Genomic DNA, 132,736 nt, shown 5'->3' on the forward strand with positions numbered 1-132,736 from the left:
CTCACGCTGTCTCTCTCTCAGAAATAAGTAAAACATTAAAAAAATTTAAAAAAATAATAAAGGTACCATACTACTAAGAGACACAGCATTTTGTTTTCTTTTGTTTTTTATTGACGTATAATTGACATACAATATTATATTAGTTTTAGGTGTTTGACATAGTGATTCACCATTTATATACACTACAAAAATGATCACCATAATAAATCTAGTTACCATCTGTCACCATACAGAGTAATACAATATTATTGTCTATATTTCCTATGCTGGACATTACATTGCCATGATGCCGGGAGCCGCACCGGCCTCTATTGATGGCAGTCACAGCAAGGAAATGGCAGTGTTTGCACAGCTACTGCCATGAGAAATGAAAACTGGTATCTCCTGCTACTACTGGCTCTTGTTGTGCTGGTATTGACCAGGCCTCACAATATTCCATATCAGACCAATATTCTGAACACAGATACCTCATAAGGAAAAGCATATTCCTGCCTTTGCAAGAGAGATTTTAGATGAAAGCTCTATGGATGATTGTCAAAAGGCTCTTCCTAAGGGCCTTGCAGATCCAAGACTTAGGGGGTTAAGAACACAAGAATTACAACTGAGCCTGGCCCCGAGACAAAGAGCCTAATTTAGAGTTAAGGTACAGATAAGGGCAGAACTTAAGTTGGTACTTACACCTTCTCCTAACTGGTGATGTATGGCAGTCCCTTCCCCAAGGCCTACTTTCTGCAAACACCCTCCCTTACAGGTGGCTGGGATGAGGATAGATAAGAGTAGCTAAAGCATTACCCACAAACAAAAGGCTGACACATTTAGGGCCTCCATGGTGTTCACACATTCAGCATCAAATAGGTTTCCACAAACAACTTATTAACCAACTCAGAAACATTCATTTGAGAGCCAGACAGAATGACTCTTAACCCATCTATACACTTAACCTATGACCTAACCTTAGCGTTATTAACTTAGAACAAATATGTATCCTGTCTTTTACTAAGAATACCCTAATTCTCTAGTTATAAGATTTACTTAACCTCACTATAATTGGAATAGTTCTGCAAGAATATTTCTGTAAAACCTGCTTCTGTACACTTTCCAAAGCATCTTATCACAAAGAGTTATCCATTGTAGGGGCGCCTGGGTGGCTTAGTCGGTTAAGCGTCCGACTTTCGCTTGGGTCATGATCTCGCGGTTCGTGGGTTCGAGCCCCGCGTCGGGCTCTGTGCTGACTGCCAGCTCAGAGCCTGGAGCCTGTTTCAGTCTGTGACTCCCTCTCTCTCTGACCCTCCCCTGCTCACGCTGTCTCTCTCTCTCTCTCTCCTAGAAATAAATAAAAAAAACATAAAAAAAAATTAAAAAAAAAAAAAAAAAAAAACAAAGAGTTATCCATTGTAAAAATTCCTTTCTCTGATGTCATGTTATCATTTAACCTATAAATAAAGACACCAAAACCGACAGGACAGAGATGCCTTCCTGGTGATCAGAAAGAATCAAGGGGCTCTCTCATTTTCTCGCCGACACCGTCCATCCTTCAGGGACCCCTGGACCTGCTGGAGCGGGCTCGGCCTCCAGCACCATGATTTTATTTTATAAATGAAAATTTGTACGTCTTGATCCCCTTCATGCATTTTGCTCACCCCCAAATGCCCTTTCCTCTGGTAACCATCAGTCTGTTCTCTGTAAAACTCTGAGTCTGGTTTTGTTTTATTTTGTTTGTTCATTGTTTTGTTTTATAGATTCCACATTTAATTGAAATCGTACAAAATCGTTTGTCTTTCTCTATCTGACTTATTTCACTTAGCTTAATACCCCCCAGATCCATCCATGTTGTCAAAAGGGGTAATGTTTCATTATGGCCGAATAATACTTCATTGTATATATATATATATATATATATATATATATATATACACATCTTTTTTTTATCCACTTACTGATTGATGGACACATATAGCTTCTATATCTTGACTATTTTAAATAATGCTGCCATGAACATAGGGGTATATACCTCTTTTCAAGTTAGTGTTTTTGTTCAGATAAACCAAAAATGGAATTTCTGGATTGTATGGTAATTTTATTTTTATATTTTTAAGGAAACTCCATACTGTTTTCCATAGTGGCTACCCAATTTGCATTCTCACCAATAGTGCATGAGAATTCCTTTTCTTTACATCTTTACCAATCTTTATCATTTCTTTTTGTTCGTTTGTTTATTGCTTTTTTGATCATAGCCATTCTGACAGGTATGAGGTGATACCTCGTTGTGGTTTTGATTTGCATTTTTCTGATGATTAGTAATGTTAAACATCTTCTCATGTGCCTGTTGGTCATTTGTACATCTTCTTTGGGAAAATGTCTATTCAGATCTTCTGCCCCTTTTTAAATCAGATTTGTTGGTTTTTTTTCCTATTAAATTATATGATTTCTTTGTATTTTTTGGATATTACCAATATGTGATATGCAAATATTTTCTCTTCTTCAGTAGGTTGCCGTTTCATTTTGTTGATAGTTTCCTTTGCTGTGTAAAGCTTTTTAGTTTGGTGTAGTCCTGTTTGCTTATTTTTGCTTTTGTTGCCCTTTCCTGAGGATTCAGGTCCAAAAAAATACCGCTTACAGCAAGATCAAGAAGCTTACAGCCTATATTGTCTTCCAGGAATTTTGTGTTTTCAGGTCTTTATTTAATCCATATTTGGAAATGGTGTAAAAAATGACCCAGTCTCATTCTTTCGCATGTAGCTGTCCAGTTTTCCCAACATCAGTTCTTGAAGAGACTGTCTTTTCCCCATTGTGTAATCTAATCCTCATGTCGTAGATTATGCTCAAATGTGCATAGGTTTATTTCTAGGCTCTCCATTCTGAGAAATAGCACTTTGAAATAATTCTCCTGCAAACAGAAATGTCTTACCATGGAAAATAATTAACCTCATAAAGAAATAATCACTTGGCTTGCATAGCATCCTAGGTTTCCAAATTTTCCACTGATATTAGGACCAGTCTGTGCACAAGTTTTAAACTTGGAAATCATTAAAAAAATTAGAAATCGTGACTTTATTCCATAACAGGAGGCAAACTAGAAGGGAAGAAAGAAAATATGCTTATCAAATTGAATTATTCCAGTTGGTTGGTTTTTTTTTTCTTTAAATCAAATCACCAGAATGACTGCCAAATCCATTCTTTGGGTGGCATGCCACACACTCCTAATAGGACCAAACTACCATGACTGTTTAGAAATCCCCTCTAGGGAGGAGAACTAAGAAATTCCTTTGTTTCTCTACCCCCAACCCCAACCCCCATTCCCAAGTCCCAAACCCCAGGGTGAACAGGACCCCTGGTGAACTACTCACACTTCAGACCAAAGATCTTCTGTGGGGTATATTAGACTTTCAGTGAGGCATGTGTATTTGAGGGGAAGTAATATTATGATACAATTTTATCTTCAAAAAACCAAATAAAAACTTTTATTCTGAAATTTCATTTATCATTAATTCGGTTTTCCAAGAGGGGAGATTTGAAACTTTGAATTTTGTCCATATCTTTTCCTCCCTTCTGCTTCTTGTGGGAATTTGCCTGACTTTTCGTGCCAGAACCGAGATCTGTCCTGAGAGTCAGTGTCGATGAGACCGCCAGTTTCCCAGGGTGCAAGAGAGAATTCCAGCTTCCATCAGTTCCTTGATCACTGATGTTCCACATTTGCCCTCACTCTTCTCCATCTGAATAAGCCTTCCTGTAGAAACTATAAACATAATGCCCAAAGGTCCTATATGAAGGTTGAATTAGATGCGTGGAGAGTGAGCTGATGGAGATCTAGATGAGAGTCCAGCTACAAGGAGGGTCGCCATTTTGGACAGAGCAATTTTATTCCACACCAATCTCCTTGGAGAGAAGTAGAATGGAAGAGGGGGAGGAGAAACCTGGCCTGCATTTATCAGTACGGACTGACTTAAGCCTTTTGCTAAGTAACCAAAGAAAAATATGTTGAAACAACCAGACTCATTACGACAACCAGAAAGTATTTTTCATAATTTATTGGTTCTTAGTTTCTGACTCCTGGAATAGAGCTCTGCTAATGCGAATGCACTAATAGTTCTCCAACCCATGAGCAAAGTTAAAATAACATATGCTGGAATTACCAGAACACATACATGTTGCTGTGTTGATGATTTCTTATGGAGAAATACAGATGGAAGTCAGTTTACCATACAGAGAAACCAACGGTAATTGGCAAGCCTTCAGTGGTGACTCCAGAGGATTAAAGTCTAAAGATTTTGTGGTCTCCACAATCTGTAATCAGAAATGAAGCACTGGGGCACCTGGGTGGCTCAGTCAGTTAAGCGTCCAACTTCAGCTCAGGTCATGATCTCATGATTTGTGAGTTCAAGAGCTTCTTCAGGCTCTTTGCTGACAGCTCGGAGCCTGGAGACTGGTTTGGATTCTGTGTCTTCCTCTCTCTCTGCTCCTCCCCTGCTCGTGCTCTGTCTCTCTCTCTCTCTCAGAAATAAATAAACATTAAAAAAATTTTTTTTTAATGAATCTGAAGCAGGCTCCAGGCTCTGAGCTGGCTGTCAGCACAGAGCCCGATGCAGGGCTCGAACCCACGAACTGTGAGATCATGACCTGAGCCGAAGTCGGACGCCTAACCGACTGAGCCACCCAGGCACCCCTAAAACTTTTTAATAAATTTTTAAAAATGAAGCACTTATTGTGCATAGATCAGTCTCTCTAGAATCCCAAGGATAATCAGGTAGAGGAAGCACCAATCTGAAGATGGTGGCCATGGCTGACTGTATCTCATTCATGTGCTCACTTACATAGACTTTCATTTCAGAAACCAAAATCTCCAGGTTTGAGTATCCCAGCAGTTGCAGAAATAACACAATTACTACATTGGGAATGCTTTCGTGGGCTTAATGCTTTATTTACTTAATGCTTTATTTACTTTATTTACCAAAACGCAAATATTGTTGAGAGGGATAACAGAATATGTTTTATCTAGCATTTATATCTCAGTGGAGAAAGGTTAATGACAACCAGGAGCTGGTTCTGATAGGGAAGGAAGAGAGAGGATGAGGGCACAGAGCATCTGAAAGGACTGTGAAAATAAAAATGCACACAAAGGGCACTGTGCCCTCTGAAATCAGCTTATTCATTTTCTAACCTTGTTTATTGAACCTTACCCTTGAAAGTATTCACCCTTTGAGATGGCGTAGGTTATCTCGATAAAAGAAAGAAGCAGAGGGGTGCCTGGGTGGCTTAGTCGGTTAAGGGTCCGACTTTCACTTGGGTCATGATCTCGCGGTTCGTGGGTTCGAGCCCCGCGTCGGGCTCTGTGCTGACTGCCAGCTCAGAGCCTGGAGTCTATTTCAGAGTCTGTGTCTCCCTCTCTCTCTGACCCTCCCCTGCTCACGCTCTCTCTCTCTCTCTCTCTCTCCTAGAAATAAATAAAAAATTTAAAAAAAAAAGAAAGAAGCAGAAACTAGCGAATAAGATAAACAAGATTTCATATCTAATGAGGCAAGTGACACAAGATGGAACATTCCTAATAGGGAATTTAAAAATCCACAGTAAGTGGTTAGGAATAGCTGGAGAAGGGTTTCTAGAAAACAGGTATGGAAAAGCTCTAAGAACACATATAGCCTTGGTATGAATTAATGTTCTATATTCCCCCAAATACTCCAGTTGTCTGGGTTTCTGCTGCTTCCTAGTGTCCTCTCTGCTCCCCATTCTCCTCGTTCTGTGACATCTACTCCCTAACTGCCTGTGATGTCTTCTACCCTGCTGACCATCGGGTTCCTAGGTTGTTCTCTTGGGTCCTGTTTCTAGAAAACTGTTCTCTTAATCAGTATCAGTGACATGTTGCCCGGAAGTCCTCACCAGCCATCTAATCCATTTCCAGTGTGGAGCTAATAGGTCGGAAATAGGTGTGGGGCACCTGGATGACTCAATTGGTTACATGTCTGATTCTTGATTTCGACTCCGATAACTTCTCATGGTTGTGAGATCGAGATCAAGGCCCACAGTGGGCTGGGCATGGAGCCTGCTTAAGATTCTCTTTCTCCCTCTCCCTCTGCCCCTCCCCTGCTCATGCATGCATGGGTGCTCACTCTCTCTCTCTTTCAAAACAGAAAGAAAGAAAAAAGGAGTTTAACCTCAGCGGACCTGTCAAATCCTCTCCAACCCTCAGTCTGTCCACCCTGCTACCTTGAGCTGCTTTAACCTCCACTACCGCGACTGCTACCACCATCAAGGCCCTTCCAACTATTTTTTTTTTAATTTTTTTTTTATTTATTTCTAGGAGAGAGAGAGATAGACAGCATGAACAGGGGAGGGTCAGAGAGAGAGGGAGACACAGACTCTGAAACAGGCTCCAGGCTCTGAGCTGGCAGTCAGCACAGAGCCCGACGCGGGGCTCGAACCCACCAACCGCGAGATCATGACCAAGCGAAAGTCAGACGCTTACCCGACTAAGCCACCCAGGCGCCTCGATTCCTTCCAACTATTTTTTATGGACATCTATCTGTGTGTGTGACAGAAAGGTACTGAGGTCCTCCTACATGTCTGGCACTGGGAATGTAGCAATGACTGAAGAGACACAAATCCCTGCCTCTGTGACACTTACGTTTTACCAGGGGGACGCAAATAACAAGGAAAATAAAACATATAGTGTATCAGCAAGTGGTAAGTTCTATGGAGAAAAACAAGTGAGGAGGATGAGAGAAGAACTGGGGAGGGACGGTTACAATTTTAATCATGGTGGCCCGGAAAGGCCTCACTGAGAAGGTGTCATCTAAGACCAGAGGAAGGTGAGGAAGGGAATCTGGGGAAGGAGTATTGAAGGAATAGGGCCCCAGCAGGTGCACAGCTCTGAAGCTGGTGCCTGCCTGGCCTTTCTGAGGAACGCCCAGGAGGCCAGTGTTGCTGCAGCAGAGTCGGAGAAGGAAGATGAGAGCACATGAAGCGACATAGGGAAGAAGGCTGGGCCTTGGAGGCGAGAAACGCCCCTGACCATCCCCAAGTCCCACAAGCACTGAACTGACTATCACCATGATGCTCCCTAGAGTTTCTTCTGGGACTTCATACCCTTTATACCCACGTGCAGCCAGAGGATTTACTATCTCAATGTTCTGCCCTCTGTTTGGAGCCTCTGCCCATTTAAGGCAAGATCCTCAAGTATTTCTTGGTTCCCTAGGTGGCAGTTATGTTGATAGGTTTTCATTGGGAATTGTGTTTGCTTTCAGTTACTACAGAGGTCTAAATCTGCGAAGATTTCTTCTTTTGCTGTTGACTTTTCTGCCAATTAAGTCAAGAGCAGAGAAGGTATACGTGAAGATTCACAATCAGGAATGTGGGCATTCCTGAGCCATGACAGTAAGAATGTGGCCTTAAGATAGTGACCTACAGAAGGTGGGAGAAGCAGTTATGAATTCTCAAGGGGACACATTGGCCTGCACCTGTTGCAAGGTGTCTCCATCTCCACTGCCCAGGTCAGCTCACTGTTCCTTGTTCTGCTGAATTGCTGGGAGCTGCACTGGCCTCGCTGGATGACAGTCACAGTGAGGAAATGGCACTGTTTGCACAGCTACTGCCATGAGAAACGAAAACTGGTATCTCCTTCTGCTACTATTGGCTCATGGTGGAAATGAGCCTGCTGGTATTGACCAGGCCTCACAATATTCCAGATCAGACTGATATTCCCCACACAGATTGCTCATAAGGAAAAGCATGTCCCTGCCTTTTCCAAAGAGATTTCAGATGAAAACATTGTGGATGATTGTTAAAAGGCTCTTTCTAAGGGCCTTTCCAATCCAAGACTTACATAATAAAGAGGGCTTGAGTCTAGCCCTGAGACAAAGAGCCTAATTTAGAGTTAAGGGCAGATATCCACCCCCACCCAATGGCCTTAAATATGCTGATTGCTCCCTATAGAGGAATCTATTGAGGAACTTCTTTTGTGATTATGGGAGCAGAGGTGTCTCCTGAAAGACCTGTTTGATCCCTGCTCACAGAGAAGTAACTTAACCCTTTTATGCTAAAAACATTGTCTGATATGCTAAAGATACCTTCTTCCCCATAAGCATCTAAGTCACCTATCTCACTATTGATAAAGGTTATGCAGGAGTCTTCTACAAATCTATGTTCTGGGAAATTCTTACATATCAAAGAAGTTTGTTATCAGAAATCATTGTCTAAGGCAAAGCCACTTCTGTGCCATCCCCCAAACACTTATAAAATAAAGTTGAGCCCCAGTCGGAGAGGAGATGCCTGCCTGGTGACCAGAAAGACTCTGGGGCCTCTCTTACCCCTCCCTCACCGACACCGTCCATCCTTCAGGGACCCCTGGACCCCGGCCTGAGCTGGTCTCTGACACTGAATAAATGCCTACTTTTCTTCTTTTTTTAATGTTTATTTATTCATTTTGAGAGAATGAGTTCGAGTGGAGGAGGGGCAGAGAGAGAATCGTGATCTGAGCTGAAACCGAGAGTCGGGTGCTTGACTGACTGAGCCACCCAAGTGCCCCAAAATGGCTGCTTTTCAATAAACTAGTAATAATTTGTGAGTTAAGACTTGCTATTTTTTGAACTATTTTAAACTATTTAGTGTTATATTTCACAGTACCTGGATGCCATTGTAATTTTTTAATGAGAAGAAGCCTTTAAAGAAAAGCACAAGATTGAATCCAAGGGTAGGAAGCATACAGCAGCAAATGAAGATGGACTGACTCTGAATTCTAATCCCACCCTACTTTATTTAAAACCACAATGATGTTTCATACAAATTCTCTATATTCGAAGCAATTATTGAGAACACTTCTTCCGAACCAGATGCTATCATAAACATGTACTAACTCTTTCCATGTATTAGCCCATAAAAAGTTTCTGATATACTCAATTGCTAAACCAGTTTATATATTTAAAAAGTTGATGCTTAGAGTTTAAAAACTTTTCTCATTGTTGCTCTGTGTAGCTGCCAAAGGCACATATTTTTATTTACTCTGCAAAGGGAGGTATGAAGAACAGTAAAATATATTCAAACCTTAAGAAGCAATTAGCAGACTGATATCATTGGATCTGTCTGTGATATTTAATCTAGTTTATTCCTTGATGGATTTCTCTGATGAATGAGTGAAACACTCTGATGAACGAGCTGGTTTAGGTCAAGAAAGCCATAGGAAATCTTGGCTTGTTCAGATCATACAGGCTTGCCAACTGGCCTGAAAACATTGTAAAAATAGATATAGACACATTATCTCACTTTTTCCATATCTGTGTCCAGTTTCAACTAAGGAAGTCAGAATTATGTGTTTGGGGAAAATCATGGAAATCAACTAACTGAACACCATCAGTTCTGCTGCAGCTCATGCAGCACTGTTACTTGGTGTGTATCCCTTCTTTATCTTGGGATGAGAAATCCAGAAAGATCTCCAAGAAATGAATGAAGTAGGATATACATCAAGGATCTTGGCCATTTCTTTTTTTTTTTTTTTTTTTTTTAACCACATCCAACAGAGGAGTAGTGGCTCAAAGACTCAAGAAAAGCTCTTCACTGAGGACACTGATGAATCCAAGGACACATGATCCTTTACTTTCCTTGAGGTCGGGTCACTCCGGAGCAGAGTTCCAAGTGTCTCAAAATTCAAACTTCTGGTGGTTTTCGTATCAACATCTTCCACCTACTGTTTCCCATCATTTCCTTGCTCTCATTTCACTGCCATTGATAGCATTTATTTAAAGTGAGTCTCAGGGCACCTGGGTGGCTTAGTCAGTTGAGCTGACTTTGGCTCATGTCATGATCTCATGGTTCATGGGTTCAAGCCCCACACTGGGCTCTGTGCTGACTGCTGAGAGCCTGGAGACTGATTTAGATTCTGTGTCTCCCTCTCTCTCTCTGCCCTTCCCCCATTCATTCTCGTTCTCTCTCTCTCTCTTTTTCTCTCAAAAATAAGTAAACATTTAAAAAATTTAAAAAAAATGAAGTGAGTTTCTCTTTACAAGCTTGAGGCATTCTAGAAAAGTTCCGATTTACTTTTTGCAATTTTTAGCAACCTCATTAATACTTTTGCTTGAGGCATTTTGTCATTTCAGACATGCAATCTCACTTGAGGAGCACAATTTATACATATATACATATAGTTTAAGTTTACACATATATATTTTTTAATGCTTTTGATTTATTTCTGAGAGAGAGAGAGAGAGAGAGAGCGTGAGCAGGGGAGGGTCAGAGAGAGAGGGAGACACAGAATTTGAAACAGGCTCCAGACTCTGAGCTAGCTGTCAGCACAGAGCCTGATGTGGGGCTCGAACCCACAAACCGTGAAATCATGACCTGAGCCGAAGTCAGACACTTAACCGACTCAGCCACCCAGGCGCCCCATATTTATATATTTTTAATAAATATTTTATTTTTTCACAGGCTACATTAGTAGTCACATGCCATGATGTCTCAAACTTTTTGAAATGTCATATGTAATAAGAATACAATTTCTGATAAAATCATTTTTAAATTCTGAATTGAAGTTAGTGAAGATTTGTGGTAAAACAGTAGTAAAAAGGTAGTAACATTTGAAAAAGCTAAAAAAAACACATTTTTTATCTCTAAATATTTTCAAATCAATATCCTTGTTCTAAACTCGAAAAAAATACCCACTCTTTCAACAAGTATCAATTTATTTAATAAATATATCTTGAGTAGTTGGCATGTGCCTTGAGCACCTGCCACCTCACAGGCACATTTGCTAGACAATGGGAACACAAAGAAGAAATGAGCACCAACAAAGGTGATCCCTGCCCTCATGCAGTTTAGAGTCTAATGATGGTGCTCAATGAACCACACCAACAAATATGATTATAGGCAAGTCAAGATGAAGGCAAGGTTTCTAGGATTTACCAATTATTCGAACCATGTATATTATAAATCATTTTATCAATAAACTACGTGAGGATGGATATAAATTGAGAAGTTTCCACCTGGTTATTCAACAATGCATTTAGGTATCTAATCAGAATCTAAATTTCAATATGGCCGAAGTAAGCCTCCTATCTGCTCCCTAGGCTTTCTGTTTTAGTGGATACCATGCTTAGGACAAAACCTTGGTGTCCTCTTGACTTTTCTTTTTCCTTCAATTCTTTTACCTACTCCTTCAGCAAATCCGTGGCTCTTCCTACAAAATGCATGTAGAATCTGACCACTTCTCACTCCTGTGACTGCTCCTGCTGAGGTCTGGATTATCAGAACACAAGTGATATCAAATCTTGCCCCAATTTTTACAAATACCTCCTAACTGGCCTGTCTTCTACATTTTTCCTGTAGACATTCAATTCTCAATGTGGGTGATGTAGTGACCCCACTTTGCTGCTCAAAACATCCCAGTCCATACTACCCACCTATTAAGTTCACAGCCCTCCAGGGGCCCCTTTCCACTCCGACCTCATCTCCTGCTCCTTTGCTTTTCATTCCCTCTGCTCTACTCTCTCTCTCTCTTGTTCGTCCCTGGACTAGCCAGGCACGTTCTTTCTAGAGCCTTTGCTCCTCCCCCAGTTCCCCCTGCCTGGAATCCCTCTCCTCAGAGATCTGCATGGTTCACTCACTCTCTCCCTTCCTTCAAGTCTTTGTTCAAATGACATCTTTCTTTCTTTCTTTCTTTCTTTCTTTCTTTCTTTCTTTCTTTCTTTCTTTCTTTCTTTTTTTAAATGTTTTATTTATTTCTTGGAGAGAGAGAGAGAGACAGAGTGAGCAGGGAAGGGTCAGAGAGAGAGGGAGACACAGACTCCCAAATAGGCTCCAGGCTCTGAGCTGGCAGTCAGCACATAGCCCGACGCGGGGCTCGAACCCACGAACCGCGAGATCATGACCTAAGCGAAAGTCGGACGCTTAACCGACTAAGCCACCCAGGCGCCCCTCAAATGACATCTTTCTAACGAAGCTCATCGTCTATTTATTATGGCAACCTGTCCTGGGCCCCACTGCCCAGCATTCCTAACTCCTCTGATTCTGCTCTCCTTTTCTCTGTCCCTTGTTTTTGTTTTTGTTTTTTTTTTTAATGTTTTTTATTTATTTCTGAGAGAGAGACAGCATGAGCAGAGGAGGGTCAGAGAAAGAGGGAGACACACAATCCGAAACAGGCTCCAGGCTCTGAGCTAGCTGTCAGCACAGAGCCCGACGTGGGGCTCGAACCACCAACCGTGAGATCATGACCTGAGCTGAATTTGGACGCTTAACCAACTGAGCCACCCAGGCGCCCCTCTGTCCCTTGTTAACAAGAATATACATTTTATATAAAATTATGTTATTTCTTTGTCTTTCCCACTGGAGTCTAAAATTTTAGGGCCCTTGGGTCACTCAGTTGGTTAAGCATCTGACTCTTGGATTTTGGCTCACGTCATGATCTCTTAGGTCATGAGATTGAACCCCATGTGTGAGGCTCTGCACTGGGCATGGAACCTGCCTAAGATTATCTCTCTCCCTCTTTCTCCTTCTGCCCCTCCCTCTTTCTCTCTTCCTCTTTCTCAAAAAGAAAAAAATTCATAGGACAGGAAGCTTTATCTTTTTTCATTCACATATCCTAAGCATTTAGAACAGTGCCTGACACTAAACATGTATTTTTCAAATAGATGAATAGAAGTTAGTAAGCAGGGTAAGGTAGTGGAAGAGTGCAGGGTTAAGCAGGCAAACCTGAATTCTACTACAACTGCACGTGTTCTAGCCCGGTGAGCTTGGGTGAGTTACTACATACTTGGAAGCCTCAGGTTCAGGTTCCTCCAACTGTGAAGATGTAAACAATAACATTATTCTTTTTTTTTTTTAATTATTTTTTTTTAATTTTTTTTTTTTTATTTATTTCTAGAGAGAGAGAGAGCGTGAGCAGGGGAGGGTCAGAGAGAGAGGGAGTCACAGACTGAAACAGGCTCCAGGCTCTGAGCTGGCAGTCAGCACAGAGCCCGACGCGGGGCCCGAACCCACGAACCGCGAGATCATGACCTAAGCGAAAGTCGGACGCTTAACCGACTAAGCCACCCAGGCGCCCCAACAATAACATTATTCTTGTCAGCACACAGGACATGGACATGCTGCCTCATTTCCACCTCCATTTCCTGCCTTCCATCCTCCCCTTCCCCACCCTCCATCCAAGCTGTCAGAGAAGCTGCTGGTTCACTCCTGCGTGCTGGGTGTCTGGGGACATTTGTACATCTCTGGACACTCTTTGGTGTTCATCCCTTCCTACGTGATCTTGGCCAAGTCACTTAATGGCAACAACCTGATTTGCACGGAGTCACAAAGAATCCTCCTCTCATGATGTCACAGGATCCTCTAACCAGGCTCACTGTACACACATTATCTCACTTGATCCTCATGACAACTCTGCAGGATGCTGTCAGTGCACCCACTTCATAGATGAGGAAACTGAGGTTGTAGAGAGAGGTGGTTATAGCTTCCTAAGGTCATATGGCTAATAAATAGAAGAACTGAAATTCAAACTGGGGTCTGTGGAAGTCCAGAGCTCAGCTCTTCTATAACCCCTGGATGCAGAACAGAACAGAGATTATCACTATTCTTGCCAAAAAAAAAAAAAAAGACTAGACAAAACAAGACAATGAAGAGTGAAGAGTGGCAGTGTGAGAATTATACATGGAGCACCCAGTGTGAGATGTAGTTATCACTGATATCATCACAGTATTTTTATATGGAAAATAGTTAACAAGACATATAATGCTATATTTTTTCAAACAGTGTTCTCTCAGTCATAAATATAGCTTGGGTGCCCAAAACTACTCGCTCACTTTGTCACCCTAGGCACTACTCAAAAGCTCCTCAATAACACAAGCTCTCTGGGGTTTTCCTGTGAGTACTTCAGCAGGTTATTTAGTTACTGGAAGGTATCAGTAGCTGAAAGACACAATTGTCCAATCCTAGGTTTCTTAAGTCATAAACACTCAAGGACAACAAAATGGCCCCATTAATACTATACAAAGTTAGAAGGCTAGAAAAAACAAGCTCATTTCTTGTAGCAAAGAGTACAATATTGACAAACAACTGAAAGAAAGCAAGAATAAAAATATGTTCAGTTTTGCTTTTTGGTTTTCTTCCATGAAGAAGAGACTTCAGACCAAGAACAATAGAACAAACATTAATTAGAGGATATAGAAGCATAAATGTATGAGATACGTGAGATTGTAAGAGAAAGGGACACTACTCTGAACCAGTTCATCCCCACAAATTAAAGTGACAGGGTCCTAAGACTTCTCAGCCATCTCCAGTTACTTTTGAAAAGGGAACTGAAATAGACTTGCTGAGGGACAGAAGATGACAGTAGGGCTGCTATAGTTACAATTTCCTAAAGTAAACTGCACAAACCATAGCTTGGCTTTATTTTTATTTAATGTTTTTATTTATTTTTGAGAGATAGAGAGACAGCATGAGCAGGGGAGGGTCAGAGAGAGAGGGAGTCACAGACTCTGAAATAGGCTCCAGACTCTTGAGCCGGCTGTCAGCACAGAGCCCGACGTGGGGCTCGAACCCACAAACCGTGAGATCGTGACCGGAGCCGAAGTCGGATGCTTAACCAACTGAGCCACTCAGGTGCCCCCGTAGCTCGGCTTTAAAACATATATGTTAAAACCAGTCCAAGAGAGAAACAGGGACCAATTAATTCATGAAGTACAAATTCATTCATTCATTTATTCAAAAGTCAACCAGTGGCATCAGTAAACGTCTTCTGCATGAAAAAATTCCCACCCTCATGGAAAAATAACACCGTGGATTTTTTGTTTGTTCCTTTGTTTTTGGTAACCAATCAATGAAGCCTATGCCATAGTCAGAGCACAGCTAAATCTCCATCTTGTTATAGATCAATAGCACACTGAGTGAACCAAGAAGTGACTTTGGCCTGATAAGAGAGAGAAGTCATGTTCAGAGAGGATATAAAGGCCACTTCCTTCTGTGAGGGTGTGAGTACTGAGTACTGAGTTCAGTACTGTGCGTCACAATTGAAATGAAAGGAAATATTGTTAAGCCAAGGACAATACAAATATGCTGAGGAGGTGCACAGATGCTATTGTATGAGGAACACTGAAAAGAAAAGGAAAAAAAAAAAAACCACAGGTGTTTGCCCTGAGAGAAAAGAAGATTCAAGGAATACATAATAGTGGCTTCCATCCTACAAAGGATGATGCAAGGTGGGTGGAATTGAGGAATATGGACCTCCTTGGAGTCGGACACACCTTTAAGGCATTATCACATTTAACCTTCATGTTTAGCTTTAAAGTGCCTGATCCCTGATGGACACAGGCACCTAATGTCTCTCCTGAGGCACAGGAGGGACACTGAAAAGCATCCCTTCTGGATGGCCAGTCCCATCGTCTCAGGCTCTGAATTATTGCTTTTGTCTTATTGTTTGTAAAAGTTCCAAGCAGCTGGGGATGCCTGGGTGGCTCAATTGGTTAAGTGTCCGACTCTTGATTTTGGCTCAGGTCATGATCCCAGAGTTGTGGGATCGAGCCCCACATTGGGCTTCATGCTGGGCATGGGGGCTGCTTAGGACTCTCTCTCTCTCTCTCTCTCTCTCTCTCTCGCCACTCCCCCCTAAAAGAAAACCAAAAACTTCCAAGCAGTTAAGTTCAGTGAAGATTCAGAAAAGAAAAAAGGTATTTGAATTTAGGGGAAGATGGAAGTGGAGAAACCACTCCTGGGATCATAAGTGACTATAAAATCTGGAAGGACACAAAAAACACGACATGAAACGCCACAGCAGCCCAAGCTTACAGAAAAGTATGCTGACACACGGCAGGAGCCTGTGCAGACACAGCCACAGCTGTTCACTGATTTCCTAAATGGGATGTTGGGCCTTTAGGCTGTGGTGTCCAGGGCCATCTGGGTGGCTGAGTTGGTTAATCCAACTCTTGATTTCCACTCAGGTCACGTCACAGTTTGTGAGTTAGAGCCCAGCATCAGGCTCTGTGCTGACAGTGGGGAACCTACTTGGAATTCTCCTCCTCATACTCTCTCTCTCAGAATAAAAAAGCTTAAAAATTATTTTTAAAAAATGAGATGTCCACTTTGAAAATGAGCAGAACCGGTATGCCTGGATAGCAAAGTCAGTTGGATTTCTGAATCAGGCTTCCAATGCTTCAAGAACCATCGTTACCTTCAAATTCATTTTGGTTTATAGAGGCCGTCGTTACCAGCTATGTTCACAAAGAAAGGAATCCTTTCAGGGAGATGACAGAAAATATATGAAAAGGGTCTTTGAAAGCTATCACATTTGAAACTGACTTTCAATGAGCTACTGCCAGCTGCAGTGATCGGTTCAAGTAGATTCAATGGTGTTTCTTTATTTTTAGTATTTAATAGTTCACTTTTTCCTCTTATTCTCCAATAATCTAAGTATTTTGAACTTTCTGGAAGGAGCATTCTTTTTCCCTGGTAAATGTTCCCAGCAGATTTCTGTACTGCTGAAGTACTGTGGTTGATGGGCACATATCTATAAGCATAAATTTAAGAATTATTCAGGAAAACAGACATCCAAAACATCACCTCAACAAAATGGTTGTGTTGTTTTAAATATTACGTTTGGAGGTTTAGGAGCAGAAAGAAGTAGCAGCCTAGTTGACTGCTAGGCTGGGTGAGGGTGGGTGAGGGTCATATCCCCAACATGGCGGACTCTAGTTATAAATTCCATCCAGTATGTCTTTCCACTGCCTCTCAAACCAAAATCAGGTCAATCTTTAGCTCCCCCCAAACTGTTCTGTGCTCAGGTTTACTTTTATTAAATACTTATTATATGCCAAGCATGAAGGTGTGAAAGGGGAAATAAAAGAGAGCCATCTATGTTAATGGATGTTAAAATGGGGTCAGGAGACCATTAAGAAACTGGGCCTCATGCAAGTCTTTACCAGTGGGAATCTTGAACTTTTGAACTGAGCCAAACAGCAATTACTCTGGTTGGAAATCTGTTCCAGACATATGCCATTTGCTATAGTAATGGACTTCTGCTTAGTGACAGCGGTAGCAACCAATTATGTCTAGCTAAGATTAGTTTTTTGTCGCCAACTCCAATAAAAATTACTTGTAAACAGTGGATGCAAGTATTTCCTTTTTGTCTTTAAAAACTACCCTGACTTTTGCTCCCCAATGGAACACTTTTACCCTGAATTGTGATTCTTTGATCCCGAATGAATGTTTTTTGCTTATCACCTTCTGACAATTTTAGGCTGACAAAGAACATAACAGAATTTAATTTTCACAGTATCCTCTTGAAGTGGGCTCCATTTTTATTCCCATTTTACAAAGGCAGAGACTGAAGCTTAAAAATTCTGTTTAAACAGTTGGCTGGTAGGGTAGGTGGGGACTCAGGCTCAGATTATGTCTAAATTTAAATCAGAATGCCTAAATTTAAATATCTACATTTAATCCGAAGTGTTCTAATGGACAAGAAAAACCCCAGGGAGGAAATGACTTGGTGGAATATGGACTCTCTGGCCACGAGAACCAAAAAGACGCCCCTGGCAGAAATAACAGTGAACATTGGGTGTGAGATCAGTTACTTGGGCTGGTTCAGCCATAGCTGTGACCACAGCCTCAGCCTGGAAGAAGAGGTCAAGGCTGGCCATATAAGCACAGAGGAGAGAATCTAATGCTTTATTGTTCTTTTTTATTTTAACTTTTCGAGATTTGTGGGCTTTGGAAATCTGGCAGATAAGCCTGAGGAGAACTGTTGGCAGTGTCCCTGGGAGTTGTTGGCCAGAAGCTTCCAAATCTTCTCATCACCAAGACCTGTCTGTTGGGAGCAGCCCAAAGATAATCTTTCACGCAAGATAATTAGTTTAGCAAAAGGGAGTCATTGTGGTTGAGAGAGCTCACCATTGATTATAAGGTCAAGATAAGGATTGTTCTCTCCTTTTTCCCTCCTGAGATCTTAGATAGCAAAGTATTTTGACCTTGTGCAATAAAGATTCTCTTTTCCATTGAGAATTATGTAGGGGGGAAGGGGAAGGAGGTGGGAAGAAGTCAACATTCTCAGCACTCATGTTTACGCTATCAGCCTTAACCCACAGGCATGTGGCCCGTACCAGTAGAATCAGAAGAAAAACATAACATGTCTAAGACCAGCCATGGCTCTGAAGCATTCAGAACGTGCCACCCCAAGGTATGTTGCTTTGGCATATTTATTATTTTAAGTGGAAGGCCCTTGAGAAACAGCAGATGCAGGAAGGAACCCCCTCTTTGTACCTAAAAACATGTCATGAAATATGCCATGAGAAAGACACCATCCCTACACCAGGAAGAGAAGATTCTTATGACCAGAGATGAGTGTACAAGCAAATTAAATAACTTACTTTCTATTAATTTTTCCCATATATTTTCTAGTCACTGTCACACAATTAATTGTCCTAAGCCCAAACCCTTTTGTCTTATCACATCTCCAAAATTTATCATTATTTTTTAAGCACTATTGTCATTTTTTAAAAGTTTATTTATTTTTGAGAGAGAGAGAGACAGAGACAGAGAAAGACAGAGAAAGAACGAGCAGGGGAGGTGCAGAGAGACAGAGAGACACAGAATCCAAAGCTGGCTCGAGGCTCTGAGCTGTCAGCACAGAGACTGATGCAGGGTTCAAACTCACAAATCGTGAAATCATGACCTGAGACAAAGTCAGATGCTTAACTGACTGAGCCACCCAAGTGCCCCGGTCATTCAATATTTTAAAAAATACATAGACTTGGGGCGCCTGGGTGGCTTAGTCGGTTAAGCGTCCGACTTTCGCTTAGGTCATGATCTCGCGGTTTGTGGGTTCGGGCCCCGCGTCGGGCTCTGTGCTGCCTGCCAGCTCAGAGCCTGGAGCCTGTTTCAGAGTCTGTCACTCCCTCTCTCTCTGACCCTCCCCTGCTCATGCTGTCTCTCTCTCTCTCCTAGAAATAAATAAAATAAAATAAAATAAAAAATAAATAAAAAATACATAGACTTTGGGGCCTAATGGCTTCTTCTGCTCACCAGTTTCCTTTTGAAGACTCACATGTACACAATAAAAATATTAAACAAAACTTGTATGCTTTTCCCTTGTTAATCTACCTTCTGGCAGTTTACTTCTTAGGCTCAGCCACAGAACCTTCTAGGGTGGCCAGAAGTTTCCCTTCCCTGAGAGCCCTCTTGGGACTTAGGAAAATATTTTTCCAAATAACTTAATGACAAAAACTAGCCAAACTGATGAAATGCTTCTTTAAAATATTGTTTTCCTTTTTTGTTCTTACACATTCTATTCACAATCATTGATGAAAATTTAGAAACTATAAAGAAAATAATAAGTAAATTAAAACCACCCAAAATACCAGTATGCAGAGATAATAACCATGAATATTTATATGCAGATTCTCCCACGCTTTTTCTATCTAGGTATAAACATAAATTACGTCTTAAAAAAAGGGATCAAAGTCTACACAGGTTTTTGTAACTTTTTTTTTTCTTATTTTGTTGCTGGATAGATTGCAATACATGAGAGCACCATCATTTAATAATCAGTTCAACATTTAGGTAGTTCCTGACTTACCACCCTTACTTTAAACAACAACGCCATCACTCATACATTTTTGAGCATTTGCCAATTATATGAATATAAACTGGCAAAGCTGAAACCAGCACAATTGTTAAGTTTCCGAGACACTGCCCTCCAGAAATATGGTATCCAACAACAATTTCACTAACAATGTTGGAAAGTGCCATAAAGTCCTTAGCGTAGCAAGCCGAGTCCCTAAATGATGCCAGAAGAGGGAAGAAGAGACACATTTACTGCTTTGCCGGGAGGTCTCTCCACTGGGGCTGTTGCGCTTCACTAAGAGAATGCAAATGATTGTCATTCTGTTGCCCCCATCCCAAATTTGTCATGAGACAGCGGCAAAGTTAGACTTTCATCCCAGATCAATGAAGAGTCCTGGGGATCTTCTGAGAAGGCATTGCTGTGGTGCGCAGTGTTGTTCAGAAAACAGGCCAAGAGCCAACATTTGGTGTAGAGGCCTGTCTACAGCAGTTGATAAAAATTGATGCTTCAGAGACGCAGAATTGTTTATTTATTTTTAATTAATTAATTAATTTACTAAGCATTTCAAGCTTTTATTTAAATTCTAGTTAGTTAGCATCATATAGTGTAATATTGGTTTCAGGAGTAGAACTGAGTGATTCATTACTTCTATAAAACACCCAGTGCTCACCCAGTGCCTACCTTAGTACCCATCACCCATTTAACCCTTCCCCCCCCCCCACGTCCCCTCCACCAACCCTCAATGTGTTCTTTATAGTTAAAAGTCTCTTATGGTTTGTATCCCTCTCTTTTTTTTTTCCCTTGTGTTCATCTGTTTCTTAAATTCCACATGTGAGTGAAATCATATGATATTTGCCTTTCTCTGACTTATTTCACTTAGCATAATACACTCTAGCTTTATCTACATGGTTGCAATTGGTAAGAATTCACTCTTTTTATGGCTGAGTAATATTCCATTGTGTGTGTGTGTGTGTGTGTGAGTGTGTGTACATATATATATGTATATATATGTATATATATATGTATATATGTATGTATATACAATACATCTTCTTTATGCATTCCCCACTTTATAGCAGCATTATCAACAGTGGCCAAATTATGGAAAGAACTTGTTTATTACTCTAATACTTGTATAGCACTTATTATGTGCTAAGCACTCTACATGCTTTATAAATCTCAAATTACTTAATTCTTATTACAATCCTGCAATAAGGCAATTAGCACCTTTATCCTCATTTTTACATGGAGGTGAAGTAAGTTGTTGGGATTAGTTCTAGAGTCTGTGTGTCTAACCACACAGCGATGTTGCCCCTCAGGGAGTATCTTTGATCAAACTGAGGCATCCCCAACCACTCCCACATACACAGGATAGTAAATACTCAATTTTCCAGTCAAGCAGAAAACACCATTTAACTGTTATTGGAAAAGTAAAAACAATGAAAATGAAAATTTGCACGCAAAAATACATAATACCTAAAATAACTAAATAAGTTTAGGTACTAACATGTTTTCTGTACCTGATTTAGCCCTGGTTTCAACTGTCATTTGTTCATTTATTTTTTTCCAAGGAAGTTTCAATTTTTTTCTTCAATAAATCATAATTGGACTACTTAAGGCCATATTTTTCCTAAGGTCCATGACATATTTCATCTTATTAAATCTCCCCAAACAACTATTTGGGAAGGTACTGAAGCTTAGAAAGGCTAAGTGATTTATTTGTGGTAACAGAGGCAGGACATGAAAATGTCTTCCAACTATTTCCACACTTCCATCATATCTCCTGGCTTCCGTAACCTTACAATGGGCATTGAAATCAAGCAAAAATGTGTGGAAGTATGCTGATATGTTAACAGATAGGTAATTAGATAGACAAATAAATATCTAGATTCATACATATGCTGTATTTCATGCATATTGAATTCAATCATCTGGTGAATTTATCTCCCAGAACTCAAGATCACCTAATCATTTTATGTACGCATGCATGCACTGATGTATATAATATATATGTATTTGCTCACCTTTGGTCAGCTTCCTCTTGTTTACCCCACAGAACTGATCGTGTTTTTTTTTTCAGTATGGTAAGTGTACTTTGTAATCCCCATCATCCATTTCACCCATTCTTCTACCCACCTTTTCCTCTGGTAACTATCAGTTTGCTCTCTATAGTTAAGAGTCTATATCTTGGTTTGTCTCTCTCTTTTATTTTTCCCTTTGCTTGTTTGCTTTATTTCTTAAATTCCACATATGAGTGAGATCATATGGTATTTGTCTTTCTCTGAGTTATTTCACTTAGCATTATACTCTCTAGCTCCAACCACATTGTTGCAAATGGCAAGATTTCATTCTTTTTATGGCTTAATAATATTCTATTATATATATATATATATACACAATATGTGTATACATACAATATATATACATACACATACATACACACACACACACACACACACACACACACACACACACCATATCTTCTTTATCCATTCACCTATCAATGGGCATTTAGGCTGCTTCTATAGTTTGGTTATTGGCTATTTGTAAATGCACTAAACATTGGGATGCATATATCCCCTTGAATTAATGTCTTTATATATTTTTGGTAAATACCCAATAGTGAGATTGCTGGATCATAGGGTGGTCCCATGTTTAAATTTTTGAGGAACCTCCATACTGTCTTCCACAGTGGCTGCACCAGTTCGCATTCCCACCAACAGTGTAAAAGGTTCCTTTTCACCTACATCCTCACCAGCACTTGTTGCTTCTTGTGTTGTTGATTTTAGACATTCTAACATGTGTGCGATGACCACAGAATTAATTCTTAAGTTTCACACCCCAAGCCCTCTGGCTTCTTTTCTCTCTGCCGTTGACAGAGAAAGTTAAGAACCATTTTTCATTCATTTATTCATATGTCACTCATATGCATGAAACTAGTCTGGAACTGTCCACACAACTTATGAAAGCATCCTCAGTGTTCTTCAGCATCAACACACACACACACACACACACACACACACACACACATCCATGCGCACACTTACCTTCTGCAATCATGAATTCTCTCTGGTTTTAAAGCTTACAGATCTGATCTCGAATTCTCCTTTTAGTCATTAAACATTATATTATTTCAAACATACCCAAAGGACCATACTAATCACCTAGGTTTGACAAATGTTAACATTTTAACATTTTACCTATTTTTCTCTTTTATTACAGGAATACAACATTATAAATACCATTGGAGCTCTCATATGCCTCTCCCTGACCTCTTTTCTTTCTCTTCCTCACTGAAGATAACCACTAACATGACTGTATCATATGGAGGTTATGTCTTTTATGATTTATATATGTATTAATTAACACTATTTAATCTTTCATATTTTTAAAATTTCCTTTAAATGGAACACTGAAGTATCATTCTGAAACTTTCTCCATTCATCCACCATTGCTTTTGAAACTTATCTGCAACAATACATGTAGTCAGTTCACTGTAACTACGTTGTAACTGCTTTAGTAGTGGGCTTCTATATGTACATGTTACCATTTGTTTATACTGCTGCCTCTTTATGAATATGTAGGTTTTTCCTAATTTTTTTTTAAATTACAAGATCCCATCTCCTGCTTCTTTGTGGAAAATGAGCTCGCAGCACTAACACCGGTACACTCCCCAGGGTTAAGTTATCACTTTGTGTATGGGCCATGGGGATATCTCATACTTTTTGCAAATTCAGCTACACATTAAAAGTATGTTTGTCATATTTTATTAAGTGTTACTTAGCAAGGATGTTTTCTGGTTAGTGGGTCCTTATTACTACCTGATATGGGAAAGTTATGCTTTCTTTTCTAAACTTTTCTTTTCACTAGTGTCACCCCATTCTATTGCTTTTCTCCCTTTTTGCTCCTCTTTGTATCTCTTGTCTTTTAAATATCAACATTATCATAGGATTTGTCCTGATCCTTCTCACTCTAATGAATACTTCCTGGGTGATCATTTTCTTAGACATAACTGACCATAGCATGCTGATGACTCACAAATCAGGAGCCCAGAATTCTCTGACCAGAATCTTCTTTAGTTTCAGCTCTGTATATCCAAATACCTCTTGTTTATTTTCACCTGAATGGGCCACTGGCTCTTTAAATTCAGCACTTCCAAAACTTAACTCATTCCTTTCCCCCTGCAATTTTCTCTGTCTTATATTTCTAAGAGACAATGTCATCCACCCAAGTCAGAAAACCTGAAGTCACTCTGTACTCCTCCATTTCCCTTAGATCTTGGCTTCTTGTATCCCACAGAATCAACAACTACCACATTCACTCAGGCCCGCCTTCCTTTTCCTCTACTCAGTCCTCCCCTCCACCCACCTTTTTTTTTTTTTTAACCTTTCGAGGTCTTTGCCATCTCTCTTTGATCAATCACAACAGTCCCTTATCTCTGCTCTTATGCTTTCCAATGAGGGTTGCCAGATTTAGTAAATAAAAATATTGAAAGACCAGTTAAATTTGAATTTCAGGTAAACAATACTACTTTAGTGTAAATACTTCCCAAATATTGATGGGAACCTATAATTTATCTGGCAACCCTACAAACACACCTTTAATATTGCCGTCAAAGGGAGCAAAAGAATTTTACCATAATATTGCCAGCTTAAAGTCATCAAATTTCCCCATTGTCCACAAGACTGTCTTTGGACAAATCTTCACCTGGCACGCAAAGCCTTCCATGACCTGGCCACTCTATACTTCTCCAATTTTCCTCACATATCTATCCCCTCATTCACTGTGTTCCCCCCTACACACTAGCCTTTGGTCCTGGAGTGCATGGAGCTCTTCTCTGTCTTAGAATTTGCAGATCCACCTACCCAGACCACTGTTCCCCAGATCTTTGTATAGCTAACTGATTCTCATTCCTCTGAACTTAGCAAACTGTTACTTCTTCAGAGAAGACTTCTCTGGGCATACTATCTATGATAGTTCTGTAAGGCCACAAGTCTAAATGTCTAAACCAAGCTGACTCCATGACAGGCTTTAAGTTTCCCCTCTAAACTAGAAGGCCTGAGTTTCGGCTTCCCGGAAACTACCAGGTAGTTACACATTACCCAAGGCAGGAGTAATCACCCTTGCAACACCCAATCAGGAAAGGCCAGCGACCACCCTCCACATTGTTAAGGGAGAGGCCTGGAGATAGAAACTATAGATGGGACCCTGTTACCTAATGTTAAAGTTAACCCGTTAGTCACCAAATAAGACTCTAGGCTCGCTATGTGATTGGTTAAATTTAAAGGTACTTTAATGTTGTAATTGGATCCCGCCAAAAGTAACAAATACTCTAGACAATGTGTATGGTCAAATCCGCTGTCAATGATGTTGTATAATTATGATTGGATCACTGTTCCCATGTCACAACTTCTGTAACTCCCCCGTCACAAACCCCATAAAAACCCTACTCTGCCCTTGTTCGGGGCTCTCAGCATGGATCCATTGCATTGGTGAGGTCTGGGAGCCCGAGTTTAAGCCCATAATAAAGCCCTTTGCCTTTGCATACATGACTCGGACTCCTTGGTGGTCTTGGGATTTTGGGGAGATCGCGATCTGGGCATAACAGTTCTTGGTGACTCTTCATCTAATTCTTGTTTCTGTTTCTTTTCTTGATAACATTCACATAATCTGAGAGTATCTTGCTTATTTGCTCATCACTTTGTTATCAATCTTTTCATCAGAACATAAGTCCTATGAGATCAAAGACTTAACTTGTTCACCACTGTGGTCCCCAAGATTAATATAGTAACTAAAACATAGTTGGTGTCCAATAAATACTTATAGAACAAATGAACAGGTGAATGAGTGAATAAGCAAACAAATAAACAAATGAATGAATAGTTAAGCTTATGAGTTCCCCTTGAGTCCTTGTTTCATGGACCTTATGCTTCATAGCCTATCTTATGACAGTTTTGGCTGTCATAACACAATACGGTGGTTTAAACAATAGAAATTTATATTCTCATGGTTCTGAAGGCTAGAAGTCCAAGATCAAGGTGCTAGCGTGTTAACTTCTGATAAGGACTCTGGCTTACACATGGTTGCCTTCTTACTGAATCCTCACATAGTAGGGATAGACAGAGTGAGCAAGCTCCCTAATATCTCTTATAAATACCCAATCCATCATAAGGGCCCTACTTCATGACCTCATCTGAATCTAATTATCTCCCAAAAGTTCCATGTCCAAATAACATCACATTGGGGGTGAGGGCTACAATATCTCAGTTTGAGGGAGACATAATTCAGTCCATAACATGCCCCAAATGTATTGCCCTCTTTTCCTTCTAAATGCTCAAGTATCACCATCTATACAGAGATTCCAAGTAAAATAGTCACTTCTTCCATTGAAGCTCACCAGCATTCTATGTACTTGTTGTACTTGCTGTAATTAGTTTTTTACATGACTGTCTCCCTCTCTGAGACTGTAAGTTCCTTGAGGGCTGTACCAACACCTCACTGAACCATGTCTGGTATGATGTCTGGTAATATATTCCCAAGGTTTAATATAGTCCAACAAATGTTCATTAACTGCATAGATAATTGGATGAATGAATACTAACATCTAAGAAGACAATATAAAATGACTGGGCTTTGGGTAGCCAATATTTATATTATATAGCTCAGAAAGGCTACTCCTAGAAGATATATTTCTGGACTATTTCAAAGTCTGTTTATAGTTAGCTCTCATGGTATTCATTAACTTGGTTACATGATTTTCAAATCAGCCTATATTAGTTTGCTGGGGCTGCCATACCAAAGTACCACAGACTGGATGGCTTAGACAACAGAAATTTATTCTCTCACAGCTTTGGAGATTAGAAATCCTCGGTAAGGAGTTTGGCTGAGTTGGCTACTTCTGAGGGCTGTGACAGAAGGATCTGTTTCTGACCTTCTCCTTGGCTTATAAATGGCCATCTTCTCTCTGTATCTTCACGTCATCTTCCCTCTGTAAGTGTCTGTGTTCAAATTTTCTCATCTTATAAGGACCCGAATCATATAGGATTAAGGTTTACCCTAATGACCTCATCTTAACTTGATTCCACTTGCAAAGACCCTACTTACAAGCAGAATTACATTCTGAAGTATTGGGGGTTAGAACGTTAACACATAAATTTGGAGAAGAGCACAGTTCAGTCCAGAATGCAATCTCTGTTATGCAAATGAGAAAAGTGGCAGGCAAGGCTGATCGAAGCAGCCACATAACTGCAGGGGAATAAATGAGAATCAGTCACCTGAAACCAACGGACAGAACGTGGTGGGCATGGGGTGAGGAAGGAGTTGCAGAGGGGAATACAGTGAGCAAGCGCGCGAGCGCGCGCGCACACACACACACACACACACACACACACAATGGCTGACCAAAGGGCAGAGTGAACTGCTGTTCATGATAATAAACAGAGTCTGTAGGATAATATTTGGTTATGTTCAGCATAGTCTGTTTAAAGGGACAGGAAAGGCTGGGTACATTTTATAAAGTGATCCTTCAAGTAAGGTTAAGTGGTTCTAAATATAGCTTCTTAAGGTAAACATCCAGACACATGAAAAAATTCCTTATTCAGCCCTCCTGTGGCCCCAATGGTTTCGAATAACTCCCATTTGAAAGTGAATTACCATAGATCATATGGTAGAAATGAAAAAACAAAATGTCAAGTTGTTCCCCCAAATGGGTTAAAATACCAGGAATATGCATTCAGGCGAGAAACACTACGTGTAAAATAAGACACATTCTATTGTTTAATTTTTATGTTTGCCCTTACTTTCTCCTTTGCCACCCACCTTCTAGAGCATCCTGGAAGAGTGAATCACCATGTGTTAAGGAAACTCAGGAGTATTGGTTTCTTGGAAGTCTGGCAAGTGACTCATATTTCATAGATTTTGTATTAAACAATTTCATTTGGAAAAAAATCTTCATATTTCCCAAATATACAGTGTGTCTGTTAAAAATTTAAACATAATAAAATAATTCATAGCTTGTTAAAGCTGGAAAGTGTTATATACTTTTTGTAGCATAAGATATTTTCACTTAATCATCTTCTACACTCATGATTTTAACCATAACTACAATCAATAATTGTATTGGTCGTGGTAATGCTCATTGTTTTGGTGAATACATGACCAAAATCGTGTTTCTGTTCAAACACAACCACTTTGAATATTTTGTTTTGCACAACTCAGCCATATCTTGGCAATCCCACCACCTCTATATTTAAAAATGAGCTGAGTATGAGGACACTTTCTGTTAAATTTCAATCAACAAAAAAAGAGAACTCTGTACATTGGATATTCCCAAATTCTCTCTTCTGCCGATTAGATGGTTTGGTCTTGGTCTGATTTCTTTACATTCCTGAAACATCCTTGTGGAATTTTTTATTTTAATCAAGTGTCTGGACCGAAATAACAATGGAGCTTACCCATTTAAGGCATCATAAGCCATAAATAAATAAAAAGAGTGCCATTGGAGAACTCTCAAAGGAGTTAATTTCTACTTCTTTAAACAGCCAAGTATATCCACACAAATGAGATAGCATTTATTTTTTGGTATAAAAAGAGGTTTAATGAAATGCTTTGTATAGAGCATTTAGCACAGTACTATTGTATGTAGGAGACTGAGAATAATCAATACACAGAATATGAACTTATACAAGCAGCACTTAGAAGAATATGCATCTGGATATTAGCAGTGATTTACTCTGCTTGGTCATATTTCAAGTGTTGTTTCTTTTTCCTATCTGTATTTCTCTGTTTATAGAAAGCATTTACAGCTTTGTAACAAGACTCATAAGTGATTAGTTTTTAAGATAATATTTTAAATTCAGTGCGTTTATTTATTCATCTCTTTTTACAGCCAAAATTCCCTTGTTAATTGGATAGTCCAAACTACACGTTTCCACAATGGGTCCCATTTCCCCATTAAGAATTTCACGTGTTTAGGGGCACCTGTTTGGCTCAGTTGGTTGAGCATCCAACTTAGGCTCAGGTCATGATCTCACAGTTTGTGAGTTAGAGCCCTACATCGGGCTCTGTGTTAACAGCTTGGAGCCTGGAACCTGCCTCAGATTCTGTGTCTCTCTTTCTCTGCCTCTCCCTCACTCACACCCTGTCTCACTCTCAAAAATAAATAAACATTAAAAATATTTTTAAAAAGTTTCATGTGCTTAAATTGTTGTTAGTAACAAACAGATATAATTATAAGGCATAAACAAAAGGAAATACTTCTTGCCTAAAAAAGCAGTCATCCTCTTTGGCTTCCACATGCTAAATTTGGAGGAAAAGATTAACAGCAAATAACCTGATAATCGTAACAGCATTTTCCATTAGGATCACTGCCTGGAAGTCTGAGGAACCAGATGTGCCCCCATTCCCCTTCTGTGCAGACTCTGAAGCCAAACTCAGCTTTTTGCCACATCCCCCAAATAAATCCAACACTACAATGTGCTCGTAAGTAATAACCAACTTTACTGTTGATTTCTCGGGGAAATGAGGAAAAGAAATTATGTCACATATCACCCAGAAAAACTTAATGAAAGTTAATCTTCACTGTTTGTCCCCACATTCTCATCCCTCATCAAAAAAATCTTTAAATTATCTTCACATTTAAAGCCAACCTTTGGCCCAAGTTCTTCAGTTATTAAGAAGAAACCCAGGCAGGTGACCAGCAATGCCGTCCACAGACATCAGCCACCATCACCACCACAGTGAAAAAACAGATCAGTTAATATTTAATGTTAGTCATGTTTGGCCCATGGGTGTTTCATGCTCCATCACAAGCAGTTTACCAAAATATTCACCCACAAAAGAAGTGTATGTGTTGGTGGCAGTAATGAAATTCTGCAGCTAAGAGAGTATTATTTTCACCAGGTAGATAAATATGTAATATTGTCATATATCCATAAGCACTTATAGATAAATATACAACATGAAATTGACAAGGACTCTTTGACTTTAAGTCCCCTGTATGTCAGAGCCATCTATGTGCCCTCTCAGCACATAGCAGTGGCTTCTGAGGACACATGGAACCTCCCAGTGCAAGTAGTTTTTAAAATAACTTAAAAAAAAATTTCCCCTATACTTTTATATAGTACACTTGAGTGACCTAGATGAATTTTAATTGGAAATACCAAGCAAACCTCTACCTTGCTTCAATAGTCATGGGTCTTGTTGGTATATAAAGTTATCTATAACATAAGAATAAGAGATCTTACCTTGATAGCTGTCACAAATCCAAATTCAAGCTTTTTTCCAACTATTGACGCCATCACTCAGCAACCAGTTAGTAATTGCCTAGTTACTGTTTCCAAGTATGTGGGCTCTGGCTTGTAAAGTCGGAGTGGGAAAAGAGGAAAGCCCAGCCTACAAAGTTTCCATCAAATAAGTCCGAACTCCAGACATGTCTTGAGTCACTCTGACTCTACTTGGTTATTGAAATTATATGGAAACTTTTTCTACTCGTTGGCACCACTAAAACCTCCAGACAACTGGTTTCCAGCCGTATGGTGTGGTGTGCTGTTTTTCCCTAATTGCATCTTGAAATGTAAGACAGTCGAATTCTTCCATTCTCTTCCTTTCCATTTTGAGGTTTCAAAATTCATGCTTGCCTGTTATCTAGGTTATTCTTATTTTAAAATAAAGATGATTGCAATTTTAGATTTTAATATTGTGCTTCTTCATTGGTATTGCTTCTCAAATCCAAAGTTACCTGGCTTGTCTACGGTGCCTACATTCCATGGTTGTCCCAGAGGTTCCTGATGAATTCAAATACATCTTTCCGGCAGAAGTCTGTGAAGGAGGAGTGTTTGTCCTGGATTTCCCCAGGTTCTCCTTCTGTGGGTCTTTCCTCATTATCAGCAGCCATCTTCCAGGTTTTACCCAGAGCTCTCAGACAACTGTCATCTCTAGAGATCCTAGAGAGAAAGAAAGAAAGAAAGAAAGAAAGAAAGAAAGAAAGAAAGAAAAAGAGAGAAAGAGGAAGAGAGAAAAGAAAGAAGGAGAGAAAGAGAAAAGAAAGAGAAAAGAAATAAAGAAAGAGAGAAAGAAAGAAAGAGCTGAATGAGTTAATCTCATAGGGATATATACAACTCAAAATAAGGCACAGAGATTTAGGATGAATTTAGCAAATCTCTGGTGGGAATAATTAAAACGACAAAGGAGAGCATGTCAGGACATACTTTTCAGAGGGGGAGGGCATCACACTGGGATACGAACAGTACTCTAAATTTTCTGATGCTCACTTGCTGCACCTCTACCTACTCTCAGGATTGCGTAGAAAATGAGATTGTGTAAATAGAAATAAATAATATTGTGTTAATGCATGTAAAAAAGTGATGAGGTCTGAATAAGGCCAATAGGTTAGTTAACAGTATTATACAATGGCATTTCCTGGTTTTGATATTTCACTATAGTCATGTAAGATGTACCACTGGGAAGCTGGGAGTAGGTTGTACTGTACTCTGTACTGTTTTTTTCAACTTCCTATGAGTCCGTAATTATTTCAAAAATATTTTTTAAAAAGATGAGAAAGGATTTTAGAGTCTTCCTAGAAAGGTACAGTGCACTAAAGAAATAATATTAAAATCTTATATCTCATTTCCAATTATCTTCTACGTCTCAAAGAGCAGTGCTATGCCCTCAATACAACTCATAAGCAAGAAACATCTCCAATTCTCAAAAAATAAACTCTGTTTTTGAAAAAGTTAATGTAATTTTTCTCTTGTGCCTATTTTGAGCACTGTTATTCATCCTGACTTGCCCAAAGGTGGATGAGGGTGAAGCAGGGAAAATTAATATGTTTTTCATTCTTCAGCAAATATCAAATGAAACGCTTGTGTTCTGATATTCAAAACTAGGACTTTGCCCAGAGACATTAACCTTTCACCACAGATTATTATTTGGGGAAATGATTATGTAAATTCCTTGGTCTCCTCTTCAACATATTCAAAAACTGACTTGACTGCCAAAACACGGAGCTTTCAGTGCAGAAGATCCAGAAGCAGAAGAGGGCAATCCAGGGCAAAGTCTGGAGGCTCAATTTTAGCCTCATTGAACTGTGGAAAGAAGGAGAAAAAAAGAAAATGGCAGCAATTAGATGTGCATGTCAGTTTTTACATCCCTAGGCTACAGACCAAATGTGGTAGGTTTATGAGGAAATAACTTATGAGGATACAGGGAAGGTGGCCTTGCATTGTGGGCTTGGGGAGGAAGCTGCCTGGTAACAACATAGGGAAATGGGGCATGGTCATGGAGACATGGAGCAGATGGAGACCCATGATTCAGGCATGGATCCTGGTAGTTCGTGTGTGGGAAGAGATCCCACATTAGGAGGTAGGATTGGATTTCAAGGCCAGCTGAGTAGAAAAGGTGTGGTGGGAGACTCAGAGGCTGAGATGCCTAATCCAAATAGATGGACCTTGAGTTTGGACTGGTAGGTTTCAACAGTAGAGACCAATAGGGCATTTCCATGGCAAGGCAGAGAGGAATTTACCTCTCAGCATAGAAGATGCCAGCCAGAGTGCTCTCATGGTCAATAGCAGGCCAGGGTTCTCCCCCCATAACACTACTAGGTCACTGATTTTTCTTTTAAACCTGGACTTCATCCAAGAGAGGAAAAAAAGGAAAGAAGTTATATGAGAATGAAATATTTTCATCCTGGAGTGTCTGAACACTACCCAAAATGATTGCTTACATTATAAGCTCATAGTAGGCTGTAACTAGGATGAGACTTGGGTTCAAGTTTCTCCCTATCAACCAGCAGATGGTGACTTCTCTGCACTTATGAATTCTAGTATAGTTATTTATGAGAGATTTTTTTTTTTTAGTCTGCTATGTGTCTTATAAACTACAAGCACTCTACAGTGTACCTGGGAAGCTAAAGAAAATAAAACATTAAAATTGAGCAGAATGTATACTCACATAGATTTAAATATACATCAGGACAAATCATGTTATTGCATCATCATGAGTAAAGTCTCTCTGAGCATAGTTTAGTATAGCTGAAGCTCTTAGCACTTTTCTAATGCAAGTTTAAATTTTCTTTAATGTTTTTTATTTATTTCTGAGAGAGAGAGAGAGACAGCGTGAACAGGGGAGGGTCAGAGAGAGAGAGACACACAGAATCTGAAGCAGGCTTCAGGCTCTGAGCTAGCTGTCAGCACAGAGCCTGACACGGGGCTTGAACCCATGAACTGTGTTATCATGACCTGAGCTGAAGTCAGATGCTTAACTGACTGAGCCACCAGGTACCCCTCTAATGCAAGCTTAAATGAGTCCAGATAGGTTTACTTAATATTTTCTAAGTTGCTTCCCAATCAGACACCCTGGTGGTTGCTGGGATGAAGATGAATGAGATAAGATTTCTACTCACAAATTGCTCACAAGCATATAAAAAAATATTGTGATATAATGAATATATGCACTAAACTTACTTTCAAGAGCAATGGTATCAACAGAAGTTCTTGGAGAAAACAAAGATCCATCAGCCAGCTTTTCACTATGAGTCTATCCAGCAGTGTCACTGAATTAATAATGTGTCTAGTAATGGTACCATCCATAGTGGTTCAAAGAATTATATCTTAAAATTTGTGGATGGTTTTGTATTTTCAAAAAAAATGCATTATTTTTCAGCAATCCAATTTTTAAGGCTAGACTAAGTTTTTCCACATTGGGATCTATAATCCCAAGGTTAATTCTCAGAGCAAGTAACAGATTATAATAACAGCAATTTTCCCTTTTCGGAGCATGTTCATGTGTTAGCTCACTTAATCTTTACAACAGGTATTAATCTATCCAGCTTCACCATCAAAAGTGAACCACACAGAGTTCCTGCAGTATGATACAAGAGCCCCACCTTTTAACCATTGTGTTATACTTCCGGTTCCCTGTGCTTTCCCTAAAGCACTTGGCGGACCCTTCCATGTAGTACTAGGCTTACAAATCAACTCCACTGCCCCATATTTACAAGTATATTCTTCACAACACTAATATTATATGCATAGCTTATTGGTGCCTTTTGTTTTTAGCTACAAAGCTTTTTTTTTTCTTTTTTAACTTAAAAAAGTCCTGGGAGTCTTTGATATATTAATGTGCACTGTATAGACTTTCAAAGGACATAATAGTGCTTAATGCTTCCCAAACGTATAGACTAATAGGTAATAGAGGATTCCAGGTTTGTTAAATTTCTCCAGAGAAACAAAACTGCTAAAATATTCACGCATGTGTGTGCATGCACACACGCACACATCTATATTTATAATAAGATTTATTTTAATAAACTGAGTATGCAGTTATGGAATCTAGAGAATCTAAAATCTACAGGGTGTTCCAGCATAGTGGAAACCCAGCGAGGAGCCAATATGCAATTCAAATCCAAAGAGATAATGTTGCAGATGAAGTCTGAAGATAATCTTCTGGAGAATCCTCTTTTGTTTGGAGAGGTCAAGCTTTCAGCTTGATTGAATGAGGTCCACCCACATTATAGAGGGCAGCGCACTTTTCTCAAAGTCCACTTTTGTAATGCAAATTTAATCCAAAAACATTTTCTCAGAAACATCCAGAATAGATCCATCCAAGTTAACACACACAATGAGACATCATACCTGAAGATCAGGATTCCATAGATATCACCTTAGAAAACACTGCCTTAGTTGGATTGTCAGCTCCTTAAAGGCAAGACCTGAGTTTTGAGATTCTTGTATTCTTCAATATCATCATTAGTTGATAGTAATAGACTGTAATTATGGTAAAATGGAATGAGCACTGAACTTGGAGTTCAGAAAACTGAGGCCAATCCTGGCTTAGCATTCCAGTAACTTTGAGGTCTTGAATAAATAACTCAAATTTCATTCTTACCAGGTTTGTTATGTGAAATGGGAACAATAATAATTGTGTCAAAAGATTGTGGAATTGAATGAGGAGATAATGTGAAAGTGCGTGGTACCTTTTATGGATGGAAAAGTTTCATAAAGCAAACAATGATAACTCCATGACCAAAGATTATGTCAAAATATGGCAATGTCAAAGTATATTTCTGAAAATCAAAATGTTTCATTTTATTTTATTTCAGTGTCACCAAAACAGGGTATAGGTTAAACCATAGGAAATTGTCAATGTTTAGCAGATTTGTAGTTACATAAATGGCAATTCATACGGCTTATCCTGATACTATAACATGAATAGAGCAAAAAATGCAGAGTTATAATTCTTGGGGTTATTGCTAACAGACTTGTTATTGCAAACCAGAACTTGATATACCTATTTGTCCACAAGGAGATTTTATTCTGGAACAGGTTGACTCAGAGTACCTGTTAAAAACAACAAAAAGAAAAAAAAAAAACCTGATCACTTTTTTGAGTTGGTTGCCAACTTTGAAAAGTGTATCTATTTTTTTAATTTGTAAGGTGGATCTCAGGAAATGGTTAGAAGTCTGAGAAGACAAGAAATTTTTTCTAACAGTCATTCTGGCTTCTTACAGCTCCCTGAACATACCAGTCATGTGCCTTTATAGCTTCCCCCATGAATCTGCCTGGTTAATACCTCATCTTCAAGTCTGCTCATATCTCTTTAGCAAACTACCCTCACACCCCTTTTTCCTGATGCTTTTTACCCTGCTTTTCTTTTCCTTCCTTCCTTCCTCCCTTCCTTCCTTCCTTTCTTTTATGTTTTTTAATAGCACCTATCACTTTCTAACACATATAATTTAATTTTCTTATCTGTTGTATTTATTATTTATTGTTTGTCTGACTTGCTAGAATATAAGCTTCTCAAGGGCAAGGGTCTTTGTCAAGTTTGTTCATTAATTATCCAGGGCGCCTGGAACAGTGCCTGGAACATAGGAACTCAATAAACATTGGTTGAATAAATACATTTAATGAGAAGATTTTGAATAGGCAAGATATGTTGCTGAATGACTAAGAAAAGGTAGTTGGTTCCAGATTCAAAGGGAAAGCAAGAGAAGGTGTTTAGTATCAAAATAATCCATTAAAGACATGATTCTAAATTTCTTATCTTCATTTGTAAAAAAATTTGCTTAAGTGCTTTAAGAGGCTGAAGTTGGAATCTGAAGTGATACTTCATGAAATCTCTGCAGAATAAGCTTATTTTCTGAGATGAGATTCACACAAATCTGGAAAAATCTCATGAATCTACTGCCAGTGCCAGTTGACCCGAGCCACTGTGGTCAATCTGTTTCCGGTTTCTTTTCTTTTTCTTTCCAATATCCCAGAGTAACAGGATTAAGCATGCCATGATTTCTTTTTTTTCTTCCCTAAATTGCTTATGCAGCCATAATTTATAAAAATATTCTTGGACCTAACTAATGGATAGGGATTGTAATAGAGGCAGGCCAAATATAAAGATCAGGGACACCACAAACCATGATGGAGGATGCTACTAATGTGACTAACTCATCTTGGCAGGAAATATAGGAGTCAAACCTACAAATCACAGGGCAAAAACCAACCTGACACAATCCACAAATCTGAGTCACTAAGATTGTGCTAAACTCAAGTGAAGCAGTAGCAATTGCCTGGTTAGTTCAAAATGAGTGCTTTCTATATTCCTTAGGAGACTATTATAAACAAATCTCATAAGTATCACATTAAATAGACAAGACACTGTTGTAATCATTAGACAAATTTCTGAATCTCAGGAAATAGGAGAACATTTTTAGGCCTTTATCTTTTAGAGACATAGAACATTATTCCTTGATTAATAAGCCTTAAGAGAGAGACTAGCTGGCCTCTCCAGATTTCTTCTAGACCTATGAGTCTTTAACTTACACATTAATAAATATATTATCATAGGAGAATGGAAATAGTATAGTTCTAAGTACTGGTCCTGCTTTACTAGTCATCAATTAACTGTCTTGATACTGTGGATTTGGGTCAAAACTGCATGAATTCTCTGTCACTGGAAGACTGAGGTTTGTTCCTGTCTGGAAGTTTGTTCAAGCGCGAGTCCACTGATTGAGGGAGTGATTGTGGTCTGCCGAAGGTGCTGTGTAAAAAGGAAGTTGTTTCTTCCAACAGCCTTGTTTGTGTTTTCAAAAACTGTTTCAGTTTATGTTCTGTTTCCATTCCCATGCCCAGTCCTCCCAAAGTAAACAGATGACAAGTAGTGGTGGTGGGATAGTGGTGATGCAGGGGTGGGGATGGAGGTGGAGGAAGGAAAGAGATGTCCCCAGGGCAAGAGGATTTTCAAAGAACCCAAATGTAATTTGGAAATGAACTCAAATGCCAAACCAGATGGGATTTATACCAACAAGATCAGCCCAATCTATAAGCATAAAAACAGGCTCCTAGAATTCCATTTACTTATGTGAAAACGACCAAACATTGATGGACATTCTTATACTAAACTTCAGCTAAATCAGTGGCTAAAGATGAATCTTTGGCACATCAAAAGGTATACCTCTTTCTTCCATTCATCCCACCCATTCACTTCTACCTGTCCAGAAAACTCATTTATTTCTCAGAATTTCTAGAAGAATAGACTCTGAACTCTCTTAACTCCAATAATGGCACTAAAAACTCTGAAAGGTTAAAAAAAAAATAGAAAAGAGAAGGAAAAAGAAACAAATGTGCTGAAAAAATAAACTTCCAGAATTTTAACTAAATCTGGAAAATAAGCCAAAATTCAGAATTTTCCTTCCTTCCAAGTTTACTCCCAAGAACTTAGCTGACCTCACTTGGATTAGAAAGTTCTTTTTCTACAAACAAAATTAATTATAATCCTTGATTCAGTAGTATTGGAATTCATAAAAATCTTCCTTTTATATGCCTGTCTACCAAAATACATAAAAACCATAAAAAGCAGTGATATGTTGTTCTTCTACTTAAAGGCAAGTAATTCTATTGTATTAAATTATAATTTATATAAAAACACTTGCCAAAATTTAGTTGATCACATATTCCTGTCAGCAGAATAAAAGAAAAGAAAATCACATCACCTGAGATGATAGTTCTATTGCCCAAAATAACTATATATATATATAGTGTATATATATAACTACATATATAGTATAACAACTGTAACTATAACTATAAAACTATAGCTATATATACATAGTTTTTGTAGTGTTATAGTGAGTATGTGTTACTTTTATGATTCAGAAAGTATAAAGTATTTCCACACTTGGTGAGGGAGAACTATATCTCATTAAATTCAGGTTTTGAATATACCATTTTAGAAATTAAAGTTGTATCAACATTGTACTTATAGTTTTAGAAAATAAAACTACCATATAGATTTTTGCCCACTTCTAGGAATATTCACAAGAGATATTCTTCCAACAAAATTGCATATGCATAAGGTTATACATTGATGTATATTTGTCATTGTAAAATATTGGGAAATCTAACTGCTTTTAAACATAGAAGATTGATTTAATAAACTATGGTAGTCCACAGGTGTGATAACCTAGATGAGATAGACCAAGTCTTTGAATGACACAACCTACCACAAGAAGGAATAGATTATCTAAATAGATCTATATCTTTTTAAAAATTGACTTAATCATTAATGATCTTCTAAAACATAAAACACCAGGCCTAGATGGTTCACTGGTAAATTCTACTTAAAGAAGAAATTATACCAATTCTCTACAGTCTTTTTCAGAAGATAGAAGCAGATAGCAAACTTCCTAACTCATTTCATGAGGCTTCCATTACCTTAATACCAAAACCAGAGAAAGACATTATAGGGAAAAAATCTAAAGACCAATATTTCACATGGACATAGATTTAAAACTCCTCAACAATATATTATCAAATTGAATTCAATAATATATGAAAATAGTTGTACTACATGACTAAGTGGGATTTATCTCAGATATGTAAGGCTAGCTAAACATTTGAAAAGCAATTAATGTAATCCATTACACCAAAAGTCTAAAAAAGGAAATATTAATAGTTATATCAATAGAGGGGCGCCTGGGTGGCTTAGTCGGTTGAGCGTCCGACTTTCGCTTAGGTCATGATCTCGCGGTTCGTGGGTTCGGGCCCCGCGTCGGGCTCTGTGCTGACTGCCAGCTCAGAGCCTGGAGCCTGTTTCAGTCTGTGACTCCCTCTCTCTCTGACCCTCCCCTGCTCACACTGTCTCTCTCTCTCTCCTAGAAATAAATAAAAACATTAAAAAAAAAATAAAAAAAATAGTTATATCAATAGATAAATATAAATAGAAAAAAAATTAGAATAGAATAGACCAAAAAATTTAACAAAATCCAGGACCAGTTCATGATAAATAAGTCTCAGTAAACTAGGAATAGAGAACTTCCTAAACTTGATAAAAAATATCTACCCAAAAACTACCACTAACATCATACTTAATGGTGAGAGACTCAAAACTTTCCCACTAAGGTCAAGCACAAGGCAAGGCTGTTCCCTTTTACTTCTCCTTTTCAACATCATACTGGAAGTTCTAGCTAATGTCATTAGACAGGAAAAAGATATACAAGAGGTACGGATTGGGAAGGAAGAAATAAAGCTGTCTTGTTTCTCAGATGATATGACTTTCTATGTAGAACATCCAAAAGAATCAACAAAAAAACTCTTGGAACTCATGAGTCATTTCAGTAAAGGTTTAAGAAACAAGATAAATTTGGGGCGCCTGGGTGGCTTAGTCGGTTAAGCGTCCGACTTCCGCTTAGGTCCTGATCTCGCGGTTCCTGGGTTCGAGCCCCCCGTCGGGCTCTGTGCTGACTGCCGGCTCAGAGTCTGGAGCCTGTTTCGGCCTGTGACTCCCTCTCTCTCTGACCCTCCCCAGCTCACGCTGTCTCTCTCTCCCCTAGAAATAAATAAAACATTAAAAAAAAAAAAAAGAAACAAGATAAATTTGTAAAAGTCAATCATTTTGCTTTATGCCTGCAATGAACAAGTGGAATTTGAAATTAAAAACTCAATACCATTTACATTAGCAGCTCCCAAAATGACATACTTAGGTATAAATCTAACAAAATATGTACGAGATCTAAATGAGGAAAACTATAAAAGTAGTAAACAAAACAATTAACTAAATAAATGGAGGTATATCCCATGTTCATGGATAGGAGGATTCACTATTGTCAGTATGTTAGTCCTTCTACTTGATCTATACATTCAATGCAATCTCAGCCAACATTCCAGCAAATTATTTTATGGATATGAACAAACTGATTCTAAATTTATAGAGAGGCAAAAGACCTAGAATAGCCAACATGACATTGAGAGAGAAGAAGAGTTGGAGGATTGACACTAGTTGACATCGTGACTTACTATGAAGCTAGAATAATCAAGAGAGTAGTATTGGTGAAAGAGCAAATAGATCAATGGAATAAAATAGAGAGCACAGAAATAGACCCAAATAAATATAGTCAACTGATCTTTGACAAAGGAGCAAAGGCAATACAATGGAGCAAAGATACTCTTTTCAATAAACAGTCCTGGAGCAAGTGCATTTTTCCACATGCAGAAAAATGAATGTAGACACAGATCTTACACCCTTAAAAAGGTAACTCAAAATGGATCAGACATATATGTAAAGTGCAAAACTATGAAACTCTTAGAAGATAACATAAGAGAAAATATAGATGATCTTAAATTTGGTGATGACTTTCTAGATACAACACTGAACGCACAATCCATAAAGAAGTAATAAGTTATATTTCATTAAAATTAAGAACTTCTGCTCTGCAAAAAGACAGGAAAACAAACCACAGACTAGGAGAAAATATTTGTAAAAGATACAGCTGATAAAGGACTGTTACTCAAAGTATACAAGAATTCTTAAAACTCAATAATAAGAAAACAATCTGATCAAAAAATGGGCTGTAGATCTTAATAGACACCTCCCCAAGAACATAGCAAATAAGTATATGAAGTTTCCCCACATCATATATCATTATTTGAATTAGAAAATTTGAATTAGACCTATAAATTCAATAATAGTATTGTACAAACATTAAACCTCCCACTGCAGTTGTATGAGTTAATGTCTTTGATCTTAGGAAATATACATTGAAGTTTTGGGCATAAATGGGTGTGATGACTACTATGCAGTCTCAGAAAGTTCAGGGAAAAAATAAAGATGTATATAAATTATATCGTGAGAATATGAACAATTGGTAAAGTTGGGTGAATATACTTTTGTTTAACCTTATTTATTTATTTGTTTAATGTTTATTTATTTTTGAGAGACAGAGTGCAAGTCAAAGAGGGGCAGAGAGACAGGGATACACAGAATCTGAAGCAGGTTCCAAGCTCTGTGCTGTCAGCACAGAGCCCTACCCTGGGCTTCAACTCACAAACAGTGAGATCATGACCTGAGCCAAAGTCAGTCGCTTAACTGACCAAGCCATCCAGGTGCTCTAACCTTATTTTTGAGAGAGAGAGAGAGAGAGCACAGTGGGGAAGGGACAGAGAGAGGGGAACAGGATGATCAGAGGTGGGCTCTGAGCTGACAGCAGCAAGCCAAACACGGAGCTCAAACCTATGACTCTTGAGATCATGTCTTGAGCTGAAGTTGGACACTTAATTAACTGAGCCACCGAGGAGCCCCTAAAATCCAGGTGATCTTATCTAATTTTCATGCGATGGTGGGGCAGAGGAACATGACATGGAGAAATTCTGTTTAAATTCAGGGTATTGGTTTTTTTTTTATTTTTTATTTTTATTTATTTCTAGGAGAGAGAGAGAGAGACAGTGTGAGCAGGGGAGGGTCAGAGAGAGAGGGAGTCACAGACTGAAACAGGCTCCAGACTCTGAGCTGGCAGTCAGCACAGAGCCCGACGCGGGGCTCAAACCCACGAACCCCGAGATCATGACCTAAGCGAAAGTCGGAGCTTAACTGACTAAGCCACCCAGGCGCCCCAGGGTATTAATGTTTTTGCCATGTAGTTGGGAATAGTTTTTAATTCGTGTCTTACATTTTTCACTGCACAATTTTTTAAACAAAATCCTACAAGTGGAGGAAAATATGTTTACAAAACTCCAATGGCACTTAAACTATCATTTCAATTAGTTGTAGTTAGTGATCATACTTCAATTGACCTCCTAATAGTTTATTAATTTACTTATTTTTTTGAAGCTCATGTCATAGGATATTTCATCATTAGCAAAGCCTCTGTCCCCTAAATGAGCTGGTCTTTATATCAGAAAATAATATAGAACATTGCTAGTCTAGTAATCCAAAGCTCTGACCAATGGCCTTGCTTTTCAAATAAGTATGGGATCTCTTTGATTAATAACTATATTTTGAAAAATTAAAGATAAGGGCGCCTGGGTGGCTCAGTCGGTTAAGCATCCGACTTCAGCTCAGGTCATAATCTCACAGTTCCTGGGTTCGAGCCCTGCGTCAGGCTCTGTGCTGACAGCTAGCTCAGAGCCTGGAGCCTGTTTCAGATTCTGTATCTCCCTCTCTCTCTGACCTTCCCCTGCTCATGCTGTCTTTCTCTCTCTCAGGAATAAATAAAAGATTTTTTAAAAAAGAAAAATTAAAGATAAACATATACAGAGTGATTTTTAAAAATTTTTTTATATAATCCCAAAGGTTATAAAATAAAAATTTTATCTCCCTTTTTCTCTTTACTATTAATTCCTATCTCTCCCCACCACAGCTTTATTATGGACATCAGGGGCTGATAGTCTATATCCTATGCGTGGGTTTGTGTTTCTTTATTTTGTTTTGTTCTTGCTGTTTTTTGTTGTTGTTGTTGTTTTTGCAAATAAAGTTTTATTGGAGCCAAATCTTGCTCTCCATGGTGTTTTTTGTTTGTTTTTTGTAAATAAACTTTTCTTGGAAAATATATATATATTATCTATGGAGGGGCCTGGGTGGCTCAGTCAGTTGAGCATCTGACTTCAGCTCAGGTCATGATCTCGTAATTTGTGAGTTCAAACCCCGTGTCAGGCTCTGTGCTGCCAGTGTGGAGCCTGGAGCCTGCTTCTGATTCTGTCTCCCTCTCTGCCCCTCCCCCACTCGTGCTCTCTCTCTCTCTCTCTCTCTCTCTCTCTCTCAAAAATAGATATTTAAAAAAATATATTATCTATGACTACTTCCTTGATGTAATGGCAGAGTTGAGTAGTTGTAACAGAGACTACATGGCCTAAAAATTTTATCATCTGGCCCTTTAAATAAAAAGTTTGCTGATCCTTAAAACATGACAGAATGCTAACACATGCTATTCTACCTTGTTCTTTATTTAATAAAGACATACATTCATTATATAGATCTATTTCTTTCTTCATCATATTGGAATGCATTCCACTCATACTGTTTGTTTAAACAAATTCCATAACTGTTCAACCAGTCTTTTAGGTTGTTTCCTAGTCTTTCCTACAGTAAAACACATGTTGGTACAGTTTTTACAAGTGAAATTACTGAATGAGATGATGTGGTTCTTTTAATAAATATTGTCTAATTGTCAAATGTCACATTTCTTGTATAACCTTCACCAAAGTGACGCTTAACTTGCTCTCCTTTCTCTTTAGATAATGCTGGACAGAAAATATTATATAATATTATAATCAAAGATTATAAACAAGATAACAAATATAATACGGTAGGTATACCACAGCACAATATTTGTGCAACAACAACAACAAAAAGGAACTTTAAAATAATACATTTGTAGACATGAAAAAGAGAGAAGGGAATGATGAAAATTATGTGACATTGCTTTTTAGAGGAGTTAAGGAAAAACGATACACTTTATTTTGTGATTATTTAATAGAAGAAAAATCATTTACATTCTGTCTAAATTCATTTATATATTAGGTTAAATAACAGTTTCAAATGTGGGTAAATATGTCTTTAGTTGCAAAATTTCAGAGACAGGCTGTGCTTTTTCCTGGTAAAAGTCCAGCCCAGTAAGAAGTTCCACATCACGGACCCGGGCAACATGGGCTTTCCATCTCTCTTCAATCCAAACAGCTTCTGGTTTATCGTTCTGTAAACGAGAAACAAAAGACTTTTTCATAGGGCATTATTTTTCAACAGAGGGATCTTTCATTATTTAGAAGTTTTCCTTTTCCTTCTGTTTTTTATTGCCTTAAATCTTAACTTGATATAGCTAATTTTTGTTGTTTACTAAAATAAAAGGAAAACAGAAGTACAAAGTATGTTGTAACAAATATAGACCACCACAAAGTCATAAAGCTTAGCTATTTTAATATAGACTTTGGATAAAAAAGAAATAAGATATTACAGATGAAGTTAAAATCCCCAATGTCCTTCTACTCAGACCTACTAATTAGTAAGAGTCCATGTTTCTAAACTTTTACTGCACATCAATCTACAGTATATACCATTGAGTTATGAGTGTTCAAATTTACATAAGTGGTATTATAAGTGGTAATCTATAATTACTTTCTCAATCAGAATTATGTGTGCAGGGGCACCTGGGTGGCTCAATTGACTGAGCCTCTGACTTCAGCTCAGGTAATGATCTCACAGTTCATGAGTTTGAGCCTCATGTCAGACTCTGTGTTGACAGATCAGAGCTTGGAGTCTGCTTCAGATCCTCTGTCTCCCTCTCTCTTCCCCTTCCCTGCTCATGTTCTGTCTCTCTCTCAAAAGAAATAAACATTGAAAAATTTTAAAAAAAGAACGTGTGCAGTCTATCCATAGTGATATATCCAGAGCTAGTTAAATGAGTTGTTTTTAGCTGTGGTTTGTGGTAGCACAGTTTATTTTCTCTTTATTGTCATATTGATAATATTATGTATAATACTGTAATGAATAACTTGGCTCATGCCTCCTGTATCCAAGAATATGAGTTTCTAGGATATAAATGGAATTGCTGGATCATAGAGCACACGTAGCTTTAATTTTGTCAGGTATTAAATCTCATGCTCCTCAGATAGTTTATACTTTACACTTGCATTGACAGTGGAAGAGAATACCTACTTCCCCACATCCTTGCCAAATCACAGTGTGAAATGGTGTTTTGTTGCTTTGATTTTATTACCCTGAGTGTCATTAGAGTCGAGTTCTTTTCAGATATTTCTTGACCATCTGACTTTTTCTTTCACTTTTTTAAATGTTTATTTATTTTTGAGAGAGAGACAGACAGACTGCGAATGGAGGAGGGGCAGAGAGAGAGAGGGGGGAGGCACAGAATCAGAAGCAGGCTCCAGGCTCTGAGCTGTTAGCACAGAGCGTGACGTGGAGCTCGAACTCAAAACCCACAAGATCATGAGCTGAGCTAAAGTCGGATACTTAACTGACTGAGCCCCCCATAGGCTCCTTGACCATCTAACTTTTAATAGTTTTTTTTACTATATAAAATTAGTTCAATCTTTTAAAGCCATGGATTTCTATAAAATTTCTTATTCCATATATATTAATTTTCTGCTATTCATATGGTTTTGCTAATTTCCATTTAGGTTTTTTTAAAAGTAAGAAAGTTCAAAGGTTTGTTTAGATGAATGTGTTTTAAAAACTCTCATTTGACTTCAGCATTGTAGTTTGTTATCTTTTTAACATGTTTTTGTTTATTAATTTTTTGAGACAGACAGAGACAGTGCGAGTGAGGGAGAGACAAGAGAGGGAGACAAAGAGAATCCTAAGCAGGCTCTGCACTGTCAGCGCAGAGCCCACATGGGGCTTGAACTCACAAAACCATGAAATCATGACCTGAGCCAAAACCGAGAGTGGGACACTTAACCTACTGAGCCACCCAGGTGCACCTAATTTACTTTTTATTTTTCTTTTTAAATGTTTTATTTATTTCTAGGAGAGAGAGAGAGAGAGACAGCGTGAGCAGAGGAGAGTCAGAGAGAGAGGGAGTCACAGACTGAAACAGACTCCGGGCTCTGAGCTGGCAGTCAGCACAGAGCCCGACGCAGGGCTCGAACCCCCAAACCGCGAGATCATGACCTAAGCGAAAGTCGGACACTTAACCGACTAAGCCACCCAGGCGCCCCTACTTTTTTTTTTTTAATATGCAAGCTGGAAATAGTCAGCTATCACTTGAGCCATGGGAAGTGTAAGAAGAAACTACTTCTTGTTTCTAACCACTAAAGCATTTCTGTGTGTGAGATTCACCATGTGCATTAATTTTTAAAATAAACACACAGTGTACTAATTTGAGCTCATAGTTCCAATGAGAATCTAATTGATTCTCTTTTTTTCTGCCTTGAACTATTTCCCATTTCAGCAGCATTCACTATTTTTTTGTCACTTTTTTTCATAAAGTTTTCTCCCACTTGATTTATATCATTCTACTCCCTCATGGCCTCTTTGGTATGCATCCAACTAAAGGCTTACTCAACACCTGACTAGGTCTACCCTCTTTTAAAACTGCAATTAAATAAACCTAAAGCAGATCACATTACTCTATGTAGGTAGGGATAATACTCAAGTTCTTTAATACCAGGTAGTTCACCTGCACCAAGCAATCTGAACAGAAGCCAGCAATAGACAACTCTTACTGCGCTAGTGCATTTCAACAGGAGAGAAGCCTTGCACACATACAGTTATTATGAGCTATATTTAAAAACAACTGACCCTTGAACACCACCAGCTTGATCTGTGGGGATTCACATATATGCAGATTTGTTTCAATAAATACAATACAGAGCTGTCATTGTATGTTCTCTTCCTTGTGGTTTTCTTAATAGTCTTTTCTTTTCTCTAGCTTAGTTTATTGTAAGAATACAGTATATAATACATATAATAAAATCTGTGTTAAATCGGTTACTGACGCTAATGTAAGGCTTCCAGTCAATAGTAGGCTAGGAGTAGTTAGATTTGGGAGTGAAAAGTTATATGTGGCTTTTCAACTGTGTGGCGGTTGGCACTCTCAACCCCCATATTGTTCAAGAGTCAACTATGTATGTGTTCGAATTGTTATATAAACAGAAGTATTATATATCCCTAAAATACAATGCTCTTTGTTAGCTTTTTCAGGCAATATCAGTTTCAGTATTTTTCTACCCTAACTACTTCCTATTTTCTCCCCTAAACCACATACAATGTGGCTAGTGCTACCACACTAATGAAACTGCTTTGGCAAAAATAACCCAACTGAGTGGATTTTTTTTTTTTTTTTTTACAAACAGTTTACTGTCAAGTTGGTTTCCATACCACACCCAGTGCTCATCCCCACAAGTGCCCTCCTCCATGCCCATCTCCCCTCTCCCCACCCCCCACACCCATCAGTCCTCAGTTTGTTCTCAGCATTCAAGAGTCTCTCATGGTTTGCCTCCCTCCCCCTCCCCCACTATTTCCCCCTTTCTTCTCCCCCACGGTCCTCCTGTTAATTTCCCCCTAATCCCCCTATACATGCAAACATATGGTAGCTGTCCTTCTCTGACTGACTTATTTCGCTCAGCATAACACCCTCAAGGTCCATGAGTGGATTTTTTTTTGACCTTTCACTTAGTTGATCACTATAAGCTTCTAAAATTTCCTTTTTTCTTGCATAGCTCTAAATGATCACCTGTTCAGTGAACACCCTCTGTCTCTTCAACTGATTCTAGCGATTTCCATCCTAGCAGATTGAGATTTCCCTCAATTTGACCTTTGGATCTCTTCTTTCTACTTTCTTTCCTTTGGCAACTTTATTTCACTCCCATGACTTAATAGCAGGTCTCTTTCTACAGTTCTGATTTCTCTTCCAAGTTCCATACCTGTATTTTCCAATATCTGCTAAGCAAGCTCCAATAATGATGGTCACTTGGACTTATGACAACATTCCCTTTTACCTGACAGGAATTTAACAATACAAAGTTGAGGGGAAAAAAGAAAAAGTAAAAAAAGGCAGAAAATATGGAAAGAACAAGAGAAGGAAGAAAATACATAAGGCGGTATGAATCTAGTTCCCTAGACCAAGAGTGATGTGGAATCATGAACCTATCATTTCTACAAATGGTGTCAGTGGCTTCAAATCTTTTCCAGTGGTGGAGTGATTAGAGTATTTAAAAGTGCAGTATCCTTACAACTTACCCCTGAAAGCAAGACAACTATTTCATTGGGAGCTTAAAGCATTATTACCTTTTCCAATGCTAGTGTAAATATTGTTGATTTAGACATATCAGGATATAGTTTGTATATGTACTGGTACTCATTGGTTGATTTGATATGTAGAGGATTTTACTTATATATAATTTCACTTTACGTTGACTATAGAATGTAGCTCCAACATAAGATGTGATCTCTTTAAAATGGCCACTATTTGCTTTGCTTACTATTTATTTATTCTTGGAATTTTATATGAAATAACTTATCTAATGCTCACAGCAACTTTATGAGGAAAGGTGAATTTTTTTTATACAATTGAGGAGATTGACATTCAGTTATTTACCCAAAGAAGCCATATCAATAACTGAACACAAGATGTCCAACTCCAAAATCCATGCATTTAAGGTCTATTCTATATTGCTTCTCATACATCCTCTTAGATAATCAACTAGCCTCTCAATTTGAAGACTACACAGAGTGAATTCATCCTTCTCAAAACAACTGATTGTTTTATATATGTCCTAGTCAGTTATGCCTAAAGTTTCAGTTACCTTTCACCCTTTCTCATCCTGCCTCTCACCTCCTTCCTGTCTGACAGCTACATCTTGTTCACAATCTCTCTCAGAGCTTAGTTTAAGTTTGCTTTACACTCATCATATTATGTCTCATAATTACCTTTATAAATGTCATACCCTTATTACTATATTGCAAATTCCTTAAAATCTTAGATAATGTTCAAATCATTAGTGTTGATGTCTTATTCCACAGAGATGATGCCCTATTAATTTTGAGATCATCTTTACTTTGGATCTCAGAGGTTTTATACCATTTGTTCTTTATCTTGAAGCATAGGTAGAATTTTTAGCGGATGGAAAAGAAGGGCGTTCTAGGAGAGAAAAGCATGAGCAGTGATGTTGAGGTAGGGAAACCCAGCATGTGTCAAGTAGTTTCAAGGACTTCAGTTGGCCCAGAACTTGGGTTTGCAGGTCTAACTGAAGATAAATTGTGAAGAGTCTTAAGTGCGGGCTGGGAGTTTTCTGTTTGCTTGTTTTCATCTTTTATTCTGGGTAGATAAAGTTTTGAGATGAGACAGTATGTCATAATGAAAACCTAAGGTTTAAGGTAAACTGGTAGTGGTATCCAGAGGTGGAGGGAGGACAAGAGACAATGAAGCTACTTAAGATTCATTTTCAGAAGTCCCGATAGGAGGTAATAAGAGCCTAGAACAGGGATATCCAATAGGTTCTTCTATCTAGAACCCCTTATAAAGAATTATTTAATTCTGACTCAGCAGTAGCCTGCACCATCCTGCACTAGTCACCACTGTCAGCCACTGGAAGAATGATGGCTTCCCTTTTTTTGGAAACCTTTCCCCACTCTAAGACTATGGGAGACCCACTGTTTAGCCTCTAACCTGTGCCCTCCATCTTCAGTCACTGAAAGACCATTCAAACATTCAAGTTCAAATCCTATCTTCAAGATCTGGCTAGAATGTTACCTTCCGTATTAGGAAATATTTCTCCTTTGAAATCCTAGAACGATTTTATCTGTCCTTCTTCGTGCCACTTTCCTCTTCCTTCTTCCTTCTTCTATTTTACTAGGTATCTAAGGGCTAGACTATGAGTGCTTTTGATAGAATTCATGTCTACTTCATCTGTGTATCTCCCACAATATATTGTATGATGAAGGCAGTTATGTGTTGAACATCTAAAAGAATAGAGATGAGTCCCAATCTGGTCTAGAACCTAAGCTTTTTCCAGTCTCTACTAGCCTATGGGATTTTCCATGTGAAGGACACTTTCCATGTCCTTTAGGCATTCCACAAAGGACATGCCTAAACTTAGCTATCTTATCTACCTGTCAAAATAGTTCTCATTCCTAATTCCCTCTCTGGTTTTTTCCTAATTACCTACATTTAACATCTCTGATTCATCTTTGAGTCTCCCTTTTTCTTTGGCTCTTGAATTCAACCAGCTACCAAATCTTTCCTCCATTGAAGTTTCTTCTTAATCCTCTCAATTTGTTCAAATCTGCCCATTTTCAGGGCCCAGTCCTACTCCCTCTTCATTTTAGTAACCCTTTATTGATTATTCCAGCCAAATGTGTTTCAAATTTGAAACACTAAATTCTTACAACAGTATTTAGCAATCAATCCTGACTTTGTGACATCTCTTACTTTTATATTTTTAAAATAATTTTTATATTATCTACTGACCCATCTACATGTCTGTATTTCATTTATCCTTATTTATATTTCATTTTTATGTCCTATTTATTTATTTATTTATTTTTAATGTTTTATTTATTTCTGAGAGAGAGAGAGAGAGAAAGCATGAGCAGGGGAGGGTCAGAGAGAGAGGGAGACACAGAATCTGAAGCAGGCTCCAGGCTCTGAGCTAGCTGTCAGCACAGAGCCCGACGTGGGGCTCGAACCCATGAACCGTGAGATCATGACCTGAGCTGAAGTTGGACGCCTAACCAACTGAGTCACCCAGACACCCGTGTGTCCTATTTATATATCAAAGTTATAGATGAACTCTTTGAGGGAAGAGATAATGTATTTCTCCTTGGTGCATTCTAAAAAGTTTCTTTCACAGTGCTGTACACTTAATAAGTACTCAATATATTCGTTGAATGCCGAGTAAGACCAAATTACAAGAATACATATTTTTCTATAAAAATATAGGCAAATTTAAGTAACTAGTTACATACAATTTTCCTTGATCCTTAAAGATTTTAAAGTAGACTAACACACAATGTATAAAAAAAAAGAGTTACTTTAACTCATTGTGTGTATGTAGATGTAATTAATTTCAGACCTCATGTTTCAAGTTGATGGAGTTTTTTTTACATATTCCTTCAGGAAACATTAACTTAGTGCCAACTTGACACAGCACCTTAAAGTTTCTATGTTAAGAATCAAAATATTACTGAGCACTGAGTGTTATGTGGAAACTAATTTGACAATAAACTATTTGTAAAAAAAAAAAAAAAGAATCAAAATATTAATGAGATACCACCCCTTCCCTGCCGAGTGTGAGTAAAATGTATATGAATAAAACACATAAGATATGCATATCTAAACACAACGTAGGCATGTACATATTTAAATTGATATCTATTACAGAAAGATTGATAATCTAAAGAAAAGTTTAAAAAGAGGTAATTTTTAGTACAGCTCTACCCAGGTTGTCGTCAAAGCCACTTTTATAAAAGTCTGGAGGAGATCCGACTAATGATTTTCTCAGGTGCTGAGGACCCTCCAGGAGCATACTCACAGGGCAGCTCTCCACGTTGGTAGGTCGGTGAGGAATAATAAAGGGAAGGACATCCAACCACCCAGGACAGGCATTGGGGGTGTGGCTCTTATTTTTGCAACTGCTCAGCACCACAAAGTAGTGCGTTGGGATGGGAACACTAGTGTTCTTGATGTACCTAAAAACACAATGGAAAAGATTTGATGTTGTTATACATTTGCTTCTAAAACTTATAAATGACATTACACAAATAGTTTAAATGCCAAGGTAAAAATATAGTCCATGAGAGTACATGAATAGAAAGGACAAAAATCTTATCACATATTTTTAGACTTCCATGAACCAGAACAGAAATTTACAGAAGTCCAAACTTGGTCAGTTTAGCATAAATGGAGAATATTAGAATCTAAAGAAAAGCAGACCGTGACGTTATGCCTCCTGTGTTTCCCAGCTGTGTTGACTTTATACGTCACAGAGGCATTTTCCAGGAGAGCAAGAATTGGGACAAAGAAGCCCCAATTCCAACTGCACTTCCGCTAGATGTTTGGGTGGGTGCTGATCCTCTAACATTCTATGACTTAGTAAGTTTCTTCAACTTGAACCTGGAGGTGACCCTGTGCTGCCCACTTCACCGTGTGGATTTGGGGATAAATCCATACAACTGATAGGACAGTCCTTTAGATAATGAACATGAAAGTGCTTTTAAAAGTTTTGAGAGAGGATTACAGGAAAGCTATTATTATGAGCCCATTAAAAGAAATATGAGCTTCTATAAGTAGAGATATTATTGTGATTTTAGGATTTCTACATGAACTCAGAGTTAAACTTCGAGGTTTATATTTGGCTTTGCCCTTTACTAGCTATGGAACATAGACAAGATACCTAACCTCTCTATACCCCAGTCCTCCTCTCTAAAGAGGGGCTAACAGAATCTAACCTAAGAATGTTTTGTGGACTCAATGAAGTATATGTGTATAGAAAAATACTTGGCATGTAGTAAAGCGCTATCAAAGGGTTTGCTAGAATCATTAAATGGTGAAATATAGGGTTAATAAACACTAAGATAAGAACAAGGCACATGAAATAGAAAAAGGCCACCCACTGAGTCATCATAAATGTTAATCAGAACCTATAGGTAGAAATTGTTGTGTTACCTAACCCAGGCTTAGACAACACAATTATTTAGTTTGTCTTTCGTACATTTTGATAATAAAAATAAAACTAAAATTCTCTATGCCTGTGTGATGCATGCAAAGGTAGTTCTTAGCAATGTATTATGACCAGGTTTAGTATGAAAATGTACAGGTTAGTAGGACTGCTTTTCTAGGGGAAGCCTATACCCTCTCCTGGAAGGTATTTTTTGAATCACTCATTATTGGGCAATATTGTGAATCATCACTATTTGGCATTTTATTTCTTTATTGCTGGACTGCTTCTATATTTATTGATAGTGCAGTGAGTCTTCCTTATCTCTTTAACTTTTACAAAATCACATTTTCCCTGTGTTTGTTTAGAAATTTCCAAATAAAAATTCTGCTAAACTTTTCCTGGACATTTTTTCTTTTCCCATTAGTTTAAATGTTTGCCATATAAAAGTTTTGCTATATATTTAGACTGATTGAAGATAGTCAATGATAACAACACTATGTAAATACATTGTGTACTATTTCAAATACGAAGCTTTTATTTAGAGTATTGAGGTTTCCCCTCATGATATCCTACTGCTAAATCAAAAAGTCCATTTGTTTTCAAATTACTTACTCTGTAATTTCATTTGGAGCATCAAAATGACCATCATAATTATAATCGAATATTGGCCCACTAACCACATTTACTCCATTTCTTTCCATGGCATGTTTTACAAGAAGAACACTGTGAAAGTAATCCCACATCTCTAAAAATAACAGAATAAGACGTTAAAAATATCAACCCCTTTTGAACATGGAAATATTTTCTATTATAGATAGATACATTTAAATAACATCAGAGTCTGCTTCAGTAATTGTCTGTGGTAATTAGGTAATTCTGCAAAATAGTCCATGCACCAACATTAAATAAATAGCCACATTGATGCTATTTCTTGTTGCTGATGTAGTTGCTGTTGTGAAATTACAGTAAAATTTGTTTCCAGATTCCTCCCTTGTGCTGAGTTGCTTTGGCGACAGTGATATTAAATAATGATCAGAACATGCAGACTGCTTTATTGATTATGATTCTAGGGACAAAGCACCAAACACTTACTTACAGTAAGTGCCAGTAAAATTTTGTTTTGGGAATACCCATTTATAGCTAAATTAGGATTAAAAACAAATTATTGAAATTCTAGTCATAAGGCACCCAAAGTTGAAGTAAGTTGAAAAAAAATTATGCCAGAGGTCTTTCCTGTTCCTAAATTTAAAATAGTAGAACATAATGACCCAATATCATGGAGAAATTGCAATAAAAGGTGTGTTTAGTTGGAAGTTCACAAAGTCATTTAGGTACTTAAACTAATATAAATGTATACTTACATTTTGTTTTTATAAATAGTTTATTGTCAAATTGGTTTCCAACCACACCCAGTGCTCATCCCAGAAAGAGCCCTCCTCCATGCCCATCTCTCCCCTCTCCCCCCACATCCATCAGCTCTCAGTTTGTTCTCAGCATTCAAGAGTCTCTCATGGTTTGCCTCCCTCTCTCTCCCCCACTATTTCCTTCCTTCTTCTCCCACACAGTCCTCCGTTAAGTTCCTCCTAATCCTCCTATACGTGCAAACATATGGTATTTGTCCTTCTCTGCCTGACTTATTTCACTCAGCATAACACCCTCAAGGTCCATCCATGTTGCTACACATGGCCAGATTTCATTCTTTCTCATTGCCATGTAGTATTCCATCAATGTATACTTACTTTTAAATGCTTCATACATAGGGACCAAATTACTTGTGATTAAAGCATCATATTGACTATCAGAAGTTCTATTGTTTGCTGCAAAACAAATGAATTTGATTAAATCAAACTAGAATAGAAAATATACCATACTCCATACTAAGCAAACTACAATTACATACTAATGAAAATTCGTTAGCAGTCAAAACATGGGGATACTAAGTACTCTCCAGCAGAGGTTACCAATAATGCAGGCAATTTTATGCATTTGATGCCTGTGGGTTGAATGGTGACCATCAGAAAGATATGTCCAAGTCCTAACCCCACTGTACCTGTGAACGTGATATACGGGAAAATTGGGTCTTTACAGATATAATTGAGTTATGGGTCTCAATGAGATTATTCTGGACTTAGAGAGGACCAATATTTTTGTAAAAAGAGAGGGCACTGAGAAGAGGAGAGAGTCAGGGGAGAAGGCAGCGGGAGGATGGAGGCAAATATTAGGAGGAATGAGGCATGTATCAAATGATGCCCGGAGCCCCCCAAAGCTGGAAGAGGTAAAAAAAGAATTCCCCCCAGATTCTCTATTTCAAAGGGAGCCTGGCCCTGCTGACACCTTGATTTAGATTTCTGGTGTCTAGCTCTGTGAAAGAAAACATTTCTCTTGTATAGGTCTGTGGTAATCTGTTACAACAGCCCTAGAAAACAAACACTACACCAGCAAGAATGTATAGTTACTCAATGTGCACAAAATAATAACACTGTTATAAATAACAATTCTAAAGTAAAATTTTCTTAGGTAAGTGAGTTTTAACTCCATGAAGACCGCTAATGACACCACACATGACTGATTCTGAGGACTCATGGATGTGCTGTGTAGCACAGTGAGTGCTGGGCATAGTATGTTCTAGAACCAAACTGCCTGGGTTGGAACCCCAGCTCCATCACCTACCAGCTGAGCCACTAGAGCAAAGTGCTATGACCCTCTGCGTTTCACTTGTCTCATGGCATCTATATCATAGAACTATCCCGAGCATTAAAAAAGCTGCAGGCCTGTAAATGTTTATTATAATTATAATGCTTTGTGTGTTTAAACATACACTTGGGTGTGTTAACTACTATTTAAATGAAAGGCTAATGAGGGAGCACCAAAGGGCAAGGAAAAACAAGTTGTTGGGTTTTTTCCTTAAAATTTCACTTGCTATTTACCGTCCTCAGAACCCCTAGAAGCCTTTTCTACTTTTTAAACTAAGCCCTGAAAATTGGGATAGCCATCAATATAGCATTATCTCCTTTTTAGAGAAAAGTAAGATTAATTTATAATGGACTTTTTTTTTTTGTCATTTCACTATGATGATCATTTTTAATAGTTTTTCTTTTCTTTTTTATTTTTTTTACAAATAGTTTATTGTCAAATTAGTTTCCACATAACACCCAGTGCTCATCCCCACAAGTGCCCTCCTCCATGCCCACCCCCCCCCCCCCCTATAATGGACTTTTTAACAAACAGAATAGTGGAGACATAGCAGAGCTTCATTTCATCGTTAATATTTTTTGAGGCAAGTTATTTAGTTATTAATTTTATTTCCTTGTCAAGGCAAACATTTATATATCAACCAATGCCTTATGGCTCAACAGATACAATATTATATGCCAATTTAAAAAATGTATTAATAAAATGTTGCAACTACTTAAGGTTTATCCTATGGTTTGCATGAGTCTGGGAGCTCTGTCTGCAGACATTTTAATAAGATACATCATTTATTTATTTTAATTCTATGTTAGGAATTTAAACTGACATGCTACTTGGTTTCATTAAGCCTTTCTTTCCAACTCTAAGAATCCCTAAATTATAAATCTCTAAATTGGCCTCTTAGGTCATGGTTTCCAGAAAAATGAAGCCGAAGAGCAGAAGTAAACCCATTCCCAGAAGCTGAAATTGTTGAAAATCTCATGAGTGAATTAATAAAAATGACATTTCCTGCTGAATAGGGAAGAGATTTGAGTTTAGAAAAAAATGACACGGGTGGGGCATCTCAGTGGCTCAGTCAGTTGAGCATCTGACTTCTGCTCAGGTCATGATCTCACAGTTCATGAGTTTGAACCCCGCATCAGGCTCTCTGCTATCAGCATGGAGCCCTCTTGGGCTCCTCTGTCCCCCGCTCTCTCTGCCCCTCCCCCACTTGTACTCTCTCTTTCTCTTAGAAATAAAAAATAAACATAAAAAAAAAAAAGAAAAAATGACACTGGCTTTTCTATGTTCCCAAGAGAGGAAATGTTTTCTAAAACAAACAAAAAACACAAAGTTCATTCAGCTTTTTAATCCACGGCGTGAAACTGTTGGACATGAGCACGCCCCATATGTGACAGGCCAGAATTCCAGCCTGATTTCTTGCCACAGACACAGCTGCATGCTCGGTGCAGGCCTTAGCTGGGGTGGCAGCCAGAAAAAATATTGTTTTAGACGCTTTGCATCCATCTCCAAAGAGTCTTCCGTTTTAAAATTAAACTTAAACCTGACAAACTCTCGGAACATCTGGGCCAGATTCGAGCAGATGGGTGGGTCCCACTGCACAATTTATTAGTCTTTATTATAGCTGTTACACTGTATCAGGTCAGCCCGCAACCACTGGAAGCCTCCTGGGCAGCTAGCTTAGCCCAAGCAGGTCGTTTCCGTGGGGAGCATATGTTTAAGGCACATGCCCACATCCAGCTGATGAGGGCTTTCTAAGTTGTTGCCCTAAAAAAGAGTTATACTAACCAGGCGGATAGAGGAAGCCGTGGGTGATATTCTCGTCTGCTAAATAAAAGGAACATTTTTGGCTTTCAGAAGGAGCAACCCTAACATCAGCCCGCAGACAGTCTGGGACAGTGGGAGGAAGAGGCGATGTGTCTCCCTGTTGAAAGAGAGAAAAAGAAAAAAAAAAGTTACACCCACAGTTGTGGCTAACCCGTCACCTTATATGGTTTGTAACTTCCCTAGAATGTTTTTCATTTAACCTTTTCCTATTTTCTTAGTGAATCAGGTCTACGCAAGCAATGGAAATGGATGTCTTCAGCAATGTTTTCTTCTGTGGTTCCCTTCTGGTTAGGGACACTGGGAGGGTAAATCAAATACATCTTGGAAAGGAATAGTTACAGAATAAAACTCTGAGCTGGGAGTAAAAAAAGGAATAATGGGAGCTACTGCTAAAAACCAAAATTCTTTTTAGGATCTCACTTTTAGGTGGTGATATATATTGTGCTTGCAAGTAAATATTGAAAATAAATAAAAAAAACAATTCATTTTAAAAAATACACATATGAACTAAGGATATTATTCTTCAATCGGGCAACCTGAGATTAATTCAAAGAAGCTATGGCTGTCTGATCTTACTTATTTGGGGATTTATAAGAAATTGTAGCCATGCTTCATTTATCATGAAATACAGGAACAAATTTCTTATCATTGTCTTTGTAGCTCTATGTAAAGACTAATATAATAATTTATGCACTAGCAGGCATCCTATAAATATTCTGCCTAACCCAAGTATTTAAGGTAATACAGTAGTAAATCATCATCATATTTCAATTACGTTGTCATCATGAGTGAGTAAATATTTTGTTATTTAATTCTTTTCAGATTTTGATTCATATGCCCACCACTGCCCACAATGTATGTATTTCTTAACAAAAATGTTTTAAATAATTTATTTTTAAAAAGGTTAAGTTAATTTAGGATATCCTTCTATTCACTGCATATGCTAAAAGCAAAAATCAGCGATGGTGTCTAAAATGTATATGGTAATCATTTTACAATATACAAATCATGTTGTACACTTTAAGCTTATACAATGTTATGCATCAATTATATCTCAATAAAGTAGGAGAAAAAGAAATAAAACGCCTAAGTTTGATTCACAAAGAAAAAGGCAAAAAACACTGCACTACAATCATAGGCAAGAGAGTGTGATTAAGAATAGGCATAGAAGGGGCGTCTGGGTGGCTTAGTCAGTTAAGCGTCTGACTTTCGCTTAGGTCATGATCTCGCGGTTGGTGGGTTCGAGCCCCGCGTCGGGCTCTGTGCTGACTGCCCGCTCAGAGCCTGGAGCCTGTTTCAGATTCTGTGTCTCCCTCTCTCTCTGACCCTCCCCTGCTCATGCTGTCTCTCTCTTTCTCTCTCTCCTAGAAATAAATAAAAAACATTTAAAAAAAAATAGGCATAGAATAGGTATTGAATAGGTAGAAGATAAAGATGAGGGAAGTCTGGGGAAAGACAACCAGAGAATGTACCCCCTAACATACTACAATGCTTTGGGTGGCAAACACTAATCCAGAAATTGAGTAGAACTTCTCAACTTGATTGAACACATTTACCTCTGTGTCTCCTCTCTCTGCCCCTCCTCTGTTCATGCTCTCTGTCTCTCTCTCTCAAAACGAATAAATGCTAAAAAAAAAAAAAAAAAGGAAAGAAAGAAAGAAAGAAAGAGAGAAAAGAAAAGCAGAAAGAGTTCTTGGGATATAAAAAGTATGACAACAGAAACAAAATATTCACCAAAAGATATAAGACAAAGTTGCAAATATCTCTCAAAAAGTAGAATTTAAGACAAAAGATAGAAAAAAGATTAAAAAATCAGTCCATGAAGTCTTATGTCTTATTAATTTGAAGAAAAATTACCTCTAAAATCTAAAGCTAACACATCAAGTAAGTGTATAGATAGACTAAGAATCTTTTAAGATATACAAAGTCTCAAAAATGTTCCTTTCCTTCTTCCTTTCTCAGGAAGTTCCTGAGTGATATAATCCAGCAAACCAATAAGTAAACCAAGGAATATGAAGATTTTTATGTTAGAGGCAGTGAATTAGCTCTTACCATTTATTTCACTCTCCTGGTGGCAGACACGGGAAAGCTAAAAACATCTGTTTATATTCTTTCAAAAACATATCCTAGCAAACAGTTCTGAATGACCAGATTTCTTCACTCGACATAAAGGGGCGTGTAAAGATGTTGCAGAATGGGAGAATCAACAATATTGATTATCAGCCCCGTAAACAACCAGAATATTGTGAGTTGATGTTTCCTACCACACATCCTTATCACTTTACTCTAAATCATCACATGCTTTGTAAGTTTTTCTTGAAGAAATGTGCAATACATAAATGTAGCCATGGATGCATTTTCTGTAATGTAAGCAAGATGAAATGGCTGTATTCAACAGTTAAAATTATAAACATGTTAAGGAGGGAAGTGTAATGTAATTTTTAATGATTCTTCAGCTGTAAAAGTTGTATTTAAATAATGGGCAGAAATATTTACTATCTTCTCTAAGTAGCATAGACTTTGAGTTGGGGGAGGTGGATCAGAATGGGTTCAGTCAGAAAGTACTAAAAAAAGTACTTTTGCTTATTGAAAATCTTGTTTCTTACATACCAAACTTGAACCCCAAACATAAGTGCCGCAAGACTAGGAAAGACAGGATGTGGCCTCCTGCGTGAAGGTGAGGGTTATGCAATCGGCAGCCCTTTAGAAGGATGGAGGGGAGGCATGGTAAGGTCATTTCTGTGTCCTGGGTTCCTGAGAGAAGACACAGTGGACCGTCCCCCCACCTACACATACAGAACCAGTGTCAGCCCTTCTAGCTTTTCAGAATTCCTTAGAGGTTTTTAAACCAGGGGATAGAGAGGAAAACAATAAATAGAACTCAGACACTCAGATAAAATCTGAACTCCTGAGCTCTCAAAATTCTTCAAGAGAAGATGATGAGCACAGACAGGAAAGCAAAATACTTTCATTTCTAGTCTGGCACGGGGTTACAGCAGATAAAATTATTTTTATTGAAGTTATAGAATCTTTTTTACCTGTAGGCTGATCAAAAAAGCTAGTTATGTATTTGAATATTGGTTTGTTACCATTTGAACGTACAGAAAGAATATATACTTTCTAAATTATTTTTCTGGTCATATGGCTTTTTTCTACAGGGAAAAATATTCCTTATAGTTAAAAAATTGTTTGCAATGCATAATAATGTTCCTAGTTTTTTAAAGAATCACAAAACATGATTAAGTCATGATTTATAATATTAGCAGTAAGAAACTTTGGAAACAAAAAAAGGTTATTTAAAAAATCCAGTGAGGGGATGCCTGGGTGGCTTAGTTGGTTGAATGCCCAACTCTTGATTTTGGCTCAGGTCATGACCTCACGGTAGTGAGATTGAGCCCCTCCTCCCTGACCCCCCTCAAAAAATAAATCCAATGATAAGTGGATTTTTTAATCTATACACAAATATAGATTAAGAGAGAGAGAAATATTTTTCAAGCGTGCTAGATTTTCTTCTCTGAAAAAGTTCTTTGATTTACTTTAAATTTATAAGGGATACATTCTAAAACATAATCATAGGGGCGCCTGGGTGGCTTAGTCGGTTAAGCGGCTGACTTTCGCTTAGGTCATGATCTCGCGGTTCGTGGGTTCGAGCCCCGTGTTGGGCTCTGTGCTGACTGCCAGCTCAGAGCCTGGAGCCTATTTCAGAGTCTGTGTCTCCCTCTCTCTCTGACCCTCCCCTGCTCACGCTGTCTCTCTCTCTCCTAGAAATAAATAAAAATATTAAAAAAAATAAAACATAATCATAGTTCTTGCTCTTAATTTCAATTTTTCACCTTGCAACAGAAAAAGCCATTCACCTGGTCCTACAGAGCAGGCCCGGAAGCAAAACCCATATATATAGTCTAATAAACCTTAATGGTTTTTGAAACAGTTGTTGTTAGGACCATGATTTCAAATCACAGCTACTTCTCCAGAACTCTTCTGAGATAATAACAACAACAAAAATTAGAAAACCCACCAAAACCACAGAAAAACAAAAGCTCCATAAAACTTAAAGGCACAAGCCAATTGGGCCCATGCTCCAAACAGTGCTTATTTAAAGTCTGATTTTTTTTTTTTTCAAACACAGGGCTGATTTACAACATTTTTATGTGAATCTCAAAACATCCTTGTATGTAATTTTCTTGAACCACAACATACTAACAGAGTAATTTCTGAATTAGAAAGCAGAAAATTGCTAGAATTCCATCCTGTCACATGGAGGGAGAAATATACAAGTAGTTCTGTGGGATCAGTGAAAGGGCAGGAACTTTTCGTAACAATGAAGCTAGTTTTAAAACAATAACAAAAAAGAATTGTACTAAACTCCTGGTCTGAGCCCACTTAAAATCTCTCTGCCTCTGATTTCCGCTAAAGCTCATATAAATTCAGGAATGCGAGACAGCAGGGGAAAGTCTTAAAAACAGAAACATTCCCCTTAACTTCAGAGTCCCTGACACCTGGACTTTTCAAAATAGAAAACTGAATAGTAAGGCTGGCCTTGACTATACTGCCCTTCTCAAAAAGCAAAAACACGTAGGAATTATTTTAAGGAATAAACAACTTCATTTTGTTGTTCCACGGTATGCTGAAGAAAATCACAAACAACATGTTGCGTTTTAGGAGAGTGACTCTGCCACTAACCATACACATGAACTCAGGTAACTGTTGGTAAAATATTTGTCCACATTGGGAAACATCGCTGCTCTCCTACCACTGACCACAATTAAACCATTGTCAGCAGCAGAGCTGCTGTCCAGAACACACAAAGCTTCAATTAATAGTGGGAAAATATGCTTATTTTTCTCCAGAGATCTTGAATGGGAACAGCAGAAAAGTAAATAAACCAATCACTTCCTTCGCATAAATAGAGGTGGAATACCTGTACCCTTCCCTTCGCAAGAACAGTATAGGCTGACATTTGTCATCAGAATCTTTGTATCTAAGATATCAAGACTTTCTTTACAAATCAGCTTCTTGATTATTTATTTACCCTGCTGGTTGAAAGTACTGCATTGTCCAAAAGTCTTTAAAAACAATGGTTGGGAGTAATCTAGTCAATGCATTCATTCATGCAGTAGAGTACATTAGGCAGGACCATCCGTGCCCTGAAGGGCGGTTTTGACTGATTTTTGGCAGACTGATTTTTGCTTTCATTTACATTTCCCTGATTGCTAATGAGGTTCAATTGCTTGGCTCATAGTCTTTGTCCATTTATTAACTAAGAATTTTATCATTCTCTTGTTCTCTTGTTGATTGGAAGAAATTTATTAGCTATTCTAGATCCTGATTACCATTCTGGACACTCATCTCTTGTTTTTGTTTTGTTTTGTTTTTAATGTTTATTTATTTTTGGGACAGAGAGAGACAGAGCACTAGAGGGGAAGGGGCAGAGAGAGAGGGAGACACAGAATCCGAAGTAGGCAGCAGGCTCTGAGCTGAGAGCACAGAGCCCGACACAGGGGTTGAACCCACAAACTGTGAGATCATGACCTGAGCCAAAGTCGGACGCTTAACCGACTGAGCCACCCAGGCGCCCCACTCATCTCTTGTGTCTTATATGCAATGCAAATATACGGTCTCATCCATAACTTTGTCTTTTGTCATGCATTGATGTTAATATAGTCAAATTAATAACTTTTTTTTCTGTTCATGTGTCCTGAGAAATCCTTCTCTATCCCAAAGTTATAAGGATATATATACACAATGGAAAAATACAGATTTGCTGTTCACATCTGGGTCTATAAATCTACCAGCGATTTAGTTTTGTATATGGTGTGAGATAGAGATCCGACATTTTCTTTATTTTGGTAGCCACATGTCCCAGAGTCACTTATCCAAAAGGTGTTTTCCAGACAGTGAAAAAGGAAGAGAATTTAAACAATTGGATTCTCAACTATGGCACAGCACACCTATACATATAAGTCTAGCCTGATTTATTAGAATACTGGATCCTTTAGGTAAGGATTACTTTTTATTCACATTGTGTCCCTTGTGCCTACCATAATACACAGCAGATAGTAAGGCATCTGTTAAGCAGTCAAAAAATATAAATCCCCTTATAATCTAGTTACCATCACCTTGCAGGCACACCCACTGTGTACTTAGGCTATACAAAATAAATGCCGTGCCTCTTTACTTTCTGTTGCTTCTCTTTGAACTACTTCCTACTTGCCTTACCAGTTGGCTTGTAAGCACCTTCTAATTTCTCCAGGCAAAGCTAGTGTGTTCCTCTTCTGCACCCACAGAGCACCTATAAATACCGTTAAGCAATACTTGGGATATTGTCTTATAAGACAAACTGACTTCGGGATCTCTGCTGAAAATCAAAATTCAATTCTTAGAATATTAGAGAACTACACACTTTTTCCCAGCCTTTGGAGATCAGTGGACACAGGAACTTACTGGTTTGGGTACTGTATATGAGCTCCAAAGAGGCATCCTGAGATCTTTCCCAAATCCGCTGACATACTCCCTGTGATAGAGCAGACAGTGCTGCTTGTTCTTCTGCATGACCCTGGGCCTCCCGAATGGCAAATTGAGTTTCTCTGTGGCTGTTACTAAAATGAAAATCACATAAAATTAAAAAAGGTTGTAAAATTAGCAAATGTTTCTATGCATAAAACTATCATTCTCAGGGTGCCTGGGTGGCTTAGTCGGTTGAGTGTCTCTGACTCTTGGTTTCAGCTCAGTTCATGATCTCACTGGTTGTGTGTTTGAGCCCTGCATGGGCGCTCCACGCTGACAGCACAGAGCCTGCTGGGGATTCTCTCTCTCCCTCTCTCTCTCTACTCATCCCCCACTTGCTCTCTCTCACTCTCTCTCAAAATAAATAAAAACTTTAAAAAGACTACCATTCTCTGGTGGCTTATTAAATGCCAGTTACTCTGATAAATGTTTTACATACTTAACTTCTTAATTCTTACAACTCTGAGGTAAGTGTAATTATTCCACTCTACTTATTACAAACCTAGGGCTTAGATAAGGTATTTAGCGAAGCTGCTAACAGCTCACAGCACATATTTTAAGAGGGACAACCTCAAAACCAAAAGGACACACTTTGTAACAAAGATGACCTATGTTAATAATTATCATTAGAAGATGTTATAATTTTATTTATAAAGAAAAGTATGTCCTAACGCGTTTATTTATTCTTACTTGCCTGTTAGTATATTCTAAAAATCCATCGGGGCACCTGGGTGGTTCAGTTGGTTAAAGTGTCCAAGTTGGGCTCAGGTTAAACTGTGGTTTGTGAGTTTGAGCCCTGCGTCAGGCTCTGTGCTGATGGCTCAGAGCCTAGAGCCTGCTTCGAAATCTGTGTGTCCCTCCCTCTCTCTCTGCCTCTCCCCCTCTTCCACTCTGTCTCTCAAAAATAAATAAACATTAAAAAAATTTTTTAAATTAAAAATCAAAATAAAGATCCATCAATTATTGATACTTTAAAAACCTACAAGGTATTCATGCCATGGAATAACACTCAATTGATTATAAAACGATTATCAACCAACCAAGACATGTACCGAACTCTTACTGTGTGCTAGGCACTATTTTAAATGCACACATAGATTAACTCATTTAACCTTCATAAAAACTCTATAAAGACGGTATTCCCATTTTATAAATGATGGAACAGGCCTAGTGAATCTAACACAAGAATACTGAAAAGATAACAGGTAATAATAATGTTGCTACAGGCCAGCTACTGTTCTAAATTCTTTCCATGGGTTAACTCTTTCAATCCTTACAACTGCATGAGGTGGGTACCATTATTATAGATGAGTAGACCAAAGCACAGAGAGGTTAAGTGATTTGGCCCAGGTTACACAGCCAAGAAGCAGTAGAGGTAGGACTTCACCCCAGGCAGTTTGGGCTGTTCACATCTAAGAAAGGGAACAGAGGACTGTAGACAAGGCACAACCATTTCAAGGAATTTGTTGTGTTCCTGGAACCATTATAACTACCCAGGCTTGCAACTGACCTTATTAGATCTAGTTTTGTGTTTTCCCCCTCCTATATATTGGCAATACAATCTCTATGTTCAAAAGAACCTAAAAAAAGCAATATTGTGTTTTGTTGGGGCTAAACATCAAAGACTTGACATGTTTTTTACTGACTTACTTTCATCTTGGGAGAGATGTAGCATTTGATTCACAAGTTCTAAAGCAGCATTCTGCAAAACAATGTGGGAAAGGGAGAGAGTAAGTCAAAGTGGTAACACATGTGGTAAAAGGTGATCAGGATTGTTTCCTGATCAAGACTGCAATAATCACAGGAATATTTCACTACTTAACAAAGAAGCCAACCTAACGAGTTTAAATGCCAATTCTGCCACTTACTCAGAAATACAGAGATACTATTACTCCTTAAAATACTTTGTGTGGGAGTTTGCAATGATACAATTGATGATAGGACAAAGCATTTTGACCACAGCTAGGATGAACTACTAAATTGTTAGAACAACATCCCTGCACTTCTCAGGCTTTACTAGGAGTACAGCCCACTGAGGGTCTTGTTAAAATGCAGATTCTGATTAGTAAACCTGAGCTCGGTGGGGCCTGAGATTCTGGATCTCTAACCAGCTTGCAAGTGAGACATATAGATGCTGATCCCGTGACCACACTCTGAATAGCAAAGGGCTTTGTTTACAGAGAAGAATTTGGAAGTTGACAGTCAGGTAGACCAAACATCTATGACCTGGGACAATTTACCTAACTTCTCTGACCCTTCCTTGTTCCTAAAATGTGGACTAAAACACCCACATTGTAATGTTTATTATTATTATTTATTGGGGCGCCTGGGTGGCTTAGTCGGTTAAGCGTCTGACTTTCACTTAGGTCATGATCTCGCGGTTCGTGGGTTCGAGCCCCGCGTCGGGCTCTGTGCTGACTGCCAGCTCGGAGCCTGGAGCCTGTTCTATACCATCTATAGGTAAGAAACCCACATCCATACTTTGATCTTGGCTGTGGATTGGACTTTTATTGGGAAACTTGACGGGACATTTACCCTTGAAAGCCTCTTTTGGTTGGCATCTATTTATATAGTTATTGATATATGTGGTGTAATGTCATTTTGAGGAGTAGAGAAAGTTAAGTCTTTGCTGACTCCAGGTTATAAGGAATCATTCTTGCGTGAGGTAGCAGGTACTTGTTTAACTCTACAACAACATTTTGAACTTGCCATCAAATGCACCTTGACATTGGTTTTCACTTGAGGGACTCCTGGTAACTGGGCTCCAATTCCATTCTGAAACCCCAACCCCCACCAACGTGCTCTAGCTCTCACAAGGAGAACTTGCATTTTGAGCGCCTGTTCTGACTCCTTGCTTTTTTGGGATGAGAGTGAGGGCTCCTAGCACTAGAATCTTGCCTTACTAAGCGTCTCCTCGGATCTGAAGTCAGGCTCCTGAACTCAGCCAAGTGTCTGATGCACTTGAAAGACCTATAAGAGGTCTTGTAGTTGTAAGAGGGATGGTTTACCAAGGAAATCAAAGAGAGCTCCAAGATTCTACTATTTTGAATGGATAAGGACACTTAGCTCACAAAGGAATTAATGATTTCCAAAGAGTGCTTTCCAATTTACAAACCATAGTCACATACTTAATTTACAATGCATCGCTCATCCCCAGACAAGGTTCAGAGAAACCACATACACTTACTTAGTAAAGAGCCTAACTAGAACATGAGCCCGGTTGTCAGCTACCCTGGCTATAACCCTGGTTATGGAAATTAGTTTGCCCCTTTATATTTTACGGATATGTAAAGTTATTACTTACATTTTGTAGCTGAGGGCATGAACAATTGAGAGTATCTGTGGGCAGTGGAGTAGTAAAGCCACAAACAGAAAACTTCGACACTTCCTCCGCATGAGATGGCTCATAAAAAGGTACCTTCAGAAGATGGTTTAAACTACCATGGGTGCCATTATTTGGTGCTGGCTGAATGCGTAGAAGATCTGTTTTTAGAAATAAGTTTAAAGTAGTTTTAAATCAAAAGGCAACAGTATCTATCTAGGAGATGGAAGAAAACAAATTGCCATTAATAAGTTCCGTCAAAGGGTGGGGCACCTGGGTGGCTTAATCGATTGAGCCTCTGCTCAGGTCATGATCTTGCAGTTTGTGAGTTTGAGCCCCACATCAGGCTCACTGCTGTCAACCTGTCAGCACAGAGCCTGCTTCAGATCCTCTGCTCCCTCTGTCTGTCCCTCCCCAGCTTGCACTCTCCCCTGCCAAAATAGTTAATAAATAGATAAATAAATAGATAAATTCTGCCATAAAACAGTCCTATATTGCATGTGCCATTGGGTTTCCTGACTCTGTGGGTTTCTACCACCTCCTCTTTCTAGAGGATGGGGACAGTTGCTGTAAAAGCTATAGGAATTTTCAGGAACTCTTTCTGCTCCTCCAGAGAAAAATATCATTGCTTAAATGGTCACTTTGTTCTTTAAGCATATCATGGGTTTCTAGCATAAAAGGGTATAGTTTTATCAAAAAACAATTTTGAAGAAGTTAAATAATTTACAATCTTATTTTTAGTATATTTACTTAGTTACATGAAACTTCTCCAAGGACAGACACCTTTAAAAAATAAACTCATAGATTTTGTTTAATATTTAGATAACTTTTCCTATTTTTTTCTATAACAATATACAAATATTTTATAAACATAGCCAAGTGGCTCCTGCAAAATACCACCAAATAGATCTCTTCCAGAACTGAAATCATACCTAGTTCCTCCTAAGCTTCCCCACAAAGGGCCAGCATCTCTGACCACACACTCAGCTTGGGAATCACGAGTCGAAGTTGTTAAGGCTACAACACATTATTTTTAAATGGATACTCTTTGGTTTCTAAGTCATATTCAATCACCACACACCTTTGGCAAGATTAAGAGTGACAATTGTGGGTATATTTATGTCAGGATTCTAAGGCTCAAGGTGAAATTGCAACTTACCCATTGCCTTGCCTAAATGATTTGTTAATACAATGGTTTGAAGTATGCATGTAGACAGAAAGGTAGGGGAGATCCCTTAAAGCTCTAGTTCTTTAAGGCTTTTTTAAACACTGAATATAGTAATAAGCATCCATCCAAATAGGATTTCTATCATCCTTTTATGCCAGAAGCTTTTTCTCTGTAATTACAAGAAAATACTTGTGCTTTTAGGGGTTCTTTCTCTGCTTTGAGAAGTTGGAAATGTAATTTTATTTATCTAAGTTTTATTTAGTTTTCAAGTAATAACTAACTGATTGGAAAAGCTGGTCTCCTGAGATCTAATGTTTATCATTACCAGCAATCAGAAACAATAATTTCCTATTTATTATGTCAGAATAATTCTGAATGGTGTGATTTGTTCTTATCTTTTCAATTTTCTTTCTTCTTAGTGCAGAGCAGTCAACTCTGGGATTCAATTTATTACCAATGTCAAAATACATATTTTTAAAACTACATCTATGTGTTGATGTTAAGCTTATATAGATATACTCACCACACATTAGGTTATAGACTTCGATATTTTCAAATGGTTCAATTTCAGTCTTCTCTTTAAAACTGGGCCCATGTGCCAGAAAGATAGCCTAGGTGATAAGAGTCCTACTGTTACTAGATGCCATCTAACCTCAACAACAGATGGTGGAACAGACACAATTTCTTTCCGTCACCACTCTCGTAGCTGTGTCTCGGGCTACTGTAAGGATTTCTTTTCAGATTTGAAAATGACTTTTATATCATTTCCACCTGTGACTGGGATGCCACCAATCCCAATAAAATATAATCTATATTGTGTTTATTTTTCCTAAGTGTACCCACTTCCACAGCACCTTGCATGCCAACAGACCAGGAAAAAATAAGCAACAATGGACAACCAATGTCAGCACAGTTCTACAATATCTACACAGTATGAATTATAAATTCACCATCTAACATCAGGTATTCTTTTGATTATCCTTTCATATCATGGTTCAAATATGTTAATACATGACCAAAAAATGCTGAAGTTTATAACACTAAATTTTTTTCACAGCTTATACTAACCCACTGATTTCTCAAATATATCTTTGAGATATTGAGATATTTCTCAAATATCCCTTTACTTTTAGGAAGCAGAATTCTAAATATTTTTAATTTATATTTAATTAATGTTAACTGAATTGTATTATTCATAACAATATAACTCAGATTGCAAATAACTAGAAGAAAAGTGTCAAACATAATTATTTTTTGGTAACAGGACTATATTATACATATATCCTTTGTTTTCCCAAGATAATCAGCAAATAAATAGAGACATAGGTTTTATTTCTAGTAATTAACTTAATTATGAAATAGTACTCTATTTGATAGAGAAGAATTCTGTGTCCAGAGACTTTTCAAATGTTTACAAGGAGATACATCACAACAATGTTGAAAGGTAGTATATTCATAAGGAGCCCAACGCATTTTCTTTTTTTGGGAAGGGATGTGTGTGTGTGTGTGTGTGTGTGTGTGTGTGCGTGTGCGCGTTTATTAATGGAAACAGGTAAGACAATGAGGTTGCCTGTTAGAATGGCTAAAATTAACAAACCAAGAAACAACAGATGTTGGTAAAGATTGGAGAAAGGGAAATACTTTTCCACTGCTAATGAGAATGCAAGCTGGTGCAGTCACTCTGTAGAACAGTATGGAGTTTCCTCAAAAAATTAAAAATAGAGCTACCCTAGGACCCAGCAATTTCACTACTAGGTATTTATCCAAAGAATACAAAAATGCTGAATTGAAGGGGCACATGCGCGCCAATGTTTATAGCAGCACTATCAACAACAACCAAATTATGGAAAGAGTCCAAATGTCCATTGACTGACAAATGGATAAAGAAGATGTGGTATAATACTGCTTGGCGATGAAAACAAATGAATTCTTGCCATTTGCAACAATGTGGGTGAAACTAAAGAGTATTATGCTAAGCGAAATAAGTCAGTCAGAGAATGACAAATAACATGATTTCACTCACATGAACTTAAGAAGCATAACAGACGAACATAGGGGAAGGAAAGGAAAAATAAGATAAAAACATAGAGGGGAGAAAACGATAAGAGACTCTTAAATACAGAGAACAAACTGAGAGTTGTTAGAGGGGAGGTGGGTAAGGGCATGGGTTAAATGGGTGATGGGCATTGAGGAGGGCACTTGTGGGGTAGGATGAGCACTGGGTGTTGTATCTAAGTGATGAATCACTGGGCTCTACTCCTGAAGCCAAGGCTACACTGTATGTTAACTAACTTGAATTTAAAGAAATAAAATTTTTTAAAGATAATGAGGTTGCAAAAAATCATAAAGTTTACCTATGTGGGAATATCAACTATACTTCTCCCGCGGACTCTTCCAAAGTGTCTTTTCTCTGGGCTTCCGGACACACTCTGCTCCCAGTTTTCTTCTTTCCTCACTGACTATACTTCTAGATGTCTTTGCCAGTGATTCTTTTTCTTTCAACCTCTTCAAGTAGAATTGGTTAGAACTCAGTACTTGGTCTTCCTCTCTATGTATACTCACTTTCTAAGGATCTTATCTAGTTGCATAACTTTTTAATAATTTATATACCTAAAATTCAATTTTTTATTTCCGGGTAGACTCTCTTTAGGTGCCCATATAACATCTCTACTTACATGTCTAATAAATATTTTAAACTTAAAATGCCCAATTGAGCCTTCACTCCTTCTTCTCCAATCACCCACACAGCCTTACATCCTTCCAATAGCCAATGAAGGCTCTGCTGCCCTCAACACATCAGGCACACTCCTACCTTTGGGCCTTTGCACTGGCTTTTTCCTCTATGTGGGACACCTGTTCCCTGAATACTTGAAAGGTTGATTCTTTCACCTTCAGGTCTCTGTTCAAATGTCATCTCAATGAATCTTACCATCTCCACTTCATGTAAAGTTGCATACTGCCCCCAAGGTACTCTGAGCCATGCCCAATTTCCTCTTACTCTGCCTTATCTTTATTTTCCATGGCACTTATCCCCTAATATACCAAATAATATATTTTCTTGTTATGCCAATTGTCTATATCCCTCTGTTAGAATGAAAGCTTCATGAGGGCAGGGATCCTTATCTGTTTTGTTCACAGGTGTATTCAAAGGCCCTGAAGACTGCCTATCACAAAGTAGGTGGTGAATAAATATTTGTTAAAAAAATAATAAAGCAGTCAGTTACCTCCATGCTCTTAAACTCATTGTTATAACCATGGTTGCCTCCTCCACAGGTTGAATATGCTTTACTCCTTTAAAGAAATGATATTACATTGCAATCAATACATTAATATGAGACCTTATTGTAAACTGACTTTTAACAGATTTTTATGCAGCTTCTGCTTTTATATAAATAAATTTTCTGCCAACAACTGCATAAAAATAGTTGTTTTCATTCTCAAATTCATAACCATAGACGAACAAGCATAGTCGTAGGAGAGAAGGAAGGAGAATTCCAGAACCTATAAGTAGAATTCAAAAGCCTTTGACTCTTAGATGTTGACAAGATAAAAACAAAGGCATAGATTAAAAAATTTTTAATATAACTTCAGGTCAGCTATGTGTCAATAAAAATTAATTAATTGATTTAAAAATGTAAAAAATCGTCTTCAAGCTTACCTGTGTCTTTATACATTAATGTCTGTATGAGTAAGAATAGCTTAACTAATATACTACTTAAGCATTTCAGTGCTTTACAAATAAGTCTTTGAAACTGGGAAAAAATATTGATTCCTATTTTACAGTAGAGATATGTAGAGAATTATTGTAGAAGTATAAAGGACATTGAGGGGAAGTTCATTGTAACACTTGGTAAGAAGAAGCCAATATATTCTTATAAATCCAGAATTTATTTTTAACTTTTGGGCTCTTTTTCCATAGACTGTTGTTCTGATATTTGAATGGCTTTTCAAATTTAATTGATTTGTCTTTTACCCACCTTAAAATAGTTTAGTATTTGAATTGAGGAGTTTTAGCAGTTTTACACATGGTTGGTTTTTGTACATGAAAACGAAGTGGTGATAAATAATGTAGATTTTTTTTTAAACTACAATGTCATACTGGTTCAAATTAGGTCTCTAATGAAAAAAGAGACTCTTATTCCCAAGAGTTGGCCTTAAGAGATTTGTCTCATTTGCTTTCCCACCCCCCACCTCCCACTCCTAAGGGTAAACACACACACATAATGTTTTTGTTTTTATGTTGTAGGCAGGACTTTAATTTAGTGTCCTAAAAAATGAGCTTCTAAAACATTCATTAATGACTCTCAGCTTAAATAAAAACAAATCACAAAATTAAAAATAAATCATAACACTGAGCAGGCTACCCTCAACTGTACCCAATAGAGGGAAGAAAGGAGAGGCTAAGTACTTACAAGCTGGAATAGGGGAAGAAAGGGAGTCCTATTTATAAGGGGTTTAAATTCAATTACCCTAAGATGCCAGCTCATTACCTTAGTTAATTCCAGTAAAATGTGGGGCATAAGAGTTGTTTAAAAAATATGTGTATCCTTCTTGCATAGGTATTTGCTTCCTTCAAGATTACTGGAAACTAGGGGTGTCTGAGTGGCTCAGTCAGCTGGGTGTCCAACTTCAGCTCAGTTCTTGATCTCCCAGTTCGTGGGTTTGAGGCCCATGTCAGGCTCTGAGCTATCACAGCCTGCTTTGGATTCTGTGTCTCCCTCTCTCTCTGCCCTTCCCCTGATTGTTGTGCGTGCGCGCACACACACACACACACACACACACACACACACACTCTATCTCTGTCAAAAATAAATGAATAAACATTAAAAAAAACCTGGAACTATTTAGGGATAATTCAGTTTTAAATTCTGTATGGGAGGCTAGAGTATTCATTAATGAAAGCACAAAAAGGTTTTTAGAACCAAGTCATTGGTAAAATTCTCTGTAATTTGGCCTTTTATATATCTATTTTCAGAAATATCTTTTTTTGGAATATTTTCAGCTCTTAACCCAACTCAATCAGAAAACTTTAGTCAATATTGCAAAGCTTTATTCAGAAGTAAAAGATAAAAATTACTGTTTGAAAAAGCTCTATGTTCTATTCTTCTCAAGTGAAAATGTTACAGATTTGCTCTTCTAACTGCTCATGTTTATGCACTCCAGCCATTAATTCAGCTCTGGAAATTACATATGGAAAAATCGAAGCTGGCATTTGGAAAAGATGAGTTGATTTTATCTGTCATGATTTAGTCCAACTTCCAAGTACCATATGAAATCTTCTGGAACAAATTCTCTTTTATCTTCTCCATGTCTAATTAATAAAGTCAAGATCAAGGCCGGTTTCTCTGCCACAGTTGGGTAATGACACAGATGGGAGATGAGTAAGACTTCTTTCCTGACCACTCCCCACCCCTTACTCTGCCTGTGAAGTATCTTTCACATTTTCCCTTGCTTTCCTACTCTGCCACCATTCTAAGCTAGATCCTTATGACTTCTGGCCTGAACAAAGTTCCTAATTGGTTATCCTGACTCTGAACTTCAGAATCTTCCCATATAACACACACACACACACACACACACACACACACACACACACACACACACCTAATCATATTGAACACTGTGAGCTCTTAGAAATGCAAATCCACATAACCACAAAGTCACCTGCAGCCATCTTGTATCTACCAATGGTCTAATTTCTTTCCAGGCAAAGTCACACTTTTTAGTCATGACAGGTAAAGTCCATCACTGGGAGAGAAGCTTCATTTACCTGGTGCTCTAGCGACACAGAACTGGTGCAATCGCCGGCATCTAGGCCTTCTGCCTGCAACCCCCGCCCCCCCCTCCCCGCCCCCGCCTTGTCCCCAGAGCAGCTGCTGCCCATTGCTCTGGGCAGAGTATTTAGAGAAAGAAGAAAGAAGCACCTCTGAGAAGACGCAACCGGGCAGTGCTCAAGGGTTGGCAAGAAGAGCATGCCTTCCAGCAAAAGAAAAGTGGTCCACCGCCTCCTGCAGACATGGCTCCCCATCAGGGAGCTCAGGGAGCTGAGCAAGGGTTACGTTTCCACTGCCTCTCATCTTCTTGGATGAGTGCCTCTGTACAGTGCACAGACTGCGCAACAGCTTGGGGCAAACTGCTGTGTGTGACATCTAGCTATCCCATCCTTAATTTTCTTTTTTCTTTTCTTTTTTTTTTTTTTAAATATTTTTATTTATTTCTAGGAGAGAGAGAGAGAGAGAGAGAGAGAGCGTGGGCAGGGGAGGGTCAGAGAGAGAGGGAGTCACAGACTGAAGCAAGCTCCAGGCTCTGAGCTGTCAGTCAGCACAGAGCCCGACGCGGGGCTCGAATCCACGAACCGCGAGATCATGACCTAAGCGAAAGTCGGACGCTTAACCGACTAAGCCACCCAGGCGCCCCCATCCTTAATTTTCAAGGCCCAGAGCAGGAATCACACCTACCAGGAAGCATCCTCTGATGTTCTCTGACATCCTAGGCAAAACTCTGACATCCACACGTGGGGTGTGTAATCACTCTTATTGTTTCCGTGTACCTTGCACTTCACCCCAGTGTGCCCGTCGTTATGCCTGATTATAATTGTTGTCTTCCTCCCTGCCTGCGCAAAGATCCTGAGGGTGAGGACTGGGTCTATCCCCATTATTAGAAACGTGCCTGGCAAACATTTGTCACTTTCCGATCATAAAATAAAAAGCTATTATTCGTGTTCTCTAAGGGGGCAATTACTTCAGATGTAGTTTCAAATAATTGGGTTTCCTCAAATTAGCGAAATCCAACACATTTTAGGCAAAATGAGGATGGTGATGATGATGATAGATTATACTAAATGACAAAGTTTGCTATAACTCTAGGAATGGAATATAGTCTAGTTATCAAATATTGGTCATTATAACCAAAGACAACATACTTTACCTACTACCAGAAACCAGGTAGCCTCATGAGTTAAAAATTGGAGGTAGAGTGACTTAATCAGATGAGACTCCTTGGTTGCTCTGGTTAGGGCTATAATCAACATTTCTTTTGATATTAAGTTAGTTTCCTTTAACATCAAGAGAATAATAAAACCAGGCTAATCTTGTGTTACAGATGATGAAAATGAAGCCCCAAGACATCAATTTGTTTACATTCCTCCAACCCAGGCGTGGTGGCTTGCTGATCTTTTTACATCTCACTGCTAGCTATTAAACATAAAAAGCTCATAATTTGAGACTGGGTGTTATGTAATACCCGCAAGAGCCTTGCCGGCTAGATTCTCCTTCTATAACCCGTAGGGCATGTTATACGATGGATGAGCACTTTCTCATTTTGTACCAGTGGCCTCCTAACTTCTTTGATCTCATACTCTCAACAGTAAATATTTGGAGAATTTACCCACATTTGGACATATATAGTAAAACTTAGTCTTTTTAAATCTTCTGGAGAATGCTATGGTGAGCCACACAGTGAAGCCAAGGACCTTCACAAAGGGTTATGAAATGTCTTATCCCAAGAAGAGAGGCCAGTGCCATCTAGTGGCCAGGTGTGAATATGCACACTCTCTGGCCCTAGCGGTGTATTGCTTGGGGTTCCTGGTTACCTCACAGAACAAACTCTCCCAACTCCCTCATCTTTTTTGTCTTCACTTTGTTACATATATCTTCCAGCCTCTGTAATCCCATTGTCCTCTGTACCCCCCGACATTACGTAGCATGCAAATAAGGCCAGAAAAAAATATGATCCTGATTCCATTTAAAACCACTTAGGCACATGGAAAAAAAAAACAACAAAACACTGGCATGAAATACCGAAAAAGGAAACATTAGTTAAACTATCAGAAAGTGTATATCATTTGGTTTGCTGGCTTATTATCAGTCTTCTTCATTTGACAAGGAAGGCGGGAATCCTGTCTGTACCCAAGTGCCTGGAACAAAGCCTGGCCTACACAATAACAAGCCTCAGTAAAATTTTGTGAAGCCAATGAATTCATTGGTTATCTTGGGATGAAGCAATTCAGAATGGTTTTCATTTTCTCTAAATGCAATTGTAATTTGCTATGCTCAACAATCAAAATGAATTAGAACTAGAAAAAGAGAAATAAATGTTACGCCTAATTGGTTAGCTTGGCCTTAGAGCCACAAATGTGCTCTTTCCTAAAAACCACAAAGATGACAAAGATCTCAAAGACCTATCTAATCAATTACTTACTGCCAACCTGGAAGACAGCTGATATCATCTTTACATCCTGTCAACTGCCTGAAAAAGATCTGAGTGAGGGTTAAGAATGCGATGGTACTTATGGTTTCTGGAACAGTCAATAAACAGTGCTAACTTTCTTCCTCCTGCGCATCCATATTGAGATGATTAGGACACTAAGATTGGCCCCTAATAACAGGTAGTTCAAATGCAGAAATGCTGGGTAGCATAGAGAAAGTCAAGGATTAGGGCACCTGGATGGCTCAGTTGGTTGACGTCTGAATCTTGAATTCAGCTTAGGTCACAGTCTCACAGTTCATGAGATCAAGCCCCAGTTCGGGCTCTGCGCTGTAAGTGTGGAGGCTGCTTGGGATTCTCTTTCCCCTCTCTCTCTGCCAAGTGCACCTCATGCTCGCTCTTTCTCAAGACTTAAAAAATACGTATTGATAAAAAGGAAATATCATTGTTCCGGAAAAATTGCATAAATTAAACACAGTAAAATTAAGGCAATGAAAGATGGTTGTTAAAAGTATTATGAAACAAGTAAATAGGCACACATACCTCACAGCCAGCCACTGCCGATCCACCAAAAGATGAACTTTGTCAATTCTGACATTTTTGGCAAAGTGTAGTCGTTTTGGCAAATCAGGAGTCAAATAGGGTTTGAAATGCTGATCAGGTTTTCGGCACTAAATAATAGATTATTTGTGTAAGTTATAAAATAGTAAGCTAATTCAACAATTTCATTTTCTAAGACAATCAAGCACTTTTTAAAAAGTAAGAAGATTTAAAATTGGTTAATAAAATGAGGCTATTAACCCTGTTATCAGTGTGGCCAAACTCCCCAATTATGTTGCTTTTATTGTTGCAACAATACTTAAAATTACAATTAAAATATGATTTAAATTATGATTTGATGTTTGATGTTCTAAGTTTTTATTCCTGCATTTATATTTTTAGCCAGTATAAACCTCTCCTCCTTTTTTGACAGACAATAGAAAGGGTCTAGATTTCAAGTGGCAATTACAACTTTTGAATTTAAATTATGTATGTGTATTATAAACACGTTAGTAAATATCAATAAAGATTTTAAAGCTCTGCTTAATTTCACCAAAATCCTTTTACAGTTGATTCAATTTATGCTTGAAATAACCTACATTCGCTTAATTCTCAAGGCAAAAGGTTTTGAAACCTAGTACAGGCTCCTTGTTTGTGAACAATTCATGGATTTCTGAAAAACTGGAGTGAAATTTTGTGTCTTTCATAATTACTGCTGTAATTAAATGGCATATTTTAAAACTGTGTCAAGATGCAACTCAGTCATCTAAAAACAGAAGTGAGGAAGTGAGAAATAGAACTACAAAGGAACTTTTTCTCCCTTGTGACCTTTTTTGAGAAACAAGAGGAAAAAAATACAGGTAAGAATATGGGAAAATAAATTTTTTTCTACTTCTTCATTTTCTTATTTATTTCAAGCTTTGATAATCTCACAAATATTTTAAGACTGTGTAACATCCAGGCAATACATTGTGGCAGTCATTGGTTATGCAGCTTCTTCAAAGATACAAGGGACTGGAATGTGCCCTTGAGGACCACAGATCATCTGACAAGCCACACTTTCCTAGCTGGTGTATAGCCAGTGTAAATCCAGAGGAAAGTGGAGGCATACTGTCAATTTCTGGAGCAGTACAGGGTTATCCTTTGCATTTGAGAATTTAGGATGAAGACCCTAGAGTTGAGAAGACTTTGGTCATTTTATCTAAGAACAAGGTTGATGCTGTTGTCTGTCATGCACCCAGAATGTTGGTGAACTTGTCATGTTTGATTATCTCTGTCCAATATAAGCTCAAAATAGGCCTATTGGGAATACTGTACCACCAGAATACTGTGCCACCACATGGAATATTTCCTGGGAATAATGCACTACTCATGAAATCATGGTCCATTTTTTCGGGGTTCTATAAGCTCTAGGCCCAGTCTTTATCTGCGATGCCATTAATGGTTTCCAAAGCTGGTGGTATGCAATCCTCATGCACTACAGGATCATTAGAGATTTTTCCTTCCTCAGCAACAGGGATTCTGCTATATGGCTCATGAGGTGACGGGGAAAAGGACAACATATGTGGTTTTAGAGAGTCCACCTGTTGAAAATTCTGCCCATCCAATCAGCATTACCACACTGCCTGTATGCCCTTCACCAGTAGGGGGAGACATTGCCTACCGTGTTTACTTAAGACCAAAATATCAGAAAGTGTAAGAGAAAAAAGAAGTGATTCACAGTCTAAAGAACTGCTGCTCTAATGGTCATTTCTGCATCAGACTTGCAGTGGGTCCCAGGTTACAGTTAACATTCTTCACGTGCTGTTTTCTTACCTTCAATCAGTCCCATTTCATCCTAACAATTTTTACTATAATTGCACACGACCTATATACTTAAATAAACCTGGCTCCACCCCCAAGCAATGATAAACTCACGAATTCCGTATCACAGATAATATACTTGTGAATATACCTTAAATACAGAATTATTAAAACTACATGTAAGAACATTTCAGGTCTCTGTAGGAGCAGTGAATTCCACGTTGAAAACCCCAGATTGCTTTAAGCTCCGTATTTGGAATTTGTCCCACTAGTTTACTCACAACCCGGGATGTGGGAACCAATCAAAAGCAGTGGGAATCAGACTTAGAGGATAAAGAGATCATTTTGTGCGCCTGTAGGAAAAGATGTGTAAGAGTTCATGATGCACTATTTTCTTACATTAAGTCACACAAAACATGTGACTGGCAATGCTGCCTGAAGCTCACTGGCATGGCCCTTTTGAATGGAACATCAGCCCACTCGGTAAAATCCAGGAGTCAGGGCCACTGTGGCCACAAACTAATCTCCTCTAGTGGTAGCGACTGCCAATGAAAACACCTAAGATAAAAGCAGCTGCTCTACAGGTAAAGTAAAACAACAGAGGGTTTAAGAAATAAATTACGAGTGGCTTGGACTCAGAAATGTAGAATATAAATTTCTTCAAATCCAGATTTTAAGGACATTATATTAACTTAGATATATGTATTAGGACACTGTATACTTACACTGAGGTTCCTAACAATTTCTTCAGAATTAACTGTTATGAAAGATAATAAACAAATAAACCACGTTACAAATGTGAACAACTCAGATGTATTTGACACATACATTTATTAATGACTATGATCTGGTAAAATTAATAAGAATTCTTTTAGAATGTATTTATTGGTTTTGAGAGAGAGAGAGAGAGACAGGGGGAGAGAGAGAGAGAGAGAGAGCATGAGCTGGGAAGGGGCAGAGAATAAGGAGAGAGAAAAATCCCAAGCTCCGGGCTCCATCTCACAAACTGTGAGATCATGACCTGAGCCGAGATCAAGAGTCAGACATGTAACAGACTGAGCCACCCAGGTGCCCCTAACTAAGAAATTATCTCAAGCAAAGAATTATTTTAGAATTTAAGCTATAATTAGAATATATTTTAACCTAACAAGTAGAGTATATTCATATTTTAGTCATATTAATGTTTAATTGATTGAACTTTTAATTAATATAACTAGAATGCATTAATATGGAGAGTATATTACATTATGCATTATTTATTATGAATAGAAGTAAAATATATTTAACCTAACAAATACATGGAAAATATCAATATTTTATTAATAGTAATGTTTTACTTTATTAACATGATTAAGTAGAGTATATTTTTATCTAACAATATTTGATATTACCATAGACTTTATAGACAGATGATATTTAAACAAGGAAGGAGATTTCTCATTTGCTTCTGTGTGGTCCTTCCCAAGAAGTCAGAAGAGGTCTTGTGGCAACCCCTATTGCCTCAGAATCAGGAAGTTATGGTTACTCACTTTCAATTTTACCCTTTCTTTTCACATGCGTGTCTTCATACTTACAAGTGTAAAAGTCCTGAGGTATATTACGGGTCCTGATACGAGGGGCAGGCCCTTCATACATGTAGAAGTTTATTCGAGAAAAATAATTAGTCATATACTCTATCTTGTCACAGTAAGTCTTATCCATTCCTGAATAAAAAAGAAAAAGAACCCACTGAATGTATACAGATGGTAACAGTTAGTTGTCTTTGATCATGTCACATCAGAGATATTTTATAGTGGCAGATCGCAAGCCAAGTTTCACTGAGAATCTATATACTTTATCCTATTATTTCACTCTAAATGGCAGAACTTGAAAATCCTGGCAGTGGAGGAGAAAGCATATGTTTATCAGAGAAGAATAAACAAGAATTATAAGCAGATCATTTGATAAACATAAATCAATTAATTTCAAAGAAAAAATCCTCTGTAAAGCTAATTAGACCTTAGGTGTATTATTTAAGTTTATATACGTAGCATGTGCTTAAAAAAAAAAAAGATTTGGTAGTTAAAACTCTTCTGTTTGAAGGTTCTTCAGACTACTCTTAAGTTTTTATTTTTATATTTATTTCTAAATTTATTTCATGTTTTATAATTTCTTTTACCAAAACGCACATTAAGATGATTCCCTTTAATTTTAAAACAATAAGTCAATGTGTTAAAAAATTTCTAAATTTTTTTTTAATTTTAGAAATTTTTAAATAAATTACTCTGTTTCTCATTAACTTGATGTTCTAAAATATGAATAAGAGTTCTGTAGACATGGTCCTTTTCCTCCTCTCTTCTTTGCCTGGTTTCTTAACAGCCTTTGGAGCTTAGCTTGACTAATGTAGAAAGTATCAACCCATCTAGAAAAGGCCTATATCTGCTTTATGTACCTCCACACACCAAATTTAGTAAAGTACTTGACATCAAATAGACACTCAAAAAATATTTGATTGAATGACAACCCAATCATATCTTTGTTAAGTACTATGAATTCCAACTTCACAGAAAAGTAATTAATGGATGGATTTTCAGAATGAATGTTAGAATAATTAAACTAGAAATTTTAGTTTTAGTATTCTATTCTAAATCAGTCTGCCACATAACGTATTATTTACTTATTCAAGAACTTCTAGGTCAAGAAGTATAGACTTTATACTATCACTATCCTTTTTGCATGCTCCTTGAAGTGAGAAGATATAATCAATGATAAAATATGATTTCGAGGGGAAAAAAAAGCATACCATGGTCAGCTAAAAGGATTATATTGACACAATTGTCTAAGTTCCTCTGTTTTAGGCCTTCCATCAACATTCCAAAAGTCTTATCTACCAACTGTAAGGCTTGAATTACCTAAGGAAAAAAATTGGAGTTAAGATTGTCTTCATGAATTAAAATTTAATTAATGAAATCATTATCTAAGGGAGTGAGTAAAAACTAAACACATTTCCTTCTCTGAATCAGGATTTTGAAATAGGACATTAGAACCCAGCACTGTGATACCACATTTACCAAATACTAATTCCCTAAATTTCAATAAACAAAAAAAATTAAACCAGGTTTTCTACAAAGGAATATAGACTACTGTCCAATTAGTATCTGAGAAAAATGTTCAGCCTCAGCAAATATTTAGCTGCAAAGGGTTTCATGATAATACCCAATCCTGGGGAGAGGAATCCACAGACAATTCTATAGAAGTCCACATGGTTACCCCCGTGCTGGGGGATCATACTCTGCCTAACCAGTGTGTTAAAAAGCGTCTACCCTGCAACCTAACAATTCTACTTCTGGGAATTTGTCCTCATAAACACATAGTACAAATGGCGATTTATGCCTAGGGTTATTCATCACTTTATTTGTTTATTCATTCATTCATTCATTCATTTATAATTTCAATATAGAATTTCAGTAAATTTTGATTTCAATATAAAAATAAATATGGTACACATACTTAACAAACATTTCAAAATGTATTTTAAAGAACCATGGCATGGGGAACTGCTCATTATACAATGCTAAACATAAAATATTAAAACCAAACTGTATGTACCCATAGATATTTCATAATCCTCCTTTCATGTCTAAATATATTTAGGACTCCTTAGTAAACACACATGCACATAAAATGAAAAGGAAATGTATCAAGGGACTATTAACAGTGGTTGTCTCTGAATAGTGATTTGGAGTTCATTTTTATTTTATTGCTTATATTCTTTTATGTTTTAAAATTTTCTACATCTTATCAGTATAGTACATTGATCTGACAAGGTTTAAGTGTATAATTTTTTTTAAGTTTATTTACTTTGATGTTTATTTATTTATTTTTTTATATTTTTTATTTATTTCTAGGAGAGAGAGAGAGAGAGACAGCGTGAGCAGGGGAGGGTCACAGAGAGAGGGAGTCACAGACTCTGAAATTGGCTCCAGGCTCTGAGCTAGCAGTCAGCACAGAGCCCGACGCGGGGCTCGAACCGACGAACCGCGAGATCATGACCTAAGCGAAAGTTGGACGCTTAACCGACTAAGCCACCCAGGCGCCCCGAAGTTTATTTACTTTGAGAGAGAAAGAGAGAGAGAGAGAGAAAACATGAGCAAGGAAGGGGCAGAGAGAGAGAGGGAGAGAAAGAATCCCAAACCGGGAGCTCGATACAGGGCTGGATCTCACAAACTGTAAGATCATGACCTGAGCCGAGATCAAGAGTCAGATACTAAACTGACTGAGCCACCCAGGTGTCCCTTAAATGAATGACTTTTAATTGACTAACTGTTCTTCCTTTTTCGGTGAATGTAAGAGCAAATGGATTGGGGGGAAATGTATAACCTTTTGTAGTACTATTATAAAAATTATTGCTTTTTTTTCTTTTTTTGAGAGAGAATTTGAGGTCTTTTTTTTTTTTAAATATTTTTATTTATTTGTAGGAGAGAGAGAGAGAGACAGCGTGAGCAGGGGAGGGTCAGTGAAAGAGGGAGACACAGACTCCGAAATAGGCTCCAGGCTCTGAGCTGGCGGTCAGCACAGAGCCCGATGCGGGGCTCGAACCCACGAACCGCGAGATCAAGACCTAAGTGAAAGTCGAACGCTTAACCGACTAAGCCACCCAGGCGCCCCAAGAGAATTTGAGGTCTTAAGGTGACCATACACTCTGGTTTGCGAGCATGAGTCATGGTTCCCGCTCATTGTCATGGCATAATTATGTCCCTTTTCACAGTCACCCTACTCACTACTCCCAACTACAGAACCTGGCACTTGGCACCATTGGACTGCCCACGGATTTGAAATCATCTGTGCAGATGTCTGCCTCCCCAGAAGAACGTGAGCTCCTGCAGGGAAGGAACCGTGCGACCTAACTGATCACACACTTTCCAAGCACTGAGTTTTTCACACAGTATCCACTCCAGGGATGGTACATATCACTGAATGTCAAGTGACCAGATGCAGCCCCCTACTCTAGCCCAGACAAAGGAAAGAAAAGAAATCCCCATGACAGGCAACAAGTGAGCAGGTTTTTGGGTGGTAAGATAATAAATAGGAATAGAAATGTTTGCAGCTTTGGGGTAAACCAAGTCTGGGTAGGAAACCTTGCTTCTTTCACGTGGAATTGTGAGCCTTTACTTTCACAGTGGATATTGCAGAAACAGTAAAATCAGTCTTGATATAATGAGTTAAACGGTAAGATCCTCAGTAAACAGCTGTTTGGGGGGATCCAAAAGTTCCCTTTTGTAAAATGAAATTTAAGATTGCAGAGGATCCTGCTAGTAGAAGGCTCTATGCAGCATCAACATAATGGGCTTTTCAATAGGCACGACATCCTTCTTATGTATTCTACTTCCACATGCTTTCTCAAAAGTGGAGGTCCTCAGTGCTGTAGAATCATTCCACCATGTACATGAGCATTATCAGCAATTAAGTTAATCTGAACTTAATTTCAATTGTCTTTTCTAAATTGAACTTTTCTTTCCATCTAACATGTAATAGTTTGTTTTTCAATAATGAATTAACAGCTGAATCTTGTTAAAGTATTAGACCATTATTTAAGGTTATTCAGAATCCATCAGGACATTCTATGCCTAATTCAACTTCAATACTAGAGAATCATCGAAACAAATTTGATATCAAGAAGTTTCTGGGGGGTGCCTGCATGGCTCAGTCGGTTAAGCATCCGACTTTGGCTCAGGTCATGATCTCATAGTTCGTGGGTTCAAGCCCCGCATCGGGCTCTGTGCTGACAGCTAGCTCAGAGCCTGGAGCCTGCTTCAGATTCTTTGTCTCCCTCTCCCTCTAACCCTCCCCTGTTCACACTGCCTCTCTCTCTCTCAGAAATAAATAAAACATTTAAAAAAAAAAAAAAAGAAGTTTCTGGGGTGCCTGGGTGGCTCAGTTGGTGAAGCATCCAACTTTGCCCAGGTCATGATCTTCCAGTTTGTGAGTTCAAGTTTTAAAGAAAACGTAGGTGTGAAAAAAAATAAACACTTTTTTCTGTTTTTGCTTAAAAAAAATTTTTTTTGAGAGAGAAAGCATATGTACACAGGACTGCTAGCATGTGAGTGGGGGAGGGGCAGAGGGCAAGGGACAGAGACAATCTTAAGCAGGCTCATCACCCAGCATGGAGTCCAACACAGTCTGATTTCATGACCATGAGATCATGACCTGAGCTGCAATCAATAGTCAGATGCTCAACTGACTGAGCCAAGTGCCCCTAAACACCATTTCAGCTATCAAATTTTTATTTTTATTTTTTTAAATGTTTTTTTTTTTAATTTATTTCTAGGAGAGATAGAGAGACAGCATGAGCAGGGGAGGGTCAGAGAGAGAGGGAGTCACAGACTGAAACAGGCTTCAGGCTCTGAGCTGGCAGTCAGCACAGAGCCCGACGTGGGGCTCGAACCCACGAACCGCGAGATCATGACCTAAGCGAAAGTCGGACGCTTAACCGACTAAGCCACCCAGGCGCCCCTCAGCTATCAAATTTTTAAAGGTTTCTTAAAATAAAATCTTGTTATACATTAACTCATTATTTACTTTATTTGCCCTTTCAAAATAGTTTCTGGGTAAAGGCTTCATTTTTCTTCACCCATAAGAATGCCTAGCACAACATCACACCCACCAGAAACTATTAAAAGTAAATCTTAAAGGGATAGCAGAGCAAGAGCAAGAAAGTATTGATGACTGAAAAATCGAGAAGTTAATAAGCTTTCAAAAGAGTGAGTGAGCAAACAAAGTAAAATAGTCTTTTTGCTTTCAAATTATGTCATATTAACTCTGAATTAAGGTATATGATTAAAAATAACAATAATAGTAAAAGCCATAGAGCTTTCCAGGTTCTCTATCCACTTTGCCTCTTCTTCTAGGACATGGTCTTAATCCTTCTTCTATTTTTACTTTTCATTCTCTCTTTAGAACATCTTCATTTCCATGCACCACCTACTTGCTGCCAAGCTGCCTCATCTTCATCTCCTTTGAACTTTCAATCCATATTCAATTGCCTTCTGGGCATCTTCATTGGACACCACAAGCACCTTAACCACAACATGATCTTCTCCAAATTAACTGCCCTCAGTGGCCTCACTGATGTAAATGAAAACGCCTACCAGCTAATGATAGCAATCTGGCAACTCTCCTTAATCTCCGTCTCTACCACCCAACTCCACACATGCTGAGTCCATCTCCCAAATGAATCTCAAATGCATCTCCTTCCTTCCATGATGGTTGCCACTACCCTAGTTCAAGGTGCAATTATCTCTTTTCAGGGGATGCTGCAAAGCTAACCCATCTCACCCTGTTTTCCCAGGTTGCCTCAAACCCACTCCTCTTACACAGTAAAACATCCTTAAATACTCCCAGATCTGATCATGTCACTTCCTTGAATAAAATGCCTCAGTGCTTCCCTTGCACATTACATGGCCAACAAGGATCTGTATGATTTGGGGCCTGTCTCCTTCTCTAGGCTTCTTTTTAGCCATTGCCCCTGGATCACAGTGCTCCAGACATGAGTGGGACATAATCCTCATGCAGAGATCCAAACAGTACCTGGCATGAAGGAGCACACAAGCGTTAACTGCCCTTACCATTCTTACCATTACCATCTTGTCTATTGTTGGAAGCCGGCTCTGGCAGCTCCAGGGGTCCCTGAAGGATGGACGGTGTCGGCGAGGGAGAGAGTGAGAGAGCCCCGAGATCCTTTCTGATCACCAGGCAGGAATCTCTGTCCTGTCAGTTTTGGTGTCTTTATTTATAGGTCAAACGTTAACATGGCATCGGAAAAAGGAATTTTTACAATGGATAGTTCTCTGTGATAAGATGTTTTTGGAAAATGTACAGAAACAGGTTTTACAGAAGTCTTCTTGCAGAACTGCCCCAATTATGGTGAGGTTGAGTAACTAAGAAAATAACAGGGGATTCACATTTTAATAATGCTAAGAGTAAGTCATAGGTTTGTAGATACTCTTATCCATCCTCATCACAGCTGCCAGGGTAAGGGAAGGTGTTTGTGGAATGTAGGCCTTAGGGAAGGGGCTGCTATACACTGTCAGTTAGCAAAGGTGTATGTAGTAACTTATGTTCTGCTCTTATCTGTTCCTTCTCTCTAAGTTAGGCTCTTTGTCTCCGGGCAAGACTTGATTTTCCAGTTATATTCTTTATGGCACCGGAGAGCCAACCATACCTTTAAAGAGTTTGGCTCATTTCCAATACATAGAATAGTCTCTTCGAGTGCATATACCTTTGTGTCTAGTTTTATGATTTCTTGAATAGCTAGGGCATGAGAGATATTTTTGGTTAGCTGATTTACATGTTGAGTTGTATGAATATCTTGGACTAACGCAATGGTAGAAACAGCATTGTACATGTAAAGGTCAATCTTTTATGAGTAAGGGTCATTAGCCTATTCATAGCTCAAGGGAAAGTATGGAGGGAAACAGGACCTGCTGGAGACATGATGTCTGTTCCCATAATCAAAAGGAGAAGTTCCCACAATAAGTTCCTTCACAAGGTGCAATCATCATATCAGGGCCGGAATAAGGGGACAAGTCACTCCCGATATTGATCAACAAGGTACCTTAGGGGTCATGCTCAAGCAGAGATAATTGAGTGGGGGTGGATATCGGTCGTCATCTGACTGGCAAGAGGCCGTGCAAACTTGCTTTAACCTCACCAGGAGTTTTCTTGACTAGTGGGCTCAGAATGGCTCCCAACAGTCTATTTGTCTAACCATTGGGCCTTTTGCCTGTCTGTCCCTTTGTTCATTCTGTGCATTCCTCTACCATGCTCACCTCCTCCCTCAACCAGGCTGTTTGTGACCTTGTTTTCCTTTTTATTATTCAGAGAACTTTCTAACCAGTTCCAGTCCCTGCCTCACACCAGACTAATTAGGACCTCTTCAATCACTCCTCAGGGTACCCTGATCTTTTCCTTTGCAGCACTTTTCAACATTATACTAGAAATTTATTTGGGGGGCACCTAGGTGACTCAGTAGGTTAAGCGTCCAACCTCGGCTCAGGTCATAATCTCGTGGTTCATAGCATGGGTTCGAGCCCCACATCGGGTTCTATGCTGACAGCTCAGAGCTTGGAGCCTGTTTCAGATTCTGTCTTCCTCTCTCTCTGCCCCTCCCCCACTAGTGCTCTGTCTCTCTGTCTCAAAAATAAATAAAAAACAAGCAAAAAAATTAAAAAAAATTTATTTGGGAGCTAAACTAGAGCACTGACTAGAAGAAGAAGAGAGGGTGCCTAATACTAAGTCAGCTGCAGGGGTCAGACTAATGCAGATTACAGTGTGTCCTCTCAAACAATTAAGTGTGGATAAGAATTAAAACAGAAAAGAAGTGGTGAATGTACTTCAGATAGTTACTATGTCACTCACCCTTAAAATAGCCTGATTAAATGTTAAATTCTGGGATAGACCCAAAGCGGTGTTGGAACATGGAGGACTAATGGGTTAAAAATGGTAGGACTTGAGCAAGGCCTTGTATCAGGAATCATTTTGGTTTAATGGGAAAAAAGAAGGGTATTTCTTTTTTTAATTTTATTTATTTTTCAGAGTGAGACAGAGAATGACAGAATGTGAGCAGGGGAGAGACAGACACAGAATCTGAAACAGGCTCCAGGCTCCAAGCTGTCAGCACAGAGCCAGGCGCGAGCTTGAACCACGAACTGTGAGATCATGACCTGAGTGGAAGTCGAACACTTAACCGACTGAGCCACCCAGGTGCCCCAGGGCATTTCTGATAAACCGCAGAGTCAGGTTACCAGAATAAATATGCTTGTCTTCCAATGGAAGACAACTGTCAAATAAGTTTCCATGAAGCAGGAAAATGCCTCCGTACTCACGGTGGCCTTCCTAGCTTCACATGGTGTCCAGAACAATATAGGCTTCAGTGTACTTCAGAAGAGAGATGACTTTTTTTTTTTAAGTAATATTGAAGATCTTTATTTCTATAGTAAAAATGTAACATAATGGTTTATATAATGGCAAAACTAGTATTTAAAAGTCTACTTCAATTATAATGGAGGCCCAGGAGAGGAAGGACTCTGCTGGGGGCACTAGCATATTAAGTCCAATTATAAGGATCTTATGAATGGAACATAGTGTGTGAACAGAGAGCTGGATAGTTCACAACAGACTTGCAGGTGACTTAGTTTGGAATGAGCTACGTCAACATGTTCATTTGGCATGTAGTATCTAGCCCTGATGTCTCCACTGTATGAAATAACAGTGCTACATTTAAATTTTCAATGAATGTTTATCAAATGAATCAAGATGTAGTTATAGGGGCGCCTGGGTGGCTTAGTCGGTTAAGCGTCCGACTTTCGCTTAGGTCATGATCTCGCGGTTCATGGGTTCGAGCCTCGCGTTGGGCTCTGTGCTGACTGCTAGCCCAGAGCCTGGAGCCTGTTTCAGAGTCTGTGACTCCCTCTCTCTCTGACCCTCCCCTGCTCACACTCTCTCTTTCTCTCTCCTAGAAATAAATAAAACATTAAAAAAAAAAAGAGATGTAGTTATAAAACAGGTATATCTTTTAGACTTTTCATGTTTTGTGGTAATTTTTAAATTTTTTAATAAGGTAGATATCCTTTTAGTCTCTTCACTGTTTTTTTTTTTTTAATGTTTTATTTATTTCTAGGAGAGAGAGAGACAGCATGAGCAGGGGGAGGGTCAGAGAGAGAGGGAGTCACAGACTCTGAAACAGGCTCCAGGCTCTGAGCTGGCAGTCAGCACAGAGCCCGATGCGGGGCTCGAACCCACGAACCGCGAGATCATGACCCAAGCGAAAGTCGGACGCTCAACCGACTAAGCCACCCAGGCGCCCCATAGTCTTTTCACTGCTTTAATGTCTTCATGTTCATATCAGATATATTTGTATTCAGTGGGAATTAAAGAATATTTTACTTTGTGGGTTAGGGCTAGATGATTTTACATTTGTTCAATAAAACCAACTTACTCCGGCACTGACTGGCCCACTTTTATGTCCTGCAGAATCAGGCTCTTCCACATAGACGGTATAAAAAGCAGGTCTAGGGGTAAAATTGAAACAGAGGGAGACATTGTCAACTTGGAATAAACCCACAGGTTGGATTTGGGGAATGCATACGTTTAGAACTTGGTGGCAGTTTCTTTCTTTTACTCTGGCCTCCTTGTCTTCATCCAGGCCTAGTCATTCCACTTGGCCCAGTGGGGAGGTACTCCTAACAGGAAATAAATAAGACCTTCCTGGGTATGAGTGTTGGTCTGACTCACTTGTGAAAATCTGCCTTGTTCTCTCCGCCAAGACCTCTCTTGGTGCGCCTCGGCCTTCTATATTTCCCCATCTCTGACTTTCCACTCACTCTTTGTTCTGCCATTCTTTTTTTTTTTTTTAATTTTTTTTAATGTTTTATTTATTTCTAGGGGAGAGAGAGACAGCGTGAGCAGGGGAGGGTCAGAGAGAGAGGGAGTCACAGACTCTGAAACAGGCTCCAGGCTCTGAGCTGGCAGTCAGCACAGAGCCCGACGCGGGGCTCGAACCCACGAACCGCAAGATCGTGACCTGAGCGAAAGTCGGACGCTTAACCGACTAAGCCACCCAGGCGCCCCTGTTCTGCCATTCTAATTCTTTCTTTAGATGGCTGGTTTCTGATGCACTTTTGACGTGTTGCTCTCTTTCAGGATGCTCTGACTCTGGACTATGGACAGGGCCTTGCTCTGGCACCTCTAGATCCATGAATCCAGCCTCATGATGAAGTGTCAGATCCTCTCTCCATTCTGCCTCAGGTCTATATCAGGTTCTGTGATACTTGCCTCTACTCTCTGGTACTGGCTCTATCTCTATTGCCCCATAGTGCCAATCACATTCTCAAGAGCAAAACCTCGACTCAACTGCTCTCAGGAGTAATTCTTGAAAAACTTCTTAAAAAAGAAAATGCCAAGTTTCTTTCAGAAATGCCCATTTAAAATAAAGAAATAATTGCATTGTATGCCCACAAATCTCCCAGCGTGCCATCACTTTTCTGATTCTAGATAATACCTTTCAGCTTTGGGCAGGTCCAGCCACTTTAACAACGTAAAGATCCTCTGTTCATATGAGATACTTCTGAAAAGGAGAGAAAAAATAATTTTCAAAAATTACCCAAATAAAAAATAACTCCATTATATTCCTACTCAGGAAGACAGTTAATATTTTCAGATATCCATTTTGTGGTCATATGTGATCAGAATACTGAAGGAGATTTAATATTAAAGGGAGTCCTGTTTTCAATACTCACATAGAGATACATTTGTGTCAGTATAAATTAAATATATATTGTTTTTGCTCTCGCTCATCCTTCTATCTTTCAATTTTTCCCCCAACTGAAATAAGGACCATTAATTATTCAATTTGTTTATTTTTATTTTATTCATTTATACAGTTGTGTATATTTGGCACTTATTGCCACACACTATTTGTTCATTTTAAACAAAATTTATCAGTGGGCAAACCAAAGATGATTTCCTTTCTAAAGATGACATTCTAGTGAAGACAAACAATAAACGAGAGATCTGATACATAAATAAATTCTACTGTGTATCACAAGGTGACAAATACTAGGGATAAAAGAAACACCAGAGCACAGTAAGGTGAGAAATTAGGGTGAGGAGGGGGTTGGAATTTGATACCTCCGTTTGATCCGGCTAAGACAATATTGAGAAAGCAATTTTTGAGCAACAGCCCGAAGGGCTTGAGAGAGCAGGATACACGGGAGGGGTTATCTCAGGCAGAGGGAGCAGCCCACACAAAGGCCCTAAGCAGACAATCTTCGTGTGTTAAGGCCCACCCAGGGGGTCAGCACCAGGTGCAATAATGGAAGAGGAGGTCTGAGAGGCAGTGGGGTGGCAGGGCCCTGCAGACTTTTACTGTGAGCAGAACAGGGAGCCATTGAAGTTTTTGGTGCAAAAGAACGTCATAGTTGGAACTTATTTTTTTAAGTTACCATTCTGGTTGCTAGATCGAGAATAGATGGTAGGAGATAAGAATAGAAGCAGGGAGATGGGGAAAGAGGCAAGTGCCATAATACAGGCAAAAGATGACGGTCACTCCAATCACAGCAGTAATGCTGAAAATAACAGAAGTTCTCAGATCGCATATATTTTGAATCAGAGCCACAAGCATTTACTGACAGACGAGGTGAGTGATTAAGAGAGAGGAACCAATGATGACTTCAGGATTTTTGACCCAAACAACTGGTAAAATAAAATTACTACCAAGGTTAAGACCAAAAACATCCTAATCATGCCTGCCTAGGTGCGATCATACTTCACTATTACCTGTTATAACTCATATATACAGAAGGAAAGGAGGCATTGATAGCCACGTCTGATCCAGGCCAAAAGAAACTACCAGCTTTTAAACCTTGATACATTGCTGTCAGCCAGATCTATAAAAAGATAAAATTTAAGGTAACTACAAGTCCAAAGAATAATCTGTTTGGATAAACTGGTAGAAATGGTGCTATTTTTTTACAAACTAAACAGTATTAACATTTGCAAACTTTAATTGCCTAGGGACCCACCCTGAAAATCAAGAACATAGTAAGGTAGTATGAAAGATCATTTTTTTTCAAACTGGTAAAATTGTATAGGTCCTCTTTCATTTTTAAAGAATCATTAAACAGAATGGGGGGCGGGGGAATTAACAGAAATTCCTTCTGAGAAACTTCTGGATTGTTATGTTTAGAATACTACACCCAAGTTTCAACAGAAGGCAAGTTAAGTGAACAATCACGAGTATTTACAAGATTTAAATTATAATTATAAATGCTGAAACACCTTCCCATCGCTCTGCACCCTTAGAAATTAGAAAGATAATATAAAAGTGTAGAGAGAAAAGTGATCCACTGTCACATTGAAAAGTGGAGATTATTTTGATGCCACATGTAGAATGCTACCTACTGGTTGCCCTTGCCACCAAGCTGGATCGTTTTTCTCCTTTGATGAAAGTGAAAAATTCATGTTGAGGTTTACATCATACATATTATTATCAATGATGCCATGGGATTCTGGATATAATCCCTAAAATGATGATTTCAAAAAAAGATTTAAAATAATATATCAATAAAACACATTTAAATTAAAATAGCATAATATCTATAACTCATATCTTAGAAAGATGTCATATACTTTTCAATATAAAACCTGTGGGTCTGAACCTAAATACCAAATATATATACATGAATATGTATATATGTAGGTATAGGTGTAAATGTAGGTGTAGGTCTGTGTAAGGGTAGATATAGATATAGGTATAGGTAGGTGTAAGTGTAGATATAGGTGTAGGTATAGGTAGGTGTAAGTGTAGGTATAGGTATGTGTAAGTGTGGCTATAGGTATAGGTATGTAGGTAGGTAGGTATAGGTATAGGTAGGTATAAGTGTGGGTATAGGTGTAAGTGTAGGTATAGGTATGGTTCCACCATGGTCTAGAGCAGCAAATGAATGATATTAGGCAGATGGCTTGTGCTAATGACATTAATATGACTCTTACATGATTAATAACTGTTAATTAAAGTTTATTACATTATAATAATGATCAGCCACTGGTTATACTGGCAATAATAGCAAGAAATGCACTACTTAGAAGCTTTTAAGTATCAAATATCTTGGCACCTAAAGGGGTTAAAGTGTGTTATCAGCACTTTATTATTTTTTAAGTAGCATATAATTTTTATTTTTAAAATACTTAATTTATTTTTTAATAATTTACTGTCAGATTGGCTTCCATACAACACCCAGTGCTCATCCCAACAAATGCCCTCCTCAATGCCCATCACCCACTTTCCTCTCTCCCATCCCTCCCATCAACCCCCAGTTTGTTCTCTGTATTTAAGAGTCTCTTATGGTTTGCCTCCCTCACTCTCTGTATTTTCCCCTTCCCTTCCCCCATAGTCTTCTGTTAAGTTTCTCAAGTTCCACATATGAATGAAAACATATGATATCTGTCTTTTTTTGACTGATTTATTTCACTTTGCATAATACCCTCCAGTTTCATCCACGTTGCTGCAAATGGCAGGATTTCATTCTTTCTCACTGCAAAGTAGTATTCCATTGTATATATAAACCATATCTTCTTTATCCTTTCATCAGTTGATGGACATTTAAGCTCTTTCCATAATTTGGCTATTGTTGAAAGAGCAGCTATGAACATTGGGGTACATGTGCCCCTCTGCATCAGCACTCCTGTATCTCTTGGGTAAATTCCTAGCAGTGCTATTGCTGGGTCATAGGGGAGTTCTATGGTTAATATTTTGAGGAAGCTCCACACTGTCTTCCAGAGGGGCTGTACAAAAGATCAGAGGAGAATGGTATTTCTCACATCCAAGAAACTATCCTGGCCTGTCACACAGGTGAATTAGCGTATTGCTGGGACATTCATTCGTACGTAACACCTCAGAACACTGATGGCCTCACAATGAGATGCTACTTTCTAGCCTGAAATAAGCCATATGCGCTTCTGAAATGTTTGTGTGACACTTCCTCTGTAAGCATGTCTGTCATGGTCAGTTGCCTATCTATGGCCTCTCAGTCTTGCCACTGAGCCGAGCACTTACCGTGACAATAGTGTAATGGTTTGGGAAGGTTTTGCTTGGATAGACAGGTCTCATGTATTTTGAATGAATTCCACATGTTTCTGCAACAAAGCACAGTGAGAAATTAAAAGTTGGTTTTTCTGATAAGTTTTTTTTAAGTAAAAACCTAAACCTAAAGTTTTTTACAGGGAAATAAGAAGCTAACTAAAGAGTGGATTGAGGACGGAAAGAGGTTGAAATTCTGATGCCTACAATTCCTCCATTTCAAGGAATGTCAGTTTTTAATAGAGAAGTGGGCCAACTCAATGCTCTACAACATTTCTCTATAAAGGCCAGATCATGTATGTTAGGCTTTGTAAGTCCATATGGTCTTTGTTATAACAACTATGAAACAATAATATATAACAGCTATATAATAACAATAGCAAATCAGCTATTGAGGCCCAAAGCATCCATAGACACTATGCAAACAAATAAGCATGGCTGTCCTCCAGTAAAACTTTATTTATGGACACTGAAATTTGAATTCCACATAATTTGTACATGTCACTAAATATTCTCTTCTCTCTTTCTCAACCAGTTAAGACTGTAAAACAATTCTCACCATTCAGTAGGCCACACAAAAACAGAGTGGGCCACATTTTGTCCACGGGCCACAGCGTGTGGACCCCTCAGCTAAGCATATCCCAAATTACACACTGCCACCAGCTTTGTATGTTTGTGCTGCTCCCTTCTTTCTGACCCAGGTCATTATGATAGACTTTTTATATAATATTTTCATCTCAGCTAATAGTTCTTATATGACAGAATCCAATATAACAAAACTCAACACAACTATCCAGGTAACTAAAAAGGGATTTGACTTGTATAAGAGCATAAGCCTATGTCACGTAGTAACATTTACAAAATGAGATAACTTTACTACTTATTGTTTTCAGTACAGTTTCCATTTGATCAGTGAATTTTCCTGTGATCTGTTTTCCAAAAAAGTGCAGTATCAACTTTGCTTTCAAATGTTCTGCTGTTTTTGATCTGTGCAATAACCCCACTTAAGGTCAGAACCACTCCAGCATCGCTATTTCCTCTGCAACAGTGAAGGGAAAGAAATTTTCCATTTCAAAATCCTGTCAGCTCAAATTTGAAAAGAAATCTTCACCATTATTGATTCTATTTAAATTAAGACAAAAAAGCAAAAATGATTGTTTTCCAGCAAGTCACAAAGTTTACAGTTGGAAATAATGAATGTTTTCTCAAATAGGCTGGGAGTTGGTCCAATATGCCATGTTTCCAATATGACCTAGGGATTATATCCTTCAGAACTTTCTTGGGCTCTGTATCAAGTTTACTAAATAGGACTCTGGTAAGAATGAAGGAGTAAGTAGAAGATGAAGAAAAGAGAGTTGGAAAAAAAATCTACATTTATGGCAAGCCACCCAAAGTGGTTCTGATGTACCTAAGTTTGAGGCCTGCCCCAGGATTTGATTTCTAAGGATAATTAAAGATTAAAATAACCTTTTTTCCCTTTTTTTCAGTCAATACTACCATAAATCTCATACTTAATCAGAGAAAGATAACATTTATTATTGTTAAGAAGTCATATGATAAGAAAATAAAATGAGGTCCAATTCACTTATATAATTAAAAGAATTTAAGTAGGGGAAAAAGCATACAATCAACAGAAATATTAAAGTCAGTTTCTGTTTTTATTTCCTTCAAACATGGATAATATAAAATTCTTAAAAGCCTAAAGGCATGAAGTATAAAATAAAACACAAGCTAAGCTACCAGTAACACATGACATTAGTTGGGATGTCCCAAACAGGACACACCTGCGGACTATCCATGACTCATTCTACCTTTTTGGATCACCTGCCTTTGAACAAGAGCTGTTGTAGAATAGCTCACAGAAAGCAAACTCTTCTACCATTGTTTCTTCCAGAACTTAATAATCTAAATTAGAAAAGAGAAATTCTGGAAGGACACACAAGAAACCAACAAGAGTAGATGCTTCTGCAGAGATAAAACTAGAAGATCCAGAAAGAGTTTTTTTGTTGGTTGGTTGGTTAATTGTTGTTATTCTACTAATGCATTTTGATATTATTTTTTTTTTTTACAAATAGTTTATTGTCATGTTGGTTTCCATATAACACCCAGTGCTCATCCCCACAAGTGCCCTCACATTTTGATATTATTTTTAAAAGTTTATCATTTGTGTATTTTACTCCTCAAAAGACATTTTCAAAAAGGAAGTACCAACCAAAAAAATCTGAAAACATAAATGGAATAAACACATATCCTTAGAAACAATAAACTCTAAGAAAGAGCAGAAAACTAAATGGGCTGTAGGTGAAACAGCTGACAGATCCAGCAAAGGCAGTACTAGGATGAAAATGTATAGAAACAAACACCTACATTAAAAAAGAAATTTACATAAATAACTTAACTTTATACCTCAAAGAAGAAGAAAAGGAACAGACTAAATGCAAAGTTAGCAGAAAGAAGGAAACAATAAAGATTATAGCAGACATAAATGAAATAAGGAATAGAAACATACGTATAAAAATCAAGAAAATTAAAGTTGGTTTTTTGAAAAGATAAAATTAACAAACCTTTAGACTACAATTCAACAGAGAAAAACCCAGGATTAAAAGGCTTTACTAATGAATTCTATCAAACATTTAAAGATGAATTAATGCATTGGGTGCCTGGGCGGCTCAGTCAGTTAAGGGTCCAATTTCAGCTCAAGTCATGATCTCATGGCTCATGAGTTTGAGCCCTGGATCAGGCTCTCTGCTGTCAGCATGGAGCCCACTTGGGATCCTGTCTCCCTCTCTCTCTGCCCCTCCCCTGTGCATGCCTCTCTCTCTCTCTCTCTCTCTCCCTCTCTCCCTCTCTCCCTCTCTCTCAAAAATAAGCATTCCTATGAAAAAGAATTAATGGCAATCATTCTTAAACTCTTCCAAAAAACTGAAGAGAAGAAAACCATTCCAAACTCATTTTATGAAGACAGCATTTATCCTGATACCACAAGAAAAGGAAACTACAGGACAATATGATAAACATAGATGAAAAAACCTTCTACAAAATACTAGGAAACTGGATTCAACAGCACATTAAAAGAATCATACACCATGTCCAAGTGGGATTTATCCCTGGGATAAAATATGGCTCAACATATGATAATCAATTAATGTGATATATCTTATTAATAAAATACAGGATAAAAATCACATGATCATCTAAATAGATGCAGAAAAAGCATTTGATAAAATTCAATACCCTTTCATGATAAAAACTCTCTCAACATACTAGAAATGGAGAGAAATTATCTCAACACAATAAAGGTCATATATGGAAAGCCCACAGCTAACATTATATTCAACAATGAAAAACTGAGAGCTTTTCCCATGAAATTAGGAACTAGGCAAAGATCCTTTCATACATTATAAACAATAACTAACTCAAAATGAACTGAAGACTCAAATGTCTTAGAAGTACAGAGGAGGAGGGGCGCCTTGGTGGCTTAGTCGGTTAAGCGTCCGACTTTCGCTTAGGTCATGATCTCGCGGTTCGTGGGTTCGAGCCCCGCGTCGGGCTCTGTGCTGACTGCCAGCTCAGAGCCTGGAGCCTGTTTCAGTCTGTGACTCCCTCTCTCTCTGACCCTCCCCTGCTCACGCTGTCTCTCTCTCTCTCCTAGAAATAAAAAAAAAAAAAAAAAGATTAAAAAAAAAAAGAAGAAGTACAGAGGAGGAAAGACTTATGATACTGGTTTTAGTAATGATTTCATGAATATGATATCAAAAACTGAAGCAACAAAAGCAAAATAAACTAACGAGACTGCATCAAACTAAGAAGCTTCTGCATAGCAAAGGAAACCATCAACAGAAACAACATATGGAATGGAAGAAAATATTTACAAACCATATACCTGGTAAGGAGTTGATTTCTAAAATACATAATAGATTCTTGCAACTCAATAGAAAAAAAAACTAATAACCCAGTTGAAAAATGGGCTAAGGATTAGAATAGATATTTCTCAGAAGAAGACCTACAAATGACCAATACATAAAAGATGATCAAAGTCATTAAACATCAGGAAAATGCAAGTCAAAACCACAATGAGATATCACCTCACACCAGTTAGGATGGCTATTATCAGAAACACAAAACACATGTGTTAATGAGGGTGTGGAGAAATTCCAACCCTTGTGCACTGACAGTGAGAATGCAAAACAGTACAGCCACTGTAGAAAACAGTATGGTGTTTCCTCAAGTAATAAAAAAATACAACTACCATATGATCCAGCAATCCTACTTCTGGATATTTACCCTAAATAATCGAGATCAAGTTCTTGAAGAGATATTAACACTCCCATGTTCAATGTAACACTATTCACAATAATCGAGATGTGTGAAAACAACCTAAATGTCCATCATAAGATAAATGGATTTTTAAGTGGTATATACATACAATGCAACTTGATTTGGCCTTAAAAACATGCAACCATATAAATGAATCTTGAGGACATTAAATGAAACAAGTCTGTCACAGAAAGACAAATACAAATTATTCCACTTACATGAGATATCTAAGAGTCAAGGTCATAGAAACAGAATAGAATGGTGATTTCCAGGGATGGTGGGGAGGGAAAAAAATGGAGAGTTGCTAATCAATGGGTGTAAAATTTCATTTGCACAAGATGAATAAATTCTAGACATCTGCTGTACAACCTTGGGCCTATAGATGAGAGTATTTCATTATACACTTAAAAGTCTGTTAAGTGGTTGTATCTCTTGTTTAAGTGTTTTTACCACAATAAAATTAAAAAGAAAAAGAAAGCGGAGGAGGAGGCGGAGGAGGCAGACAGCAAATGGCATTTGCCTTGGAGAATTTAAGAATTCTATTGTTTGTGAATGTAAACCTTGCTAACTAACTCTAACCTTCAAAAATCTACAAATTTTACCTGTTCTATACACCTGTTATGACTACTTTTAATCTATCCCCAGTTTCCTACCTAACTTTCCAGGCAGCCTGACCTGTAGTGCAAGTCAAATCACTTCTATCTCACCTGACAGTTTCCTGTTCTTGGGCATGACACTTTTTTTTTTTCTGTCCCCACCTATACTAAGACAGGATAATGACCTTGTCCTCTCACTAGAGTTCAGTCTGAGTCCTTTTAAGTCACCAATGTGACTCACTGTGCTGCAGTATTAGTTCATGCTCATTTTCCATGACTGTGGTCACCCAACCCAGGCAACGTGTTGGGATTCTGGAGATGGGGTTCTAGACTTCCTTAAAATGATGTCTGTTGTCACACACCTCACCTCAAGCCTACTTTTCCTGGGAAGCCCTAAGCCTAAGTCTCATCACATCTGTTCTTAATCAGGCCTCCTGAAAACTAACAGCTCATTTTTTCTGAGTAGACCTAGTTAGTGATGTCTACACAATCAAAGAATCAAGTGTTGTCTGCATTGCTTAAAAAATACATAGTAGACTTTAAAAAGGGAACATTCTCAAAGGCCCAATATTTTATTGGTGTTATTTCCAACCCTGAGTGGGATAAGCAAATCAAAAAATTCCATTTCAAAAGGGGTTCAGTTCAGCCTGGCTAGCTAAATTCCCTTTTGGACACAGAATTTGATATCCGGATTGTCAAGGAAGATCCAGACAAGGAAATAGAAACTGGGAAGTGTTCATTAACTTTTCAAGCCAAAGCAACTCAGCAGTTAAATGACAAGTCCTGAATTTGAAGTCAATTGTGTCTGAGGCCCAAACTCTCAATGTCTTTGCAATAGGTCTGCCTTGGAGAGTAAGAAAAAAGCTAAATTGACAAAGTACCTTGTGTTGTAAGGGGAAGCAGTTCATCTTTCTATAGTCATGGAATTTTAGATCTGGAATTAACAGTAGAATTCCTTAGAGCTAATCCTCTCATTTTACAAATGAGGAAACTAACTCCCAGATGAGGTAATTGACTTACTCAAGCTTAAACAACCCTTTTTTAATAATTTGGAGAAAAATAAAAACAGGACACCAGTAAAATTGTGATAAACTTTGAGAACCTTAGAGGCAAAAGAAGATCTAGTAGAAAGGGGAAGAAAGAAAGGAATTGCCAGGCAGTGAAGAATATAGACTCTGGAACCAACCCTCTGGTTCTAACCATGTTCTGATACTTCTTGGCTCCGTGTCCATAGGTACTTAGATTCTCTTTATTAATGACTTTGTAAAATTGTGTGAAAGCCAAGTGTCCTAAAAAGAAGTGCGACATCCTGATAAAGATGATAATAGAAACAATAGTTATAGTCATAGCTTAAAACCATTCACTGTGCACTACTTTTATATTCTCACAGTATTCGTGTCAGGTAGGAAGTGACCATTTTACAACTGGAGAAAATGAGCACCAAGAGGTGAGATAAGTTTGCCCACGCTCTCCCAGCTAATTAGGGGTGGAGCCAGGTTTCAGGCAGCTTCGTTCCAGAACCAGACAGAGATATTAGACTTTTTGCCTTCTGGAACGTCGGTATGTGCGGGCTCTGTTCTGCCACTCAGGCTCCTTCAGGATGGTGTCCTTGCTGGTCATCTTCTTGTTGCTAAGGCCCAGAACCCCAGTGTGACAAACACCACTTCTGAGACAGTATATGTGAACAGATTTCCATAGTGTGGAAGTTATATTCAAATACAAAACAAATCACAATAAACAAACAAAAAGATGAGCATGCTACAAAAAAGAGTAGGAGCCAACAGTATAAAACAAGGTATCATGAGTGGTAAGTCCTCAGGATCTCCAGAGGACCTGGAAGAAGACAAACTACTAACAGGCAAGGTCAGGAAGAAAGGTACACATCTACGGGTTGGCTAACTAGGGTAAAGGTCCTCATCATTTGTGTGCCTGTGGTTGTGGAGGACTTACTCAGTTTATGAATATTAGGTAGGAGAGTATCCCAGGTCTGCAAATATTCAGCTCTAAATCCATCCATGGAAAACAAAATAACTGGCGGCAATTCAAATCTGAAAATGGAAAACAGAATTAGTCCACTTTTTTTATTGTAAAAAAAACAAAGCCTCTGTACTACTTATAATTCTCTAAATTAGAAAATGCTTAGAAAGTACATTAAGAAAATAATCCTGTTTTTTTCTTTCTCTTCAAAGCTTTATTTTTTAATGTTTATTTATTCTGAGAAAGAGAGTGAGCATGAGTGGGGGAGGGGCAGAGAGAGAGGGAAAGAGAGAATCCTAAGCAGGATCTGCATTGATGATGATGTTGACTTAATTCCCACATGAAATCTTCTGAACTTGGCATTATTATTGTTATTGTTATTATTATTATTACTACTATTTTAAATTTTTTTAATGTTTTTTTTTTTTAGAGAGAGACAAAGAGGGAGACAGAGCCCAAGCAGGGGAGGACAGAGAGAGAGGGAGAAAGAATCCGAAGCAGGATCCAGGCTCTGAGCTGTCAGCACAGAGCCCGATGCGGGGCTTGAACACATGAACTGCGAGATCATGACCCGAGCTGCGGCTGGACGCTTAGCCAGCTGAGCCACCCAGGTGCCCCTCTACTATAATTTTATAGATGAAGTTCAGAGAAGTGACTAGTGCAAAGTCTCAGGGGCAAGACCAGGACTTAAACTCAAGTATCCTTTTTACTCTAAATTGTTGGCTTTTCTACCCAGGAGCTGCTGAACAGGGCAACTGGATCTGAGGACTGGGGTAAACCAAAGTGGCACGGTACAAAAACAGACATTATCCACACACATTTTTTAAATAAAATAAAGCTATATAAAAATGATTCCACTAGTTCTTCCTATAGCCAGGTATTCCTTTTTTTCCCACCTCATCATCTTCCTCCCACTGCTCAGGCCAGAAGAATGAAGGAGGTGAAGGGCAAAAGGGGCCACTGAAGAGGAAATCTACCTTGACTGGGATGGGATAAATTTCCAGGGCTGGAAAAGTCCAGGAGCAGCCATCACAAATGTGTGGGGGAGACACATAGGAGGGTTGAGGGAGGGGTTTTACCTCACATGTTCATCACTCATGTGCAAATTACGAAGTCCTCCTCATCCTTCAAAGCCTGCCTTTCCTTGTGAGGTCTTCCATGGGCAAACTTCTTTCTCTTTCCTCAGTAAGTATAAATTCTATGTTCCAGGATGTCAATAGAAAAGAGTTCTGACTGGAGTAATTCAGATCTAAATTCCAGCCCTGACCATAGGACCTTGGGAATGTTAGTATGTAATACCTCAACAAGTCTTTTTAATTCATTGTTGTAAGACATGAATATAAAAAATTAATTTAAATATGCTTTGTAAACAAAAATCTGAGTTTGAAGTCACAAAAATCATCATTGTTTCTTAACTTTATTGTTTTAAAATATAAATATAGAAGAGGAAATTCCACCCTGCATCTCAACTATATTCTATGCGCCATCTGTTAAAGGAGAATAAAAACTCCCCCTATTCTCACCCTTCTGGACACTGAGACTGCTGAGCTGTGCTGCACTCTTCTTTCACCCACGAGGTTTGTCCTAAAAAGACATAAGACAAAAATCTTTAGACAACACCATAACAAAGAGAAACAAATGTCCAATGACCTTGATCTTTCCAAACTACTTAGTTCATGTTATTCCAATGACTCAACTCTTCCAGAATAAGTTTGTCCAGATATTTGCACAGATCGAATACCAAGAAATTCATCATTACCAAGAAAAACAAAGGCGATTCATTAAACTGGAAAGGGACAATTAGAAAAAATGAGTTTAATAAATACAGATATACCAGATATACCATCTTAAGAAAGAGAAAAGAAATCATGGTAGGGGGTGTGCAGAAGCAGCCAATGAGAATAATTGATATCAATTGGGAAAAACTGAACAAAGACCTTAACTAAAAATATTTGCCATCATAAATGTTTCTGTTTATAGAACATTCCAGCGAATTAATGAAGTAGAAATGATAGCATGTCATCATGCACCCTTGCTGGATATAGGCAATGATCAACAATGGCTAACATCCCAGGAAAGGCAAGAAGCAGTAAAAATGTGCCTCTTGAAAGTAATACCACAGACTATGGAGTATACTTGCAAAATAAGTGAATAAGTAAGTAAGTAAGTAAGTAAAGAAATAAATAAACAATAAATTGCACCTGAAATCTGAACAATTATCTGAGTCTGGTTCTAACTACCAATTTTCAGAAAATGAGATGACAAACTGCATAAGTCACAGGGGATGCAGCCTACAAAGCTCAGACTAGAAAACTCTGTAGAACAAATGGCCTCTTTACTGCAACAGGAAAATTGCAAGGGGAAAAAAAGAAACAGAAGCTACTTTTAAAGGACTTGAAATATATCAGACACTTGCAATGGATAGAATCTATTTGGATCCTACTTCAGACAATCTTTTTAAAAAATGTTATGAAACAAGCAGAAAAATCAGAACATATTTGGATATTTGAGGACAATAAACAACAATTGGTATTTTTAGATCTATTAATGGTATTATAATTTTGTTAAATACTTACATTTTTAGTTATATTATTCTTTGACATGTTCACATTATATTTATCACATTATATTTATGTGCTTTTATCTTTTTGAAACTTATACTTGGTCAAGATGAACAAGATTGGCCATGAGTTGATAATTGTTGAAGCTAGGTGCTGGACATATGGAGAAATCACTATTCTATTATCTTCTGTATATATGCTGGAAATTTACCATAAAATCTTTAAAATTCTAAATTTAAAATTTAAGAGTAACTGGCTACTTTCTTCCAAAATTATTCAGATGTCTTCAAACTACTGCCTAAAGATTTAGTTTTGGCAAAAATCATGCAACCTCCTTAAATACAGTGTTGAATCCTTACAGTAAGAACACATTTACATTTATTTTGAAAAATAAACTGAAATGATAAAATTAACTCTATCCAATACCCAATTAGTGGTGGCGGTAAACTTCAACAGTGCTTAAACAAGTATTTTTGTTTCTATTAAATTTGAACAATATTGTGCAAGGAATTCAGCAGGATATTTTACTATATGACCTGAGGATCAGTCTTGAGATAAAAAGTTAAGAGTTATATATTTGGAATAGAAGGTGGGAAAATGTAGAGTTAAGAGGCAGTGTGGTTAGTCAGCTTGTAGAAATTAGAAAGCAAGAAATTATGCTTGGCTTCATGAATGTAGCAGAATTTTTAATGATACAATATTAAATGTCATACAATAATCATTCGGAAAAGAAGTTACCATTTCAGGCTTTTATTTTTCCTTTTTGATAGCTCTTTTTAGTTGATTTTCAATTACATTTTGTAATTTTTGTAATTACCTTTTGTAATAAAAACTGATTCATCCATTAGTGTGAAACTTGTTTTCTAAGAGATTATAATTAATGTTTCTACTATAACATCTTCCTCCTATTCCTATGAAAACAGGGTTGATCGCTCGAAGCAATTCTGTTGCTGTGTGTTTATGTGCATTTTTATAAATTTCATTAGGTGTTCAGAGGGATTGGGAATTAAAAACAAATCTACAGTATCTCACTTATAGGTGGAATCAGAAGTTGAACCTGTATCCTAATCTTGGCTCTGCATTAAATTCTGACAGTCCTTAATCAGTAATTTAACCACTCAGGACACCGTCGTTTCAACAGTAACATTGGCTTAACAGACTGAAATACAAGCCAGATAATCTCTTTCCTCATGTTTTAACTTCAGGATCTGGCATCTGGTGTCTCAAACCACAGGTATTTCTATCATACTTATCGGACTAGAGAAGACCTTGCCTTACCGAGGAATGTGTAACTTTCAACATCCTTTTCTTTTCTGTAGTGTCTATGTTATGAGCTCCCTCTCTCTATAGCACACAAACCACATTTCTTGCCACAGTAAACGCACTGATCATTTCTTCTACATGGAGTAGCTGAAGATTCCCTGACTTGTTTTAATTTATGCAGCCTAGACCAGTCAGCTGTGGGGTCACTGAACCCACAGAAGCAAAGAATTCAATCCCCTCTGCTTACCTTGACACACACTGCTATAGTCAGCACAGCAGTCTTTCCTCTGCAGACAATCATCTGCACAAGAGCAGAGGCTGGACTCTAGTCTCGTCTCCCCACAACGAAATCTATTGCATGTCCATATTCGAGCTGCAAAATTACACAGTTCAGTTGCCAGCATTTAACTTCTGGTAAGTATCCAATATCAAACATCAATTCCATGCCCTTATCCCTGTATTGCTGGACAGTCAAATTCTTGGCTTATCTGCATTAATAAATGAGAATATGTAACACAAACAAGGGGCAACCCACCCCTTTACTTCATTCAGCACAGATGCAGTCCTTCAGGCGGCAGCTCTGGTCTACCTAGCAGGTACGCCTCTGCGTTTGGAGAAACTCTGAACACTGGCTCTATCCTGGCCCAAAAGTAGGAGCTCCCAACAGTGATGAACTGCTACCCCCGACTGATTGTTGCCACGCAAGAGCAGTTCTGTTTAAGGACAGGCAGCAAGGAAGAGGCAGTGACAACAGAAGTAACAGGAACACAGTCAGGTGTGTAAGAATGTAGGCAGGTCAGGGAGCCTCCCAGCCGAGGGTGACAGAAGTGATGAATGGGCCTCCACCGTGCCTCTGCTATTCTCCGAGGCTATGTGCTCAGTGTGACATCGGTGTAAATAAACACCTGTGTTAGAAATGGCAAAAGGCAGGGGTGCCTGGGTGGCTTAGTCGGTTAAGCGTCCGACTTTCGCTTAGGTCATGATCTCGCGGTTCGTGGGTTCGAGCCCCGCGACGGGCTCTGTGCTGACTGCCAGCTCGGAGCCTGGAGCCTATTTCGGAGTCTGTATCTCCCTCTCTCTCTGACCCTCCCCTGCTCACACTGTCTCTCTCTCTCTCCTAGGAATAAATAAAAATATTTTAAAAAAATTAAAAAAAAAAGAAATGGCAAGAGGCAGTCCTGGGGTTATTTCCTAATGCCACCTTCTAGGAACCAGTGTCTAAAATCAACATCAGCCCTGGGCTTAGACAAATGCATTGAACAGGTGACTGCTGTGTTCTTCCATTGTGCACAGAGTTCTTCATTGTCTGTTATTAATGATTTACTTAAAAAAGATTTAGAGAGTTTAAGTCAAGGGAATACACATCTTATCTACAGTACGTGATCCTTTCCCCTTGCCCTTTTCAGAAAGCATAATGTAAGGAGTTCTGTTCTTATTCTCCTTGAGCCCTAGCCACCCCCATACACACATGCCTTCACTGATTGCTTAAAAAGGAAATGTTGCGAACTGTCTCTTCTCCCCAAACAGTAGTGTTTTTCAAGTTGCGTTTCGTGGAAAACTGGAATCAGAATCACCAAGAATCACCAGATTTCCAAGTAAGTCTTGTGCAACCTGAAATCTGAGAGCCACTGCCAATGAAACTAAATAAGATGACTAACATGAATCACAGCGAAATTCCATTGTGATATGTGTGCTCCGTGCAGCGATTATAGCATCTTGTCTGCTAGAGACTAGTACTCCTCACCCTCAGTCACATCAAGAGTGGACTCTGCATTTAGTACTGTAAAGGGAAGGGGGGATGATAAGCATAGATCCTGTACACAAGCTGTTCTGGGTTGAATACTGTCCCCACAAAGTGTTTGAGTCCTAGCCCCCAATGCCAGGAATGCGACCTTGCTTAGAAAAAGATCTCTCTAGACACTCAAGTTAAAATGAAGTCCTTAGAGCGGGCCCTATGCAGTGTGGCTGGTATTCTTATAAAATGGGGAAAGCTGGACACGAACTCACACACAGGGAAGACTGTGAAGACACGAGAGAACTCTCCGTGAAGACAGAGGCAGAGTTTGGCGTTCTGCGATCACAAGCTAACAACTGCCAGTGACTGCCAGCAATCCACCAGCTAGGACAGGGGCAAGGAGCACATGCTCCCCCACAGCCCTTAGAAGGAGCCAACCATCATAGCACCTATGTATAGAGGCTGTGTAGCCTGTAGAACTGTGAGAAAATGAATGTATGTGGGTTAGGCTTCCCCCCCACCCCCAGTTTCTGTGTTATGGCAGCCCTAGCAAACCAATATGCATCTGGACATGCATTAGTGATAGCGCAACGAGCATGTCACAATGAACTTATCCGCAGAGTCCATACTTGATGCCACACAGGTGTCTTCAAAATCCCAGCAACAGTCGCCCCGGTGTTTACATTCCATATCGCACCGGCAGCTCTCCAAGCCTCTGAACGAAGAATCAAAGCATTTCTTCCTGCAGCTGCCTGCGGAGTGGAGGAAATGAGAAGACCAGTGCTTAGAAGTTAGCCAATATCTCAGGGCTAAATGGTAGGAGCACACAGAAGAGATACCTAGCACAGACCAGGACAGACAAACAGGCATTTTTTTTTTTTAATTTTTTTTTTTAATGTTTATTTATTTCTAGGAGAGAGAGAGAGACAGTGTGAGCAGGGGAGGGTCAGAGAGAGAGGGAGTCACAGACTGAAACAGGCTCCAGACTCTGAGCTGGCAGTCAGGACAGAGCCTGACGCAGGGCTCGAACCCACGAACCGCGAGATCATGACCCAAGCGAAAGTCGGACGCTTAACCGACTAAGCCACCCAGGCGCCCCGAAACAGGCATTTTGTTATTGTGTGGAATGATTCATCAGTGCAAAGTGATAAATAATAAGTGATTCTTCCCCAGGACTCCAGAAAGGTTCCAGACTCAGAAATACCAGGCACCGTTAGGTGAAGGTAGGAGGGACAGGCAGAGGCTAAATATAGTGGAATTGGTTGAAAGTCTGGAGATGGAACAGCAACTATCCACCCCACTTCTGTCTTCAGATTGAAGACTCATAATCTGGAGAAATTTGGGGAAAGTAGCTTTCATCACAGAGGCAGACACAGAGGACAGCTATGAGAAGAAAAGAGGAACAAGCCACACTCACAAACATGAACAGATGGTTACTAGACATTTGAGGACAGCAAGATAATATCCAACATTAAAAAACACAGACCAAAACAAAGAAGAAAAAAAAAAGGAAAAGAAAAAGAAAAACTTGATTGAAAAGGAAACAATGCAAGGAACAGACCCCACTTCTGTCTTCAGATTGAAGACTCATAATCTGGAGAAATTTGGGGAAAGTAGCTTTCATCACAGAGGCAGACACAGAGGACAGCTATGAGAAGAAAAGAGGAACAAGCCACACTCACAAACATGAACAGATGGTTACTAGACATTTGAGGACAGCAAGATAATATCCAACATTAAAAAACACAGACCAAAACAAAGAAGAAAAAAAAAAGGAAAAAAAAAAGAAAAACTTGATTGAAAAGGAAACAATGCAAGGAACAGAAGAGTTAAACACAAACACACACTCACACAGCTAATGGTGAGATCCTCTGAAGAGACAACATTGTATTCATGAAATAAGAAAGCTATGAGACACCTGGGTGGCTCAGTTGGTTAAGTGTCTGACTTCAGCTCAGGTCAGGATCTTACAGTGAGTTCGAGCCCTGCATCTGGCTCTGTGCTGACCGCTGGGATCCTGCTTTGGATTCTGTGTCTCCCTCTCTCTCTGCCCCTCCCCTACTTGTGCTCTGACTCTGTCTGTCTCTCAAAAATAAATACATGTAAAAAATTTTAAAAAAAGAAAGCCATATTTAAAAAAAAAAAAAAAAGAAGTAACATTCTGGGAACAAAAAGATGAGAAATAAAAACAGAAGAGCAGTGATGAAAAATTCAATAGAGGGGTGTGGTAGGCAAAATTACAGTTCCCAAGACAATTCCTTCCCCAAGACTGAATATATTACACTGTTTTACATGGAAAAGAGACATTGCAGATGTAATTAAGGCTACTACTTAGTTGACTACTTAGGTGGGTGGTACCTAAAAGTGAAAACAAAGAAAGCGGAGATGATATTATTAAAGAATTCACACTATAAAATTTCCCAGAACCGAAAAGCTTAAATTATTACATCAATGTAATTATTACATTAAATTACTACATTTCCAAGGCAAAACTCACATCAAGAAGTCAACAGAAACAAAGAGATCTTGAAAGCTCACAGAGAAGAATCATAAACAATCTATAAAAGATTACAAGTCAGAATGTATCACATTTCTTAAAAGTATACTGAAATCTAGAAGATAGGAAAGTAATGTTTTTCATATTTTTTTTTAAATGTTTTATTTATTTCTAGGAGAGAGAGAGAGACAGCATGAGCAGGGGAGGGTCAGAGAGAGAGGGAGACACAGACTCTGAAACAGGCTCCAGGCTCTGAGCTGGCAGTCAGCACAGAGCCTGATGCGGGGCTCGAACCCACGAACCGCGAGGTCATGACCTAAGCGAAAGTCGGACGCTTAACCGACTAAGCCACCCAGGCGCCCCATGTTTTTCATATTTTTAAAGGAAAATTATGTTCCTCTCAGAATTCAATATCTAGCCAAACCATCAAGTGTTAAGTTAGGACGATGAAGATATCTTTAGATAGGTAAGAACTCAAGTTACATTCCTTATGCATCCTATTTTAGGAAGCTACTAAAGATATTCTTTAGCCAAATGAGGAAGTAAAACAAAGAGATTCAAAGAATATGAGATCCCACACAGTGGATAGAATAGGGAAATACTAACCATACGCCAAACAAAGAGAGCAACCAACACACAGAGCAGCAGGACAGAGGAATAAAAACTAAAATAAAGGATATCACTCTACACCTAATTTTATACTGTCAAAAATGAGAGAGCCAGATAATGCCAAGGGTTGGTGGGGATACATGGTAAAGACAGAGTACGCTGTAGCAGCCATTCTAGGAAGCAATCTGGGACTACTCACCAGAGTAAGAAGACAAACCCTGATGACGAGGGAGCTTGGGGCAAGCTGAGGGCAAAATATAGGTTGGTACACACATACAACCAAGTGGAATATATGGGATATTCCTCGGACACTCTTGGCTTCTCAACGACAAAAGAAAGAGGTTTAAGGGCTTGCCATGGTGATATGGGAAACTCAGGCAAATGAAAAAGTAAATTCCCTTATTGCCTACAGCCCATTGACAAGTCCCGGAGACCAGCAGAGTGATCTCCCTCTAGGAGCTCAGCTGCCTCAAGGATAACACATTGCTGGGGTCAAAAGGGAATCTCGGACTAACATTATCTCAACATCGAGGATCCTGTAAGTCTACTTCCTTTATCCCAACTGCCTAAGATATATGCTGACAATCATACTCCAAGCTTACGGCCCCTTGATATGCATCTAAAAGGTCTCATGACTGAAGTTTTTTTTAAATTTTTAAAAATGTTTTATTTATTTCTGAAAGAAAGAGAGAGGGAGATAAAGGCAGCGTGAGCAGGGGAGGGTCAGAGAGAGAGGGAGACACAGAATCCAAAGCAGGCTCCAGGCTCTGAGCTGGCTGTCAGCACAGAGCCCAACATGGGGCTCAAACCCACGAACTATGGGATCATGACCTGAGCCGAAGTCAGACGCTTAACTGACTGAGCCACCCAGGCGCCCCCTGAAGTTTTTAAAAATGGCATTTCCCTAGCAACAGCTAGCCCCTCAAAGTCCTGGAAATCTTGCTCCCAAAATTTCTTAGAGACTTACTCTATCCTTGAACCCCTCCCAACCTCAGGGTATATAATAAATGAGTTACCCAATAGGACCTCAGTATAGATCTTCCTGTCCAGGGGTCCTGTCCCCATGCTTCCATAAAATCACCTTTTTGCACCAAGATATCTTCATGAATTCTTTCTTGGCCATCAGCTCTGAACCCCATGAACCCCCCTTGCCCAAAAACTTCATCACTAAGACCCAGGAATTCTATTCCTATTAGATAACGAAGCAATCTCATACAAGTCCATAAGAGAACCTAAAGCACATATGTGGTGTAAAGGAGCTGAAGTCAATCAGGCACTGGGGGAGGGCATAGGTTAAATAGTATATTAGATACATGCTAAAGGGTACTAGGTAGTAAGTAGATAGATGCATAAGAATAGATGCATGCATAACAATGTAGATAGATCTTAAGAAACATCCAATGAAAAAGTAACACAAATACTTTATACCATTTATATAAGGCCTTTATAAGTAAGGCCTTATACCATTTACATAAAAGGCATTATGTATTTACTAACCTACTTTGAAACATTTTCTGCACATGGCTTTTAGGAAACAACAATCACCTGACTTTCTTTCCACATTCCTGACAAATTCTTCCTAAGTTTCATCTGTGGGTTTTCCCCCACCTCATACATCTAATTTATTTTTCCCCACAGCGGCTCTCTCTTTCTCTCTCTCTCTTTTTGTTTTTATAGTTTATTGTCAAGCTGGTTTCCATATAACACCCAGTGCTCGTCCCAACAAGTGCCCTCCTCCATGCCCATCACCCACTTTCCCCATTCCCCCACCCCCCATCAATCCTCAGTTTGTTCTCAGTATTTAAGAGTCTCTTATGGTTTGCCTCCCTCCTTCTCCCTAACTATTTTTTCCCCTTCCCCTCTCCCATGGTCTTCTGTTAACTTTCTCCTGTTCCACATATGAGTGAAAACATATGGTATCTGTCCTTCTCTGCCTGACTTACTTCGTTTAGCATAACACCCTCGAGTTCTATCTATATTGCTACAAATGGCCAGATTTCATTCTTTCTCATTGCCATGTAGTATTCCATTGTATATATAAACCACATCTTCTTAATCCATTCGTCAATTGATGGACATTTAGGCTCCTTCCATGATTTGGCTCATGTATCCAATTTTTTAAGGTTAGTGTGTTCCAGTCACATTGCTTTAAATCCCACATATGATGCTGATAACTGCCTCATTGCATGTCTATTTAGAACTTCCCTTCAAAAGACAGCCTCGTATATCCAACTGCCTTCTTGGCTTTTCCACTTGGACATCTAGTAGATATTTCAAATTTAACATGTTCAAAAATGAGTTCCTGATTACTCTCCCCAAAGCAGCTTCTTCTACAGAGTTTCCCAACTCAGTTATGGAAATTCTGTATTTCCAGATGTTCATATCAAAAATCTTGAGGTCATTCTTCTCTCTTTCTCCATATGTATCCTGTAGATAAAATCTATCTACCACATCAAAAGATACCCAGCATCTAAACATGTCTCACCAGTTACAAAATCACTGCCATAGTTCAAGACATAAAACTTGTATGATCATGGCAATAATTTCCTAATTGGTGTCCCCACATCTCCTGGTTTCAATCTGCCATTTATTCATAACACAGTAGCCTGAATGAGTGTATTGAAAGCAAACCACAGCATGTCATTTCTCTGCTCAAAACCTCCAATCACTTCCCATCACTCTCAGAATGAAAGCCTGTGGCCATATTTGATCTACCAACCTCACTGATTCGGCTTCTTTTCAGTCCTTTGGCCATCTATTTTAGGACCACCCTCCTTGTCTTCTCAGTTCTAGCTCGCTGATCTTGTTACTCTTTAAATGAGCTTGCCAGGCAAGCTCCTGCCTTAGGCCTTTGCACTTGTTTTTTTCCTCTTGCTTGGAATGTTTCTCCAGCAAATATCCCTGTTCCTCCCTTACTTATTTACGAAAGTTATTTCACATACACCCCCCCCACCCCAGCTCCAACTCAATATTGTATAATCCCCTTTTCAGTTTTACTTACTCCTTAGCACTTTCCTTATCATATATATATTTGACTTATTTATTTTTTAATTGTCTGCCTTCCATGCTAGAACGTAAACTCTTTGAAGTTTCCCAGTAATTAGAGTAGTACCTAGCATACAGTTAGTGCTCAATTATTGAAGAATAAGTAAAAAGTATGGACACATGAAAGAATACATTTGTAAGAATATATACAAACTAAAACTAGAAGAGCTACTCTTAAAATTCACACTAGAAAAAAAGTACTTTGCCTATGAAAAGACAGTGAATTGGAATAGAGAATGGTGAAAATGGTCCAGGGTTGGGGATTAGGAATTACTGGTAGAAGAATGAGGAGGTGATTATTTTAAGGAAGCTGGCAAAGGAAGGGCTGGAGTTCAGTGCCAATGTCCTGGGTGGGAGGGGGGAGGGGTGGTGCCACATCAGGGCTGACAGACTGAGATAAAAAGACAAGAATAAGGAACAATGACACTGGGAAGCCAGCCAGTAGGTGCAGTAAAATAAAGAAGAGAAAGAGCTAAAACAATCAGAGATTTTGTTCAGATTTTAGTATGTGCCTCTTGCAATTGATTTACGTGATTTGAGGATAAGAGAACCAAGAAGTGATATACAGCTGTGCACGCTAACATCGGAACACTACTATGACAGTGGTCTGCCAACACTTGTTAGGTCTAGGACTAGGGTTCTGTAGTTCAGAACCATAACCCGTAGCTCTGTCGTGTAGTACAGAAACAGCCAAGTGACTCAAAAAAAGACAGTAATTTTCCAGGTAAGGTCCATCTTTTCAGTTCTGCCATGTTCCCATGCTATACTGGGGGTACTGAGTATTCTTAAGTGAAAACGTAACTGGAAAATTGTTTATCAATCTCACCAAGAGCCTCCCTAATGAAGAAACAATAAGACCTTCTCCAAGGGAGTCAAACTAAAAGTTAATTGGCCAAGTTAAAAAGGAATGTACATGATCTAATATTCGACCTCCTACTTCCCCTTAATAAAAGTACCAAAACAATACATAACCAGACTTAGAAAATACTTGTATAAATGGTTTATTTACTGTTCATGTTGGCCAGATATTGCAAAAGAGATGTGTTTTGATATTTTGCAGCATCTTTGTCCTATTTTTTCTTTGCCTCTTAGAAGGAAAAATAAATAAATAAACACAGGGGCACCTGGGTGGCTCCGTTGGTTGAGCGTGAGACTTCGGCTCTGGTCATGATCTCACGGTTCGAGGGTTCGAGCCCTGTGTCAGGCTCTGTGCTGACAGCCCGGAGCCTGGAACCTGCTTCGGATTCTGTGTCTCCCTCTCTCTCTGCCCCTCCCCACCTCAAGCTCTGTCTCTCTCTGTCTCAGAAATAAATAAACATTAAAAAAAAAATGAAGCTTTTAGTCTGCACTACATTTCAAGAATGTGGCATTGCCTAGCCAAGAAATACTGAAATTTCAAGAAGAAAGTGATACTCACATAGCAGGAGGTCCTGGGAGGGGAGCAACTAAGACTTTTGAGGCCAAGTTTATCAGCGGATAGGAATGACTAGAGTAGGTACTAAGACAGAAGGAGTCTTTGATCCAGTTATTAAATCCTCTATGGAGGTGGGGACAAATCAGGGGGAAAATACAGGAATGATATGAACCTCAAAGGAGCAAGGCGTGAGGGCAAAAAAGTAAAGCCCAGAAATGACATTGGATAATGCTAACCACAGACGTGGGCTCCTGATAAGTATGGTGTGGGAGAAGGAAAAGCCTTCGAAAAGTGTGCTGCATGCAGGAGAGAGGGGGCTCCAGAGAGGGGACAAGTTTCAGAGTTGAAGGTGAGGAGAAAGGAGAAATCAGGAAATGTGTTGAGAAAATACTGAGGGGTATACCTTGTTCTTCTTGTCGCCTGAGTCCAAGCCCCAGGCCCAGTCCAAGTGACACAATCACCAACAACGCAAGAAGAACCTATTATTTAAAAAAGGAAAAGTGACCTTTACAATTTTTTAAAAATGTACAAAGGTACAAAGATACCCCCCTCCGTCAGTGAATCTTAAAGGCACACAGCATGCAAGTTATTCATATTACCAGATCAACAGTGACAGAGGAAATTATATTTTTAAATGCCTGAAATTAAGAAAGCTTTGGGAACGAGTTTAAAATGCTATTTATTACAGATCTTTAAATTCAAATGTATCAGTCCTGGTTAGCTTACTCCCAGATTGAGTTAAAATATGAATGAAACCGCCACTGGAGTCATTTACCTTTGCCCATTTCTCACTCTTAACTAGGTACCTATTTGGAGATCATTTATCTAAGAGCATTCCTGAATTGTGAAATCGTTAACTACACCTCATTCCTAGGGAGCAGGGGATTCCCTCCTCCCCAGCTCTGTCCTGTGGAGGGGAATGAGAATATTTAATACATGTAAAAAATAAAATATTCAAATAATTAACTGGCAAATGATCTGCTTTGATCTACAGCTCAGACAAATGATGTGGAGGTTCTGTGACCAAAGATTGTGTATGTTACTCATCATCACTACTGCTGACAAGGCTCTTCAGTGTAGTGGACTTTATTCAATGACTAGAATTAAACTGTGATATAACTACAGAGAATCCTTCCCACTGACCTTGTCCTCCACCCAGTAAGTCCAATGATAAGCATGCTGGATGACAGAGCTTGAAAAATATATACTGCCATGAAATATACACACACAACAGACACATGAATTATTTAGGAATGTATTTTTCAACACCAATACCCTTTGTAATAAAGCTTTTTTTTTTTAAAAAATCACTTTCAAAAAAACCACAATATTAAAATTTGCTTCAATAATAACATAAACCACTGATTTTGTTTTCATTCTGAAAATCAACTGGAAAATTAACATACCTAACTTTTACAACAGACGTGGTTTCAGTGACTGAGAAAATATGTTAAAATACTATGAAAACAAATCTTTTTAAAATGTTTTATTTTTAAGTAATCTCTATACCCAACATGGGGCTCAAACTCACAACTCTGAGATCGAGAGTCACATGCTCTATAGGCTGAGCCAGCCAGGCACTCCCTATGAAAACAATTCTTAAATAAAGTCTGAAACTTAGCTCCCAGTTTCAGTGACCTTTCAGCATTCAGTGGAAAGAATGGAGAGGGAAAGTGAACATAAATAGCTATTAAATAGCATCACTAGCACTTAGTCCCTTATTACGATGCTCAAAAGCCTCACATGACCAGGATTAAGAATACAAAGCAGGGAAACACTGGGAAGTAGTCCTATGGTAAACCTTATGCATTATCGATTTACAAATTGGTTTATACCATCTCATTAATCCTTCTACCATTCAAATTTGATGGAAAAATAAACAACATTTGGCTATCCGTAGAATCCTCTAGAGCTTTCTCCTGTTAAATCTTAGTGTCTATTTCTTCATGACTCTACTTGCTCGTGTATTTTTGGCTTGCTCTCTGCATTATTCTGTACGTTCCCTGAGAAGAAGCTTCATTTATTTAAAAATTTTATTTATTTTGGGGAGAGTGCAAGCAGGGAGGGGCCGAGAAAGGGGGACAGAGGATCTGACAGGCTGTCAGCACAGAGCTGGATGAGGGGCTCAAACTCACAAACCATGAGATGATGACCAGAGCCGAAGCTGGACACTCATCCGACTGGGCCACCCAGGTGCCTCAAAGAAGCTTCATGTTTAATCTCATATAATCACTTCCTCTAAATGAGAATTATGAATTAGCTTCTTGATATTGAGGTGCATATGCATCTTTAACTATTTATGCTAGCTACAAAATGGGCAGAGAACTCCAGACTCCAAAATCACCACGAAGCCAACATTTGGCTTTAGATAGCTGAATAAAGAATGCCAGCAACACAGTGGATACAGCTGAAGTTTCTTAAATGAAACCTATGTTAAAATTTAGAAACAGGGTATTTCAGAAACTATGATTTTAAAATACTGAGCTTCTATTACACATACTAGTAAACCACTATAAGGATACAAGAAAGAAAATAAGTGATGCACAAAATTTTGCTTTCAAGGAGTTTAGAATTTCGTGAATTTATAGATGGAATAAATCTAATAAACGGCATAAGAGCTAAAAGAGCATTCTAAAGTTCCCAGAAGGGTAATGACTAAATAGAATATATTGACAGTTTACTTTGTTATACTTCCTCGGCTCAATGTTTACATACATTGTTTCATTTACTTCTAGAAACAATGCTTGAGTGACCGAACGGTGGTGACGCTAATTAAGGCAGGGAACTTAGGAGAAAACTGCAGCACGATATATTGGTGTGAGAAATTATGCAGTTGTTTTTGGCTGGAGTTACTGGATGAAGAGCCAGCAAGCAGGCATTTGAAGTCTTGTGACAGAAACTCAGCAAGAAGTCAGATCTACCGGCCTACTTGAAATTCTTGGTTGAAAATATGACTTTTACAATCATAAAAAGATAAGGTTGCCTAAAGAAAAGATATTTAGACAAGGTTTGGTGGAATGCTATGTGCAACGTGCAAGAAAGAAGAAAGATAAATCCGCCAAGAATGCAGATAAGAGAAAAGTCATAAAAACGGGAATATCGATGCCACCATGGAGCAAGGGCAGAGAATAATTCAAGACAAGAACATAACAATACGCATATATTATTGTTAAGGAGACAGATCAGGGGGACAGAGGAGAAGGAAAGACTTCCAAGGAGATGACTTCAGGTGAGTAAAATCAAGCAAGGGAACAGGGAATGGGTGGGTGGTGGGAAAACGGGGGCAGTGGATGCAGCTCCCCTTCCCCAAACATTTGAGAGAGTAAAACAATCAAGGAAAGCTTTTTTTTTTTTTTTACCAGGACAGGGAAGATCTTAACATATTTAAAAAAAAAAAAAAACAGAGAGAAAATAGGCTAAAGGGACTATCTCTAGGAGTAAAGAAAACTAGGATAAAAGCAACAGTCCAACAAAGACTATGACATAGAGTGATTTTTAATTTTCTAAATTAAATATTCATGCAATAAAATGGTGCTCTATGTTGTGATTATAATCATGCTAAAATCAATGTTGCAAAGTGTTTGGTCACAAGATCCCAACTTTTTAGAACTGATCAAATGCTAATTTGTTATTCAAATTTCTCAGGCAACATAGGATTAAAAATATTAACTTGGCATCAGAGCTGTCAGAAGGGATAAAACTGAATGCAATCACTTAAAACTTTACACTTAAATAGCAACACAAAGGCAAATGGGGAGTTATACAGTTAACGTTTATCATAAAGCTACAAAGATTAAAATTAAAAACTACTTACAATACAAATTATTTTATATTTCCTAACAGTGTTCTTCTGGACAGGTTCTTCCATTGATAAGATCCGAGTAGAGTCCATTAGCCATATAAACCTGTTTTGCTAGATGACAGTAGCACTCCTTCCTTTTCCTAGTCCAGCAAAGAGAAACTGAATGAGTTAAGTCACTGTGAGTAACTTTTATATGTTTGGGAAGGGTGCAGCTCTTCAGTGACTGGACAATTGAAAGAGAGGAAAAAAGGTGTAATAACAATAGCATCAAGAGATGAAAGTCCTTTTCCAGGACATTGTAGACAAATACTAAATACTCATCAAAATATATGGAACAGGAATAACATAATAATCAAATTTTGATACATTTTGATCATTTGTTTTCCTCAAAAATAACCCAAAATAAAAGCCTTTGTTATAAAAATCCAGGGAGTTTCTGCATTTGTATAAACTTCATTTCACAGTTGAAAATCAGCATGTTAAAAATGTGCTTTAGCTATATAGGATCCCAAAACTCTGTTGAATTTATATAAAGTACTTAATTATATAAGAATATGTCTTTTATTTTACAGGTTCACAGTTTGAAATGTTTTCATACATTTTATCTCATGTCAAACTTAACATCCATTACAAACATTTTATTCCTATTTTGTAGTTGTGTCAAATAAAGGTCTGATTATTCGAATTCAGTTCTGTGACTTACTTGCCCCAAGTCACATATTTACTAGATTCCAGAGGTAGAAATGAAACCCAGGTCATCTTCTAACTCCCCAAATTCAAGTCAACTTTCATTAAGCAATTAACTCCCTCTTTTCTTAGTTATATAGACCAGTGCGTCCTGGTACATGCACTTCATGCTGAGAAGGGGTACAGGTTTATGATGAAAGAAATAAATTAATAAGCTATGTAGCCAGATTCCCGGGAACCTGAGTCCTATGATAACCTCCTTGGTCACAAAAAGCTTGGGAACTCTTTTCTAATGTAACGATTATTAAAAAAAAAAAAAAAAAAAAAGCCTGTAGGTTGCAGTATATTCCTTGGAAACCACTAATCTAAACTATTACAATCTTAAAAGCAGTGGAAAGAAATAGGAAAACAATCTATCCTAACATACAATGACTTATAAATATGAACATTATTTCTGAAAGTCATGTCAAAATCCCTTTGTCTATTATGGGAGCCCATGTGCTTAAGGAAAAGCCCTGCAGAGTAAGAGCCACGTTCCCTTTTAAGGGTTTGTGCTGTTCTTTCTCACTCCAGGAGACCCCTCAACCTTACCTTCAGGCCTAACCAGTGGAAGTACCTGCATGAGTTGCTGACACAGAAGAAATGAGTTTTAGAGGAAGACGCCATAGAGATAACCTAAATCAAGGTCCAAAGACTTCTTTACGTGGACAACAAAGAAGTAAACAAAACTCTGTTTGGATACCTTGGCAAACAGTTCTCTGCAGTGGATAAACTTAGAAACACCCCAAGTAGTCTTTTAAAATTTTAATTTTAATTTTTCAAAATCTGAAGCCCAGTCCACTTTCAACTGAATTAGAATCTTCTGGATTTGGGGTTAAAATATCCCTCCAAGCCATTTTATATTGTAGCCGCGTTCAGTGTAAACACATTGCTTTGAGCAGTATGTACACTTTTGAATCCTCTTTTGCAAACATTTACTATGGGGTCTACTTACACTTTAGGTTTAAGGTAAGACAAGAGGACCTCTAGAGCTTGACTACTTGCCCAAGATCACCATGGTTGCTGCTATTTCAGAAGTAAGATTCTGCCTGGTCTTGACGCTGCCACTTCAGGGAGTACTGTTGTCATGATTGCTGCTGTGGCAAAGAGATTGTAAGAAAGAAAAATCAAGTCTACACCACAATTTGTTTCAGAATTAGGAGATTCCTAGGCATTGTGGCTTCTATCTAGTCATCTGACATAGAGCTTCAATTTTTCTACTTGCACTTATGACAATCTCTCTAGTCTGCCTTGACTCTCATTAACGGTGCTCTTACTTTTACCTTCCTCTCTGTGACGGTAGTTTTGTGTGTCAGTTTGGCGAAGCTGTGGTACTCAGTTATTTAATCAAAAGCTAATCTAGGATATTGCCATGATTTTTTCTGTAAATGTGTTAGTATCTACAATCAATTAATTTTTAACAAAAAAAGATTACCCTTAAGAATATTGTGGCTTTCCACCCACCTCAGTTTGAGGCAAAAAGAACAAGAAATTTTGCCTCAAAATTACAACATGAGCCCAAGTTTCCAGCCTTTCAGCTCACCCTGACATATAAGTTTCAGGGTAAGTATAAGTTTCAGACTTGTTAGCCTCCACAATCGAGTCAATTCCTTTCCCTCTTCTCTCTCACTCTCTCTCTCTGTCCTCTCTGTTTTCTCTGTCTGTCTCCCTCTCCCCCCACCCCCACCTCCACCTCCACCTTGTTCTGTTTCTCTGGAGAATCTTGACTGATACATCCTTTGAACATCTCACATTTTTAGTTCTTTATAAGACTTCGCCTCATTTCAACCTCTCCTCCTTATTTGGCCCTCCAGAATCTACTATCTTGGTTTCTGTCTTCTTGATTCTCAACTCTTTGTCCTAATATTTTCTATAATAATTTGTATACCTTGACTCCAGAATGCTTACCTGGTACTGATACCCCAGCTGCACTCAGATCCTGCTTGCTGGTATTCTCCATGATGTCACTTGATTCTATACCAGCTTTGTTCACCAGAATACCACTGACTCTGGCTCTGTTTTTTTGTGATATAATTCTTATCACTCCCCTCTGCCCAAGCTTCCTTCCTCTCTGCTGTACCTCATCTTCCATCTTTTTTCAACCCTGAGAACACAAAAACACTAGATAAGGAAGTCAAGTGACCTCTGATAACATCTTGCATCGCTCACTTATTGGCTAATCCCTGACATCAAATTCTTCTCATCAAGGTGATATTGAATTATCTAAAAGTTACTAAGTTAATGGAAAAATATCTTAGTCCTTCAGGTCCTGAGGCTAGTAAACCTCAGGAAATTTACCTGAGGTATTTACACAGAGGTGTAGTAGAGATGTTAGATTGTCCAGTCTCTGGTCTTAATTCCCCTAAACCCCAACCTCTTTTGAGTGTCTCAAGTCTTAAAACTTATTCCCAACAGGGGCACCTGGGTTGCTCGGTTGGGTAAGCATCTGATTTTGGCTCAGGTCATAATCTTACCATTCATGAGTTCGAGCCCCGTGTAGGGCTCTGTGCTGACAACTCAGAGCCTGGAGCCTGCTTCAGATTCTGTGTCTCTCTCTCTTCCTGCCCCTCCCCAACTTGTTCTCTCTCTCTTTCTCTCACTCTCTCTCTCTCAAAAGTAAATAAACATTTAAAAAAATACCTTATTCCCAATAGTTCACCTGAGCAGGGGACTCTGGCCAAATCCACATCTTCCATGCGAATAGGCTTTGGCATATACCGTCTAGTCACCTAGATTTTGTCCTGTTACTCTCTAAATTACTTGAAATTTGTAAGCCTCTATATTCTTTCCCCCCGTAAAACTTAGAACAATCTGCACCTTCTAGGTTCTGAAAGCTTCACTCTGCAGAATGTAATACTTAACGGCCTAGAACATTTGTGCTCTGAAAGGCAGCTATCATTACATCTCTCACCAGTCATAAATATTTCTCACACTCTACAAGGTCCTTGTGCCCACAGAATTCTGAGACCTTTTCTAAAATCAAAGAAAAGACAGTAAGTATGCTGTTGTCTCGGGAAAGACCCAGGGGCATGCCAATATCACCTTGCTTAAGTCTCATTAACCTGTCCTTCCTGGTTCCAGCACTAGCACTTTGGTGGTAGTTGGACAAGCCAGACTGGGAAGGCCCAGGGAAACTAGATACACTGGGGGGGTGGGTGGTGGCTGCTGAGGCCCAGCAGCAGGAAGGAGTCTGTCTGTCAAGGTTGAAAGACCTCAAATAACACAATAACAGGGAGGCCGGTGGCCAACTTCGAGGAGGGCCTGCTATAAGGAAAAGGCAAAAAATACCTACAGAGAGATTGATGAACATAACTAGGAAGCAAAAAGCTGCCGTGATAGGCTGTTAGTATAGGAATGCCAGGCTTTGGCAAGTGACGGTCCCGTATTGGAGCCGATTCTAGGACTGGCCGTCCAGGTGGGACTGGCGTTAGCAATGCTGAACCAGGGCTGGGAGGCAACGTTTTACCTGAAGGTCAAGGCAAAAGCTCAGCATGGGCTTCAGGACCCAGGGTTTTGAAACTGATATATAAGTTAAGTGGCTGGGTTACTGGACGTCCAAAGGATGACTATGATAAAGTAAAATCAATGCCTATAGCTTGAGATGGATATGTCACAGTGCTATGTGTGTGAAAAGACATTTCCTAAGATAAAACACTTAAAATCTCATTGCTAATAAATACAGTTGAACATTTATAATCAACTTGGAGGTAGGGAACAGTCATTTTGAATCTTAGTTAAATAAAACATTTTCTGTTATTATTATATTTTGAATTTTATCAATGTGCAAAAATTTATTTAACGTATTATATAAATATGCACACATCTCTGATTTTATATACATAAGTACATAATATCTTTAATTTTCCTTCTTGGCTCACAAAGTCTAAAATGTTTACTAACTGGACCTTTGCAGTATTGCCAATCTCTAATCTACCCCTAAATTCTTCCAAGCTTCAAAGTCTGGCACTAATGTGCTTAACCAGAGAAACTTGCACCAGCCTGACATTTGAACCACCAATTACCACCTCTTGTGATTCAGAAGTCAGGAACCTGGTCTGATGCCTCCGATGGCATTGCAATTATTTTCTACTGAACAGTCAACATTTCCAAGGTTGTCTCTAGGTCCTGGAGCACTGTTTCTCCTCCTTTGTCTCAAGTGCAGAAATATGCCCCAGTAATATTAGAATTCTAAGACTCTTACTCACTTCAAAACTCAGAAATAATCTTACTTCCAAAAATTTTCCAAGCTTTAATAGGCTCTTCTTGTTCTCAGTGTTCTCAAGTGGACCTCATTTGTGAAATTCTAGAGACATCTCCAGAAAAGACATCCTAAAAAACTAAAGGGTTATATCATACTACCTGAGTTCTCCGAGGCTCTCCAAGGTCCATGAACGTATAGGCTATGGGTCCATTCTACTTCTCTGAAGCCTGGCAGGAACTGGATTGTTGCCCAAAACTGTGGAATTTCTCTGGCATGTCAGCTTCATGCAAGCAGAAACAAGGTCAGTTTTGGCTTGCCATTTGGTTCATTATCTATTACAATGGCCAGCACCTAGAAGACATTCAATAGACACTTGTTGAATAAATCATTAACGGTTTCAGAAATAACTGGGGAGGTCTAAGCCCACCCTCATAAATGTCTAATGAACCAAATTATAATAAATTATAATAACTTTACTAGATATAACTTTGTATGTGATCCAAATCTTTTCCTACATCTATAGCATTTCAGAAATAGCTATCACTGAAAAGGTAAGACTTGCCCATGAAATAAAAGCCCTTTGGATGCTTTCATTCAGTTCAGAGTAACAAATAACAACTGAGCACCATCAAGCCCCAGATTTTATGCCAGGTGATGCAAGAATGTTAAGCATCTACTCTAAAGAGCTTCAGTCTGGTACAAGAGACATTTTAAACTATAATACAGTGTGATATGTGCTATCTTAGCCATATTAATGAAATGCTATAGGAATGGAGGAGGAAATAATTAAAATTTTCTCAGAGATGGGGCACCTGGGTGACTCAGCCAGTTAAGCACCATACTTCAGCTCAGGTCATGATCTCAAGGTTCATGAGTTCAAGCCCTGCGTCGGGCTCTGTGCTGACAGCTCAGAGCCTGGATGGAGTCTGCTTCAGATTCTGTCTCCATCTCTCCCTGCCCCTCCCTTGCTTGCACTCTTTTATTTATTTATCAAAAATAAATAAAAATATTGACAGTTTTAAAAATTTTCTCAGGGCATTCAGAAAGGAACCAACATTTGTTTCCTACGGCTGCCATGACAAACTACCCCAGACTGGGTGGCTTAAATTACAGAATTTTATTGTTCTCACAAGTCTGGAAGCTAGAAGTCCAAGATCAAGGTGATGCAGGGCTGGCTTCTCCTAAGGCCCTTCTCCTTGGCTTAGAGATGACTACGCTCTCCCCACGACTCTGCATGTCGGGCTCTCTGTGCATGCACCTGTCTGATGTCTCTGTCTGCATCCCAATCTTCTCGTCTTAAAAGGACACTAGCCATATTGATTACAGCCTATCCTAATGACCTCATTTTAACTTAATTACTTTTTTAAAGACTCTGTTTCCAAATACAGCCATATTCTACAGTACTAGGACTTCAACGTATGAATTTTAGGGAAACAATCCATAACTTAGGAGGTAACGTTTCTAATAAATATGTGACTTAAAAAGTCACTCAAGCATTATTGCTGAGGAGCAGCATCATAAGTCCCATAACCCATGCCACTTACGTTTAGAGGACAGTCTTTGCCTGGGTTTTGTGTAGCTGCAGGTATAGGCTTCAAGGGAAGGTCTGTGAGCCACTTGAAATTATGTACAAACTTGAATTTGTGAATATGTTTATGTATATGCATATGAATATGTATGTATTTGCCTTCTCTATAGCTTACATCAGGCAAAGGGCTTAAACCTTCTCGAAAACAACACTTTAAAGGAGATAAATATGGCATGAGAAATGAGACAAAACCCAATTGAATGACATTCTGAAAAACAATTTACCTGGAATGTTAAAAAAAAATGTCAGTTTTATAAAGTGGGGACTGTAATTTGAAAGGAGGCTACAGAAACCTAACAACTAAATGTAATACATGGTCCCTAATTGGATCCTGGAAGAATAAAATGGGAAAAAAGAGAGAGAGAAAGAGAGAGAGATCATTGAAGGATAGTACTGACACAATGGAGGAAATATGAGTATGGATGCATTCCAGATAACAGTATTATATTGATGTGTAATTTCCTGAGTGTAGTGAGTATATTGTGGCTAGGAAATTCAGGTCCTACATGCATGACTTTCAGAAGGCACATGGTGAAATACTTCAGGTTGAAGTTATGAGGTCTGTAAACAATTCTCAACTAGTTCACAGGGGGATAATTAGATTGGTGGAGAGAAGGCCAAGGGCCTAGAAAAGAGAGAGAGGAAGCAACAGATAAATAGTAAATGTGGTAAAGTGTTTAAAATATATGTGTTGATTGAAAAAGTCTTCAATTTTTCTCCAGGTTTTAAATTTTTCAAAGTAAAAGTTCTGGGGAAAAGAAATAGTTTCCTGAGGAAGCTATGGAGGATGTGCTCTCCTCCATCTTCCAAGAGAGGCAGTAAACTGAGGAAGAGAAAGTCATGAAGCTAAGCACACAGAGGATATTACATAGGAGAGGGCAAGAGAGAATCACCAGGATGCTACCCCTTTCCCCCCGCCCACACACACATACGGGGTAGCTGTGTGGCAGGTATAGACAACAGCCAATCCAGACAGGCAGGGGAATCAGGAGGACATCTCTAACCAGAAGATGAAGTTGGTAAATACCTTATGTGTCTAGTTGCTGGGAGGAGATTTACATCACAGGCAGAGGTTTCTGGGTGAATTAGCAATAGGCACACCCAAAACTAAGCAAAGAAACAAAAGCCCACAAGGCAATGATCAACTCCAAAGACAAAAAAATTGTAAAGAAAAGGAAAATGTAATCACAATGCACTGTGTTGCTAAATTGTAAATAATAGCTACAGAGTCAGAACCGTATTATCTACACAACAAATTCTGATATATGAGTAGGTTGGAGAATGAGGAAATGTGAGGCGTATCCAGGAACACTAAATATTTGTCTGTTATGGTGAGAAGTTGAAATATAATATCTAAAACTGAAACAGCAAGAAATAGTTGCATAAAGCATAATATTTAGTAAAAGAATTGCAAGTGGCTAACTTCTAAAAATTCTTTTTGATGTTTTTATTTATTTTTGAGAGAGAGAGAGACAGTGTGAGCAGGGGAGGGTCAGAGAGAGAGGGAGACACAGAATCCGAAGACAGGCTCCAGGCTCTGAGCTGTCAGCACAAAGCCCAACATGGGGCTTGAACCCACAAACAGTGAGATCATGACCTGAGCCGAAGCTGGATGTTCAATCGACTGAGCCATCCAGGTGCCCCACAAGTGGCAAACTTCTGAGAAAGGGGAGTTACATGTGAGCAGGAGTTATTTTTTTAACTTACTTTAAAACTTATGATTTTAGTACAAACTTTGGAGAATTATTCATTGTTTAATATATATAGTATTTTCGGGGCGCCTGGGTGGCTTAGTCGGTTAAGCGTCCGACTTTCGCTTGGGTCATGATCTCGCAGTTCGTGGGTTCGAGCCCCGCGTCGGGCTCTGTGCTGACTGCCAGCTCAGAGCCTGGAGCCTGTTTCAGCCTGTGACTCCCTCTCTCTCTGACCCTCCCCTGCTCTGTCTGTCTCTCTCTCTCTCCTAAAAATAAATAAAACATTAAAAAATATATATATATATAGTATTTTGAAAAATAATACCAGCAAAAAGGAGTTAAGAATTATATTAACAGTTATGTAGAAACTAATTTGACAATAAAAAAAAAAAAAAAAAAAAAAAAGAATTATATTAACAGTATCATCAATTGATTTCACACGGTTTAACCAGAAAATTAAAGTTTTTAATTCTGGAAAACACAGTGAACACAACTCATATGAGTTAGAGTACTGTTTGAATCAAATTATCTCTATACAAATAAAATGATCCAGGAAAAGTGAGGCTTTTACATGGCAAAAATAAATCATAAAAGTCAAAATCCTTTAGGCTGTGAAATCTATGTGGTATGATTTAGAAATAATACATTTGGAGTTAAAAAGCCATTCTTTCAAAAGAAAGTAAAAAGAAGTGAAGTAGCTGGGAGTGAAGACATTTAAACTGTGAGTCTGTGGGAAGGGAAAAGCCAAAGAAGGATCGAAAACCACAAAGTTACATGTGGAAGATGTGCTCTCAGAATATTTACCTGGTTCTGCAGAATGGACTGAACCGGAGTGGGGAGAGATGAAGATAGAGAGGCCAGGTAGGTGTGGCTGTCGCAGTCCTAGAGCGAGGTGACAAGCTAAATGAAGCCAGTGGAAACAGGGAAGTGTCGCATTTGAGAAGTATGACAGCAGCACCTCTGAACTTAGAGACCGATTGTAAACTAGTAGGAGAAGAGGGGGGCCCTTAGCAGAAATCGGCACCAAGAGAAGAGGCTATTGTTCTAGAAAGATGACAAGTTAGATTTTGGACCTAGTACAGTTGAATTTTTTAGGAAACATACGTGTTGAAATCATCAGCATCAAAAGTGAAGAGACCATCTTCTAGGAAAGAAGACTCTACTCTATTTTTTTCTTTTTTTAATATTTTTATTTATTTCTGGGAGAGAGAGAGAGAGAGCATGAGCAGGGGAGGGTCAGAGAGAGAGGGAGTCACAGACTGAAACAGGCTCCAGGCTCTGGGCTGGCAGTCAGCACAGAGCCCGACGCGGGGCTCGAACCCATGAACCGCGAGATCATGACCTAAGCGAAAGTCGGACGCTTAACTGACTAAGCCACCCAGGCGCCCCGCTACTCTATTTTTTTAAGTATCACTTTAAAATAAATACCTATCTCTCTTAGGTAGCCAATATTGATACTTAGGTATTTAGATTAGTTTTGTGCGGCTGCTGTAGCAAATTGCCACAAATTTAGTGGCTTAGTACAACACAGATTTATTTTACAGCTCTGTTTGTTACAAGTGTGATCTACGTTTCACTGGGCTAAAATCAAGGCATCAATAGACCTGGGTTCCCTTCCAGATGCTCTAGGGGGAGGACTGGGTTCATTAGCTTTTCTAGTTTCTGGAAGCCACTCACGGTCGTTGGCTAATAGTTCCCTTTCTCCCATCTTCTAAGCCAGAAATCTTACATCTGATGGGTTCTTCCTTAGTAACATCTTCTGATTCTCCAACTCCCTCTTCTACTTTTCAGGGTCCTTTTGATTACATTCGATCGATTCAGATATTCCAGGGTAATCCCCCTTGTTTACAACCAGCTGATGAGCAGTCTTAATTCCACAGGCAACTTTAATTCCCCTGTGCCAAAAATCTAACATCTTTTCAGGCTCTGGGGATTGGGATACGGACATCCTTGCGGGACAATTATTTTGCTCATCGGAAGCAAAAATACTTCCATACTTTGTCCTGATATGCGCAAACACATACCTATACAGATAGATAGTGGTTGACATTTTCTTTCTTCTCTTCCTCCCTCCTTCCCTTCTTCCCTCTTCCCCTCTCAGGATTTCTCCCTTCTCTCTTCCCTTCTCTCCTTTCCAAAAAAAGTGGAATTGTGGTACTTGTAGTTAAAAAGAGCAGTCATCAAGATTAGCCTCACCTTTGACACCCATTCCAAGTTTGGGAATCCCTAAGACAGCACTTAGGTTTGATAATTTTCTAGAAAGACTAGTGTTATACCAATGGGTAAGATTTATTATAACGAAAAGATACAGATAGAAATCAGCCAAGGGGGAAAGGCACACAGCACAGAGTCCAGGGAAGTTCCAGTTGTTCTCCCCCCTTGAAGTTGGTGGACAGCGTTACTTTCCTGGCATCAATACATGACAACATACGTGAAACATTGGTGACCAGTAAAGTTCGCTTGAGTCCAGCGTCCAGAGGTTATTGGGGATACAACATGCAGGTATGGCTGATACCCATGTAGCTGAATTCAATCTCCAGCCCCTCTAGAGGTTGACGTCATAAGCCAACCTTCCTTACCCCAAATCACACTGTCAGACTGTGTGGGGCAACCCAAGGGCTCTAGGAAAACCGAAACACTTCTATCAGGCATGACATTCAAAGGGTTTAAACATTATCCTTCAGAAGTCAAGGGCAAAGGTCAGACCTCTTTTTGGTCAAAGTTAAATTCTTTTACTATAGAGGATCATACAACACTCATTATTGCACAATGTCTCCTGTCCCCACTCCTGCATTACATCACATATACCTACACTGAGATGATTAGATGATGTTCCTTTATAGGATTTCCCAGAACAGCTCCCCAGTGATATCCTTCCCAGTCTTACAACAACAGGATACTTTCCTCTTTAACTACCTGTGTATTAAGCAATGTCTCCACCAAAGGTCTTATCCATGAGATAAGGATTTGTTCTCATCTTTTTTTTTTTAAGCAATCTTTTTTTTTTTTTTTTGAGTTTAAATAAACTTATTTTGAGAGTGACAGAGACAGCGTGTGTGTTGGAGGGGCAGAGAGAGAAGGAGACAGAGAATCCCAAGCAGAGTCTCTGCACCAACAGTGCGGAGCCAGACATGGGCTCCAACCCACAAAACCGTGAGATCGTGTCCTTAGCTGAAAGCAAGAGCCGGACACTTAACTGACTGAGTCACCCAGGCACCTCTCCCATCTTTTAAACTTATATTACAATTTTCCTATACAACTTGAACTCTGTTAATGGTCCCAGCCATCTTGGAGTGAAAGGGTTCTAAAAAGTACATAAATTAGCAAGAACTATTGATCTTAGATAGCTTACTGTATGCCAGATGCTAGACTGAACACATTCGCTTTTCTTACCCACAGGACTTAGCTGTTTTGCAGAAAGCAAAATGGAGGTTCCAAGAAATTACGGGGTTTGGCACATGTTTACTTAAGTGGGTGTGTCAGGCTATCTAACACCAGAGTCCATTTGTCTGAGGGAGTGAGTATGTGTGTAACTACGACTATATGTGTAGACTCAGGTCACTCAGAAAGATTGATACAGGAGCTTAACAGACTCTTCCAGTATTCATGTCATCTCCATTCCAGGTGAAAACCCCATCTCTAGCTTTCGCAGTGTGGAGATTGTTCTCATGTGAGTTAACTTTACTTCTCACTCCAGAATCTAGAAAAATAGGCTTCTAGCATTCTTGGTCTCATGTGAGTTAACTTTACTTCTCACTCTAGAATCTAGAAAAATAGGCTTCTAGCATTCTTGGTCTGTACTGAAGTGGAAACACTAGCATCTTCTACCCCTCGCTTGTCATGCATGTGCATTGGTTCATTCTCCAGAACTTGGTCAAAGTTGCCCTCCTCAAAAACCACTGACCCCTGATTCCTCAACAATGGGATTTTTATGGTTAAGCTAATGGGATTCTCATTTCACTGATGACTCCATTTAGATAATTTATCTGATTGGAACCTGGAACCCAGACTACTCTCCACACCGTCCTTTATGATCTTAGTATTCTTTTATTCATCATTTATTCTTTCATTCATTTTTATGACATTATACTATAATTTGGAATAGAAAACATGAAGGTACAGATGATATCCTTATGGTGTTCACATGCTGATGGGGTGTTCCTCCTCTCTACTCCCATCCTCTAAATGCCCTAAACTACTTCATCTCTACCCTAGACATGTAGGGTTTCCAACTTCCCATTACATTTGCTGTCTCCATTCCTTAGGGAGGTAGGTTACCCCCAAGACCCCCAAATCTAGCCCAGTATTTCTTCTAAACCATATGCTTTTTTTTTTTTTTTCATTTTTTTGGTCTTTCTTATAATTTACAAACCCAAAGCAGTCATCTCATTAGCTGCTGACTCACACTACTCACTGTGGCTTTCAGGGCCCTCCAATTCTGAAAGGTGTCTACCCTGGCCTCACCATCCAGGCTGATCCAACTGTTTATCTTGGGTCCAGCACTAGCAATGATCTGAATGTACCAGGATTTTTTCAGAGACATCCCAGGTATTCTCAGTCTGTTTTAGTCTTGCTGGCCACTGCTATTTCCATTTCTGCCTTTCCTTGTTTCCTGAATTTCTGACTTAGTTCCCATTCCCAGCACCAAGCCTTCACCTTGAACCAATCTAGTTGCACTGATTTGACAATGAGCACATTTCCTTAGGTGCAGTTTTACGTTCGCACTTTTGCTCAGTCCGTTTTGAGCTGATCTAGGTGATTTTCTTCCTCCTGAAGGCTTGGTCATCTTTGAGAAAAACTAAGACAGTTGATACATTATTCATTCATGCATATTGCCAACCAGTCCTTTCCTTGTATGCTCTCCCCGCCACCCCCTCCCCTCCTTCTAGTGAACACGTAGTGATTTGACATTTTCTAGTAAGGAAATTATATGCCATTTTATAGAAATTGCAAGCTAAGGATTTAGAGCAATATTTTAACTAAATGGATTGACTCTTGGCTTTGACATACAGAATTAACAAAACCACACTGTCGTTGAGGACTGCTATGATTAAATAAAAGAAGATCTAAATAAATGGAGAGATCAACTGTGTTTGTGGACTAAAAGACTCATATTGTTTAGGTATCAATTATGTCCAAATTATTCTACAGATTCAATTTAATCCCAATAAAAATCTTAGTATTTTTCGGTGAAATTGAGAAGCTGACTTAAAAATTTATATGAAAATGCAAAGACATGGGGCAGCTGGGAGGCTTAGTTGGTCAAGCAACCAACTCTTGTTTTCTGCTCAGATCATGATTCCAGGGTCCTGAAATGGAGCCTTGCTTTGGGTGTGCTGGGCATGGAGCCTATTCTCTCACCCTCCCTCTGTCCTTCCCCCACTCACATGTATGTGTTCTCTCTCATGCTCTCTCTCTCAAAAATAAATAATAATTTTTTTAAAAATTCAGAATGAGAAATGAATGATATATTTAGGGCTCCTGGGTGGCTCAGTCCATTGAGCGTCCAACTCTTGATTTAGGTTCAGGTCATGATCCAAGGGTCCTGGGTCCCAGCCCTGCCTTGGGCTCCTCGCTGAGCATGGAACCTGCTTAAGATTCTCTCTCTCTGGGAACTTGACAGAGGAACAAGGGGGAGAAGAAGGGGGGAAATGGTGGGGGAAAGGGAGAGAGGCAAACCATGAGAGACTCTTGAATGCTGAGAAACAAACTGAGGACTGATGGATAGGGGGGGGGGGGGGGGGATGGGCATGGAGGAGGGCACTTGTGGGGATGAGCACTGAGTGTTATGTGGAAACTAATTTGACAATAAACTATTTGTAAAAAAAAAGAAAAAAGAAAAAAATAAATAAAGCAAGTTTTTGATCTAAAAAAAAAAAGATTCTCTCTCTGTCTCTCTGTCTCTGTCCCTCTCTCTCTCCCCACCACCCCACCCATTCTCCCACACTCTCTTTCTGTATGTCTATAAACAAAAAAATTAAAAAAGAGAAATGAGCAAAGGACCTAGAATAACCAAAATAAGCTTGAAAAGAATAATATAACTGGAAAACTTAGGCTACCCCATTTCGAGACTTGCTAATGACCTACAGCAATTGAGACAATAGGATATTGGCATAACAGTTGGAACCTTCACACATTTGGAGTATTAAAATATAAAAATGGTAAAAACCAGCTTGGGGGATTGCTTGGCAATTTATTGTAAAGTTAAACATATATGTCCTGTATGATCCCAAAATTTCATTCCTAGGCATTTACCCAACAGAAAAGATAACATACATCTCTGTGAAGACTTGTTCAAGAATGTTCATAGCAATTTTATTCATGTTATTCAAAAACAGGGAATAATTTGAATGCCTCCCAACAGGTGTGTACTACAAATTGACATACATGGATGGATCTCAAAATATAAAGTTGTGTGAAAGAAGCCAGACACAAAAGAACACATACTGTGTGATTCCAATTATATAAACTTCAAGAACATGCAAATTACTTCACGGTTACATAAGTTGAAAAGTGTTTGCCTCTAGAAGGGCGTCGGGCTGCAGAGGAACACCAAGAACTTCCTGGTGCGGTAAGCAGACTCCATCTGTCTTCACTGAAGTGTCAGTTAAACCCGTGTAAATATTTGTCAAGACTCACTGATCTGTACATGTAAAATTTATGTATTCCATTGTGTATAGATTACACATCAATTGAAAAAGTTGATATCGGGGGAATACATTAAGGTCTAGGAACAGATGGTCAATTTTTATTCATTGGATGGAGCATCAGCAAGCATGTTATAAAAATTAACTTGTTTTTGGTTATAAAAACATAATTCTTTATTGACCATTCTTCCTTTAAAAAAATTTTTTTTACGTTTATTTATCTTGGAGAGAGAGAGACACAGAATCTGAAGCAGGCTCCAGGCTCTGTGCTCTTAGCACAGAGCCTGAAGAGGGGCTTGAACTTACAGACGTCCAGATCATGACCTGAGCCAAAGTGTGATACTTCACCGACAGAGCCACCCAGGCGCCCCATCATTCTTCCTTTTTAACTATACAAGCCCCGGTCAATATTAATATTTCGAGTATTTGCTGAGAACACACTGATTTGGAAACAGAGTAAAAGCCTGGAAATCTGCCAGACGGTA

At 38.6% G+C, this 132,736-nt stretch overlaps 1 protein-coding gene across 1 annotated transcript; it reads right to left on the reverse strand.

Moving 5' to 3' along the window:
* Positions 1-43,239: 43,239 nt before the first annotated feature.
* On the reverse strand, positions 43,240-120,135 carry ENPP3 (ectonucleotide pyrophosphatase/phosphodiesterase 3). Its single transcript, XM_039240401.1, has 27 exons — positions 120,030-120,135; positions 119,077-119,218; positions 117,408-117,535; positions 113,997-114,072; positions 106,658-106,780; positions 104,541-104,666; positions 101,993-102,053; positions 100,443-100,540; positions 93,556-93,635; positions 91,902-92,021; positions 91,278-91,387; positions 90,001-90,066; positions 88,939-89,011; positions 80,746-80,854; positions 79,538-79,666; positions 78,689-78,720; positions 76,164-76,291; positions 70,640-70,706; positions 67,939-68,026; positions 66,230-66,408; positions 64,576-64,627; positions 62,863-63,017; positions 56,380-56,515; positions 53,640-53,717; positions 52,513-52,645; positions 50,773-50,929; positions 43,240-43,478 (listed from the first exon to the last, which is right to left on the reverse strand). Exons 3-27 carry the CDS (start codon positions 117,483-117,485, stop codon positions 43,308-43,310), a joined length of 2,625 nt encoding a protein of 874 aa, XP_039096332.1. The 5' UTR covers positions 117,486-117,535; positions 119,077-119,218; positions 120,030-120,135; the 3' UTR covers positions 43,240-43,307.
* Between the last annotated feature and the right edge of the window lie 12,601 nt (positions 120,136-132,736).

This window comes from Hyaena hyaena, unplaced genomic scaffold (assembly GCF_003009895.1).
Source record: "Hyaena hyaena isolate Hyena2069 unplaced genomic scaffold, ASM300989v1 scaffold_178, whole genome shotgun sequence".
Classification (NCBI taxonomy): domain Eukaryota; kingdom Metazoa; phylum Chordata; class Mammalia; order Carnivora; family Hyaenidae; genus Hyaena; species Hyaena hyaena.

Coding starts and splice junctions, on each gene's coding strand:
- ENPP3 (XM_039240401.1), bottom strand. CDS start 117,485: ATGGACTCTACTCGGATCTTATCAATGGAAGAACCTGTCCAGAAGAAC. Junction 78,721..79,537: donor ACCTCAGGACTTTTACACTT/GTAAGTATGAAG, acceptor CTTTCATAACAG/TTAATTCTGAAGAAATTGTT. Junction 70,707..76,163: donor CGGCAGTGGCTGGCTGTGAG/GTATGTGTGCCT, acceptor ATTTCTTTAAAG/GAGTAAAGCATATTCAACCT.